We start from the raw sequence: 144,179 nt of genomic DNA on the forward strand, positions 1-144,179 counted from the left end.
TCAACAGTCTTTCATCCATGTGTACAAACTTATCAGGTAAATTGCAGCCCATGAATTAGGAGTTAATTCAGTATTCCTCTATCTGTCTCCTTTAAACACATTAATCTACAGTGTGAGGAGAACACAACCAACCATCAGTTCAGCATGACAAACCATTAGAGGCACTAAGAAGAGGATGTAATATTTGACTTGCTCTGCTATTAATTTCAATTTTTTATTTTGGTATTTATGCACCTACTAACAAATCATAGCCAATTCTATTATAGTTCATTATATCATCTTATTTTATATAGTGAAGAACAGGCAGCTGAATGAAACCCTGTCAGTGAAGGCCTGTATTATGCAGACTATTTCTATGTCAAAAGCTTCTTTTCCTTGACCGCTGTTTAATGTTGCACTGTAGTAGCAGTAATAACTACTTGCTGTGGCAGTTTTCCATGAATTTATATGAAGTCATTGACATGAAAATTGAGCAGTATTAATCCCCTTTTATTCCACATGTAATTGTTGCAGGCAGGCATCCTTCCCATCTGTCTCCTAAATTTTGATATGTGTTATACCATGTGTAATTAAATACATGTAGAAGGCAACTCTCTTTGAGACTTTTGAGCCTTATTTACTTAATTTTAAAATGTTTTATGGTGGAATAAAAATTTAAAATACTCCAGCCTACAAAAATGTAATCTGTTGTAAAATATCTCTCTAATTGAATTTGCAGCTCCCAATGACTTTTGAGGTATTACATGCTACTATCAGAATGGCACTGGTGTTAATATGCATCCAGGGTGAACGTGACAGCGATATCAACCTTTATGCTACTCCTTGTAGTGGCCACTCATCTAACGTATATTTGGGACATATTTTACTACTGGCATATCCCACTCCACTGTGTTTGTTCTGGATATGGCCAGTAAAGTACTGTAGATAGATACTTTTTTTTTTTTTTTCCTTCCTCTAACTTCTCCTGAGATACCCTTGGGAGTGTGAATTTGCATTCAGGCCTGACATGATGCAAAAATAAGATAAAAATAAAACTTCTCTTTTACTCATCATGATGTTAGTCATCTTTGATTTAAAGAGAGCTCAAAGCAGGTAGGAGCTTGCTCCATGCTTGGCAAACACGTGAGCACTCTGAGCATACAGAACGGAGACCCTGCTTAACTAAAATAATCATTTGCCTGGAAGTGTTGGGACAAACAGACAGGTGTGTCTGTATTGAAAGAGACAAGGCTATGGGGTGGGGGTAACTGTGAGAGTGTTTAATGCTTGATGGTTGTTTTTCCATTGACCTGAAGTGGACTGATTCCTGGTCCTCACTGTTTGGTGCTGAGCAAAGGAGAATAAGAAAATGGAGTGGGTTTTGTATTTGAAGCCTCAAAAATTTGTCATGGGACTGACTTGTGCTACTTTGACATTGTCCTGCTTTCAGGACTATATACAATTGCACCATCCCAGAGGTACCACTGGGAAGAAGTGCCTCTGCAACGGGGAGTGCCAGCTTTACAGAGAAACCAGACAGTGTTCTTCAATGGTGCAGCAGCAAACCAAACCTTGCTCAGTCGGCCAGCCCTGTAGGGCCCTGCACCACATCCTTCTAAAATCAGCTGCAGTCTTCTAATTAGCGTAGCAGCTTAGGTCAGGACCTCCTCACACCCATCAAAGGCACAGAAGAGCCAGGACTTTTCCTCATCTTGGTCCCTCTTCTACCTCTTTGAGGAGTGGAGTGCTGATTACAGAATAGAATCGTTAAGGTTGGAAAAGACCCTTAAGATCATCAGTTCCAACTGTTAACCTAACACTGCCAAGTCCACCACGAAACCATGTCCTTAAGCGCCATGTCCACCTGTCTTTTAAATACCTCCAGGGATGGGGACTCCACTGCTTCCCTGGGCAGCCTGTTCCAGTGCCTGACTGCCCTTTCAGTGAAGAAATTTTTCCTAATACCCAAGCCTCCCCGGCACAATTTGAGGCCATTTCCTATTGTCCTGTCACTTGTTACTAGGGAGAAGAGACCGACCCCCACCTCGCTACAGCCTCCTTTCAGGTAGTTGTAGAGAGCAATAAGGTCTCTCCTCAGCCTCCTCCAGGCTAAACAGCCCCAGTTCCCTCAGCCGCTCCTCACAGGCCTTGTGCTCTAGACCCTTCACCAGTTTCGTTGCCCTTCTCTGGACACACCCCAGCACCTCAATGTCCTTCTCGTAGTGAGGGGCCCAAAACTGAACACAGTATTCAAGGTGCGGCCTCACCAGTGGCCAGTACAGGGGGACAATCACTTCCCTTGTTCTGCTGGCCACGCTATTTCTGATACAAGCCAGGATGCTAATTGGCCTTCTTGGCTACCTGGGCACACTGCTGGCTCATATTCAGGCTGCTGTTGACCAACACCTCCAGGTCCTTTTCCACTGGCCAGGTTTCCAGGTTGAGGACCTGGGGAATCAGAAAGGGTGTGATACTTACTGTCCTAATTCCAGCCAGCAGATGATGGCAGGTCTTTATTTTTTTTCCTCTGTACTTGTAAGAAATTGGTATGAAAAGGGTGCATCTTGCCTGGCCCGATTCAGCAAGGCAAACTGAACCTTGTTACTGCTGTTCCTCCTCAGAAAAAAAACCCTGAACATGTTCTCAATGCTATACTGAAGTCCAGTGAAATAAATCACAAATCATGCATTCTCAGGTAACTCTGCAGCAAGAGACTAAAAGTTCAATACATCATTGTTTTAATAATTTTATTTTTTATTTTATCTCTGTTATGCTTTTTTTGGCTTTAAACACATCACTCAACTTATCTACATCTCCATTCTACCCATGAAATATCTCTTCAGCCCGTGGGTGAACTTGAGTGCTTTCTGCAGACAGCCACAGCTGCAAACTCTTGCAGAACTGGGAGGGTGAGTGACTGAGGGAGATATCACTGCATGGCTGCCATAGCCTTAACAGGCTGGTTGCACTGGCTGCTGGGCGCTGTTAAAACCAAGATGCTACTTTAGATGGACCCTTGGGCAGACCTGCAGTGTGGCCATTCTCAGGATTTTATACTACTAGCAAAGATTTCATAAAGGGTTTGGCACCTTTCTGTTTGGCTTCTTGGGGAATGAGAGGTCCGTGGGGATTCTTAAAAGTATTTCTGTAGGCTTTCTAGGCTAATGTGCTTCAGGATGCTTTTAGGGACATGGCTTCGAAAGGATGGCTGTTGGTGAGTGAGACAGCTGTTAAGGAATGCTTTGTTTTATACCACTAAAGAAAAGGGGTTTAGATTTAACTAATTTTTTCAATGTTAAAGTCCAAAACTAGAGTTCTAATTAGACCATCCAAAAAAAGTGGCTCGATATAAACAGCAAAAGCACTTTCAGACTGACTCCAATGAGAAGCATGGATGTTTGGGACTTCTTGCATTTCTGCAAAATCAGACCATTCATTTTGGTTTTCTATTGATAAAAAGTGCTATTAAAAAGGAGACAAAAAAGTGTTCTCTATAATTGTAGGAGGCAGAACAAAAGTAAATGGTGGCAAGGGAGATTCAGGTATTCAGAAAAAGGGAAAAAATGCTTTCCAATGGCAAGAATAGGGAAAAAGCAGATTAAGTTGTGTAGGGAGGTTGTGCAGTCTCCATCCTTATAGATACTTAAGAACAAAACAACATCAGGTCTCTCAAGGATGACCTAAATTTTGTTGATCTTGCCATGCAGAAGGGAAGGTCTGGGGAGATGTGCCCAACCCCTTGGAATGTTATACATCTGATTTAGGTGGTAAACATAGCTCTGTGCTTATGCATACTAAACCAAAATACAAGCTAAAAACTTTAACATAAATTACTAATTTTGTACAATTATCCCAATGTTGGTCTGACCAGGTTAGACTATTGAGTTTGCAACAGTGGTAAGATGGTGGTTTTCTTCATAAACTATTCCATGGTTTTTTGTTTGTTTGGGGGCTTTTTGGTTGTTTTGGGTTTTGGTTGGTTTTTTTTTTTTTGTGTGTGTGTGTGTGTGTGTGTGTTTTTTTTTTTAAGGGAAACAAGCTGCTTTAAACCTACTCCAAAAAGTAGATCACTGGAATGCTATTTCTATATGTGTATAATGCACCTTCAAGTACGAGTCCTGCAGAGAAAGTTTCAGAAATAATGAGTACAATAAAGCTCTCAATTTAAAAGTTATAACTTTTTGCATCATTTGATTGTTTGGGATAAATGTAAAAAAATTATGAAATCCTGTAATGAAGGGTTTTTTTCACATGTTAAATGGCCAATTCCTGGGTCAAATGACTGCCAATTTAATAGGAGAATTAAACCAGTGGCCTGATAGCTCTGTAAATTATTTGCAATTCAGGGAAGCATGAAATTTAGTCATGCACTGTGCTTGGCCACCAACATATTGCTGTGCTGACATTTGAACATGACTGCATTTCTTTGCTCTCTCCATTGCGTATTAGAAGTTTGGAAATAAAAATACAGAATTACTCTGAGGCAGGTCTGGAAATAGAGCAGTTTCACTGCTCTTACTGATGCTGCCTCTTGTTTGCAGTAACCTGTTGCAGTGCTGCCTGTCGGTGCCCCTGGGATCAAACCCGTTCTTCCGAATTATCTGTTGGAAAAATCAGATGAATCAGCCTTTGGAAAACCTTAGAACTGCTCAAAAGATGCCCCAGTTGTTACGGTAGGATCGAGACTTTGGGAGTACCCTGTCTTCAGGGCGTTCTTTAGACTCTCTCCAGAAACCATGGCTAGATTTTCCTTTTAGAAAGCAACCTTATTTTTGAGCAGGGATAGACAGTGATGGCAACGGGAGCCATGGCTTTCAGAGAAACACCTCCACAGAGCTCCTTGAGAGAGAGGCAGGACAATTCCTTACAACATCTCTTAGACATGGCATACACACTGCTAGCGGTCCTGGCCTATTAACTTTGCTTTTTCCTTTCCTACTCTTTCATGTGTCTAGTGGTAAGGTTGTTATGCAGTGAGCACTCTGAAAGCAGTCCTTTTCCTATTAAACTGAAAAAAAAAACCCCAGCTACCCTGAAAGCTTAGATGTTTTAACTGAATGCATAGAATGCAGTCATCTAAAAAAACCTCAGAGCCATGCAGTATTTCTGGCATGTGGTAATTAGCATACCAGAGTATAAAAAAGATGTAAAATAGTATACGAAGGATTAACTTTTTATAATGATATATTTAAATACATTTAAAATCTAAACTAATTTGAATTGCAGAAAGGTTATTAAAATGGTTTATTTTGCATACAATACTGATATCCTTTGTAGTAACAACATGGAAATGCACAATGAATGATATCTCTTGCTACTGGTGCTGTGCAATTTTACCATTACTATAATCTTTATTTATTTACAGTATGTGGCTAAAGCTTTGTCAAGATAAAAATTAGACTTTTTTTCCCTGCTCTTTGCCTAGTGTAAGGCAAATTTTAGATTAAAATGAAATGGCAGTGTTGAAACCTAAAGGAACCATCTCTTCTTTCTGTGAGTGTGTTTTCATCTTTGATATACTAGGCAAAAAGTGAACCTCTTTATTAAAAAATCCCAAACCAATATAAAAAATAAAATACCTTCTCCTATCTCTCTTTCTTCCCATAAGAACTTTTCATGGCTCGTAGGATACAATGATCTTGTTTGAGATGGATTTTGGAGAACTTGGCTATAGAGCTATTATTGGCAATACAAAAAAAGCTGAGTTATTTGCCAGAGTGGGTGGAAATGATTAGTTTTAAAAATTGATCATAGAATTACACATGTCCTTGGGGAACATCCTGAGGTGTCACATTTTGAATTTTAGGAATAAAATTTTAATACATCAAGTTCCTAATGCATCAACAAGTTTTCTCTTAGCAGGACTTGTTCAAGTATCTTGATGTGTCTTCCTAAGCCTTCACCACTTACTTTCTCTTGAATCGCATTCTTATTATTGATTTTTTTTTAAGATTTATTTGGATTTCACACTAAATGGAATGCTTTTAGAGATAAGTAGTCTAATGTATTCTGTAAAGTGCCAGAAGGGTTTCTTTCAAGAGGCTTTCTGTTGCAAATAAAATATTCTCCAGCATGATTTGAAGGGTGACTGTTAAAAACAGAGATGGCATTAGATGCTGCAGTCAATTCAAAGCTTCATCACAGGCTTCAGCGATAACCAGGTGAGTGTATTCAGGAGTAGTGTAACAGAAAACTTATGTTCCTCACAGTTCAAGCATTGCTTCGTGTGTAGGATCTGTTACAACGAGCATGTCTTATGTGCTACAAAAGATGCTGAGCAGTACTGAAAGTGATATTTCATATGTCTGATGTTTGGTCCTTCCCCCGGGTGCAAGCATCACCCTGAAAGAACAGAAATTCAAAGCGCAGCTCAAATGTTTAAAATCTGTCACAGCTTGCCTGTAATTATGCAGTGCAAAGCTTGCTGATACTGTAAATGCACATATTTAAGGTGGGCTTGCAGTTCGAGTGAGATATTACTGATATGGGCACTGAAGAAGAGTGGAACAGTCCTATATATCATTGTCAAGATTCTAATAGGAAAATAAAGTCATTCAGACTTTGAAAACCTGAGGTAGCCAGAGGTCTATGACAATTGCAGCAAAAATACTAGGAAAAAAAAAATCTCCCAAATACCATCAACCATAATTAAAGTAGCTACAATAACTTCAGCAGCCGGGTTTGACAAATAACTGTGAAGATCTGTGTGAGCTTGTACTTGTCAGCTACTCGAATGTTCTGCATTTTTGTCTTGTTTGCTAATGATGTAGTGTAGAGTCTAAGAGACTGCATTTGAAAGACATTTCAGGAATGACTAAGGTGGATGTCTTATGACAGTTTCCTCCAAAGCTTGAATAATTTAACTTGTATGCATACGCCAAGCCAGTGCTGTTACTTTTTGTTCTTAATGTGGAAATGAGTCATTTTACATTGCTTAGGTGATGTAGAAAGGATATCATCTTGAAAATGAGAAAGCAGAGACAGCATCCTCAGACTCTGAAGAATCAAAATAGTATGAACAAAGTTAAATAAAATTACCTAAATTAAATTATTTTTCGGTTTTCTGAGTACAAATGTCTTCACTGGCACTTGCAATTAACTCTGTCATATATTTCTATTAAGTGGTTCAATAGCAGCCATGAAGAAAGAGCTTCAAAAATAGGATGATGGACCCCAAAGTCCTCCTCAACTATGTCAATAATCTGATTTTTAGGAAAAAAGTCCTCTTTCTACTAGCACTGTTTCTCTTGCATCTCCCTAACCATCATACCCTGAAAACTTTGCAATTATTTTTAAGAGTTTTGCTCCCATAAGGGTTTTTTTTTGGCATAAAATCCTTGGAACAAAAATTTATGGAAAAAATAAAATTTGGCCCAAGTTAAATCAGCCTTTTGTAGGTAAGGAACATACAGATCATACATATATTAATTATTGAAGACTGTCTTCACAGTAATATCACTATTTTAAATATAAATTATGAAAATTCATATGTACTTACGTGATCTATATATGAATGATGTTTGTATGTATTTACATGCATTTACATGTATGTACATAAATAATATTTACATAGAGATTGCATATGCTTTCAGTGTTAATCCTGCAGATATTTTATGCACATACTTAAATATGCATCTAAATAAATGTTGAGCTCATGTATGCGTCATTAAGCACATCTAAGGACCTAACTTTATCAAACAACCTTTTTGGGTTAAAATATTCACCATGAGACAATATGAACATGATGTGATGACAATGACATTGGAAGTTATTTGTGTTTACATAAGTATTAATGGAATGGCTCAAGGACCTTGTAAAGCAAACTCCATAAATTGGATGCTGCCAATGTCATCCTTGCAACCTGGCCCATAATTTGCTACTAGTGAGAAAAACATGAGGGAAAGTGCCAAAGTAGCTTTAATACAAATGAGAACTAGATCTTTGAAGTATCACCTATGATACTTTCTGAAAGGGAGAAAACAGTAATTGGTGGGAGGGCACCCTAATAAAATCCCAAGTGTAAAAAAAAAGAAATGAAAAACTTGAGTCCAGAGGCAGCATGTAGCCTTGGGTTGTACAAATTGCTCTTTCTGGGGGGTTCCCAAGAAAAATACAGTAATTACAAGAAAATAGTAATGCTCAGTCAACCTAGCCGTGCCAGATCTAATTCTATATTCATTTCCCCTGATAAAAAGAAAAAAAACCCAAAGACCTAAAAAAACCTCTTTGCCACTCTGTTTTCAGTGCTTCAGCTATTGATTCCTACATCCTCTAATATCTCCCTTTTGCCCTTGTGGATCCTATACTTCTTATTGTGCGAGTCTACTAAAAATCAGTGAGGCAGAGAAATTTTTCTTATTCCTTTGCCATGAGAGGCCCTCACACACTATCCCACAAGATCAATATACCTTTTGTGTTGTCCCTTACATACGGCCCACAAGGAAAACTAGAGCCTGTTCTGTGGTTTCGTTTTGACTAAGCAATACAAAGCAGAGGAACAGAAGAACAGCCAACCGTGCTCCAAGCAGGCGAGAAGCCTGTGTTCACAGCAGTTCAAATTGTCAGCTCTCTGAAATATTTTAGTACCAATCAGGCAATCTTACAATCTCTTTGTAAGAAAGCTTTAAAAAGAAAGAAGGTGAAAGATTCCAAGAGGCAGCAGGAGGAAGGCAGGAAAAATGCCTATGCAACAAGTCGTGTAACAAAAATTGGCATATTCACTGTATGTAGTGCAATGGAAAAAAAAAGACTCGGTAGCATCTCCAGCTCTGCTTTCATATTATATGGGAGAGAAGAATTATGAAGTGGTTTTTTACTTAGGTTTATAGAGAGAAAAGGTTTTGCAAACTTGAAACCCAAGGGAGTTTACCAATTAAGAATGAAAAACATGGCCAGTGAAATGCACAGCAGCCCATGCTGGCAGCAGTACCGCACAGCAGTGACGCAGGCCAGAATTTTTTTAAAGCATTCCTAGTGAGCGCCAGAAGCAGTGACATTTCCACACGCATCTTCTTGAAGGCGATGCAGATCTTTCTCTGGCAGGGTGTTACGGCTTTGCTTGGTCTCAAAAACACTATGCAGGTCTGCAGCCCAAATCCCCACCTGGCATAGCTCCATCCAGCTATGTCTAAGTTATAATTTTACCCTGTTCTCCTTTCATCCAGTGGTTGGGTTGCTGTTTTTTAATTTATGACTGTATGTTTTTATTTGGTTGTTTCTCTAGTGTGGAGTCTCTACTGACTATGTAAGCTGGTTGCTACAAACCTGGAGTGCAGGTGGGAGGAGGACTGGGCATGTAATTCCCTCGTCTTTTTACTCTTTCCCATAGGAAAACATCTCAGATGAAACAGGAAAGAAACTGGAAACCTCAAATGCCACGGTGCGGTTCAGGTTATGTTATCTATTCAGTGTGAAAATCCTGCTTCTGCATGGGGTCATAATCAGAAAGGAGCTAATGATCATATATGTATTATTAATACAACCATGGCTTTAAGTACTATTTTTAGTGCGGGAGGCCATAGTAATAGAGGTGACTTTCACGTTAACAGTGTGAAAAGCACAGCTTCTTAGACATATAAACAAATCAGAAAATACCGCTGCACATCTTTCATAATTACAAACATTAATACTAGCCTCTGTCATTATGCAACATACTTTTAGTAGTAGACTCAATAGCATAAATAAGGTGAAACTAAAGTCTGTTATATACAAAATGCAGCTGCGAGTGCAGCTAGCCTAGGCTAGACTCCTACTCACCTTGCTTTGAAAGCAACAGTCTGGAATAAAAGCTCTTGAAAAAACCCTGGAATCAATGCTTTTCGACTCACTTGGAGATGCTTAAAATGCATGTTTTAGTTCCGGTCTAACAGATTTAGGGAGTTGCTTCTGATGGGGAAAAACAGCCTACAGAGAAAATGAAATGCCTTAATTCTTCAATTTAGACAATTGCCAAGGTTCAGGCATGAGAGTAAGTAAGTTTTATTATTTTGATCTTCACTTCAGTTAGGACAGAAATGCCATTCGGCTTGCATCTGAATTGCTAAATTTTGGGTTGATTTCCGAGTCATCCCTAAATCCAGTCCAAATTGCCCTCTGGGTTTTATAACTCTCACTGAACAAATAATTAGAAGACTCCATTGGCGGGCTTCCAGCACTCTCCTATTCAAGGCATCTGACTTGAATGTCCCAAGACAGGAATGGCATAGGACCGGACCTTGAGAGGTTTCAAAGGCATGCATTTCTTTCTTGTGAACGAGAGATTATTGTGGCCAGCATTTCTCAGGTTGCATTCAGAGGCAATCTAAGTTTATAGTCCAGCTATAAAACCAAAATATGCAGTTTCACTGTTGTCAAAACAGTCACTGTTGCCCTATAAACTCATTAGCTGTATTACATAATTTATACATAACAGGTAATACATATTTTTTAAGTCACCAACTTTTACTTTCTGTAAGGAGAAACTTTCGTGCATTCAAAGCTTCTGTTTTTAAAAGGGTCAGTAGCCTTGTGGATGTTTTAAACTTTCAGTAAATGAGACATTTGATAAACTAAGATTTCTGTGCTTTGATTCTGTACTTGTTGGCAGACTTGTATCACAAGCTTTGCAAGAGATCTGCCCCCACCATCAGATAATAAATGGATTTCTCAAGGATTTAGTATTTCACTAGGGAATGCTTGGAACTGGCCTTCTCTTCCTTTTAGAATTTTTATCACATGAGCTTTTCTTGTTCTGTGTTCAGTTTATCATTTCTGACTGCTTTTATTTGTGATACATATCAACAGACATAGTAGGAAAATGATTTTTAGCCAACAGATTGTCTTCCATTTTATGATTCCAGTTGTATAAAAAGTGTATGATTTTATGTGCAGAATTATATCTGTACACTGACTTACATGTCTGAGAACTTTCTAATTGTAGGTAAAATACTTCTGAAGACCATAGCAGTTCTGTATTTTTTTGTTATAGCATGTTCAAGAGTGAGGGTGAACATGTGAATTCTTTGATGACCTGAGGAAAAAAAACCCACATTCCCACAAGACTGACAAGAGCTGAAATGAAGAGGGATGTATCGCAAAACCATTGTACAAAACTATTTGTATATGTGGGAGTGTATATGCCTCTGTGTGTATGTATAAATTCCTACATTTTTAATCATACTATTCTTTTTGTCCTATCAATAATTTCCATTCTGAAATATTCTTGCAGAAGCTCCTCAGCATTAACAAATGCTGCCAAATGTCCCCTTCTAGGTGCAAGAAAAGAAGTCACTCTGTTGGTTCTTTATAACATCCATTAGTAGTATCTCTGCAGCAATATCTTATTATGTGGCGATATTTCCTACTGCTGGCGATACTAAGAACTCTGCATCCCTTATTCCACCTTAAGTGCTAAGTATATTCTGCTCGCTGAACAAGTTAACGTAGTTTTCTCATTCCCATTATTTTTCTTTTACCTGCTGTTCCGTCCTTTGCTGTTCTGGAGACTGTCGTCTTCCTCCTTTCTCAAATGATAGCTGCACCAGTGATTCCTGAAGTGCTGTGTACATGGCTTGCTGATTTGACTGCAGGGTTTGGTTAGCTTGAATACTACGTACATATAACCCAGGCAACCCTAGCACTGAGTATATTTGAAGGACAGATTTCATTATACATTCCTTTCCTTCCATCCCATCAGCTTATCGCTTTATCTGGTTTTTGAAGAACATAACAATTTTTAGAAAGAATTTAATGATAGGACGAACTATGTCAGACAGATGGCTTCAAATTACAGTTATTAGAAATCCAGCCTAACAATCTGCACTTTAATAATTAATCATTGGAGAGCCCTTATTTTAAGGTTCTCTTAGAAATGCCATTTCTCTGATGTGCATGTAACTTGGGAGAGGACTGACAAATTTAGTGGTTTTTTAGCCAATGTTTTCCCCTCTTACTGAGGCACAGGGTTATCTGCCTATCCAATGTCTTGCAGCTGCAGAACTCGTTATAACAGCACTATCGAGGTGCCTGAAATAGCTGAATTAGAGTAATTCAGACAGTTTCCTAAGAACTGCAGATACTACCCACAATACGCACACACGTGCACACACACACACACACGCACGCATCTTTTCTATGAGGCATTTTGTAAAACTACTTAATTTGTATGGCAGAGAAGCAGAAGTTTTTGTCTTCAGCTGGTGTAAAATTCACTGAGAACAGTGTAAAGTCAATAGATATAATTTACAGCTGCCAAGGACCTGACTTACATCTCGGGTATCTTCTTGGCTGAGTTTGAAAACTGCATGTTTTCTAGAAAGACTAAGGTCAATGGAAAGGCTTCAGCAGTGGGAAGCTACACCCAGCTTGTCTCTCTGCTACCACACAGCCATACCACACAGGTGGTAGAGCCCAGCCTGTGACTGCACCCTGCGAATGCTGGCGTGGGATTGCTATGACGGCAGTTGCTGCTCTTCTGCAGCTTCAGTGTCACACGTTTGTTTTGCTGTCTGCTGGTGGTCCGCCAGTTGTTTATATGTATATATACCCACACTCATATATAATAAGCATATACATACGTAAATACACATATATACGTATCATACACCCTAAACCAGTAATTCAGACCTAACCGTAGGGTCTCAAGTTTTCTGAGATGTTCAGATTTCATGGTAAATATGCATTTATTTGAATTCTGATCGTGTTTTAAATCCTTCTGTATCCACTCTAACTTTGAAATGTGACTTGAAGAAACCCACATGGTTTCAGCAATCATTACAGCATTTTTGTGTGAAAACCGTACACTTCTCCTTTGCCTCCCCCCCACCTTCACCACCTTGGAAGTGTACTTTCCATGGGCACTCTCCTGTAGGAACACTTAGACACTTGTCTTCTAGCTTGGCCTCTAAGTGGGCAGAAACAGTGGAAGTGAATGGAGTTCAGGTTAATTAACACTGAGTCACTAGTAATTGCATGGACTTTAGAGAGTGCTGGAAGGTGAACTCCTGTTCTTGAGGACCACTTATTGAATTCTTTTTAGTCATCTGCGTTTCTCTTTCTTAGTAAATCTGTGCTCTTCCTTTATTGTTTTTTTCCCCAAACATTATCACATAGTACTTCTGTTTTTGAAAAGAACAGATGCAATCCATCTTGGGGAAGTGTTCCAGATACCAAGAAAGCTGAAAAGTACTGGGGGTGCCTGGGAGCATGTGCTTGGCTGTGGCTCCTCTCCAGTTCTCAATACCTGGACAGTGAAGGAACAGCACAGGAGCTCTGGTGCAACTACAGTGAATTGACAGGAGGCGTCTCATCCTGTGCTTTGAAAGTCAAACCCCAAAGAGGGGCCTGCAACCCAGAATCTAATGCAGGGGAAGGCAGAAACGCAAAATGGTTCGGTCACCCTTTGTTTTTTCATAACTTACTTACAAATCTGCAAAACAAACATTAGTATTCTTAGGTACACACTTTCCATGGAGCTCTCTTTGCTCTTTTAAGCATGTTTACTTTTAAGATGCATTTTCCTGGTTTTCCAAAATGCATAATTAGTTTCTAAAAAAGGAAACAGAACCCCATTTGTTTATTGAAGGGGCTAGAACAAGCTCCCAGAATCATTCTTGAATAAATAAATAGAGAAGCTAAGTGCAATTAGGAAGGGAAAATGACTGAATATTTATCTTCTTACCTGAGAGACTGATCATTGGCAAACCTTTTATGCTTTCTGCAGCCATACATTTGTACAGAAGAATAATAGTATAGCTCCCTTACAGCTACTTTAATCTGTAATACCAGTAATATATGTCATGGTGTTTCCATGCCTTGCAAAGCCTACAAGTAGGGTAAATTTAACTATAAGACTCCACTACTTTAATTTTCTTGAATTAGCAAAATTTGTTTACATCACATAAATGCGGTTGATGACACAGAACGTGAAAGTGAGCTGGAGAGCTCAAGGAGTCAGTGCGACAAGTGTCCCCAGCATCCCCAATATTTAAACATGCTGGAGTCCTCTAGAGTAACCTGTGGGTCTCCCTTTTCTCCTTAGGATGCTTTATGTACTAGGCAAATATTTGCTTATACATTCAGTGCTGTTTACAGTCTTTTTTTACTGGGATTCACCTGACCAAATGTGTCAGGATATCTGTCCACAGAGCAGTGCACTTGTGAATGCATTATGCTAGTCTCCATTTGCAAGGAAATAGTCAGTGGTAGAGAGGTGATAGTCAACTGATCTGTCTGACACATCTACCTCAAGATGAGATGAATCATACTCCACGAACACCTGTTTGTTTCCACGGACTTTAAAAATCAAAAAACTCTAATTAAGATATTTAAACTGCAGGCATTTTTACATGTCTAGAGCTACAGCTGAGAGTCATCAAAGTAAACTTGGCATGTGTGCATCTGTTCAGGTGGATTTGACCCTTGCAGCCTACAGGCAACCGTGGAATGAGGATGCAGAAACAATGAGCAGCAGATGACGGCATGCAGAGGATCTAATGTCTCTCAGACCTTGCTTGTCTGCACCTTACCTCTTCATCAGTTTAATGACACTCTGAATAAGAGAAAGGCATCTATGACCATGGGTTAAGGTCTGATGTGCTTTCTACTGAACCAGAGCACTAAAAGTTTGGCTAATTCAATCCATATTGTGTTCACATGATGGAGTGCCCAAGAAATTCCCAGATGGGTACTGATCATGTCATGGGAGAAACCTAGAGTTTTGTCATATGGCAAACATACTTCTGGCCATGTGGTCAGCAAATATCTACATCAGTGTGTGAAAGAACAAATAATCCAGGGCAGTCTGATTCTTGCTGGTCCCTAAGAGGCTTATAGACTATGTAATAAGAGGCAGATCAGATTTATTTTGTGGGTTTAACTTAGTCTGTGGGCCATGGGTTCTCCATCCCTTTGACAGAAATCACCTTTAAGGAACTTCTCAGGAAAAAAAAAGTAAGTTCAATTCTAGAATGAAGCTTTTTCTTTTATTTCCAATTTGGAAAAAAAAAAAAAAAAGGCAATTGCTAATTGTTATGTTTCAGTTTAAAAAAAATCCTGTAATTAGAAAAAATATTCAAAAAACCTGTTGATTTCATCATTCGTTTTTCTTGCTTTATATTTTGTCCTCGTTGATGGTAAAAGGCAGAAAAGGGGATACAAAAATCAAATCTTTTGAGCTATCCTTAAAGAGATTACCCTGTTGCTGTTCTTTTTTTAAGGCTTCTAAATTACTATTTACCTTTTTTTTTTTTTTCCCAATTTATTTCACAGAATCACAGAAGAACTGAGGTATTATCTAGTCCAACCTCCTTGCTTAAACAGGATCACCTAGAGTAGGTTGCCCAGGACTGCGTCCAGTCAGATTTTGATAAAACCCAAGAATGGAAGTGCTGCAAACCCTCTGAACAACTTGTTCTGGTTTTTCTTATGTTTAAATGAAATTTCTTCTATTTCAGTGTGTTACCATTGCCTGTTGTCTGTTGACTGCATGCTGTGAAGAAGACCCTGGCTCCATCTTCTTTACTGGCACCATCAGGTGTTTATGCACACAGGTAAGATTCCCCTGAGCCTTTTCTACTCCAGGCTGGACAGTCCCAGCTCTCTCAGCCTCTCTTCGTATGACAGATGCGCCAGGCCCCTGATTGTGGCCCACCTTCTGCTGGGAGGTAAAGGACCAGTTTTGGCCATCGGCGGCTCTCCCCACACACGTGAAATCTAAATTCTTGTCAGTGCTGGAAATGTGGTGCCAGACAGCCTTGTACATGTCAGCACCCCTTTGGAGTCACCTAGAGAACAGCCAAAGCCATGCTCACTGATTTTAGTGTCGTTCAAGTACTAGCTGATTTCAGAAAGGTTACTTGCATAATAACATCTTTAAATGAAGTGACATCTGTAATGCTGCCACTTTAGTCACTTTTCTTTGTCTGAGAAGCTGCTGTGAAGCTGAAAGGAGGGCAAATACCCCTCCATTATACACTACTTTTCCTCCTTGATTGGAAGCTCTAAAGCACCATGATAAAAAATAACCTTTTTTCCTCACAAACTAGAGCTAGTCTCTGCACTGGTTCACAGTAGTCTATCTCAGAGCAGGAGATAAAAGAAGCTAAGCAAGAGTTCAGCACTGTGGTTCCTGTCTTTAATACAATCCCAAGCTTCCCTGTAAATTAGTGTCATAAGGTGGCTGAGCTTCTGGCCCACACCAGAATCTCTCCGTAGGCTTGATGTCAGGGCTGAGTCCGTGGTTCGGGTTAGCACAGCGAGCAAAGAAAGCATGATCAAATCAGTGCATTGGCTAGACCATAGCTGAAGAGCTGGGACCACAAACTCACTTGCCCACAAAGCCGAGGCTGTGTCTGGGCTGGCAGGATTTCGGGGTGAGCTCTTGTGATCTTGTTGCACGCACAAAGCTATCAAGACTGCAGCAGAACTCAGTTCTCTGTCAGTTTAGGAAAGATTTCCTATTTTCAGTTGCATAGATTAGAGTTAATGAGGTATTGTGGAGAAAATATTGTAACTGACAATAATATTAATTATTGCAGACCAAGTGCTTTTTCCTAAAGTCAAGACATAGCAAGTGTTTGCAATATCAAGCGTGTGATTTGCTGACAAAGAGCAATGCAGTTGCTCTTTCTAGTGCAGTGGTTTCTAGTGGCTTTCCTTTTCTCTGCATTCCAGCCCATAGTCCCCCAAAAGCTTAACTTGAGATACTTTCTAACCCTGCATTGATTTATTCAAGGAATTGACTGTGATCAAGGAAGCAACCCTGAAGTGATTAATTAGAATGTGTTTAGTTCATCGATTTGTTATTATATGATATGCCTGCTTCTGAAGCTAATGAAGGAAACTGGCCCAGTAACTCTTTTTGTCAAAAAAAAAAAATGGAAAGGAGACTTTGGCTTCAAAGGCGTTTCTTTCTAATCAAGCTGTGCAGAAAAAGTCCACATTTTTTGCAGTACTGCCAAACCCAAGCATTTACACATTAAGTTCTTAATCTTACAACTTCTTGACATTTTAAAATAGTAATTAGATTGGGTTATTTTTTTAATATCTAAGCCTTTAGGATACCCTTGGGTTTAAATTTGAATTTTAACAATGAAGATGAAAAGAAAAGTCAATTTTCAAATAAAAGCTGAGATCATCATATTAGCATGCCATTCTAGGTATTAGGAAGATTCCTATATCATTGAGGAAGATGTCTTCCTTTGGGGAAAGGACTATAGTTTCTGGGGAGCCTATACCTGTTTGACATTATGGTTTGACAAGAAGGCTTAAACACATAATTCAGCTAGCATAAAGTGACACCGAGACAAAAATAACTGAACACTGAGGCAAGGTCAGCAAGTGGGAGAAGTCAGGTCTCTGCCCAGACAGAATAGAGAAGCCAGAGATGTAACATAAAGCTGTAGAATTGCAAGGAAAGGAAAGATGCTGAAACAAAGCCTGTTGAATCCCAAAGAGACAGTAACGACTGTATCCTGTGTCGCACCCAACTTTCCATTGGCATAGGATGCTGTCTGAGAGAAGAACCCACTTAGCTTCTGGGCTTCAGACTTGCCATTCAGTGTAGAACACATATTATTCCACAGCAACGTAATCAGACAAATAGCCATCCAACACTGCTGCTGAACCGCTTTCCTGCAGTCTGAAATACTAGAATAGAAACAGGCAAAAAGATCCATGGTTGATGGTACACACAGATCTGAACAGAAGAAACCACCCAGATGGAAATGCAGCTCCCATGGTGGAGGCTGGCATCCTGTCAATCTACTGCAGGTACACTTGGTGGATCAACCGGTAAGAGTGAAATAGGGTTCACAGGATTTCCTATCACACGTCAGTCCCCCTAGTTTAGTCAGCAGTATCAGGCACGCCAGAGGAAGGCACAGAGATTTTGGCTGCAAGCAATTTAAGGAATAGGATCAACAGGAAGCCCACTCTTAATAGGGGTAAGAATGAGTTTACATGCTAAACATTTGTCTTGCCTTATTCTTTTCTTTTCACTATGGCAAGGTAAACACGGGTGCCTTTTAGTTGTATAAATGCCTATTTCTTCTGTAATTTTAGTTGTCTGCAGTGTTGATGCTAACTAAAACTGGGGAACGCATTGTGGTGTTAACTTTTAAAATCTTTTTGCCAGTTGTAATTGTACTTTTTAAATAAGACTGGTTGTTTTTCAGTCTTTTGGAATGAGCCTGTGTTCTCCTACTCTGAAAATTATTTACAAGAAAATGAGGGAAGTTGCCTAAAATGTGCTCACTAGTTCTTATATTCTGCTATGTTTCTTTAAGCGAAAACATTAATGGGAAAAATCTGTACAATTGGCTAAAGTCATAGTCCTATAACTTTTTTTAACCTACAACTGCAGGATACTTGTGCGCCTGCAAACCTGTTCACTGTCCTAGTTCTATCAGTGGCACTAAGTGGAGATATTACTACTCCCCCAAACTGCAAATTTTAGATGAAAACTTATAGGTAAAATCAGGCCACATCCTGAGGTATGTGACATCTCTCCAACAAAAAAAAATCCTCAATACGAAGGCTGTGTGTTGGCACAGAGAATTAAAGACAGTTTTGACAATATATCACTAAAGTGATTAGTGATCCTTGAATAATTTCAGCAATCTTTTCTGGCATTACTGAGACTAATACTTTGCTTGCTTTTCTCATCACTGTGCATATCAACAGATATTTTCACTGTGCTGTCCATAGTGACCCAGAGGTCTTTTTCCAGAGCAGCAGCAGCTCCAATACTGAAGCACAGGGGAGAAGACAGTATAAACTGCTATTGTAAGCCAATAACATCAACAGAAGGGAATGAGTGGTTTGAGTTTTACTCAACACAGAGTCAGTTTCCATGCAAAGAACACAACAGATTTATACACCACATCAAAGTATGCAATATAGCATGGGTAGTTTTAATTTGTAGATACCGTTAATTATTCCCATTCCATTAATAACTTTTTTGTAGGAAATTAGAAATTGATTGGAAAAGTAATTACTTCATTAAATTTAGTAATTGTGTACTATAGCCATCTCAATCTTCTTTAAAATGAATGACAAGATGCTTTTCTCATTCATTGTTCTATGTGAATTTAAAAAGTGCAACTCTCCTATTTAATCTTAAAACAAGGAGGAAAAGCTATAGTAGACATTCCTGAGCCAAACGGGTAGAGGGTTTTGGGAGCTGGAAAGGTATGTCAGTACTGTAGCCACAGAAACCAGGACTGAGCTATGTAATTGCTGACTTCAGCGAAACATGGGGAGGAGGTCCTTTGCCTTGAGGATATCCTCCAGGTAAGAAGACATAGCTCCCTTCCTAGGGCTTCCACTTCCCACCTGTACACGTGAGAAAGGAAAAAAGGATAATTCCTTGCAGGTATTTTTCTACTTTAAATTTTGAGGAGGCAGAAGTTTTTTAATTCAGTGTCTGGCTTGTTAAACTGACTGCAAAGATAAAATTTTTCAGGATAAAAGAATAGGAAAATGGCAAGGAAAGAAGCTATGTCTGCTGAAACCCATTGCAAAACTTTAGCCAACTTTTGTTAGTGTAAAAACAATTGTGTTTGCAGATAATTGAACATGCATTTTTTAGTGTTGTTTTTAATAGGATTTAGATGTGCAGTCCCATATGATGCGTCAGACTTCTTAAGTGTCTTCTTGTGTGATCTTCATAACCATCTTGCAATGGTTCTGTGACAAAGAGTACCACCTCTGCCATCACACAATGTGATTGGGAGGCTTCAGCTGAGAGGGCTCTGAGGGACTTATTCGAGTATGATAACCTTTCTGCCACCTGTGGTCCCACACATGAGACTGGCCTAGCTGGAGCACTGTAGGTCAGGACGTACCCTATAGCATCAGCAGAATTTTCTGAGCTGGGCCACTGCAGTGCTGGGAAAGCATTACTCTTCCAAAGAGACCATGAGACCAGGAGGGGCTTCTGGGTCCTGTGCAGAAGGAGAAGGGCCAGGGAAGGGTGTGAAAGATTGTACGTCATTTTTTAGGAGTGGAGGTGATACGGGAAGGCAGATTCCACATTACTCCTGAGAGTGGTAGAAAACCCCTGGCCTGGGGTCTGAAAAGGCGCCAGTGTCAGGCTCGAGGAGAGATGTTGTAACAGTACTTTCCTTAGACTGGACAAAACCCAAACAGTTACACACTCAGAATGCTGGACTGAAAATATGCTTTAAAAATATGCAGGTGTTTTCACAAAAATAAGGTTAGTGAGCTAAGGGCCTCACTAAATGTCTCCCTTTCAGTTAACCAGGCACAGTCCTCTCAGATATTCTCTCATACAGGTCAGGGAGCTTCAGACTGTTTTCACTCTGGCTTGCATGTTAGCAGCAAGGAGTCAAACATGCTTCTTTGCATATTTTTCCTCCTCTTTCATTCTGCATTTCTGTGGACTCTTAATGCATGCTGACTGACTTTTTTCCCACGCTTTCTCTTGTCTGTCTTACACCTTGAGTGATGAAAGGGTGAGAGAGAAAGGAAAGTTGTCAGAACACCAGTAAATTGGGATCTGTAATAGCGAGGTGGTTAAATATTCAACATAAGCAGTTGCTGCGGCATCTGAAAAGCCTGAGAAACAGCAGCAAAAGTCAGCTGTTTCATCATTCCTTGAGGTTGCTATCAGAAGCGTGCAAAATATCAAAAACCTCTGATTTAGTTAGAGTGCAGGGCACTTCTAGTCGCCATGTATGTTTCTGCTTCCCTGGGGTGGTATAGCCTTGACTAGGCTCTCAGCAGAGTCCTGAGTACATTTTCTGTTTGTATTTATGGGCCAAACTTTTGCCTGTTGCTGCAGCAGAAGGGGACAGAGACATGGCTCAACAACATGGAGAGAGCACAGGGTGAGAAATGGGACTTGGAGAGGTGAGAGAACAGGGTGAGGATGGGCACGCTTTTAGCTACTGCCCCTCATCCCCCAGCAGATACTGAACCAAGCAGAGATTTGGCACAGCTGAGCTCTCCACCTCCGACAGCAGGGAGGAGTCCTGGGGAAGACTGACCCTCCAGGGCTGCTTCCTATCGCTGCACTCTCTTGGAAAAGCCATGGTCAAATCTTCGTCTTTCTTGCAGCAAGTTACACCCATGTTTCTTGTTGTATCCACCAGGGACATAAAATAGTCTCCTTAACAATGTTTCATACACTTGAGGACTAGTAATGTTGATTTTCTCCTATTTACCTTTCCCTGGCCTTTTCTCCTTTAATCTGTATTTAGCTTTCATTTAGCCTTGCTGTGTAGTTCTTGGTTTTCAAGACTTTAATCTTTCTCACTCATCTGTAGGCTCTCTCCAACCAGTCCACACCTCTCTTGAAGTATAATGTCAAAAAAAAATGGATGCAGTCTTCCATTTGGTATCTTGCCAGGGAACAGCAGAGGAGTTATTTTACATGTCTTATTTATAGTCCAACCAAGTATCACCAGCTGAAATAATTTAATCTAAGTTTATGCTGTAGCTGTCTACACCTAACCTGAGTGTCCTTAAAATCCTTTACAGTGAATGTCCTGATTTTAGGGTGTGACTCATCTGAGTATTTTACCTTTATCCTTTAGATGAGTTGAACTGCACTTCAGAAGTGCCTGTTTATATTGGTTCATCATAAAGAGATCATAGGCTAATCGGCTAAAATGTAGGCACTCACCTACAGTGTGTGTGACTGCTTTTGACCAGATAAATACCATCCTTCATCTACCAGCTATTTTGTACTTCTGGGTGCTGGAGAACATAGGATTGGAGACAATTACTTGGATCATTGAGTCCTGTCCCCTGCAGTCATGGACAACCAGGCTATATCTATCTAATTCAGAAGCAACTTCACACACTGTGGTACACTGCAAGTCACAGAACACTTCCAAATACTCATTCAATGCATAATAAAAGACCAAAGTCTCAACTGTCATGTGCCTCAGGAAGAAAAGGAAGGAAGGACGATGCACCCTCTGTTCCTGGGAGACCGCGTTAGTGAAACTACCCTGAATGTCCCCGAGCAGCAGACCAGGCCGTCCACTACATAGGAGGGTCAGTGTTTGCTACCAGACTGACAAGGAGTTGAAATTCCATGCCAACCTCAAATCTGGTAGTTGTTTTAATCTTGTATGGGTGAACACAGCAAAAACACATCAGGGTAAGGTAATCCCTGCACCCTGAGACTACAAATTGTATGTCAGCGGGTTAAAAAAAATCCTTCCTGGTCTGTCACTACATTCATGCCCTCCTGAAACCCTGCACCACACACACATGCATGCTCATAGCCCAAGTGCAGCCCCACTGTGTGGTTGTACTTGTTGTCTTATGTTGTTATAACAAAGACGTGAGCGTAAGGCCTGAAAACTGCAGCTTATTTGGAGTGGCTCAGTCAATAAGGAGGTTCAGTCCTGTGCTTATTCAGATATAGACACAGGTCTCGATTTTCTGGGCATGTTAGAGTGCCGTATACGTTTTTGCCTACAATAAATTGCAGGTTAATACTAAATACAAAATGCTAACAGAGAAGCAATGTATTAGCATTTTTTGATGAAAATATGACATATTATATACCCTTAAGGAAAAATATTGTTTACTCCCTGGAGCTACCCTGACCAATTTAATTTCCCACATCAGTACACATCATGAAGTCAAAACTTCCCACTCTGTCTTTCAGTCTACACATAACACTTGAAATATCAGATTTGTGTTCTTACTGTATGTGTTTTCAGTATATTGCTTGCTTTTAGACCTTCTTTTTAATGGATATTCACATAGTTGCGATTACTGGTCTCGTTTAATTTGGTTTCTGCATTTCATCAAAACGGAACCATGCACCCAGTTCTGCAGTGGTAGGAGATGGTGAAAGCCAAAATGGTAGAGGCTGCACAAAAGTGGTGAGGAGGTGCAACATTTAGGGAAATCAGCAGCTACAGGAGAAGTTGAATAGATTCCCATTCTTTAGGACCCTAGAGCCAACAAAGTCCTACAGCGGGTAAAGGTTGAGTTACAAATTAAAAATTGCAAACCAACACTAATCCGAGGATATCCAAGCCATGCTGCTTGCAGCCAAAGAGGGAACCAAACTTAGAGGTGTGAAAACCAAACACTGACTGCAGAAATGTAGCTTTCCCACCTCTTAGTGAAGATCAGATCACTTAGTTTAGGATGACAGGTCGCAAGGTTTGCAACTTTGTGCACGTCACCCATAGGAATAATGAAAGGCTCAGCTGAACCTGCAAGGATTTGGCTTTATATACCTGGGATGTCAGGATGCCTGGCCCGAGCCTGCCTCGACACTGTTTCTAAAACGGTGTGGAGCGTGGTTTTCATCCACATTCATGAACTCGCAGACAGCATCTCACCTTCCTCTAACACATTTGTAATTGTGACGGCCAAAAAATATAAATTTACATCTGATTTACCTGATCTTTCTGTTGAGCATAATTATTAGAAAACAGAAATTGTTATCTGGCCAAAAAATTGTCTTAAGTCGGAAATGCTGAATGGATCATCATCATTATCATAAAGCATTTCTCAAATTGCTACACAATTGAAGTTAATTTCACATTGTTGCTACAATGAATACCTGAGGAAAGCTGGAAATGATGTGCTCGGAGTCTTTATATCATGTGCCAGGCTTTCAACCTAATTTGGCCGAAGCACATTTTTCACTAACACTTACATGTTTGCTCTTTTGAAGAGAAAATCTGGTTGGCTTTCTATATTAACACATTCTTTTATTCCTAAGTCATGCCTTGCTAAATAATTCCTGTCATTACAAGGCATTAAAATCTCCATTGTAGAAAATATATAGGAGACATTTAAAACAGTGACACGTTTCCACTTCAAATATAGAAAAAAAAGCAGAAAAGAAAATTGGTGTGTGATGGTGGGGGAGAGCATCAGAGCAAAAAAATCTTTTGAGAGATGAGGCATGTGAAACTGGCTAGCTGCCTAGCTTCCTGATGTTCTTTGGTAGGTTCTTGATGAGACTTACTTGAATTTCAAATTGTCTTCTAAGCTGATGAATAGCAGGTGCTTGTTAACCAGCTCATCATGAGTACAGAGCTCCAACTCCATGGAGTCATTTCTTGCTGCTTTTGGCTGTCTTTTGTACTTGTGGAGACAAAGCAGTGGACCTGGAAACTGGAAATTTTAATTGAAAGCACACATACAGAAGGCAATTTTGTAGCCCTCTGAACACTGTGGGACATATTGTGATATATTTTAGGATATATATATATTAGGTCTGAAACCAGACTATATGTAAAAAATGTTAAAAACAAACCTTCCCTGCTATTCTTACTTACCTGTACAGGTTCTTGTTACATGCACTTCATGCACAGTAAATGGAAATGCTAAAGGTAGAAAGCTGAGAGACAATACTCACTCCAGGCTCTTTCTTCTGTCCAACCTCTGTCTAAGGTTTAATCACAGGACATGAAAAATTAAAGGGTCTTCACTAAATGATACTTTTTTTCTTGCCCTTCCCAAACCATATTTTAGATTCATGGTTTAAGGACTTCGTGAAATTATGTCTTTGCCTGTACTTGCAGGTCTGAAAAGCAAGAAACTCAGAAAATGTGCAATCTACTGCAAAATTGCTACATACTTCCCAAAAGTGAGAACATTAGCAATGCAACTGTATTGGGTTTGCATGGCAAGGTTTTGGTAGTAGGGGGGGCTACAGGGATGGCTTCTGTGAGAATCTGCTAGAAGCTTCCCCCATGTCTGACAGAGGTGTTTTAAGATTTAGTTTTTATTTTCTCATTACCTTACTCTGATTTGAGTGGTAATAAATTAAACTAATTTCCCCAAGTTGTGTCTGTTTTGCCTGCAACGGTAATTGGTGAGTGATCTCTCCCTGCCCTTATCTCAACCCACCAGCCTTTTGTTATGTTTTCTCTCCCCTGTCCAGCTGAGGAGGGGGAGTGATAGAGCGGCTTTGGTGGGCACCTGGCGTCCAGCCAGGGTCAGCCCACCACAGCAACAAAGTCGAGCGACACTAAGTACTATAGCTGGCAGAGGGGGAGAAAGGTCCGATACAGCATAAAGGCTCAGGCTCTAAATCCTGCAAGCGTTTTCAGCTCCAGAGCTGCAGTCACTGTCCTGACTCTCTAGAAGACCTGCCTCTTCTCCACCACCATGGTTTCCATGGGAAGGAAATCCATGTATGCTGGAAGTAACCCACAGCTGACTGGGTCCCCCATCTGGGAGATCAGAGGACCACCTGACCGGCTTAGCAGAGCCATGATTGTCTTATCCATTGGTAGCCAAATATGAGAGGGAAACTGAATAATACCAACCACTTAAGTAAAACCTTTGTTATTTTACGTTCTGCAAATAGAAAACAGATGTAATATTTTGCCATTTAAAAAAAAACCCCACATATATAAATAAACTTTTCTTTAGAAAGAAATGTATTTAAGTAAACTTATAATGGGTGTAATGATAGCAACAAAGCTCATCAGAAGGAAAGCTTAGCTATAAAAAGCTGCAGGCTGACTCTCATCTGGTGCAATTCAGTGTCATCTCATCCAACATTAACAAATTCTGCTTTAAATGAATTGTCATAGAGATTGCAGTATTTCAAATGTATTTTTGCAGGCGGTGAACTGATTGCATAGCTTATTGAGCAGGGGATTTACGTATTCTCATTACTGAGGAGTTATCTGGAATGCGTTATTGATGCATTTGTGTTGGATGATCCATAATTATCAGTGGCTAAAAACAACTGAAAAACTACCATGAAAAAGTCGATTAAAATGTTGATGGTGATGGAGAAGTAGTTCCATATTTTGCCCAACTCTAAATGTGATATAAAAGCCATTCCCTTCAGGCAGGTGAGGAGATAACCTATTTTGATAACTCTTATCATGAGTTTAAAGACATGGAAAAATTTGATACTGTATCAGAGGCACCAAAAGGACAGAGTGAGAATAGGTCTGTCTTTGTTCTGACAGGTGCAGAAACGTCATTAGCACAGGAAGGAATTACTTCTCATTGGTTATGTGGCAAAAAATGTTTTGTTACCTGTGGAGGAGCTTTCATTTGGAAATTCTGGCACTTTGCATCCTGTTTGTGCTCCCTTCTCAAAAGAGCGCACTGGTACTGAAGTGGGATAAATAGGCAGCCTCTGCTTGGGGAATAGGGTGGTGAAAACATAAGTGTTTTGGCAGTGATTTTCAGTTTTACAGTCTAGACTGTCTTCAGTTGTGTTCTTTGCAGTGAAAAGTGAAACAGCTCCCCGAATCTCAAAAAGTTTCTTCATCATTACATAGCAAGATCTATTTACTTGGGCTTTTGAGCAAAGAGAGCATGATGAAACTTATGTATTGGAAAAAAAGTGTGATTTTACTTTGCCTTACTTAGTAATATATCTGGCAGTCCCTCAAAGGATGGGTGTGTTATGTTGTGAAGACTAGTAGAGATCGAAATACACCCATTTCCCTTGCTACACATGAATCACCCACACAGTCCACTCAGTTTCCTTGTTGCTTGTTGGCCAGTTATTTGCACGTGCCATGGGCAAACATGTTTTGAAGAGGGAACTGGGTGAAGAGGGGAAGAGTGACCTTATGAATGATTTCTAGAAGATCATTCCCTGCCTACAGGCCATTGGGAAAAAATATGAAAGGACAGCTGTCTGTCAGCCAGAATAACTGTATCTTTTCTTAAGCTTCTGGATACATCAATTTTGTAAGTATGTCAGCTGTCTGTAACTGTGTAATCTAGCTGTCCATCACCAGCAGCTGACTTTTCTCCTTCTTCTAGTTTCATTATCTCTTAAACGATTCTTCATCAGTCAACCATTCTTTCATATTAAAACTCAGCAATGGAAACATTGCTCACATTCCCCTATCTCTTAAAATATACTTAATTTAAACTATTTCCTGTAGGGGAAATGATAGAGAAGATGTGTTGTGCATTTTGGTGGTGTTTTTTTTTTTTTTCCTTCTGGGCATGAGACAATGCAGATTCAGTAAATAGATCTAACCATGTGTAATGAGAATGATTCCAGTGCTTTAGGTTCATTAGTCTCACAGTGTGAACTTTAATAAAAATTAATTTGACTGGATTAGATACAATTACAGCAGCTGGAGTTAAAAATTGTGTACACATATATGTTTATAAAAAGGGGGATTATTTAAAAGTGTGTTTGGATAAATGACAGAGAATAATGTGCATGGCTGGAGTACATGTCAGTGACTGTAATTATTAGTTTACAGAAAAGGAACTTCTAATCACTGGGCCCAGTGGTCACTTCACCCTCTAATTAGACCAAATTATTGATAGTCCACCTTCATGAGCCATGATCCAAGCAAGTTTTATACTTTATGTGTAGGCACGAAGGTAGCACAGTCATCTCAGAGGTGAGCATTCAACCATTTTCAATGTGTGCACAATGCATGCACATGGTACACAAGTTGCTGAATCGGTGCCAAAAGCGTTGTATAACTGAGTAAATCTGTCTTCTTTACACATTATGGCTAATAGTGATGTAATGGTCCCCATGGCACTAGGCACCTTGGCTTGGGCTGTCCAGCTGTGCCACGCTGCATATTTAATTGAAAGGCAAAAAAGGATCTACACAGTGCACCACAGGGAAACCCCATTAAATTACCCTGTCAGGTTTGCATAACGGAGATCCCATTTACCCACAGGTCTTTTCAGTCACGCCTACTCCTTGCCTAAAATATTCCTTTAAACCTTTTTTTCTAGTTTTTCCCCCATGATTCCTTACTGTAATGGAAGGAATGCATCAGCCTTGAAACACCCTGCAGGGTGTAAGGTCCTGCAGCCGGGCCCAGAGTCCCACATTCTTTGCTAGCTTTTATTTGCACTGAAGTGCAGCACTGTGTAGTACCGACAAAACTCAACGTGTGACATCATTGTGGGATCAAATCTGATTATGAAGCCTTATTACCAATAAAACACTACAGATCTGCTGACTAGTGTTACGTAGGGAACTTCTCTAAACCACCATGCAGTCTGTTCTCAGCTTCATTGCCATCTTGTTTTCTCCATTCTCCCCTCTCCCACTTAGTTACGTTAGTATGAAATTATAAAAGGTATTTTACTGTTAAGATTTTTGTAAGTAGATTTTGGTTATCTACTTTCTGCATCTCCTTCTAGTCACTGATGTTGCAAGTACAATAGAAAAATTTCACAATACTGCGCAGCCAACTTTCCCATATACTCTACATGTGAAGGTCATTTTGGATGGCAAGATGGCCTTTTACTGTTTTGCAGTCTCTGTCTCTGTCTGTCTCTGCTGCTTAAAGCCACTATCTTAAAAAGATATTAAACTTCTGCTAGCAACTAACTTCGACACAGAAAAAAATGCCTGATTGGTACCTTCTGTGAGAAACTGATAGTGCTGTTGATTGAGGTACTGACTGCAAGCAAAAGTGGAATAGTTCTCTTCTGGTTGTTCCTAAAAGGAAGGGAAAAGTAAACAACACCCATAAATAGTGAAAAAATAAGCAACTCGGAGGAATCGATCACTTCAAAAAGTAAAATACTGGAAAAAGCTTTTGTTTGAAAAAATGTAATTTCTTTCACTTCAAAATGCCACCAAACACAGTTGATTGAGTAACCTTCACTGGAACAGAAAGGTATGTGGGGTACCAAGAAGACTTGCGCATGTTTGATACGAGTATTACACAGAGACAAACTGTGCTCAGTTCACATTTAACTTGATGAAGGTCATGTCTTGGAACTTGAAATTTTGAGAATTACAGAGTTTAGACAGTTTAAAAAAGTCTAATTGGAAACCTATACCATCATGACATCTCAGTTGGAGGATGGTATAAATGTCTAAGAACCAAAATATTGGTTCACTTTTTAAGAAGCTCCCGTTCCATGATAAAGCCACTTCTTTCACTAGGCAGAACAGACTAGGACAATAAAATTAAAGTACCACATGCTTTAAGTTACACATGTTTGAGACATAAAAGACAAAGCAGTATTAGATTTAGACTTTGCAAATGACCTGGAGTACAAGATAAAATTAATTTAGATGATAAACAGTGCAGTTACTCAACACTTGATATCACCAGTAATCATTTTAAAAATCACTCTGCTTCTCTGCATGGTTTTCCAAGTAGCAGTATTTGCTTCTTCCCGTAATTCAAATTCCTCTGGGAGATGCTGTCTTTACAGAAGGCAGTGATTAGCAACACTGTTAAAGCAGGCCTGAAGTTCTGGAGGAGGGAGCAGCTAAGAAAAATGAGACTGTGAAATGGGGATCATGCACACAGCCAACCAGAGGCTAAAACAAGTGTTCGTTACACGTGGACAGATATACAATATGTGTTTATTTTGTGTTCTGAGGCTTGTCAATGCGTAAGCTGAAAAAACAGAATATTAACGTGTAAACATCCATCACTCTTTGCAGAAAACATTTAGGATCCTCTGAATTTCAAAAGGTTAGCCTCTTAACCCTGTGTTTATAGACAGAAATGGGTGGAAATCACCAAAACGTGACTGTTTTAAAGACAATGGAATTTTCCCCAATTTAGTTTACACACTGAAGGTAAACTGTGATGATTTGCTTCAACTTGCTATTCCGAAGTGGGTCTCTCTCAGCTGTGGCAGATCATATAGCCTAGTGCTGCCCTGCACACAGTACAGGCTGCCCATTCCTGCTATACGGCAGATAAATTTGTCTGCTGGAAGCTCCCAGTTAGCCGGTTCGGGAGCCTTACTTGTTGACCTGCTGCTCCTCTGTGCTTACAGAAACTCAGGTCAGAGCGTTCAGCCAGCAGAGGAGTGGGGCCAGCGCCTTGCACGCAGCATGGGAGAGCAAAGGTAGGGGCAGAATTGACCCTTACATCAGGACAACAGCTTTCCAGGTTTCTGCTCTTCTTTATTAAAACTGCTCTCTGTTCTTTTTCCTTCTTCAACCTTTTGCCTAAAGCCTCTCTTCTCTCAAAGCAGTGTTTTCACTAGCTTCCAAAAACTGCTTGCCTCCTAATTCACTAGCATTAGCCAACAAGCAAGGAAGGCCCAGGCAGACATAACCGGGAGGGGGAAGAACTTGCTTAGCTGTAGGCACAGCAGGCAGCTTGTACAGCCATCCATGCGGAGCTATAAATGGCAGAGCTATAGGATAACTGAGTGTTATTGCAGATCATACCCATAAATCATCTAATTCCTTCGGTTGTCTTTTCATCAGGTGAAGGAAAACCACTTTCAGAAGCTTTGTTTGCATCACATTCATGCAAGGCTTTACGATGAGCCTATAATCTGTACTAGTATACAGGTGATGGAGCTCTGAACTGCCAACAGGTGGTTGGACGGGTTTGGCTTGGTACACAAAAGATTGCACAGGAATGTGCTGAGCCCATAGGCTGAGTAACACCACATCCATATGACAATCCAGAGCCTTGGTTCCTAATAGACTATTTGAAAGTGTTTACTTTATTTCTTCTTTTTAACACACAGGTCACTGCTATCTCAATTAAACTTCGCTTGGGATTTTTTTTGTTTGTTTCCCTCCCACCTCCTTTCAAGCTCCTGGCTGTTTTACTAGCTCAGTGATTTTCCAATTTATTTTCTAGTGAGAAAGCATGGATTCGTAAATACGAGCCAGAAATGAATTAAACAGAAATAATATGACAGCTATTGATATGCTTTTCACTGAGAGAAACCTTTCAGAGGAGAGAGAGAGACAGAAAGACAACAAGCAGAAGGCACCCGTGCCTCCCCTGGAAACCATGATGCCTGTATGGCATTAACCCCAGCTGGCAGCTAAGCCCCACCCAGCCGCTCGCTCACTCCCCCCACCCTCCCCCGGTGGGATGAGGGAGAGAATCAGAAGAGGAAAAGTGAGAAAACTCCTGGGTTGAGATAAAGACAATTTAATAGGGAAAGCAAAAGCCGCACAGGCTAGCAAAGCAAAACAAGGAATTCATTCACTACTTCCCATTGGCAGGCAGGTGTTCAGCCATCTCCAGGAAAGCAGGGCTCCATCGTGGGTAACGGTGACTTGGGAAGACAAACGCCATCACTCCAAACATCCCCCCATTCCTTCTTCTTCCCCCAGCTGTATATGCTGAGCATGACGTCATACGGTGTGGGATAGGCCTTTGGTCAGTTGGGGTCAGCTGTCCCAGCTGTGTCCCCTCCCAGCTTCTTGTGCACCCCCAGCCTCCTCACTGGTGGGGTGGGGTGAGAGGCAGAAAAGGCCTTGACTCTGGGTAAGCCCTGCTCAGCAGTAGCGAAAACATCCCTGTATTATCAACACAGCACAAATCCAAAACATAGCCTCATACTGTGAAGAAAATTAACTCTATCCCAGCCAAAACCAGCGAAATGGGAAAGCTGTTTTATAGAATAAGCCCATGAGACTCTGCAGCAAGACTAAAAAAAAACCAGCCCCAGTCAAACATGATCAAAGCAATAACTTCCCAGTGTCCTCTGGCAACTACATGCCCATTCAGAAATCACTTTAAAAAAAGTATTACCTGCTCTGTGTACAGAAAATGGTGGTGGTGATATGCTCTGCTGTGCTTGTTGCTGTTTACTGTAATGGTGACTCCACTTTGAGGCAGCTTTTAAAAAGCTTTCCAAGGTACCCATATCCTTTCCTCTCAGTTTGCTCACCTTCAGGTAATTCCTTTTTCCCAAATCTTCGCTCACCTTATTTCAGTCTTTCTCAGTTCAGGCATTTGGCAAGCTGGAGCTCTTCCGTACAGCTAACATGAAGTCACTCAGATCCTCAGATGGATTTGGGTCAGCTGTTGGCACCTGGGGAACATTACCCCTTTTCTGCCATGGGAGAACAGTTACAAATATGCTTAAATTTTATTTTGATAAGGGATTATTTAATAATAGATACTCTTTACTTAATGACCTGTGTTTGAGGAAGAAAGGGGTGCTCTGCATGTGTACGCGTGCAACATAACAAGGTACTAATTTGTCAAGGGCTAAAACACAGAGATGAGTACTGAGATCTGTTGGATTTGCTGGAGCAGCAAGCTATGGAGCATCTTGTCCTTGTGTCTGGTTCAGCTGCGGTAGTCACCTACTGTGTAGGACTAGATGCAATAAAATCCCTATGCCTACTATAGTCAGTGTATAATGAACAGAAGATAAACAAAAAGTGACTTCGTGTTAGCCTTTGGTAAAACCACTCTCGCTGTCAGTCCTCTGGGGCAACGACAGTTCCTTTTCTATTTGGTGACAAAATTTAATCTTGTAATTTAATGTTTAACACCTACTCATGATTCCTTAGTTGCAGAAACAGTATGATCTCATTATGGGACCCTTCTACCTTTTTTTTGGGAATATGAGTCACATTAATTCCAGGTGTGTCTCCATTCGTTGGTGGGCTTGCACTAAGGGCAAATTTCACCAAGAGCATTTTGAGAAAACTGGAAGCGCCTGTCTTATTGCATACAGAAGGCCCAGCTCCACACAGAAAGAAGAAAAACAATTGAAAACTATAGATTTTCCATCCTTTTCAAAGCCAAGTGGCAGAATGGAGTGCCATTTCCTACATTTATTTTGTTAGGATGTCTTGTCTGGTTTCTCCCAGGGACTGAATGAAGACTGAATGTAGATCTTTTCTTTTGAATGATTGACAGAATGTGAGGTTAGACAAGTCTATTTAGAGACAGTCATAACCCCAGCATAAGGGATCTTGGAAAATATACTGACTTTGTAGTGGTACGTACCTCTCTTTCCCCCGAGTACCATCCTATTCCAGTTGTTGCTGACAGAATAAAGAACTATCAAAATAACAAGGTTCAAAATAAAACTCTGGAAATTCTTATGAAGCATGAAAGTATTGTGCTTCAAAATTCTGGACTGAGGAGAGTACAATATGTGCACAGTGAAATGTCTGGAGGAAAAACAATAAAAGAAAGCAAACCCTAATATTAAAATGAAGCAAGCTGTAAGAAATGCTTCCTATGCATCAAGTTAACTGTAATCTAATAACCACAGTGAACTCATTTGCAATGGCATATATAAACCCAAATGTTAACCAGGAGAGAGATGGGAGGAGGGAAATGGCAGTGCATGAGGACCACTACGAATCACATCATCGCTCACAGTGGTAAAGGTGACAGACAGGGAACAGTCAAAAACTCAAAAGAGCAAGGAGAACAGCGAGGCATGCTTAATACTTGCTAGCCCAGTATCTCTGCTAGGGCAGGTTTTGGCAGTCTCAGAGACAAAAAAGCAGAGAGAAAGAAAGGGGTGGGTAGAAGGATCCTACCCAAATGGATGAATTCATTCCAGGTCAACCTTTTGCTTGGAAGCAAAGGGAAGAGGAGAAACACTTAGAATGGATCCAGCTCAGTCAGAGCCATGTAAAATGTAATGAAACTTTTCCAGAATGAATATTTAATTAGTTTTAAGGGAATACGAACCTTGTGCTTATAATTGTCACTGACCTATGCACCTCTTGCTACAAATAGAAACAAGCGTCTCAATGTGGAAGTTCTTCTTCCTCATCGATTTCACTCTGAGCCAAAAGCATTTTGTACCACACGGTTTGATTCAAGCAGATGGGCAAAAGTCATGTTATCAATGGATTGAAAAGCCCAGCTGACAGACATTTGACTCATTAGCTGCAGGGAATTTTTACTGAACATTGAGAATTCATGTTCTCGGGGCAGGGCTTAAATTGCAATACAGCCCTGTCAGTGAATAAATACAACGAAGCCTCCTCCCCCAGTTTGCCTTCCCTTCCCAGGAAGATAGAGGAATATGCTATTAAAGGATAAGTAAAGTTTCTGAAAATTATATAAAAGCATTTGAGATCCTAAAAAAACCACAGCTTTTAAATACCTGGAGGAATGAGAAGGCAGAGAAGTACTACTTATTTATTCACATGTCATCATTTCCCCTATTTAATTCTTCATTATTGTAAAAAACAAAGGAGATCCATTTCTATATAAAACTTAACTCACGTTGCCAGGAGGTAGAGAAGAAAAACAGGGAAGGGACTGATAATTCTCAAATTCCATTTTTGTATTAGGATTATTAATGAACTTTTATCCAGTGTAGCGTATCTTCCAAGGAGCTTGAAAGCTTTTATAGTTTTTGACCTATCTTGTGTCCTGTCAAGTAAAAATAAATAACACAAAGCAATTCCTATAGCACAAAGTGTATATAACCAAGTAGCACTAGGCAATTGTATTTCTGAAGTTCACGAATACCATTGTTAAAGAAAAGACAGAAGCATGGTGTTGCAGGTTTGTAAAAAATGTCTTTAGAAATAAGTACTGCTTCAGGCAGTGCTTGTTTTCTAGTATAAATCAGATTATTTTGGCAATCAGCAGATACAACCACTGAGCCTGCTCAAAATAGAGACGATATTCATTTAAATATATGTATAAAAATACTTGGCATCAAATGCAGCTCTTCTACTTCATGTGTTGACTACGGAAGTAAATTGATCTGAATGTCTGAAGTACCCCATTGTCTGGTCTCTTGTGAAGCCATTTATGACTTTTTAAAATGGGAACTAAGACTTAAGTATTGAGTTCCATTTTTGTAGCATTTCATTTTACACAGGTTCTCAGACTTTCACAAAGCAAAGAATACTGAAGGATTGAGTCCATAGATTCTCGGTCTGTGCACTTATTAAATGGAATGCACTCAGCAGTAAGTAATTAGCTATCAGTTAGCAAACAGATTTCTATCTCCGTTTTCAACTGTGCTGTGAAGATCTATCCTACTGTATTACTCCTGCAGGAAAAAATCTGAACTCGGTTACCTCCCTGATTGCAGTACAGCTTCAACGGATGCATATGCACATACACATACAGGCTGTCCTATATCCTGTCTCAGAATATCATAATCTGGTGCTGCGCAGTGAGTCTGTCTGCAGACATAGGTTAGTTTTCTGAAACAGTAAGCAGCAAGACTGGTTGTGGTGCTGGGAATCTAGGCATATGTTAGTTTTACAGAATTGTGTTAATGGAAATCACTGAGCGTACTCTATTTATTCATAGGCTTTTATGCAATCGTTATCTTAATTGTATCAAAACAGCGAGTAGCTTTTCTATAAACTTGTGACAGGGGAGATCTTATTTAGCAATCAGTACCTGTCACATCAGTCAAGATATCAGAACCCTACATGAGATAATATATTTAAAAGCATTCTGGTGGATCAATTTTTAAGTTAATTCCACTCAGCAGTTGCCCTTCCTAAACTACTTTCAAATGACTGCATTGTTTAAGTTCAATTTTAATAACTACTGCCTCGCTAAATAGCACTTTTTCAGTAACATGCATGAACTAAACTCCACATTACTATCTTCTGGAATGCGTTCCCATGGATTCACTCATTTCATGGTCTTAAAAGGTTTCCATGAAAAGAAACTGCTTGATTTCTGTATGGAAATCTGACATCTAGTGTATGAGGCGAATGAGCTGTAAAGAGAATGGGCCAAGTAACATCAATGCTATTTACATACCCTCCTGTTTATTAGAAGTATGATTATATATGCAGTGATGCTAATGCATAATTTCTACTTATCCGCTAGTCCATTAGCTTGGACACGACTTTGGTTTGGGAGTGGTAGTCTTCAAAGGCTTAGAAATATTCAGAGAAGTTGGCCAGTTAGTGCATTACCTTTCTGTTATACGATTATTAAAAGCATTGAAACCAATCCCTATCAACTTCACCTCATCGCTTCTGTAAAACAAGGTACATTAGGAGATGATGCAATGAAGAGACCAGTTTTAGGCACTCTAACTCTAAAATGGCTTGGTCGTCTTCACAGTTTTTATTCCAGTAGGTAACTTGTATAATTTGATTACAGTATGGGCTGCTTGACAGGCTGTGAATATGCCTGTGTTTGTAGAACTCCAATGGGTATCAGTCATTATTGACACCATCTGTTTACTTCAGTGCTAACGTTTCCAATCTGTTCTGGTTAAAGGTAAATGCTGAAGAGGCATTCAAGCAGCTCTGCTGGATGAAAGAAATTTTGCCCAGATATAACGTTTTTCTTTTTGCTTCCTTTCTTATACTTTGTGCAAACATGCAAGGTTCCCATGCGCTTGAAGGTAAAATAACTTCTCGGTGAAATGAAACAGAAGGGTCTATTAATTTTTGGGACAGAGACTGTATGTTTGACTTCCTACAATCAAAGGTGTCATGCTTGCTAGAATAAAAATAGATATTGCAGTGTCTGACTATGTGGACAGTTATATTTTCTTCATGAGAAATAAGAAATGAAATTTCATGGGAAATGAAACTTGAATACAAAATGTGATCTGTATTTCTGTAGTGTGTTAATTATTAGCTGATACAGTTTATGAGGAAATACACGTGTGAGTAGTTTATTTAAAGGAGGAAAGGGAAGAGTGCAAGGAATTAGCCAATTATGATACGTGATAATACTCAAACTAATGTTGTGTGTTACCGACTATTCTATGATACATCAGCAATAATCACCTGAACTGCTTTGAATCATTTACCAGCTCTCTATAATTTATACCTCAAGCTTTATGAAACTTCTGAAGTTCGAAAAAAAACAGACTGAAATTGTAAGCACAGCAGACTTTTCTAACGGTTCCTTTGTTACACTACGTAATAATGAAAAAATGTATATGAGCATGTAGTAATGCGTTTGCCAAAATGAGATGGAGTTCTTAATTTACTCTGCATTCCTGAATTTTATTTTGTTTTTCACATAACTCTAAATGGTAGAAATTTCATTTGTAAGCTGACGATTGGTTAATGAGTGCACATACCTTATTTCCTTTTTTCTTTATAGTAGTGTCACTGAAATGTCTCAGAAAAAGGACTGGAACTTGCAGAGTTCTGGATGATAAACATACCCTCTTTGGATAAGCCAGAAGGATGATCTGTCTTTTAAATTGCAGCGTAGAATAAAGATGTGCAAGATGGGGTAAGCATTGAAAGCATTTTGGACATGGTAGCACACAGCTTTATACAAGATAATTTTGTTCGTAACAAAGTATGTATGATTTAGGATGCCAGAGTTCAGCTCCCAGCTTGATCAATCAGCTTTGCACACTAAAATGACTCCCTGACACTCTGACCAGCAGGTTTCAGAGAGTCACTAAGTATTCAGTGCTCGCTAGGCATTCTAAAAAACAGTTTTCAGAGGTCATATTTCACAGAAGTAATATTTTTATTGCTACTTCCAGCATAATTAGTGTAGCATGCTATTTTTTTTTTCATGTAGCTTTAGATGATAGTTCCAAATTTTACTGTGACACACTTTCACTCATTTTTATTAACAGTATTTGCTATGCTATTCCTATTTTCTGGCTTTGTAGTCCTCTTTCTGCAAACAAAATTCTTTTTACTCAAAACTCATTTACTCAAAGCCAAAAGGCAGAGCTTCTTTTCTTCAGCACATTTAATAGCCCAATGTGTAGCAAAATCAACGTCTTAATTTTTTTTTCACTGTTGAAAAGTTATTTAGGAGAATTAGACTGAAATGCATGCAATTACGCTCTCTCTAGAACATGCTGAATGCACCAGAACCCAAGTATCTTTGCAAATATAATATGTGACGAGTCAAGACAATAGTGTTTTTAAGGGTAATGCTGTTATTTTCGTTCTCTGTTTTTGATAAGTCAGATATTTAATGGCATGATGTTGTTCAAAATCATGTTCTGAAAGCAAATAAATTAACCTACTTAGCACGGACCAGAAAAAGACCACCAAAAAACTGACACTCAAATTTGGGTCTCAGACACACAGTCCATTTCATCTTCGTTTCAGTTTGCTTTCTCAAAAAGTTATAAGGATAAATAGAAGAGGCACTTTTTGGAAAATGTTTCCCGTCATCAAAATCAGTGTCCATTATTAAATATTAAAATGTATTATACTCACTGAAAGAACAACAGAAATTAAGTATCTATAGTACTTTAAAAATATTTCCTCATACTTTCAAAAATGAAGTAATGATAAGGAGCTAGCAGAGCCCAAAGCTGTAATATTAAATCAAAACAAAAATGAATGGGTTTCCAGATTAATTTCATAAATTGTACTGGCATTTGGTAATTATGGAAAATATGGTCAGAAGTATAGAAAACAGAAGGTAATATAAATGGAGCAAAGCTGGAAATATTGCAAGTGGATGTAAGCCAACTGTTTCAACTACAAGAATAAAATAAAGTTAGTAGTTCAAAATAATCACTGTTCTTTGTTTCTTGAAAGTGTTCAGGAGAAATCATCATTTACAGGAGTCTAAGGAAATTTAGAGTCACCAAAAATAATGCTACAAACAAAGAGGTGAAATGCCTACTTTCCTACTGTAACTCTATCCCTGACACAGGGTACGGTTTTAGTCAAGTCATTTATGTTTCCTTGGGCTAGTCACTAGTTTTATTTGATGCAAATGGAAATAACGTTTGTTTACTCCACCAAAGTTCACTAGTGAAGGGATACGTACTCTCAGGAAAATTCAAAAATGCTGTGACAAAGAATGGTTACAATATTGAGCTGTGATTCTGGGCATTTCATTTTTACATCTATCTTTACCTGTATGTCTTATGCCGCTTTGGTTATTTCACCTCTTTTGGCTTTATTTTCTCCTACCATTCAGCTCCAAAATTGTCTTTTACCATCCTCAAAAGCTTTGCAGCCATTACTATCAGAACCAGTACAAAAGGGAAGAGTACAGGAAAAGCTAGTGATGACTGCTGCGTGCAGGCAGTACTTCAATCTTGTCATGTAGAATACACAAGAACGTTGCCATTTACAGTTGGGCTCTAGGAGTGCCTCTTGTCGGGGATCAGTGCAACCTACTGTGGAGGTACAGGTCTGGAAAAAGCGAGGATTTCCTTCCTTCCTTTCTTCCCCTTCTCCTCCAGGCTGATGAAGGAAAATTAGCCAACGTTAGCAAAACTTTCTCATTCAACCGTTTAAACTAATGCAGCTCATATTCATTGAAATGTGCTAGAGGGTTCTGACAGAGTCTGCTAGATCTGCTGTGGTGGTAACCGCAAGGAGAGAAACAGGGCTAAGCTCCTCACTGAAAGACGGCTGACGCTGCTTTGTCAGCAAACACATCTGTGGCTGGGGGAGGATGCTTGTCCGTGACCTCAGCTAAATGGAATTGGCCAGAGAGCCTGCACTGATTCTTAAAACCGTTCAGCAGCTCAATCCAGGGCACCTTTATTTTGCAGGACAGCCTGTTAGAAGCAGATTTAAGAGCCTAAAGTCGTAGTTCATTTTATCTCTCTCTACTGTCTCCTATTATAGACATCTGGCCTCTGCTTGACATACTGATGAAATTAAATATGTGAATCCAGAACAGGATATGCCACTTACCTAATTAAGGTTAGGAAAAGATTGCCTTAAAAAGAGCATCTTCCAGAAGCTAAGAGTTGTCAAACACAGCACCTGCAGTAAATAGAAAGAGATGTCATTTTTTTCTGTTGATAAAGGTCTCAGTTTATCTCTTCTCTTACAGTTTTATTACTGTTCTTTCTTCGTGGTAAGGTATTTTATGTCACTGAGACAAAATTTGGCATCTTTCTCCAAACAACGGCTCAAATTGCATGCCATTCTAACCTTCCAAGCATTGTAAAAGATAGTAGATGGTTTGTAATATCCAAATCTCTTTGGCACAAAGCCCAAAGATATGCAAGCAGGTCATCTCTTACATACTCATCCGTCTTGGAAAGCTGTTTAAGTTATTTGTGGAACAGCACATTTTTGCAGAATAGATACACACCTTATTTAATTGAGCAGAGCTGTAAGTACATTCAGCCGGGCTGGCTTTCCCTGCAGATGCCTGTACTGTGTACAATATTGCACTCTGTGGACATGCAAATTTTTTTCACAGCTGCTCAAACATTGCCTTGAAGCATCAAAATGATCTGGGCAATTAAGTTACAAGAAAAAATAACTTACATTCATTAAAGATCTGTATCCTTTAATATTTTGAATTCTCATGGCAGGTTAAATGTGATAGGAATGCAAGGCTGAAAATCCAAATTTTTAAATAAAGACTTCTTAAAAATTGAAAGCACATTACAATCATTATCCTGATTTACAAATAGGCAAATAAAATTAAGGTTTTCTAAGGGAAAGAGAAGGAAAATTTCTAATCTGAGGAAAGCTAATTTTCTTATTTTTCATGTTACTTACTGCATTATTTATCTAAGTCACTTCTTTAAACACAGGCATCAATAAACAAATTCTACAGCACAGTAAGAATCTATGACCTGCAATTCAGATGAGCTACACTCAGACAATGCTATTAGGTCTAAGTGACTAAGCCTGATAGTGATCACTGTAATACAATACTCTGAAGTTTCTTAATGGAAGCATTCTAGGTCTTTTTCAAGCAATGAGTCCTGGAAACTCAGCACCCTGCAGTAGCCATTAAACTCGCTTTACCAGCAGACCAAGCACAGGCTGACCAAGAGTTCCATAACAAATGTGTGGCAAACAAGACTAGAAACCAGCTCTCAGCCCAAACTAGAGATACACTCTGATTTCTCTAACTTTTCCTTTCTGTGGAAGTAGCAAAATGCAGCTGTTCTGTCAGCGCTCATGAAGAACAGAACTCTTGTATATGCAATGAAATAGGTAGTCTAGAATATTCAAGAAATCTCCGAATCTATAGGAGTAAACCCTGTATTTCTCAGGGAAAACAGCAGTATCTTTTTCCAGTAAATAAAGTCTACTCTTACTTGACAGTAAACCTGTAAATATTTACTATCCTGTGTTGCTTTAACTTTTTGTTGAAATGACCTATTGCCAGTTTCCTGAGGTATTCATAACATTAAAACTGCCCCACCCTCTACAGTTATCCCAACGGAGAAGCCAGCTACTGAGCAGACGTGGAGACTGTTGCCGCCAGCTGTCATCTTTCCTGATGCACAGCCCTATTGATTGAGCACTCTCAGAGTCAAAAAGGCTTGTGCTCCCATTGCCTGAGACTGTTCTGGGTTTTGCACGCAACTAAAAAGAAAAAGGTGGGGGGGGGGGGGGGGGAGGGAGGAGCAGGAAAAGGAGCTTCTCCTGATGGCAGTCTTCCAGCTGTAATCTAGAAGAGACAGCTTGTGACTGTCTTCATTGTCCAGGTAGAAAACAGCGCTGTCTTCACTGGCCCAAGCTGAAGCTCGCTGAAGAGGAGAGCTGGAACTGAACAGAAACTCAGGATTTCAGAAAGATTGCAGTACAATGACATATGATCGTTAAGTTCCCCTTAAATTCTCCACTGGAAATTAAAACAGGGACTGAACAGAGCAATTGCACATTAGATTACTGTACTACAATTGCCATACTAATAAACTTGCTCAACCACTATACATTAATTTATATATATTAGAAACACTATTATAGTAGTTTATTCTGTATTAAAATCACAGTTGTTTATACACTTGCCTCATTTTCCTCCCTGGAAACTGGTGGTCAGCAATCGGTGTCCTATTTATGATATCCACTATTGTAACTGTAATTTCTCTCCAAGGAGTGATAGCAGAACTTAGTGACACTGGATAGCATAACTGCAAGGTTTTACGTTCTGCAGTATAAACCTGCTGTGCAGGAGATATTTTGCTACCTTTTAAATTTTAGCAGTTTTCCCTTTTGTTTTGGTTTGGTTTTTTTTTTTTTTTCATGTGACAATTTTACATTGCTAGCAAATTCCTCCTCCATCTTACCCTGCATGCAGCATAGCCTACAGTGAGGTATAGACACACATCTATTGATTTTATTTTGCACAATAACAACCACATCATAACAGTTCAGCTGAAACTAATGGAACTAATTAAGCAACAGGGACCTCCAAGTCAGAGAACCATAGATTTGCAGTTGTAAAGATCTATCAGTCCATCCATTTTATCTTCCTGTCAGAGCAAGATTTTTCCATGCAATATATCTTCTTTTGTTCACTATGCTTCAAATCGTGCTAAAAGTTCGGGGCTTTCACATCTTGCCCCAGGAGACCGCTCCACAGCATGATAAATCTCACTGTCACAGATCTTTTCCTGCATTCAGCAATATTATATCTTTAAACGTGTGCCATTTTTCTATTTACAACTTCTTGTTCTGTCTGAAGAAAACCCTTCTCTTCACCACTGAGCTTTAAATATTAACAGACAGCCTTGTCTTGCTGCACATCTCCCACTGAATCAAGCAGCAGTTTTGTTTTGGTAGGCCTCCGCAGAAGGCTTTTTCAAACTGAAATTAGACAGTTTTGTATATAAGAGGTAATGAGCCCAGCTACTACAGACGCGTTTTAAGGGAAACTGAATGGACTGCCACAGAGTTTCATCAGGAGGTTGCATGGCTGCCTCTTTTCCTCGTACTTCCAATCTCTTAGGAAGCATTGCATGGAGCATTGCATTTGATGCTGTTCAGGACATATGAACCAGTATCTCATTGTTACAAAATCTAAAAATTAAAGAACCACAACCCTATGCCTTTCCTAACATTGGATCAAAAATTAAGGATGGGAAGAGAGATGAGCTTGAGGAAAGCAGAAGCATTTGAATAGGAATAACTAGCAATAGAGAAGTCCCTGAAATGAGAAAGGGATAGCTTGCTTCTTCAGAAGAGATCTGCAGCGAGGAAGGAGCAGGAGTCTTCAAGCCATAAAATTTCTTTAGAGATGAAAGGAGGTGATGCAGTGCTCAGCTGCAGCTCTGCCGAGTTCTGCCCAGCAGATTGTAACTTTTCTTTAGTTTTGAATTTGTAACAGAACCTGAACAGAGGGGATTGACCCTGATTTCCAACTGGGGCATAAAAGTTGTGTGTATTTCCGATTATACTGCAGAATGAGCACAGCTATGATAAGTGATATGAAATAAGACAAGTGACAACACCTAACTAGAAAAGAAGTTACTGCATAATTAGGCTTTAGTCATAGCAAAAGAAAAGACTTTGCAGATTTAAGTCAGTTCCTTAGCGTGAATTTATTACCTTTATAAACTGCGATATACTTCTGAGAAGGAAAGACTGATTTTTGAAGAAAAACAGTTTTAAGAGAAATTTACACCATTCCTGTTCCTATGGCTCATTTCTGATCTCAGGATTTTTATAATTTGGTTAATGTAACTCTGACATTAATTTCTGAGAAGGACATCTTGAATGATTGAGTGCATCAGCAAATGTTGACTGCTTCCTTGTGAGATACGGCCAAAGTGTTTTATAGAGTTTCCAACATCTGCTTATGAAAACTGAATCGCTCTGGTTATCGGGGTTGAAAGAGGCCATTCTCTGGGGGGGATTTTATTATGCTGTTGGTGCGTTCTATTATAATTCATAACTTCAGCACTAACGAAGTTGAAGTATCTGTCCTGGTGATTTATAGGAGACTCCAAACCACATCTTTTGATTGTCAGCAACATACTACCTTCTTCTGTGTGTTTTACTAGTTGATTTACTAAGCTCTAGCTCTAAGAAACGTGGGTTCTGTCTGAGTATACTGCTCAACCTGCTTTAGCTCTGAAAATGAATTGTTCCATTTGGATTGCTTTAAACCAAAATTTGGGTGGTCTTAAAACTCACAGTTTCTTGAAAAAAAAAAAAAATGCTCCATTTCTGATATACTTTAGATTAGTACTAATAACATATAACAAGTAAGATCCTGATAAAAAGGTACGTAATATTCATTATAGGAGGAGTAAGGTTTTTGATAGATAACGAGATTGTTCTTTTCCCTGGTTCATCCTAAATGTTTTTCCTGGTTTGGAGGATTTTTTTTTTGCAAAGATATAATTCTTTACCCACTGCCTGTTTGGTACTGGGGCTGGGGAAACCTAATGGATGAGGGAGAAACAGGAATTTGTGCTAAACACCTTTAGTACTGCTACTTAACCTTGTCATAAATCCTTTAATAACCACCAGCTGCACTGTTGTTATCATGGTATTCTGAGCTTAGCTGGCTAAATCTTCCTTCTGCTTTAAAACTTCCTGGTAAAAGTAGCTTCTTTCTTGCAAAGTCTTTCCTAAGGCCGAACAGCAGCTAGCCAAGGGACCGTGCCCCGACATCCTGCTATCTCAAGGCATGGCTGCTCCTGCTTTGATTTCACCTCACAAACACACATATGCACCATAAATGGGGAAAAGGCAAACTTAATTCAGCATAACAATTATTTCATCTGATGTTTACAACTTAAAAGGAAAAACAAAAGCAAGGCAAATCCTTTGGTGTTCCAGGATATTAAGGGGGGTGCGTAGGAGTCACTCCAGGAATGATGTGGCAGAGTCTCATAGCTAGATTAATCTGTGACTCCTGAAATTTACTGCATCTCACATGCTTGTGAGGATCTCTGCTGGCATTATTTAATAAAAAAATGTTTCCAGATCAATGAACTGAGAACATTTTAGAACCACATTGCTGCGAAAGCAAATACAGGGATCCACACATTTAGCTAGGGGGAAAAAAAAAAAAATCACTACATTAAAAAAAAATAATTTGCAGTATGCAGAGAGCATAGGGGGATGGAGACAAGTCATGATCTTTGAATATTTAAGGTTGAGGGTATTGAATTATTCCATTTATTTTGAGCTTACTCATGGTCCTGTGTCCTGCAGATCTCGGGGACCATGAGGGTAAAATGCCGAAAGGGATGTCACTGGATAAAAGCTGGAGAATTTATGCAAGTGAGTTTTCTTAGCACATCTGTGACCTCTTTTGACTTCACCTTAGTTACAAAAGGAGCTGCAACATTCAGCTTGCAGAAGAGTTCAGAAAGGTCCTACACTGTTCTTGCAAACAGCAAAAGTTGTGTGGTCAGTGGTGGCAAAGAAAGTTGGTTCATTTTTTTCGTAAACTTTTCTTCTCCAACTGTCATTTTCACTTTAAATATTTTTCTCCTTCAAGGAGGCCCTCCAGGATTTTTTCTTCTTCCTTGTCTCACTGCAGTGAGTCAAGCGAGAAAAGAATGTAGCCTGCAGTTTAGCTAGTGTGTTTTTATCAAGAGGCTTCTCTAGAAAGAAAAGAATACATAAAGTGAAATTGCTTAGTTTAGCATAGATTAGGGCCTTCTGGTACTTCATATGTATATAGATGAATTATTAACCTTAGGGGAGAGGTAGCAGTGTGTTCATACTAACTACTTTTCAGAATGTTTGAGGTTTTTTCCTAGTGCACATTGCCCATCGGGGAGCCATTACAATGATAATAATGAAGAGCTCGCTAATTCCTATGACTTCTTGCTTTATTGTCATAACCTCTCCAGCGTACATACAGCGTGTACCCTTCTGAGTAACCATAGCAATCAGTCACTACAAAGGCTGTGGTACTGTTGCACTGCAAAATGCTACTACTTCATCATACAATGCTAATCCCTTATTACTATTTTTATTATTGCTGTGCTAATGTTCATGTGAATTTAGAATAAAAGCTTCAGCACCTCTCAGATGGTGTTTGTATACCTTGATCTCCATGTAGACTAAATTTAAACAGAGTAATAGGCTTCTAGTTGTTTGGGTTTTTGGTTGTTTTTTGGTTTTTGGTTTTTTTTTTTAAATAAACGAACTTCTCAAGGGTAAGATGTTATTCCAAATTCTTCAAAAGTGGATGCCTCTGAGCTGAAAATAATGAAGTTTCTGGGAGGTAAAATATTGATATGCAATTTGCAATGTGTGATTACTTCTGAAGAAAGCTTTGTTAAGGAAACATTTAGTTATAATGTAAAAATATTTACTTAATATTTCAATTGATTTTCATTTAAACAAAGTGATTTCTTTTACCTCAGATAACTGTATCAGCATAATTTAAAAAATAATAAATCCTCTGCTACCTTACCTATTACTCATTATATGTTCTAAAATTTAAATAAAATAATTCAGGTAGTGTCTGTTGACCTTTAAAGATGTTTCAACCAGTAGAGTACTAGAAACAGTGGTTTCTAGTATGAGTAGGTAGTTTAAACAGTCAGAAGAGTTAAACCAGCTTTTTACAGCCATAGCCTCTTTGCAGACAGACTTGTTTTAGAGGTAGATTTTTTTTTTCGTGTCAGTTCATTAAAGTATTCGAGTTCAGAGAGTAATTTAAAATAGAGAATTGTATGACGAACTGAAAAATTGGGAAAACTGTTTTCCTCACATAGTATGGCTGTAAATGAGGGGTGAGAACCAGTAGTCCCATAATCCAGGATAATTTGGAGCCTAGAAAGATAACTCACTAATTAAAAACGGCACTTCCCTTTTTTAGAGTAAGCATTTAATTTTTTTTTTTTTTCCCCAGCAATATGATGCCTACAAAAAGGTCAGACTCTTGTTAAACTGTAAGCTTGAATTGCAAATTTCAAATTCTGTTTTTAGGCTTTCCTGATTAAAGTCAAAGTTTCAGATAAAGTTTGATACAAACCACAAGTAGAAAGGAATAATCTAAATAAATGTAAGTTAGCATTTACTAATATATAACTACTCTGAGTAAATACACAGATACTTTATCACGTATAGCTATAGGACAGTCACTTTTTAAGAAAAAACAAACTACTTTTTTCTGTTTGTTTGCTGATCCTCTTTTGTACTGTTTCACCTTGTTTCAAGTCAGTTTAAGGTTAAGATTTGCATCCAAAGTATTTCCATTTTTGACAGCAATGTAAGCGAAACCAAATTGTAGCTTGCTAGTCGTTCAGCAGAAGAGAAAATATATAATAGGCTTATGTACACTAGACAGTATTTTCAAGGGAGAAAAATAAAGGTAGCACAGATCCTCCAAGGTGACTCTACCTCTGAAGAGATGGCAAGCTCTTATTTCCTCCGTGTCACGGCTGGGCTGCCTGCTGAGGGACGGCACGCCTTGTGATGAAGAGGGGCTTTCTGACAGGAGCCTGATGCACCATTCAGTTGAAAAAGGTGCTGGGAAAAAGATTATCAAAGCATAATGCCTTTATGAAGTGTGGCATTTTAAGCACAGCTCTGAAAACCCTTCCCTCATGTCCTTTTAAGAGAAAAATATATCTCAAGGGAAAAAGAGGGAATGTCACAGTATCTTGCCTGGCAGGTGATGGTGTACAGAGGAAGAATCTTTCACAAGGTGTATTCCGGAGGATAAAGTGAGAGATTTTGCTGGATTCTAAACACAGAGCTGTCAATCCCTCCATTAGCCAGAATATCAGGATGCATTTATACCCGCACCGGGGAAAACTTCAGGCCGTGATTGAATCTGAAAATCTTTGAACTATTTAAGCTACCGAGTGTGGCTTGATTATACTCCCATCTTGACCCAGGTGTTCTCCAAGCACAGAAAGTCATCTGTGTGCAGATGGTCATCCATTCACGGACACGTCACATGCCTTGGCAGCACTGGATCGTTTTCAGGGTCTTTTTCTACCCTGGACCATGGCATGTGTCACTGCAAGTGTTTAGTTCATACCACACAGAGCACACAGACTCTCTTGTTCCACGTCAGTAGCCTTATTTGCCCCTTCAGCTAGCAAGTGGCAGTGAGTGGCTGTTTTTTGAAACAGAACTGGCCTATAATGATTTACAGAGATCTAAACTTAGCAGTATATCAGGAAGGAAAAACGCCCAGTTAGTAGATTTCATTTAAAAGACTGAGAGAAAATTGCATTTTTTCTTTTCCTCTTTTGGCATTGTGTCTAAAATAAACTTTCATTAAAGCTTACTCTGTCTGCAGTCCAGCTACAGTGGTTTAGAAAAATGCCTCAAGAATAGTGCAGCAACACTATGCAAGGAAGTGGTATCAGATCACAGTGGCAGAATAAAAAAAAAATTAAAATGATTAAGCCCTTTCAAAGCCCTCAGGTTATCCACTGTGAAAAAAAAATCTGACGCCAGATGTAATGCTGACGTTTTTCAGGCAGAACCAGGGTACTTGACATTAGCACGATCCCATTCCTGGCAGTGCCATGCATCATCAGAGTTACAGTTTAAGTGCCTCACGTACCAGCTCCCCCCAGGGAGCTGGGCTCTCCAGCCAGATTTCATCTCCCATGAGCTACCAGAGTGTGCGAAGGCATTATGCCTGTTTGGGCAGATTCATGAGGATACAACCTGTAACTCACTTTCCATTGTGAAAAAGATTTGGAAAATAGTAATTAATTCCTTAAAACTACATTCAGGGTTAGACCCATTTTTTTCTTTTCTATAAAAATATTGATTTAAGTTTCCTGACCCACACTAAAGAAGGTGCTGTTAATCATTTAGAGTATATTTACACTAAAACTCTAATGTAACATAAAAAGACCCAACTTGTAAGAGAATTTAGTGCAATAACTACACAGCCATAGGGAACTTGGTTAATTTGCCTTGCAAGTTTTAACCTTACTAGAAGAACTTTCTTCTATGCTGCTATATGTGAAAAACACACTTTATAGAACAGCAAAGTGGTCTGAGGCTTTCCCTTACCAGGGCAATCAAAAGCAAAGGAGCCCCAAAACCTTCATAAACATTAATGAAGAATTCATGATTTAGTCATTACCTGGGCTGTAGCTTTAATCTTTCCAGTCTTCCATACTTCCAGTTTGAATCCTAATTTTAATCCTTGAAAGTTTGGGATGCCATTTAAAAGATCAGTGTTTAATGAGAACAATCCATCATCTGCTTGTCAACTTCAGCTGTAATGCTGTTGAGATCTACCTAGTAATAATGGATTTGTGAGACGATCAATAGCTTGGATACATACATTTCAGGTTACAAAAGTAAGGTATCTGAGAAAGGGGAAAGGATAGCTAAACAAAATGGTCTGGCACGTGAATGATTCAGCTGACAAGAGGAAGAATTTGAAAACATTATGAAGTAATAGTCCAATTACAGTTTTAACAGCACACAAGTTAACATTGCCCAAATATAAGTAAATATCACTCAGTCTCAGGGTAAAATAAATTATTTTTTCTTTTTAACAGATTAAAGGACAGATGTTGCAGTATGCAATTACAATTCAATACTGCATCCTAGAGAATAAAGACTTCCATTTTCAAGAGAAATAGCTGGCTTCTCCAAAACAGAACCATTTTAAATGCCTGCAATACACTGACCCTCAGGTGCTTTCCATCAGATTTCCTCCTCTAGCTCAAGGAAATCACCAGCTGATTCAAAGCATACACTGACGAAAGAAATGCATAGGAGGTCTCAGAAAGCCAGAAGACTGGCCCCAGAAGTCTCTAGCCTCTAGCTGGCCCATTCAAAGCAAGACCTGCCTTGGCAGCCTTTTCTGTACTTCTAGGGAAAATGTTGCCAAGCACAATCTCCAACACGGCAGCAGCCAATCGTCCATACTGCTGAACGGGCTCCTCGGCACAGATTTGGCTATGCCAGTCAGCACTCGCTCAGACAACACACCGGTCTGGTTTGAGGAGCAGCACACACGAGGGACAATTCCTGTTGTAGGGAAAAGACTGCACCAGGTTTAGCTCCCTTTACCATGTGCTGCTTTTCAACAGTATCCCAACGTGCTTTGTACCCTCAGCTCTGTAAGCTTCAGTCAGTGGTTCCGGGTCTGTGATCCAGGGGCTACTGCCATGCACGGGAGCTGCGTGATCTTGGCTCTCTTTTACTGAAAAAACTTATTATTAAGGTGTAAGAAAGTACATAAGTTAAAGACAAAACGTGTAAAAACACAAAGAAGTCATCTAATTTTTGAGACAAGAGCAATGAACAGCTCAAGAATTCAAGAGGAAAAACACATGAAAACATATAGAACTGTAAGAAAAAACAGCAGAGACTCAGAAGACGTTAATTCAGCAACACAAGAGGATCGTCCCATTCTAAGAAGCAAAGGAGACTGACCCATCACCATTTGATTGACAGCCGCTTGGCTGGTAAAGCCCCATCAGGTATTTCATCAGGTGGTGATGAGCATATTAATGTTTAGCCTAGTAGCTCATTATTCATAGTTAGCTACTATGTGCGTTAGTAAATTTAAAAAAGCTTTGCACTCATCATTTGTACATACACTGCCTACAGAAACTGTTTTATGGTGTAAGTTGCCCATATTCTTGCGGCACAGTGAAGGCGGTTAGCTCCCTACACGCACATGCACGCACACAGAGTGCTCAGGGGCATGCGATGCCTACCCCGTTTCATGCTATGAAAACATCACTCTGAACGGAAAAGAAACGAGCATGCGTGCGCACACACGCGTATATACAAATACTGTCTTAGGGACCTAACACACTGCATGGGGGCCAGAGGGGCCAGGTGATCTGCAGTTATTTTGACAGGATCAATCTAGCCACGAGAAAAAGAGTCCTTGGACCTGTTTTATTTAGCAGTGTAGTGCAGTTATACTGACCATCTGCTGCTTGCCTGGCAGTGTATATGAAACTAGCTAATAATTTCACTTCTGTTCTTAAAGTAAGGTTGAATGAGCACCAAGAATGAGTTTTCTCAGTTCTGCTGAAGGTTCAGTTTGGTTGAGTTTGTGACCTCAGGAAAGCGTAAAAGAAAATCTGCTGAGTTGGGCAGATAGCATATTTTCAAATGTATAATTTAGTGTTTAATAGATAAGGAGGGATTACAGGATGGTTCTTGGGGTAAACAACTTTATGGGCAATAAAAGAGAAGCTTAACTTCAAGCCCCTCTACAGTCCCTGTCTTGGGCAATTACACATCCTCCTTTACCCCAGCAACGCTCCATTTTTACCTTGGCTACCTAAGGATACAGGCTATGTAAGGACTTTTTTTTTTTCGGGAGCCATTACCATTGAAAGTAGGGACACCATCTGAAGTCAGTAACAAATTTACAATAAACTACTATACTGATGACTTACACAACTAAACCCTTATGCATTCTAATAAATACTACATGAAAAATGAGATCTCACCAGCTAAGTCAGTGACCCAAATTAATTTAACTCTATAATCCCAAATAAATGTACACATACCTTGGGTGGTTCTACTTGTGGTGTGTGCATGCATGCACAAATATGTGTATGCAAGGAGCTTCAGACACTATAGCTCTGAGTCTCACCACAAAACAGTATAGAGAACTTTTACATATGGGATTAATGTCAAATAATCCTTGACTAGAAGTGTGTGCTGGTAGCAAATATTATGATAATACTTCAAGACCTGTGGACATTTGCAGTAGAGGTTTAGGAATAAGAACATATAAAGATAAGAGGAATTCTCGTAAGTGTAACTAATTAATATTTGATTAATAATAATGTGTGCATGCTGCTGTATTACTGAATGCTAGCATCCTGACAACTCTTACCGTTTGCTAACAAGCTAGCTGCAAACGCCTGTCTTCTGAAAGTGTGGTTGTGGGTATGGTCAAACGTCTACACTGGTAATAGGCATCGTGCAATCTGCCAAAAGTAGAAAGTAGAGTTTATTACACAGAGCATTAAAAGGAATACAGAGATTTCAATATCAAGCACTCAAAAGTTTGGCATGCCAAAATGAAGATTACTTCTGTAGTCTTTATTCAGCAGTGCTGTCAGGAAGACAAGTTGCAGTAACCCGACTAAGTTTTCTGAAGTATGACACCCTTTTATACTGCTCACTCCTGGACACGCTGCTTTTATAACTCACACAGAGGTTTCCTAGGTTTTTCATATTTGCTAATTTGTAAAAATCTAGGTAAAGATAAAGTGAATATTAAGTTCAAGGTCCTAAGGAGAAGCTTGTTGCTGAGGAGAAACGCTGCCTACATAATAAAATAAGATTATATTTAAGGCATGTGATCTCTGCAGTTCTAATGGTATAGGATGCAACCATGCCCAAATACACCCAAGAGTACGCCAAGGCTACAGAACATGAGTGGAAAGGCTGTTGCCTGACATTAACAGCATCGTGCGGTGATAATTACAGATGAACTGCGAACTTAAATCCTGGCTGTCTTGGAGTCTGGTCAGTCCATTCTCTGTCAGTCATAAATTTCAGGCCAATGCTTATATATCAGCTAACTCATTTGAACGGCCCTTCACTGTATCATTTAGCAACTGTTGACTGTATGCATCAATCATTAAGGTAAGCGGCTTTTGCTAGAGCTGTAGTAAAAGATATTTTTCAGTTTCGAAAGAAATTCAGCGGCAAGGCTGCCTAATATTGTAACAATCTTCCTATTTAACCTTTTATGCCAAAAACCTTGATCTAAGAGATGGTCACCCTTTAGGACACAAAACCAGCCCTTAGACTGCTTGTCATTACAAGCAGTTTGAATATCGAGTGTTGAGTAGTTGTGAACTGCTGATCTCAGGCCAGATGGTATAAACCAAGACTCATTTGTACTCCAGCTACTTAGAAGAACTCAGGATCTGACCTCCTTGTTTTGCAAGTATTTATTTAAATGAATAACAATGAACATATTTATTCAAGCATATTGCAATTTGCTCCAGTCCGTTTGTGAACAGAGGTAAAAACAAACAACTTTAGCCTTGTTGTTTGTAATCCGGGAAGGTGTATGTATGAGAAAAGATAACCTTAGACTTTAAATTCCAAAACAGAATTTCAAGTACCATCATATAACTGAATACCCTCCTGGTTTCTATGCATCATTTTTTTACTTCTCCCATTTTTTGAAAGGCTCCTTTAAATAAATAGCCAACTCCACAATTGCACAGAAGGAAAAGTGCAGCTTCCTCAGTCTGCATGTGGATTAGCAGGTAGGAAAGAAAATGAATGCATTTTTCATATAGGATCTGAAAATCATAGGACCTGACGGAATGGGATTAATTAACAGAGAATTAAAGGTATATAATTTTTGGCATTCTTGCTTAACTGATAATTTTATGGCAAGCAAGTTAGGCAAGCAGTAGATGAGAGAGAGAGAGCTGAATCAAGATCAGAGAATAGGCTGACTTCCAGGAGACAACTGGGCTGCGGAGGGAAGGTTAGCACACATCTACACTGCGGGCCTGATGCTGCTTTCACTCTTCCACAATTCCTCTGACATTAGATCCAGGCTGTTTATAGACATGAACAAAATAGAACTTGGTTTACTTTTTTGATAGGTCGTCTTTTTTCTTAAATACCAAGACAGCATCTTCCCTTCTGATACACAGACAAAAAAAATAATGTTGCCCACATTGTATGGTTCAAGGAAGCAGCATCAAAAAAACAAACCCAACCAAAAAAACCCTCAAGTTGCTATTGACTGTTTCCTTAGTGAATCAAGGTGATTCTACCTGCACCTTTCTTCAGCTTGCTTTATCATACGATTCCAAATGGAGATGGAGCGAAGGAATCCAGAATGTTAGATTCAGATTCAAAAACAAATATAATGCCATGATGCATAATCATTTTTTTCCAAAAGGCAGTACGTGTTTTGATGAGGGCAGCCTATCAGTCTTTGAGATAGCCGTCTGTGAGCCTCCATGAAAGACATTTAGATCAACCGGCTTGGCTAGAGCTGTAACAGTGAGGCCCAATGGCGTCTAAGCATGTGTGTTTCTGGTCTGGAATAAGATTGTTTTGACTTTTCCAGCTTAAGCTGGAAAAAAAACATTGGTAAAATCTTAAATTTGCAGTATGTTTGAAAAGAAAAAGAAAAACGAAAAACCTTAATCCCAGATCAGCTGTTTGCAAAGCCAATGAAACTAGTTGAGGAACTTATATTTTGACACAATGCTTTTGACTTCAAATGCATAAAAAGGGTTTTGGTGTTCTATACTTATGAAAAAGACTATACTTCTTGTCTGCTACGTCTTGATGAGATCAAGAGCATCATTTGCAACCCTGTGAATGTGAGAAGAGCATCCAGCGTCCTCTGCTAGCTCCAGTGTTGCTTTTCCGGTTTCACACCGATGTGAATTTGTAAAGTTACGGAAACAAAAGCTGCCGTCGTGTTTAAATGAGCCCCTGTTTAACTGATTGTGCTCTTGAAGTTATCTCATCCTCCAAGAAAATTCATCAGCTTTGGACAGTATTATCATTTACCATCTTCTCTTCTGGAACATGCATACATCCAAAAATAACAGTTTTGCCACGCCCTTCCATTATATGCCCACTGACTGACAATTTGCTTACAATCTGCTCTTGCCATCTGAATCTTGTTAAGTTCGAACTTTTTTGGTCAGTGAAAGACGGTTTTACTTTCCCGAGTCCAACACAGAACAAATAATCTATCAAGCAGCTATTCTTAAAAACCACAAGAGTCGCTATGAAGGTTAAACAGAACACTCCATGTAATGGGTGGCTTTTCTTTTTGCATCACATTTGGTTCCCTAAATATAATGCAAGCTGGATCAAATCCTTTATTTCCATTAACATGCTCTGCTTCCTATTAGATGCTATTCTATCAAACCAAAATTGTCCTTGTCAATTTTTCTGTTTTATTAAACAGATCCTAGTATAAAATCTGACTCCTAGGTTCCATATCTCACGTGTAGAGCCTGCAGACCACACCACTGTGTGCAGCCTTGTCAAGTGCCTGACAGGTGAATCAGGTATCAAAGAGTTAAATAAAGACTGTCTGCGTTTCAGTTGAAAATCTCAGAGCAGACATGTTGGGCTTTATTCTCCACGTTTACAAAACTGATTCTGACAGTTACTAATCATTTATACAGTTCAAAGGAAAGAACCAAGTCCTACACTGCTCGCCCAGTGTGAGCAACAGTGTGTGACAAAAGAGTATTTTGCACCCCATCGGATGAAGTATATTGTTATATACCCATTACAAAACCCACCCACACTATGGGTCAAAGTCTTGGTTTTCCTCCTGAAGAACTCTGTTAGAAACATGGTGGATTTGCAGACTGATGAAGCAAGTTTCTTAATATACTTATAGTCAGTCTCTTTAATGATTCCATTTCCTCCAAGTTTTTAGAAAAGTTAACTGTGGAAAAAACTAATTCAATAACGACTTTGTCATGAATTACATCTCTGAATTGAGCTGGGGTTAAATGGGAAACTGCTTTTTAGCTAACTGCTTCTCGTGTGCCTAACACGAGAAGCTAACGCTTCTGAGTGCCTGGCTGCAAATCTGCTTCCTCGTACTGCTGTTTCCTAGGCTGGAGTGACTATTAAATTTTGTAATTAGTGGAATGTAATTATTTTCTGTAATGGGCTGTAAATTCACATTATGCCATAAATCATTCTTATGTACACTTAAGGATTCATTACTCTTCTTAGTGACTGACTAGCATATTTACTAAGCACAGAAATGTTGAACTGGAGTGCCCTGTAGGTTACTGGGAAAACATTAGTTGTTCCCAAATGAAATCTCTTTGGTAGGGGGAAGTGGTTAGCAGTAGGAAAAGTGTGGTTCTACCACGGTGGTTAGAAGTAAGACTTGAGAACCTGATTCAGCAAGGTACTAAAAAAAAAAAAAAAATTTCCATTGGGATCATTTATTGTCCTCATTAAGGCTGTTAACTGCTTTCTTAAATCATCTTCTGAAATAAGAGTCAAGGAGAGAGAACTGCTGTTATCACTAAAGATTTGTCAGTGAGGATAGCAGCTTTCTCCACCGTGACAGAACACTAAAATCCACAAATCAGCTAAACCCAAGCCAGAACAACTGCAAGCACAGGCAGACCTGCCCAGGCCTGCACACCGAGCACAAATACCCTTCGACACCCCCCTTCCCACTGCTTTTGCGGCGCAGCCTCGTGGCCTCCCTGCCGCTGCCTGATCGCCCCTGCTAGAGGCAGGCTTGCCTGGCTGCTGTACGGCCATGCAGCAGCGGAGGTGCCCAGGCTGGCGTTCAGGCTCCTGTGTTACACAGACAGCTCACCTCCTGCGAGCTCCAGGGACAGACCTTCCACGTGCCTCGCCTCCTACAATTCTGTACTTTGGGAGGGTAAAAAAACCTGAAAAGACTGGTGGTATTCTGAGTAGAGACAAGGAGTAAAGTTTGTTATACTATTACACTGAGCTGAAGACTCTACGCTAACGTGGTCTTTAAATTAGGTCTTCTTTGGAGATACCCTATTTGTCACCTCTTAGTGAGTTAAAGCTCAACATTATGTTATATATATATATATATATATAGTCATCAAGAGAGGGCGGGAAAAGGGAATTGGTCCAATAAAAAAAAAAAAACAAACCTTAAGGATCCAGCACAAAGCTTGTATTCTGCGTTGTCGGACAATTCAGATTCTTTTATATACTGACCTAACGTTCTTATAGCATGCACGTAAATGTACACGTGCCTGCACCGTCCTAATATATATTCACCAAGGGTAAACCAGACCTGAGGTACTTGACTCCTCAGCAGAATAGGTTCAAGTACTACGTATAGACACAAAGCAGGCAAACATCACCCTTCACAAGATGGAGGATTTCAATAAAAAGTCTTTCTTGCATTTTTCCCATGCTGCTTTTTTTGCAGCCTTACCTCTCTCCTAAATTAGATGTTATCCTACCTATCTCCTTATTCATAATCAATGATGAAAGTAAAAGCTTAGACAATGGTAAAACTGGATCAGCTCCTGATGTCTCTTCTCCAACAACCCTAAAATCTGCTCTGGGCTGACTGGCTGCCAGACCCAGGGAGAGACCAGCCAACGCTCGAGGAAGGGCCAGAATTTCTTCTCCTTGTTGCTGGTTGGCAGGTCAGATACTCCTCACTGCTGAACCCTCCTTTACTGTGGTCCTGATCCAGCAGTACTGGCACAGACAGGAAGCCTTCCTATAATATTTACAAGACGCGCATAAGATACGCAAACTTAATTAAAAAAGGATAAATTCAAAACAGGAAAAAGAAATCCCCATCTGCACACAGACCGTTTGCAGTTAGTATTGTCCAGATATCTAAAATGTGCAGGCTGCAAAAATATCCTAATGCCCTTCAAACCCAACACAGTGTTAATGATTGCTTTAATCGGGAAAAAAAAAAAAAAAATAGATAATCCAACAGATAGTAGCAATGAACTAAATGCCAATAAAGGGAGTCTGAGAATAATCTTAACAGATTTGCTGGAGAAACAACTGCAGCACAGACCTTGAAGGCATTAGTTTGTGGCCAACAAAGATCAGTTATCTGCTTGTCTAACTCTGATCCTTTCCATGTGATTAACAAAGGTGAAGGGAAGCATCTCCAGGGACCTGTCTCAGTGAAAGACAGATAGACAATTTAAGACAGAATCTTTGTTTACGCTGTGACTAAACTTCAAATTCTACTTCTGTCCATGAATTTACCCCGTCCCCACTGGGCACTGTCAGATCCCATCAGCCTTGTTCCCTTACCTTCCGGAAAATTCTGTCCAAACATTCACAAGCCTTCTTGCTCCCCCGAGGCTTCGCTGGTGCAACTGGGAAACCTAATACGGTTATTTCAGCTAAACACATGGTAAACAGGTCTGTGTTAGACCTAGGCAAAACCTAACCCAATTAAACTGTCCCTGTTCATAATGCTTTTCTAATGTGCAGTTCCTGGGACCAAAACCGCACGCTTTGCTGCGCTTCAGAGAAAGCTGTCGTGATGTGCTGAACTCTTCAGCAGAAGTCAGTCATTGAAAGACCAGTTGTTGTTCTTCAGCAGCGGTTGGACAACAGCGCATGGTTATTGAATACAGAAGCAGAGTGTTTCATGCTTTTCAAGTACAGAGTTTTGCATCAACATGATTACGAGGGGTGCACGTTAAAAGACATACACAGCATTGTTCTGGCAAGACTGTTCAAGAGTGGCCTCAGCGTGGTTTTAAAGACAAACCCCTGTGAGGAGTTTTCCAGCTCTGCTCTGGGGCTGGTTTTGCTCTCTGATACCTCTGCCAGCCATGGCCGTAACTGGAGCAAGAGGCTCCCCTTCAGCCCCGTTAGGGCACAACAGGAGTTCACCAAGAAGCCTGCGACCTTCACAGTAGGGTTTTTGACCAGTAGCAGGAAAGTCTGCTTATTGTCTGCAGGCAGTGAAGGAGGAATCTGGAACAGAGCTGGAAAGCTGTAAATAAATACCTTTTATTTTTTTTTTATATTTGCCAGCTTTCAAAAGGGGCAAAGAAGATCTTAAATAACAAAAATGAAAACTGCTTTTCAGAAACTGAATGTGTAGTATTTCCAGCTAAATATGAAAAGCAGTTTTATGTATCACTTCCTCTATCCACTTTATAACTCTGTAAAACACTGTTAAAATAAACAGTACTTCTGAGATTCTTATGTTCAATAAAAGGGTCAATAAGAAGCTGTTATGGTAACAAACTGGTTTCCCTTACTTGCGTATCTGCTTACCATGCAAAGCTTTCTCAAGGACTTCCATTTCTATAAAACGTTTCATAGCAGAGTATAAAGTTATAAAATACCGATAATTATATCTACTTTTTAGACGAATGAAACAATATTTCTTTTCTGTTCTTTGTTTGCCTTGCCTTGCTTTTCCAGATTATTATATAGCTTTAATAACTTTGAAAAACTTCTAGTCAATTCCACCAATTCTTTATCAGGTGTAAAATCTTTTGAAACATTGAAAGCTGGGACAGGGAAGGAGCACGACCAACCAGCTGCTTGCCTGTGTTCTGCATTCAGACCCCGTTGTGGTCTGCTACTTGCTACCGAAGAGGATTTTTACCTGAAGTGGAACTGTGGCAAGGCGTACAGAGTCAGTCCAGAAAGATTTGTTTCCAGGGTTATGGAATTGCTCATGAACACCCTAATAAGAAAGCCCTTTCCATTTCAATACCTTTCAGTTACATTGACTTTTTTTCTCCCACAAAATCTTTAAAAGATATAAAAGCTAATTTCTTTTAATCTTTGTCCTCTTGCATTCTGTCCCAGAAAGTTTCTCACTTTCTCCTTCCCTTCATGTCCTTTTCTCACTGTTTTTTACTTTTCATTGCTCATCTTTTTCTTGGCAATCCTTTACTACCTCCACCCCCCAGCAAATATCTGATGATTACTTAAAATCCACAAGCCAAACTGTAATACAACTTCTTAAGTCAACACGTGACAAAAGATCTTTCCTGCGACAAGGTAACGACATCTCAATGTGTTTTTTTTTTTTTTTTTTTTAATTTCATTAATGCTAAAACCTACATTACTCCAAAACCATTTCTCCAAAACCTTGCTGAATTAAGTGAGTTGAAGCTAATATGAACCTAGCTAGCTCTGGGCTGGTATATCTTACCACCCATCTCTCTTATATGGCTATGACTAAACTTAGTATCTTATTATTACCATAAGTAACAAGCCTCATAATAAGCCTGTTCAAATAAGTAATCAAAAAATAAATCATGCAATAAATTTGCTTAGGACGCTGAAGACAGAGGTTAACTCAATGGAACATACATGAAAGGATTTGAGTTTAGAAAGGTAACTCTGCCTCTGCAGCCAATCATAAGGATATAAACAGTATTTTAAATCACAGCCTAGAGATTCACGTTTCTTTTTAATGGAACTAATCACCTACCTCCTTTTGACTACGTTTACATTCCGATATCGTAAGTAGGGCTATGCAAAACAGGTAATTTTTGTATTCGTTATTTTTCAGTAATCGATTTTGCCCATTATATAGGAAAAGGCTTTAGGGTGACCAAATTTTTAACTCTTTTCAACAGTCTGAGTATATTTTGACATTACAGATATTAAAAGAAAAACAATCATTCACAGATTTCAGGGTGCATTTGTTCTCATGACCCTTCTGAGAAACGTTGGGTGTTTTTCCAGCCAAGCAAAATTGGCAAATGGTGCCCTTAGCAAGCACGTGGCTTATTAAAAGCATCTTTATATTTCTTCCCATTTAGGAATTCCCTGCAAGTTTTAATCCGGTATGTCCATTATGATGAAGAGTTTTATTTGCACACACAGACATTAGATCTATTCATTAGTGTCATTAGCTGTCATTGCTTGGCCGAGCGGACAGTCAGTCCGTAGGCTCTGCATTTCGCAGTGAACGAAAGGGAAGCGCGGAGGAGAAAACTTTATGTAGCAAAAGATGACAAATTAGTACAGCTCTGTCTCAAATTCACAGTTAGTACAAGATAAAATGAACAGGTTCAAAGGCAAGTCATAAATCAAACTTATGAAATTAAAGAATTCACACACAAATGGAATCTTCTGACAGCAAAGCCAGTGTTGATCACTTCACAACATTAAAATAAATGAATACATCGGAAACAAACAAAAATTACCGGTAGGAGCAAATACCTAAGAAAGCAGTGAGTGGGAACACAGCCTCTAACTTGATACCAAAGCAGCCTTGTCTGCACTGAATACAGGGGGAATCTTTAGCAGAACCGTGACTTAGCACGGTGGAATTATCTTTAGAAATCTCACAAAGCTCCTAATGCAGGCTAGTGACTTTAAACAGTTACATTTCGCTAGATTGTGACTAACACTCTGACAAGCTTTGGGGCATCCTTAATTAGCCAAATATAGATTAAGGTAATAATTCCTTTCTATAACATATCTTTTACATACTTTAAAACACTTTTATGAAAACAGATCGGAGCAGAAGGAATGTACTCCTGACTTTCTCTTGGAATCTGAAAAATAATCTGTTGCAGGTGTTGAGTATATTACTGTTTTAAGCCATTAGAAGTTCAAATAATTTTGATAAAGTATATGCTATATTTCATCTTATTCAAAAGCGCAGTGAATCACACAGTGCTCCAGTCAGCCCTCTTTGGCCTCCCGAATAGAGCAGAGAGTTGCTGGGAACGCGGACACTGTCCTCACTGGGGCATTCTGCAAGTCTGTCTGGAAATCAGGTGTGTGCCATGCCGGAAAGTCGAAGGAGAGACTTTCACTGATTCCCTTCACATAACATGTACCATCTTTAAATAAACCAAAAGGAAATGACACATACTTAACCTAAACTTTAATTCTGCAGCTATCCATTGAACTGTTAAAAGAAAGGTAAAGCTCCCTGTGTTTTAGAGAGAGTTGCGAAAGGTTTTATTAAGTATAAATACCTATTGGGAACAATATTTCTGGTCACTACAGTAAACGCATGTGCTTTCCGCCCCCCCCCCCCCATTTCTACTTGATTTAAATATTTCCAATTCCAATAAACTGAAAAACGTCCAAAGAAAAAGCGAAACATGAGCAGAAGGGACCATTTACAGGAAGGATTTCCACACTTACTTCAACAGAGGACTCTGGCTCCTTGGAGTCCTAGTAGCACACTGTGATTCTTTTTATGAAGAGTAAGGATTCTCAGTATTTAATTATTTAGACTAGAATAAAATTATAGGTTTCCTCCTTGGACATGTTTTCTTTAGGGCTGTAGGACAACCTTTTGGCTGCTATCAAAAAGTAGCAAGAATGAGCCAGTGAAACAAAGATTGCTAGAGAGAAACACAGTAACTCAGAGACAAAACAGTGCCTGACATTACCAAATTTAATAGCTAAAACATCTCAAAAACACATTGACGCTGATCTAGGTAGAGCGGCTGAGAGGCCTTTATTCAGATTCACATGAACTGACTATTTTAAAACAACTATTCTCACTGTGGGAAGTTCGGCGTGACATTAGAGAGAAAACGACTGGTCGGACGAACAAATCTTACAGCTGAGGTGTCATTCCAGAGAAACGAAATACTACAGCTGGCAAAGTGGATGTATTTAGACAAAAGACTATTATCACTAGAATTACAAATCTGGCACCACACTTCCTTCAATGAGTAAATTAAAAAAAACAGAATACAATATTAATGAATGTTTAAATGACTTTCAGTATTAGTTTATCAGTGCTATATAAATAAATTAGAATGGAAAGCATTTCTGATGGGACATTTTGATATTTGCATATCCTTAATCTTCAATATAAATTGGAGAAGTCTGCAAGAGCGGAAAGAAAAGTGTAAATACTATGTGCTGTTTTCTAATAACCAAACCCATTTTAATAGTAATTAAGCCTGTGCCTGGAGATCGAAACAGAATTTGATGGGTGCTGGGGTACGCTTCATTTGTTTCACTTTATGAAGTGCGGGCATCCTGAAGAAACAGAAAGATCTGGACTAAATTTGTAACACAAGTAATGTAAAATGCCTCTCTGATATGTTACACTGCGGAAGTTTTTCAAGAACAGGAAGAAAAATAGGCATAGATGTTAAAGGTTAAGAAAGAGCACTCTGAAGTAGTCACTGACTTTCAGATCCAGACCACCATCACCCTGATATTCCCACCTCTCAGTGTTAGTTTGGGTATGTATGGGTCCTTTATGGTTTTATTCATTGCTTCCCCCCATGCTCTTTGATTTGTACTTCAGAGTGTGATATATGCTCCAGTTAAAAAAGTCCTCCATACAAAACATGTCCTAGGACTGGCACACATTTATAGATGGATGTGAAGGATCACTTTGAGAGGAAAGAATTTTTTTCCAGTATGGCTTTTCCAAAGAAAAGAGGAAAAATGCTTAGGTAATAAAACCAGATAAATTATATAGCCTCTCTGAAGTGATTTTGAACAAGAAGAAATCAGACCTTTTTACTGAGATGGAGAAAAAGTAATGTATCACTGGAGAGCAACTGGAGACAAGTCATTGATTTCAATAGCATAACAATGATCAATTGAGAACGTGCCTGAAACTCTCCTGAAGTTTTGAAAATGAACCAAGAAAGTGAACCTTGCCAGAACTTGTCCATCCAAGGATCTTTTATTATTGAACTCAGCCAAGACATTCATTCTCATATCATCGGTCTGTTTATAATCAAGTGCAAGCGCAGCACGTCACAAACACGGCTGTTCCTGTTAAAGTTGTTCTTTGCATTGTGGAAGAGCCACATTTCTTCCAGACATGTCTATTTAATATTTTTTTTTATCATCTTCAAAGTTCTCTTGGAGTTATCCTTGTTTAATTTATCTGCTAGTATTGATCAGTTTCTTGTTTAAGAGAAGATAATTGTTCAGATAGATCTTCAACAATCAATAGTAATCAATCAAATGAGCTTTTATTTAGTACTTCTGACCGGTTTGTATTTGGTGCTCTTCTCAAGCTATGCAGGGTCAGATGTATCAGTTCAATTAAGTTTTCTGATGGGCTCAGCATTCCCAGAGAGGGACAGATTTTCAGGAGAGTGTCATTCCCGCTCAGACTATAAAATAAGTGACTTGACACTCAAATTGAGCTCATACTTGTGCTAAAAGATTTGCAAACCTGGCAACACTTGTGGATACTATAAATTTGCATTCATGCCTACAGGAATATATTTTTTTTTCAGGTTTTGCAGCATGTGGGAATAGGAGTCTGTTTAACTCTACATGGTCCAAATGAAGACATCTGCATTTGAATATGTCATCCTTATTTTTGTTATATGGAGCATATATATACCCCTTCTTTAGTGGGGAGAAATCAGCATTTATAATGCATGACTCGTCTCATCCTGAAGTAGAAAATAGACCAGAATAATCACATTCTAAAAGTGCTTGTTTCTGTCCATTCATTATAGAAGAAGCCTAGGGGGAAAAGGCCATATTTTTTATATATATACATATGTGTATATATATACACACACACGCACTGTAGCTGGACGCACCTTCAGTGGTTTAATAAAAACATGATTTCTTCCTTATATTTGACATACCTCATTTTAAAGTGATTGTGTTCATATATGCTATGTAAAGGTAATATTACTCTCTAAACACTATTGTTGTCTCTAAATTTCAGCAACAGCACTTAGAACGTGGGCTTAGGATTGGTTTATTTTTATCTTGTGAAGAAAACAAAAACCAACCCAGAATAGGAGTCACCCTGTACCTCCAATGACAAGAAACGGGAAGTTTTATTTCCAAAAGTTCATGACATTTTATGATGATACTTTTCTGAAAAATGTTTTCCTTTTTTTTTTTTGTTCCTAGAACGTGGAACATCGTTAGAACGATCCTAATCGTAGCCGTACAAGTTCACACACAGCAGTTACAAAACAGGAAGCCAAAGAGTTCAAGTTAAGAATGAGCACTATCAAACATAATAACGAGTAATGAGCTGTAGGGGGTAGCATAGGTGACTCAGTAAGTGGCGTTCTGTGGTTTGAATGTAAATTCAAGAAAATTCCCATCTTCGTAAGAGTGTGTTTTTGGAAGCGTCTTCCTTCATAGGCAATCAAGGTTAGCACGTACTTTTGGTTGTTAGAGCACCCAGTATACTTGGAAGTCATCCAGGGAACAACCTGATGACAAGTTTGTCTCGTTCTGCTTGTCTGAAGACTCCTTAAAGCTTCAGCTGAATACGTTCTTCTGAATAGAGGAAAGCAGTGCTGCTCTGTGCTGGTAAAATGAACAGCATGTGTATTTTCATGTCTGGTGGTACTACAGGCTTCTGACAATTTCAGAGTGACTAAAAGATATGGCCTGAATTGGGGGAATCCTGTGCATCCTAAGACATAGATATAAAAGTTATCCAGCAGGAGGAAATAAATAGGGACCAAGATTTTGGGAAAAAATAGCATTATCTAGTGGTGCTGCAGGATAAGCTGTAGCAAAGAGGTTCGCTGCATCAAGGAGGAGACAGTTGCAGCCTGTGATCAGCTGCAAAGGAAAGAAATGTACATAGACCTCCTAAGCTGAGAGACCAGCAGGGAGAGGAGGAGACTAAATCTGATTTTATTGAAAACCTACTCAGTACGGGCAGAAGTCTGAGGGGCTCGTGCTGGACTCACAGCCCCTTACTGCTTGGCTGTATTCTAATGTCTGGGATCAATAAAAAGCCCTTTGGGTAGAGGAATGTTTATGTCGGAGGTGTATTGATATTTTTTTGCTCAGTTTGTGTCTGCCAGTTGCCGAAATATTGGTTTTGCACAAACAAAAGTGGTATGTTTTCTCACAGCTCCTGAGCACAGTCTATGATTCTACCAGAGCACATATTTCGTGTATTTACAGGTGTATATGGTACAACAAAATGCTAGTGACTGAAACACAGCGACGCTTTTCAGAAGCATCCTTGGGCTGCACACTGGCATCCCTCTTAAATACACCTTCCGCTGTGTTGTGTTTACTGTTTGCTCTGTGCACTCTTGAGAACAAACCGAATGCCATAAGGTTTTTTAGGCAGGTAAGTGATTATCAGCTCTTACAATGCCTGATTTGTAAAACATAAAAATAGAACTGCCTTTTTACGGACAGCTAGCTCAGATGAATGAGCTACATCCCATCTTTGGTGCTTTTAAATGCCTATAATGTGCTGCTTGCTGGCAAAGCACGTGCCTCATCCGCCTTTCCCCACACAAGCTAGCTCTGGAAGGTGATGGGTACCTCGGGACAACACTCAGTAAAGCAATATACTCATGGGGAAAAACTGAGATTGATTTTTTTTCATCTGTACTAGGGTTTTAGCATTTACACTGTTTTGCTAGTATTGCAACCCTATATTTGCACAGGATGTTTATGGTTATTATATTGGACATGTCTCATCTATATTTGCAGAACATGCTGATGGCTTTTTTTTCTTGAGAGTCAGCTATTATTTCTCCCCTCCTATGGAATGACAATGATGCTATTTTAAGTAAGAGCTGATACTCATCGTCAAAAGACTCATTTCACTGAGACCCACAATACATTTCTGCTTACAGCACACTGACTTGCTAACTCGAGACTTTTGGAAAGACCTAACATTTCTTGCAAAGAATTCAGGGCAAGGTTGATGTGAAAATTCTGCCAGCAAGATAAAACCTTATCCCATCATCCTCTGTCCCTTTGAGCGATACCCCTCCCCAAAACTTAAAGCCTGTTAAGCCCAGAATTTTAGGGCAGCATTGCTCCCAACTCTTTCGGTCTAACTCCTCAGCAAACTCCAAACATTTTCCAAATATTTGTGTTTACTCTTCCAGATGATACCTTTAAAGACACAAGTGTGCTTTGTAGCTGCATAAATAAAATGCTGCTACTGAAGTCTGGGGCAGCTGTATATACTTTGTATGCTTTCTAGAATAGGAAGCCATGTTTTATTTTTTCAGCTGAACATACCAGAAGGTACCACAGGGGTGAAGACATCAATTTCACTCCTCCTTATTGAACGTTTAAGGAAAACTTGTACTCTATCCATCAACCAGGAGGCCAGTCTGCTAGTAAGCACTGAAGGTGCTGATCTCAGCTAGATACTCTTTTCAATCCATTGCTTGCTGTATATAGGATTCTGCTCAAAGGAAAACAAAACTAGGAAGCATAGAAGAACTACACTGCTCTACTTTTGTATGACTTCATTTTCAAAGAGAAAACCAATTGATCATACTACACAGTGGAGTGCAACTCTCAATCCCTCCCACCGAACTGGCTCTCAGATTCACAGGTACTACCAGAAAGCTTCCCTTTTTATTTGTGTGAATGGAGGCATACACGCATATTGTGGGTACACATGCACTTGACCACAAGTACAAATCCCAATGCACCAGAACCTCCTATCTGGGTAGGAGAAGAGGGGCTACGTCTTTAACAGATGACAGTGTCTGAAATCAGAAGCTACAGCTTCTCATTGCCGCTGGTAGTGACATAACCGCATAAGAGAGTAAATCCATAATATGTTAAACAAGTGGTATGTTTTCTCACAGCTCCTGAGCACAGTCTATGATTCTACCAGAGCGATCGCTTTGCTAAACATCCTTCTACCTCCCAAGTCATGTTTAAATCAATTGGTTTTTGTGGAAAAACAGCAGGATGATGTATGGCTGAAGAGAATAATATCTGGGGAAAAGATATAAAATAGTAACCTGTTTCATCTTCTGTCACCGGAGGAGTGGCTTTCACAGATAGATTTTTTTTTTTTTTTTCTTCCCAGTCTAACTTACAATAATTTGAACAACAGCTTCAGCTATGGCCTTCTAGAGTGTGGTTCGTTGACCCTGGCTGGACACCAGGTGCCCACCAGAGCTGCTCGATCATTTGCCATCCTCAGCTGGACGGGGGAGAGAAAATACAACGAAAGGCTCATGGGTAACGATAAGGATAGGGAGATCACTCAGCAATTACCGCAGTGGGCAAAACAGACTCGATTTGGGGAAATTAATTTAATTTAATGAAATCAGAGTAGGATAATGAGAAAATAAAACCAAATCTTAAAACACCTTCCTCCCACCCCTACCTTCTTCCCAGGCTCAACTTCACTCCTGATCTCTCTACCTCCTCTCCCTGAGTGGCACAGGGAGACGGGGAATGGGAGTTGCGGTCAGTTCATCACATGTTGTCTCTGCCACTCCTTCCTCCTCACACTCTTCCTCTGCTCCAGTGTGGGGTCTCTCCCACAGGAGACAGTCCTCCACAAATTACTCCAATGTGAGTCCTTCCCACAGGCTGCAGTTCTTCATGAACTGCTCCAGCGTGGGTCCCTTCCACAGGGTGCAGCCCTTCAGGCACAGACTGCCCCAGCGTGGGCCCCCCGCAGGGTCACAGGTCCTGCCAGCAAACCTGCTCCAGCCTGGGCTCCTCTCTCCACGGGCCCACAGGTCCTGCCAGGAGCCTGCTCCAGCGTGGGCTTCCCATGGGGTCACAGCCTCCTTTAGGCATCCACCTGCTCCAGTGTGGGGTCCTCCATGGGCTGCAGGTGGATCTCTGCTCCACCGTAGACCTCCATGGGCTGCAGGGGGACAGCCTGCCTCACCATGGGCTTCACCAGGGGCTGCAGGGGAATCTCTGCTCCGGCACCTGGAGCACCTCCTCCCACTCCTTCTCCACTGGCCTTGGTGTCTGCAGGGTTGTTCCTCTCACATGTTCTCACTCCTCTCTCTGTCTGCAATTGCTGTTGTGCAACAACTTTTCCCCCTTCTTAAATACGTTAACCCAGAGGTGCTACCACCATCGCTGATGGGCTCAGCCTTCGCCAGCACTGAGTTCGTCTTGGAGCTGGCTGGCATGGGCTCTGTCGGACATGGGGGAAGCTTCTAGCAGCTTCTCACAGAAGCCACCCCTGTAGCCCCCCCGCTACCAAAACCTTGCTGTGCAAACCCAATACATAGAGGGGCTGCTGTGGAACTGAATCCATCGCACCACCAAGAAGTCCTTCCTGATATCTGAAATGTTGCCCATTTCCCAGAGTTATTACTATATGTCTGACATGCCAAGGATCTCCCTGTCAGAGCTTACGCCCCTGGGGAGACACTAGGCTATTCCTTACACCTTTAGTAGTGTCTTAGCCAGTTTAGTTCTTGTTCTTTCCTCCTAAAGCAGCCTACAACAGCTCCTTCAGTTCTGCTCATTAGGTTGCCTACCTTTTTCTCCCATTAGCAGCTGAGCAATGCACACGCACATATGACTACGCAGGGAGCGCAAATGCAGAATTGTTTGTCTTTTCTAAGATTTGGTAGAAATGGTAGCTCTTGAGATACCGCTGAGTTTTGAATCCTCAGGATTTTAGAAAATTGTTTCCTTCTCCTATGAAATTCTAAACTTCCCCAATTTCACACTAGAATAAAATCCAGATTTCTTTGGTGATATTCTGTCAGCAATTTCAGACTGATTCATCTACATCTTCCCTGTAATGCTGTACCCATGGAGCTGCAAAGATAGTTTGTATTGTACTTTTCTATTCTACCCCCAGTGAACAATTAAATGCTCATTAATGCTAATGAGACAGCCTAGAAAGCTACGGGACTCAAGACATGTTGGGAAAATGCCTGGTTTGAACCAAAATAAAGCAGGAATTTGAACACAAAACTTCTACACCCCTTCACGTCTGAGGGTGTTAGAGGTGGACTGAGAAGCTTTCAGCTTCTAAGATGTCTTGAAGTTGTTCCACATTTTTGTAGAAATGACCTAATATCAACAATTGCTGCACCAAAAACACATGCACCTTCTTAAAAAATTTGTGATAGAGTTACACCATAAATATACGTGCTTTAGCATTTTTTTGGAATAGGCTGTCTTATTTTCACCTTCCCTTTGCAGTATGCATAGTAAAAAAAAAAAAAAGGGTAATAGCCACACGAGAGCACTGGTAGATTCTCTCATGTTTAACAATAGCATCAAATTCACAGCTCGCCATCATCTTCTCCCTTCTTCCTTGCCATCCTTGTTTGATAATATTTTTTTAAGAACATGATAGAGACTTTGAGATCTGTAATCCTTTGTCAAATTTGGCTTAAAATCCCTTGAAAGGTCAAAAGTTTATTGGAGCAGGAGATGAACAGACAATGTGATCACGTAAATCTTACCTTCAAAGGACAGCAGGAAAAAAAATATGCCATTTAAAATTAAAAAGCCCATTCTTATCTGTTCTTAAGTGGACTTTAATCCACCTTGTGGGAAAGAAACCTGCCTTGATCTATTCATCATGTATTGTTTTTTCTTACTGATGATGGTTCTGCTAATCTTTCATTTTCAAAGTATTTTTAAAATATTTGAATTATTCTAAGAAGAACAGAAATTAGAAAATGCGCTTAATTAGTATTTAGTCCATTCTGCTTTGAAACATTATTTTTGGTCATTGAGTAATGGGAAACGGCAGTTTTTTCATTATTTTCTAGATAATCATCAAATCACCATTTACTACTAGTTCACTATTATTTCTTTTAAATATCTGAAAATCTGTGTTACCCAGACTAAGCCTTTGCTTAACATCCTCAGTAGCGAGAGGTACGTGCGTAGATGAAGGATACTTTTGGGGAGGGAAGGAGGGAGGGAGGACGGGCCTTACTCCTTCCTGTCCTTGGCGGGGAGCTTTCCCAGCTAAAGGACGAGGCGTGCGTGATGTGATCTGACTGCAGTCAGTCACACACTCTTGCATTCAGAGTTTCTTACACACTACCATATGTCAATTTTTCCTTTTTTTCCCCTGTTTTTTTCTTTTTTTAATTGGAAGTATTTGCAGCTGTCCTTCACTTTCTAACTGGCTGGGTTGAATCCAGCAATATATAATCAGTGCCAGTATTCTAAATCAACTCTTCTTATTTAACACTATTTTTGGATTTCTTTATATAGATTATTTCCCTCTTATTTATTTATTTCTGGCTGACATATACCAGCATTCATCTGAACATGCTGATCAACGTAAGCCGCTCTCTGTAATTAGACTTTTTTAATTAAAACAGATTAAGATGAGTTATTTACATGAAATCAGCTTTGCTACTAAGAAACCTTTATTGGTATTTACATGATTGCCTTCTGCACATTTGCTTTGATAATTGTACACGTTAGCTCTTAATGGAATGAAAAGGGCACTAGGACCCAATGCTTTTAATCTGCTGTCATTTACACCCCAAAGCTGCCAAATAGGTGCTCGGCTAAAGACGAGATGAGTGGAATAACGAGCATGGGTTTTTTTTCATCTAATCTTGAAGGTACACTTGTACTCCTGTCTATTTTCAATCGTACTAAATGAAAACAAGACTAAAGCAACTTAATAGTAACTAAACCTCCTTTGCAAAGACAATACTTTGAAACAATGGCAAACAAAAAGAAAAAGAACACCTGCAGTTCAACACACATCCCTTTGAAGTTAGCCAAGTTCTCTGGCAAAACAAGAGACTTTGCGATAGAATAAAAGTGTTTTTAGAGGAGGCAAGTATACTCATAGGCCAGCTTGAACCTTCCCCCTCCCCAGCAAAAGCACTCTAAAAGGGGTCTGCACTGCAAAACTAGAATCTCTGAAAAATAACGAGTGCTGGGTTTACATGTTGAAGAAATATAGGTAAGTAATTTGGGAAAAAAATGTCAGCTTTGTTATACTTCAGCTGAGAGGAGAATGTGATGTCGACACCCAGCTGCTGTATCAGTTGTACCCACTCTGCCATCCTAAATACATCTCCCTAGTTACCCTGAGGTGAGCGAATTCAGCATTGCTTCCCCCTGCATTGAAACACATGAATACATGTATGAAGAGTCACTTCAACAGTAGGACAACACTCTCTATTTACACGAGAGACGCATAACCACAACGCCTGTAGGCACTCTCACTAAAGCCTAAAAAATAGACCGACCTCAGGGAAACAATCTGTATTCAAAATTAAATAGTTCTAACATAGGACTGTTTTTTTTAAAAACAAACAAACACAAAAAAACCCATTCCCTCCCCCCCCCCCCAAACATCAGAAAGGGCCGAGAGGTTTGCAACATGATTCCATCATGCTTTTTGCATTTCGCTGTATCTGGTGACACAGCCTCAGAAAGCCCACTTGGGAATTTAAAACATTTTCAAAGTAACCAGGGATCCTGGTGGACTTTAGATGGACTTGGTTCTCAGTTTTCAGCAAGAACAAATACATCTCTCTTTGGTCTCTTTGGAAATGTAAAAGAGAAGAGAGAGAGATGGAGCAGGGACCTGTCCGTGTCTTTTGCTCAGCTACAGATGAAAATACCCTATTTACTCCCTCCTCCATCTATACTTGCCAAAATTGATCCTAACGTAGAAACAGTTTGTAATTTTTTTACCTTGCTTTTTAAAAGAAAAGATAAATAGAATTTTCAAGTATTTGCAAGCAGCTCTCATTCTAAGCAGCCATAAAGTTATTTCTATGACCAGCCCCAACAATCAGATTTTCAGATACAGAGCCTGTGAATTATCTATAAAAATAAATGAACTTCCATCCTCTGATTTAAAAAAAAGGCACGTCACTGCAAAATTTAATCTGCATCTGGCCTTTTGTGGAATTTCAATATGTTTTGTGCTTTTTGGGACTGAACCTTTACCATCCTGTAGGGTATGGATAAAGGCTTTAGAGGTCTTCTGGACTTCCCTTCGACAGGTCATGTCTATAGCAGTCAGCCAAAATTTGGTAGCTAGATAGCCTTCTAAAGAAAACCAAAGAGAACGATAATCATATGATAAAATGTGGCAAAGGGGCCCAAAAACTTAAGCTGTTTGATACCTCTCTTAGGAGGCCCGTCTTTGAAAGCTGGGGTTGCTGCTATGTTCAGCAGCAACTTAGGGGTTGTTGAGGAGCAGCAACAGACCTGATTTATTTTTAGAAATCACTTTTGAGACATAAAGCATACTGCAAAGATACCAAATATCACAAAGAAGCCATCCGTTCTTGCCAAGTCTCAAACCTTCTAACCCTCCCTGATCAACTTTTCAAGGCCATCAATCAATAACATCATAAAACTCATGATTATATTTCATACATGCATAAAATATGGGTTGTTTACAACATCCCGCTTGTCAAGCAATTAAAAATCTGCAGACGTTCATAAAACTTAAGGCAGAAGAAACGGTGCAGATCTGAAACCTTCCATAAACATCCATCTGTCTATCGTATAATAGAGACGAGGAGAACGCCTGCAAACAAATCTTGGTAAGGAATGATGTGGAAGAAGAGATGGCCCAGGTTACCTGCAACGCAGAATCGCCCCCGCAACAGCACTGGGGGTCAGAGCAGACGTCATGCGTACACGGACAGAATCTCACTGGCACCGGTCTCTACGTCTTAAAAGATCTGCCTGCTTAATATCACGAAAACAATCGCTCCTGGGCCTCTTCCAGAATGTTCCCAGGAAATAGCAGTAAATGGTAGCTACGGTAGTAAAGCGGAAGAAATATTAAATCTATGAGAAGGCCCAGTAGAGAACAAGCGAACAGTTTTACCGTGGACCCACTGGGTCTCTGTAAGAGACAGGTGCTCTTTTACAGACTGCGTAAAGATCTCTCGGTTTTATGGTAGCTTGGGAATTAACTCACCACGTTCATGAAAAGGCTTGCTTGCTAATTAATCAACAGAATAAATAGATCTAATTGCCAGGGTTTTCTTTAAAAAATTTAAAAGAAAAACCAAAACCACAAACCTTGAATCAACAAACTCTTTTCAGGGATTTCAATTGCTGATTATAATCTAAAGTGCATTATTATTATTCTACGCAGTATAAGATTTTGTGACACTTCTGATTTGTACGAATGTGACATGGCAGAGAATGAATATAGGTACTAATGGAGAAAAACTCAGAATGGCAGCTTTTTGAATAAAGCTCAGTTTCCAAAGTATTACTCTGCCTTTCTTTTTTAATAACCCGCATAAAAAGAAGGTAGCCTGGAGACTGTATGCTAACCATAAGAGAGGTAAAAGCATTATATGTTATTAAACTCTGAAAACATGAGGGTTAATGATATTACAAAATATACTGGTTAGGTGCTGACTGCACAGAAGAACAGAGCAATCTGCTATGATAACATCCCATCATCTTTTGCATATTATACTTATAAAAGAGAAAGCAATGCAGGAAAGAACAAAAGAAAGGCCCAACTGAAAGAAGAGAGCTTGATTTGGTCAATGATATAAAACCCACTCACTATTTACAGCGGAGCATTCAGCGCACAGTTTGTAAGGCATAAATCATGATTCGTGATTCGCCATGTCTCAGAACAAGACACATTTGGTCATGCAATGCTGAGGCACAACATAGATTGTTACTAATACTCCAGAGGACTTTGAGGATGAGCTTACTCTGCTCACATTGAGGAAAAAAGCTCTTAAAAGTTTGCTAGCTCCTTCAACAGGAGGACTCTTCATGGCTGGGGAGAAGACATCTCTGAGAGACATTCTTTTTTTTGAATACTTCAAAATTAAACATGATGTGATCAAGCCAACTGAAGTGCCCTGTTTGCGCTTCAGTACTTGCTCCTTAATAATATACTGGCTTTACAGTTACTGTGTCAAGAAAGCCTGAAAATTCACAAATTTGGATGCTGTGAAATTTCAGACCTCCTCCTCCAGCCAGAAGTGTCACCTCATCAACTTTGGCTTAAATGTAATCACGCACCGCAGCACTACACTGCCAGAAGATTTGTCAGCCACTGAAAGAACCGCAGCTTTCAGGCAGGGACACCTGAGACTTTTGATGAAATATGAGGATAAACAATTTAATGAATAAATAATTAACACATAATGAAAGCATTATTAAAACAGACTTGCATTAGCTATATGCATACTACAGCTCTCAGCATTTTTCTGAGACCTAATAGGCCTGACTTGCTAACTTTTTTCATCTTGTGTGTAGATCTTTGCCATCAAAAAGTGAGCTGCTACCAGTTGAAGAGAGTAGTGTCTTTTGAACTACTGTAAATTAACACACATATAAATGTAATTAAAATCCAAACCCATTCTTTTTCCAGTTATCATAAAATATTACCATAGTTAGCTAAATTTCTTCCTATTTGCAAAAGCTCCTTCCCTACAGAAAAATCATTTGATTCAGAGCTCACCCATCTATAAATTAGGAATATCAATATTACAAAGAACTAACTAAAGCTAGTGCAACAGATTAGGTTCCACAAGACCTAAATTGCAATTTCTGCATATGTGCAAGTAATTAAAAATGGTTTATAGAGGCCATGAAACTATGAGAACGTCCCATAGATACTCTGGACATCAGAAATAGGAAGAGGCAGATTTGATGCTCTTCTTTCACCATGAAATTATGCACAGAAGGTCCTGACAAGTCACAGTATCTCTGCCTCCACAGAAAAGGGATAGTATGCTTTTGCTCCTCGCTGTGAATGGGGTGCGTGGATATACGTATTACATTTCTCACATCCTGTGGCACTGTGGAAACATAGAAGAAAGTGAAGAGGTGTCTAAAACCTCCTCCACTCAGAATCAGCATGCACAAGACTGCTCCTAATCCTGTCACCCAGGAACTGTAAGGACTGAGGCTGTATTTAGCCATACACAGAAACTGAAAAGGAGAAAGATGTTTTGTGGTCCCCTGCAGTGTCAAATCAGCCACCAGTACCCTGACGATTTCTATACCAATACTTTTTTCCCCGTTCGCTGTCATCAGCCTGATTTTCTAATAAAGCCAGTTGGTTGCTACATTTATTCCTGAGACTTCATTACTTGATAAGTAAAACCCAGAGTTTGACAGGTGCTGATAGTGGGTGAACTCATACATTTAAAGTGCAGAGAAAAGTTTTCCAAATTAGTCATAACTGTTGGGTCTACAAAATACAGCTTTGTGAATAAATGTCACTGTAAAAATATTACACTTTGAAGAGCTGAAACCTGTATAGCTAAACTCATAAATTAACTTGCCTACCAACTACAAGAGTTATAAAAAGGAATTGTCTGAGCATGCTGCCATCACATACGTTTTCTAGTTCAAGCCTATTACACATAAGTACTGAAGAAAAACTTGTGTGACTCTCTCTGCTTGCCAAAAGAGGAATACTGTATGCTAAATACTGTCGTGCTGCTTGTGGTATTGAGTTTGTCTTGTAATCAGATGAAATACCAATTTCAAAGGGGTAAGAATCCTTTTTGGACCCCCAGAAAAAGCTATAATTTATCCTCAACCTACAGCTTCTTTGTTTGGTTGGTTGGTTTTTTTTTTTTTTTTTTTTTCTTCCAGTAGCAGAATCAATACATTTGCCAACAGGGAGAGAATGGTCCTCAACAGAGGACCTGTAGAGAGTGAAATAGTAGGCACCTTGTGATGGGTGTTGCATACAGTCTTGGTAGGGGAGAAGTTGAGGCACAGTAAAATCTGCTTAGGTTAGTAAAAAAGTTTGGAATAGCTTGCGTAAGGCCTGAGACACAATTGTCTATTTTCTTCAGAAGCGAAAGACCCCAAACTGACACATTTTTCCAGTGAAAGGAGATGAAGCATCCTTGTGAATTACTATTTTAAGATATGCTCCCACGATTTTCCACATAGAAAGGGAGCTTGTGCAGTACTGACTTAGAAGCCACCTACAACCTTTTGCTTTCTTGACTGTGCATCTTTTGTGAACTGAAGATAAAAATCTATACCTTCTTTGCAGCTTCGATAAAGTTTCATGAAAGCTAGTTCTCTGAACACAACTTTTGTAACTTTTCTGAATGTGACTTTTGAACATAAAGGGAGGTAAAGTCAGTCATTCTGCAATGTGGAAGGAATCTGTAAAAAAACCACAGTAGCTGTAGAAAATAATTAAAATGGCTCGTAAGACCTCCTCCCTGTCTTATGTATTTCAGAAAATAGATATCACAAAAATCTTAGAAAAACATAACTATTTTACAAGATTGCTAGTAACATATTTGCTAGAGTTGGTTGCAAATCCCTGGCAAAGCAAAGATCTGACAGAAAATGCTGATCACTGAGTCTGAAATATTTCATTCAAATCAATAGCAGGAGGGATTCCTGAGGGATTTGCTCCAGAGCACCAAGTCCTGCAAACTGCCAAGTCCATAACTCAAGGACAGATGCAGCCCTGCATATAACGCTGCAGATACAAAACTCTGCATTTGGTCATTGCAGCTGACAGCCTTAGCTTCACAGCGGGTAGCAGCAATGATTTTGACACGCACAATAGTTTCATTGAGCAGCTGCAGCATCCAGGGCTCTTTTGGGTCACCAGAAAAATAAATAATAATAAAAAAACCCCAACCACCAAACTTTATTGTTTCATCCTGATTTGGACGCACACCATATTAAGAGAAAAGTGAGGAGTGGTAGTAGCGGTAGTCTTCTGGGCACCCGGAGGAACCTGGTTTCCAGCCAGCTCCAAAACCCATCTCTCAGCAGAAGAGTCCTGCATAACAAGTGCTGATCCTCAAATACAGCATTTTGGCAATGTTACTAAATGAGTCCTCAAGACACAAAATTCTGGATCTGCCGTATCTGCACGCATTTGTAGCTTGGAATCTACATCTAGGTATATCTGATTTATTTAACATGTCTTTGTCCGCTTCAGAAATATGCCAGTGTAATATCAAACGAAGTGCTGTAAGGAGAAATCAGCCCTCTACTTTCTTCCAGACTTTCCAAACAACTTCCATGCCCTTAGTCAATACCAACTCGCATCTATCTCCCCTTCTCTTGGCATCTCAAGATCCCCTACCCCCTTAAAAGAAAAGCAGAAATATGCTATGTCATACTTGTTTTCTATCAGATAGGGAAAAGAGTATATGGGGTCTAGTAGGCGCTGCTGCTAATTTCTGAAATTAAAAGTACAGCATAAAAGAAATAAGAAAGTGCAACTGAACCTTTTAACATCTGCATCCTTTTTAACACCTATTGGGGATCATGACTACTCTTGCTACAGGCCGTGCTGTAGGAAACATTAAAATGAGGAAAAAACTAGAATAACAGACATGACTCCTTGTTAAAGGAAGGTGAAAAAAATGAGGAAGGCAGACAGCAGAGGAAGAAACAAGTAAGCAAACAACAGTTACTTCAGCTTCTCAGAGGCACAGCTTTCCAAAACAAGTTTGTGAGAGTACAGAGCAACTCTTAAGACACGTTGAGTGCTCTGTTTTAATCCTGGTTAATACAAAGAATTCACAAATGGTCAAATATGAGTAATCTTAACAATAGAAGCTATTTTAGTTGCTTAAAAGATGCCATGAAAGGAATTGTCTTGTAAGGGAAATCAATGCATATTAAGCATCTTGCATTCAATTTTAATTTGCTGTACTTCTCCATTTGCAAAATTATAATTTGCTTTTGTCTTTAGGAATCTATCCCTGAAATTGTCTTGGATTTTAGCAGGAGACACACACATAAAATTTAAGTAGTAGCATCACCAGAAAGACGTAGGGCAAATTTTTGATAGCGCTTTGACAAACATCCTTTCACCACTAGGCAGCAGCGTCCTAGCGGTGACAGTAGCTGCAGAAGCTGGGCTATACCGGTGGAATAGGTTTTGGTGTTGTATGAGGGCTTTTAGGATTTTTATCTTTTGCCACTTTGGCTGTCTGAAGGAAGCCAGAGGAGATGAGATCACAACCCTGAGAGAGAAATGCCTCTAAAATTGAGGGACAGGAGCAGAAAATGTTGGTTCCTTCATTCACAAAGATTTATATCCTTCTCCTATCAGAGCTTCACTGGCAGTGCAAGATAGCTTTCTCCTTTCCCATAAGTCTGTGCTTACCTACAGGTTTCATTAGCAGATTGAGGAACAGAGTGGTATAAATGCTAATTTTACTGTAATATCCTATACCATTTATCTGATGTGACATTAAAAATATTTGAATAGTCATGATTTCTTTATGATATTTTTGACTCCTAATTGTGTGCAAAGCTTCAAGAGTTTGCAGTCTTAAGAACTATTGGTTGACAGCAGACACCCCCTGGCAGCACTTTTTCAGAGAGCAATTAACTCCCTGTCTCCTGCAAAGAAACACATCTTTAACATGTACTTCTAAAATTTTGAAAGATAAAGGAGTTGTAGGGCACCTGGTTTGTCAAACACCTCCTTTAAGGTCACCCTTCCTCCTGCTTTCTTCCCTGCTTCTCTCCCCACAAAGAAAACCTGAATTTTAAATTCATATATAGAATTAGAGGAATGTTTGTATTGCAACTGCTTCTTTTTTATAAAACTACTGAAATCGAAACACAATAGGTAAAAGTGTATTTGGATTTCAGCAAGCTTTTTGACAAAGTCCCTCATCAGAGGCTCTTGCAGAAACCAATCTGCCTTGGGATAATAAGGAAAGCCTGCTTATACATTAATAACTGCTCAAGAAATAGGAAATGAAGGCTATGTGTGGTACAATCCCTCAAGTGTAGCTTTGTCATTATTTTATTACTACAGCATATGCTGGAAGAGGAGGAGGTAAATGAAATCAGCTCCTTATTGGAGAGAGCTAAAGAAGATCTGAGATGCCTTTGACCATAACTGACTACAGGGTTTCCTTTTCAGTGTGTGAAAAAGAGCATAAAGAAGTGTTTCTTGGAGGTAAGAGTATGTGTGTGGGTTTGGGGTTTTTGAGGGTGTGTTTTTACATCATTTTGTGTACTGTTTGATTTGTTATTTTTTTCTATGGAATTTCTGAGGTAACAAATAAAACCTCCTCAGGTTGATATTAAAACCCCATATTACCAAAATTTTTTCTTGTATGTCTTTGAAACAGGATCCCTTTTACCTTGGAACCTATGAAAGTGTTTTTGTCGAAAAGTGAAACTCAATTCCTGTATTTATTTGTCCAGGGTCACAAAGCTCACTGCTTTGACTGAGTTTCCAAGACACCATGCTCATAAATGCAGTCTTAACCCATTTCTTATAACTAATCACTGACAGTTGATTTTCTTTGATTATATTTGGTTCCCTTGCCCAATACACCTCAAAGAAAGCACCAGAATTATTTTGTTCAATTTGCACAATTGCACAAGATAGTCTCCATCTAAATAACATGTAACTGATAACATCTAAATGACCTCTGTTCCTTCACGCCCTGAACTTTATGACATTTTAGAATAATGACTCTCTAAATCAAATCTTTCCTCATAAGAAAATTTCAGTAGTATGAGTACAGATCAAGAAATGCAAGAAGCTGTGATATATAGATGTGCTACTGTGGTTCAGCGGCCGCAGCAGGTCACATTGAGCCACTGCCTTACTCTAACATGACACGTCTGTCAAATGTTGATTTGCAAGAGTACTCCAGTCCTCAGACACAGGAGCAATTGATGTTCTCCATCTCCTTAGTTTGGGTTGAACTAACCTGTAAATTCAATTAACACCAAGAATAATTCAATGATTTCTTCTCTGACTGGCCACTGGACAGTAGCTGTGATCAGCTGCCATCCTGGGGAATATCAGAGCCAAAATACGTACTCCAGATATTGGTTAAAAAAAATAAACACAGAATTCTCTGGTGTATAATTTTTTAAGGTGTAAGGATCTCGGAACTTTTTCCCAAAAATAATTTCTAATATAGATCACTGCTGGCCTGTCATAGATACACCTAGTTTCATCCTTTCAACTATATTTCTGCCTCTGCCCCATGCATTACATTGAATAAATCTACATCTTGCTAGGAAATGTGGTGCAGAGTGGCTTGCCATATTTCAAAAAAGCTTTGGGAAAACATATCTAATTTCATCTTAATCTATTGTAGTTGGTCAGCATGAAGATTTTTAATAGTTGTTTTGTAAGATCTGAAGGTGAGTTACCTAGTTATTAAAAGCATTTTTATATCCTAAAATCCTTCAGAGCCCTTAAACCCACACAGCCCTGAGGCAAACTCTATCAAGTTCACAGACTTCTGATGTCCAGCAACAACTCTATAAATCTGCAAGGCTCCAGCGCCTCACAGTATCTCTTTAAAGTTCATATAGCCCTAAGGCAGTCCTTTCCATCACAGCATGGCCAGAAGGCAAAAAAGCAAGTAGGAGCAGGCAGTATGATGGATGGAGGAAGACTTCACTGCACCAGAGTGGGAAGGCTCGGCACTGGAGATGGGAGCAGACGGCGAAGAGTGGGTGCACCTGGCCCTACGGAGTCTGCAGATGCTCTAGGTGTCCCTGTCCTGGTGAGCAGAGATACAGTCTGTGATACATACACAAAACAGTCTATCTGATTCTTATTTGGACAGAAGTTTGCGTGCTCCTCACTACCTATCTGCAAGACAGGAAGAGTCACTATAACCAGGATAATGACGGTAACATGAAAGAATGCAATTCAAGTCAAAATGTCACAACAATTAGGAAAATGGAGATGAACTTAAAATTTGAAGCTACTGCAGTTAGTCTGACACACAGAACTCATGAGGCAAAACACACAGAAGAGAAGAAAAACCCAAAATGCCACGTATGATTATTAACACCATCACCGCACAGAGAGTGAAGGATTTCTCCTGCCTCTCTCCAGTGGCAGTAAGCTCGCTCACATAACACCAGAGCTTTCAAGAGTTTATGCTTTAAGGATGTTGCAACAGATTATAGCTGAGTACAAGGAAGCAAAAGATGCTAAAATGAAGTGATAGTTGTTAGCTGATAAATTCAGCCTCCTTTCAGCTACTTGAGCATTGCTAGGAGTACAGGGCACGGAGACAGAGGGGACCACAAGCAAGCATCAAAGTCAGCCAAAAATCAGTATTCCTGATTACAGTTGAATTAGTGCAAACCACTCCCCAAACTTTTTGTTATTCCCTGTCAAATTAAAACCAAAGCTGGAAAATTGATCACATGAGAACAGAAAATTAGTTTTTCTGCCTGTGGCTTCATCTTCAGGGTTGGATTAATGCTCCTGTTGAAAACAATAGTAGATAAAAATAGAACATTTAGAGACGAGAAAGGAGAAAGACATGGAGTTTATAGAAAGAAATACTGGCTGGATTTTCTTCACAAAGTAGAACAACCTTGATCACTAAAATCATGGCATCACTGCCTTGATGCCAAAGCAACATGAAGATTTAAAGTATAGTCACATTAAGAAATGGATAAAATAATTGGATTTATTTTACAACATTAAGACCTTCCAGTTACTACTGTTGTCGTAACTTTTTGAGTAACATATACAAATATGCCACAAGATTTAGATTGCTTTCAATAAGAGAAAGCAGGAAAGGAAATTATCATGTTAGAGAAATAATCTGCTCTCATTTTTGCATAGGTAGTTTATTTGCATTCAGCCTTAGTGCTAGACTTGGACTAGCCATCATTAAGTTTCATAAATAACTAACTTTCTGTCTATCTTTATTGATATTTGTGACAGAAGGTGTACCTATGCACAGTGTAAAATTCTCTGTCACAAGAGATTTTTTTCTCATCACTAGCAGGAGCAATGCCAGCTTGAAAAGGAAGTACCACCAATTCCACCAGACTTCCAGACAGCACCAGTAAACAGGTAAACGTAGCGAACACAAAAATATTCTACCAACAATTCAAACACGAGAATATAAACGCCCTGGCACAGATGACAAGCATGTTTCTATAGGTATACAAATTTCATTGTGCTATGTACTTGACCTTAAAGCAAACTTGGGAAAACAAATAGAGTTATTAGTTTTTCTACAAGAGTAGGTTTAAAAGAAGGTAGAGGAGGAAACAGGTGGTTCAGGAGGGAAAGCCAGAACTCTGCAAGGAGAAAAAGGGAGGTCATATATTACCTTTGGTATCTTTTCCGGATACAAAATAAAGCAGCAGTTCATGTCACTTCAGAGGAAGCAAATATCATAATATAACATCACAGACACATTGATGGGTTGACATAAAAAAAAAAAAAAAAAAAATCCATCCATCGATAAGGTTTGTCTGACATTGAGTCTGGGGAGCTGTGTCTGATGGCTCTGGCCTAACCAGCTGATGGAAATTTTATGAACTTGGACAGCAGAGTTTTCGACTTTGTGGGTGAAACTGTACAACAGAAACAGTTTCATTTGATTCAATTCATTGAAGTATTGATTTTCAGGGTTGATGATTTATTAACGTAACATTCGGTACAGTTGGATCTCCCAGTAATGATGATGCTGTTACTGACACTGAAAATAAATCACTGTAAATCTTTAAGAGAACAGGAGTGCTTAGCTAACAAATTGGATGTCCTGGATTTACAGAAGCTTGGGAAATCCTGCTAAGTGATATAGTGACCTTTTTTTTCTGTGGAAGCAGTCTTCCTTTTGACAACATTGGACAGAGGACAAGTTTATTTAAACATAGCAGGGAGTTTATAGCCTCACTTTTACCTAAATAGTCAACTGAACATGCAAAGTGTGCATTACACATCTAATTTAACTTCTTCACTACAAAAGCAATCCTACATGAAGATCAGGCAGTGATCTAGGAAAATCAACAATTAAGCATTAGTGCAAATGCTTACCTGTCCTGTGTGGAATACTCACAATTTTAACCATAGAATCATAGAATCGTTTAGGTTGGAAAAGACCTTTAAGATCATCAAGTCCAACGTTAACCTACCACTGCCAAGTCCACCACTAAACCTTGTCCCTAAGGACCACACCCACACGTCTTTTAAATACCTCCAGGGATGGGGACTCAACCACTTCCCTGGGCAGCCTGTTCCTGTGCCTGACTGCCCTTTCAGTGAAGAATTTTTCCCCAATATCCAACCTAAACCTCCCCTGGCGCAACTTGAAGCCATTTCCTCTTGTCCTATCACTTGTCACTTGGGAGAAGAGACCGACCCCCACCTCGCTACAGCCTCCTTTCAGGTAGTTGTAGAGAGCAATAAGGTCTCCCCTCAGCCTCCTCTTCTCCAGGCAAAACAGCCCCAGTTCCCTCAGCTGCCTCCTCACAAGACTTGTGCTCCCGACCCTTCACCAGCTTCATTGCCCTTCTTTAGGTACACTCCCACAGCTCAATGTCCTTCTTGTAGTGAGGGGCCCAAAACCGAACACAGGATTTGAGGTGCGGCCTCACCAGTGCCAAGTACAGGGGGACAATCCCTTCCCTAGTCCTGCTGGCCACGCTATTTCTGATACAAGCCAGGATGCTATTGGCCCTCTTGGCCACCTAAGCACACTGCCAGCTCATATTCAGGCTGTTGTCGACCAACACCCCCAGGTCCTTTTCCACCAGGCAGCTCTCCAGCCACTCTTCCCCAAGCCTGTAGCATTACATACCGTAAAAAACATAAGCAAGCCAGCAGGGATAGGCAAGTGAATCTAAACTGATCACATTTTAAAAATACTATATTATGATCTGTGTGCTTCTCAGTGGCGTTGTTTGGCTAAAAATACACATATCTTCTACTGAATACCTCAGTATGCTAGATGGACTCAGAAGATTCTGGCATTTCCTCTGTGGAGGTAAAAAATCATTTGGAGTACACAAAAACAGAAGGAAATGTCAGCAAAACAGATATTGTCTTTGCACAGTTTACCTCCAGTCCCAACAAGAATGACAGAAAGAAACTTTCAAGAATCAAACCAGTCCTACATTAACTATGACTGTAAGTTCAGTGGCCAATAAACAACCATCTTTTCCCATGCAAATGGAGCCCTTCAGATTTAATGCAGTTCCCACCAAACAAAATACATTTAGCACAGTGCTTTATGGACTAGCATAAAGTATAAAAAGGACTAAATTTAAGGACTTGACTAGACATGGAAATGAATTTGTCTCTTGGTCCAGTCACTTGCTGTGCTATACCTTCAAATCAGTTCAAATAAAAACAGAGCACTGCTGCGGCAGCTGTATAAGATACCTCATCTCAGTGTGGTGTCGACTTGGATTCTGCTGCATCACTTATATAACCTTATTCTCCCTGTTGGACTTTCATTATTCCTACAGGCCAGTTTAGAAAAGCTCTGGGGATGCAGAAGACAGATATGGGTTCCTCTCCTCCCTGGTCTTCTCTTTCGTGTCTACCTGGCAGATGCCTCACAGAAGTGCAAGCAACTTCACAGACCTGGAGGATTTTGCTTCGCTAGCACTTTTTCACTGTTTTATCTGCTGACAATAATTTTCAACACGTAGCATTTTAATTAAGGCTGCACTTGGAGGTAGGCAGGTCTTTGTTTTCTCGCATGGGGAAATGAGTGCAACCAAGATCATCAAGACTCTACATACCATGGAAGTAATAGTACTGCTCATCAGCCTGCTGCCATATTATTACTCCATAATCACTTTTAGACTGCCTGAGATGTGATCTCAAACAAAATGTACACCGTCCCCTGCAGTAAACAAAGACACACTAAATGCTCAGTAGCACTACACATTATGAAAATGCATTTCTACAAGCTAAATTACAGGAAGGTAATAACTTCACAAGGGGATCGTGGCTTCTTTTTTGCTAGGGTCAACCAGTTTATTTTCCTTCCTAACAAACTTTATTTTCAATCTTTTTTTTTTAGCGTGAGAACATAACCTTGGTAAGCATAATATACTACAAGAAATTCTGCCTATTTAAATTGTAGCCCAGGCACTAGTGAATAAAAATTCCTCAAAAATTCTGTCTGCAATTAGGCAAAACTGTAAATGAGCTGCAAAACTGAGAACTAATTTGTCACATTTAGTCACAGTTTTGACAAGAGGCGTAAAGAAGAATCTTCCCTGAAGGACCCAAAATTCCCCGCTACGTTGCTCTGTAGTTGTACTCAAGAGGTGATCAATTAGCTAAAGCTCATTAAAAGATTCACCACACTTTCCCTACACCAGGGTCAGACCAGCTATTGCAATACAGAGGAGGAGACCAGCAGCTGTGTGGTGCTCTTCCATACTCTCTCTCCGATGAGTCAGGGACTGATGTTGCAAGATGTTAGGCAAACCTCTTAAGAATATGGGTAAAGTCTGACTTCTTGAAAAATATAGGCAGCTTAGAATGAAACAGATGCCAAAAAGAGTGAGTGGCAACAAATCTCCACATTTCTTTCTGCCTTTGTTCAGGTTGGGTCCTCTCTCTGACTGGCACTCACACAATCCAATCCCCTTTGCTTCCTTGGTAAATAGGAAGCAAAATGAAGACGACATATATATACATCTGCAGAAAACCCATTCAGTCAGAAGTTATTTGCTGTTTGGGAATTTGAAGGTTTCATTGATTATGCAGGGCTAGATCTCTAAACATGCTTCTTTTTAACTTTTGTCTAATGTAGAGGTCTTGGGGCTAAAAATCTGTGCTTGGCTGAATCTAACATATTAGGCTCTCAATAAACTCACAACAAAAATACCAAATTGGCTTTAAAAAAAAGAGAGGAGGAACTACCAGAGATACCAGACGTGTAAATGAAGCTTGTTTAAACGTAAAAAACTAGCCGTGAATCATGTTTATCTTAAAACCTGCTGCTCTGTCATGAGCTTTGTAGCAGAGTAGCATGGATCTTCACTGTTCAAGGTTGGGAGCAACAGTAGCCTCCTCCTCCTGCTACAGAAGGAAACATGGAGCAAGAACAGGAGAGGTGGATTTTGTAAGTGCTGCCTCAGCAGCAGAGGGGGTGAGGGAAGGGGAGCAAATTCAAATGATTAATAAGTCCAAGGCTGCTCTAGGACTGTAGTCCAGCTCCGAGAATCTTATTTCCTTGCCACTGTAAATGAGTGCACAGAACAGGCATTATGCTGAAACCCGTGTACTGGTGATGCCTAAAGACTGCTAATTAACTGGCATTGGTGGGACCAGCAGAGTTCTTGAGCAGAGAAGCAGATAGGAAGTAATCTCAGTTATGCTCACCATTTTTCATTATCTACTAAGGGACTTTTCTGCCACTGATTTCTGGTTATACTCATATTAGAAATCTTCAGCTGCTTGTAACTACTTTTGCAAGCCAAAATATCAGTATGTGAGCATTCACGCAGATGAAAAAAAATTGCCCTAATTGAAAACCTGACTTGATTTACTTTGACTGTTCAAGTTGAGTAGCACTTACTCAGATGTGTAGCCACAGTAAATTCAGGGGAGTGCAATTTACTTCTGTTTTATTCCAGATATGGCAACTCTGTCATATATAATTAATCTCCTTCACACATCCATCTACTCTGATGGACTTGACTCTCTGAGCTCCTTTGTCACCGGTACATTAATGTCAGGGAGACACTTTCTGCTGACAGTGACAAAGTTGTAAATCTGAGGTAAGTCTGTTCATCAGATATGAGTTCAAAGACATGTAGGATTTGTCCCAGTCAATCTGCTTCAAGCCCCATGCATACAGGAGGCTGTAGAAACACTCTTTGCAGAGGGTTCGGATCAGGCTCCATGTGAACGACTGCTCTCAGAAGCAGTAATGCAAGGCCCCAAAACCAGAGCTGGGTTAGTATTTGCGTCACGTACCTAGAAAGCTAAGTTAGCAGAGCTGCCACTGCTTTCCCTAGGCTCGCTTCACAAGCAGAGTGCCTAACTTCGGTGGTCTCAGCCATTCTCTGGGTATCTCTCTTTACGTCTGTGAAACAGGGAACCTAGGGAGATGCATTAAACTGCCCAGCTTATTTAGGTCCTTCAACCTGCATGGTGTAAATAGCCTGTCCACTTATCCCTGCAGATTCATTGCCTCCATATGCAATGCACCTCTTAATAGCAAGGTGTAGTCTCTACTGATGTTTCAGGTGGGGTCATTCACTTGAAGTTAGGAAAGTTTTCTTGTATCTGACTGTACGTAAGCCTTTATGACCCCAAATCTGATGCCTCTCTTACATAAGATGAATTTGCCTTGGCAGGTGCTCGACTGAAACTCCTGTTAGACTAAAGGGTGACATATAATTATGATGGAGTCCTCCTAAGAACTTGGAGACATCAATTCTTCCCTTAACACAGGCATCATTGCAATCAGCAGGAATTTCAATGAAAGAACAAGAGCCAGTCAGAAAAGCATAAACAGATTAAAAGCAGAAGTGATTATTTTAGTAATTAAACATTTCTTAACTGAAAATTACATGAAATGCAAAAGCAGCATGAAAGGTCAGGAGAGATTTTTGAAAGAGTGCTCCAGAGGAAGGGAAGGGGAAAAAAAAGCAATTAAATACAAAGATAGAAGGTTATGATGCATAGAAGATTATTCCAAACAAGTGGCTGCCAGCAACAAACTGCATTGTTTTGAATTTTTAATTAATAAAATAATCTTTTTCATTAACTGTTGCCACTGGGGAAGATGGCTTGGAAAAAAAAAACATGCAGAAAACAAAACAGACACATTTCTTACTTGCTTGTATTTGCATAAATGTAGAAATCTGAAAAGCAAAACTAATTGTTTATCTCCAGTATTAAGGGATCAGAATGAATATGTGGTTATTACTAATGCTGCATGAACAGGTTAAGTTTCCTAAATAATACCAGAATATGGGAGTAGAGGGACCTTCTGAAACAGGCCAGAACGTTGCCTGACTGAATTTCTGCTTGATCTTTGAGAGTACACTATATAAGGGCAGCCAGGAGCTTTGACTCCACTACTTTGATTGCAAAGCCACTCTGTAATGCTGTTTGTTTCAGAGCACGACCTTCAGCCATTTTGGAGGTGTTTTCAAGAGATCAGAGTTCTTTAGCTCAAATTTTAAAGCTCACCCACATGACACCACAACCAAACAAGACATATGCAGTAACTGCCTGCTGAGCGAAGTCTGTAAGATGTACTGGTTATCTGGTACGATTCCAATTTTTTTTTCTCCCTGCCCTTCTCATCCTTCAAAATGACTCAAGACATCTCCAACTCTTGCAGTAAAATCTTGACGCTTGTGATCAAATCAACTACCTCCCTGGCATTGCCTAAGTCAAAGCATGGGAAGGAAGAACCAGGGTAGCAACAGGAAAGTGCTGTTGATCTTCGGTCAAGTGCTAGTAGATAGACCTGATATAACCAGCAGCAGCCTCCATCAGCAGTTAAAATCCTATATTTTCCAGTAGCTTGATCTGAAATGTGGATAAGGCCATGTTCGGTGAAGATACACCTCAACAAGAATCAGCCATTACATACAAAAGGCTCCCCTAGTTACACGCAAGCAGTAGTTTTCCCAAAACTTATGCAACTTATCCATAGTCAGTCAGACTTTTACAGGGATGTACCTGATCCAAAGACATCTTTATTCTGAGATCTCGTGTCTCGTCTGCAAATCACAAACACGCAGAACTCTAAAAAAGCCAGCAAAATTTGCCAACAGATTTGTTTGGATGGGCTACAGGATGCACTTTTTTCTTTACTTTGTTGCAATACTCAAAGGTAGAAAAGGTACCTGAGGCAAATAGCACCCTGAAAAGGAAAAAAAAAAAAGGAAAAAAAAATTACCCCAGCACTTAAAACTGCCAAAAGTCCTAAGCAACCACAAACAGGCCATAATGACCTCATGTGAACGATACCCTTTTTTGTATATATCTTTAACAGATTGAGATAGTTACCTCCCATGAATCAGAAAGGATAAATAAACCCTTGACAGGATTAGAGACTGAAGGTGTTTGTTATTCTCTTTTAGGAGGAAAAAGGCGAGCAGGTGGCCTCTGAAGGCAAAAGGAATTGAATAAAGGGCCAGTGTGTAAACGTTCAACCTCTTTCTTTGTGTTCTCTGCTTAGCGTGGGTTTTGCTATGCCAACGCGCTCCCCTTCTGCCTTCCGCATTAGTCCACAAGGAAAGCTGAGCTGTTGCTCAGAAGTCTGACACGATCTGTGATTAAAGCAAGGCCTTGATCAAATGCAGTTTTTAAACTCTCAGCTTGCTATTCTATGCAAGAGAGTGACTTTGTCACATCACATGAATCAAAAGCCCAACTGGATGCTGTTGTAAATAAAACCACTTTAAACAACAACAACAACAACAATAAGGAAGAATGAATCTTTGATCAAGCTACAGTTAATTGATTAAAATGTCCATTTCGTTGTCCTTTCATGTTTAAGCTTCAGTAAACAACATGACAGAGCAGAACCCAGCATGCAGTAGTAGGAAGGAGGCCACAAAGGAAAGTCTAGCAAGTAAACAAAGATTAAAAAGAGAGTAAAAGAATAGATTATACAGAATAAATACAGAAACCTACTGTGCTCATGCCCAGAAAGCTTAACCCAATTCTCCAGCTATGCCACTAAAAGGCAGAGGAATTCATAACCATCGGCAAAATGCAGACTCTTTTTTGCATTTATTTTTCTCACTGTAACCATATGAATTCTTTTCTACCAAAACCACAATATGATTTGCGCAAAATGAACCTAGTGTAATTCTTCCAATATGAAATGGATTAAACACTGGGAAAGGATATTGACTTTCATTCTTATGAAGTCTGAAAAGAAACCTTGTCTTTGGTTAACAAATAAACCAGGTTTTCCACTCTGTTAAAAGCAGAATTGCTATAGTTGCAATTTCTCTCTCTTCTGAGAGGTATCAGGGTGGTCCACAAGGTTCAATCATTCTCAAAGACATTCAGGCATATTAACAGTAGCAAGGGCTACTGAAATACTTCAGGATGCTTACAAGTAGTCTAAAAGCTTACAGGCTCCTTTTCTTACGCAGTCAAAAGAGACCCCCAATCTGCCCTCCTCCCCTCAGGCAATTCAGTACCCTGATACTTCAACTTCTGCTCTGAATCTCCTCTCAGGAGAGTCAAGGCTCCCTCCACATTTCAGCTAAAAAGCCTAGGGACACTTGCCTCACTTACCAAAGTCCATCCTTTCTAATTATCCCTCTCAGCCTTGAAAGTCTCCTTGGCACTAAATCCACTCATGCTTTGGCTTAATTTAATAATTTGAGTCACAAGAGTAATCTGAGACCAAGAGCTGCTCTTGGAGAAATTCCAGGTCATGTTTTTACATACAGAATAGTGTTCTTATTTAATTTTTTGTTGCTAATAAAATGTCCTGCTTGGTTGCACCTCAGTGTCATTTGAGCTCTGCAACGGATTCAACATGTGAGTACAGGACGGAGAGAGAAATCCAGGTGTAACCCACTCGGTTTCAAAGGCTCTCAGAGAGGCTCTGAGAGACCAGTGGTCTGAAGTAAATCAGCAACAGCCAAAGATAAAATGGCTTATTCTTCCATGGACTATAGGTACTAAAATTCTCGTGATAGATAAGAGACAGGTAATAGAGCTGGCACGATTTGAGGGCAGTAGCTACTACAGAGCAACAAAATTAAATAATTCAGACATGTAAATTACAGAGATAGGTGTATAGCCAAAGAAGCCATTTATAAAACCTCACCTATCATCCTGAGAAGGCCTGGCACTCAGCCCTCCCCTCTCATGGTAAATCATTGCACTCACTCATTTACTAAATGTATTTGTTATTAATTCACTTCCATACCTGGTTATTGTTACGACTATCTTTTCCACCTGCATAAAGTAAAAAGTTTTTTTTCAGCCATAAATCACTAGCATCCTTGTAGCAGAATATGACTAAGGTTCCATTTCCCCTAATGTAGTGGAAGAACCAACAAGTTAAATTATTTATAGAAAATTGGCCTAGGATTAAGTTTTATTAACGTACTACTTTCCTTTCTAACTTTTCTGTGGACACAGTGAAATCCTGCATGTGTGATTCAGTACTGTCTCTTAAAAGAAAAAAAAGAGCATCAAAGAGAGGGATGCAAACAATTACACCTACAGAGAGTGTAACATTCTTAAATGATACTTGCTTCTCACCTCCAGTCAATTCCTCTATATTCAGTCAAGAAAAAAAATTTGATCTAAGCAGGGACTGCGTCAATATAATTCTGGTCACTCAATTTAAAGTGTACTGTGAGCCAGAGTGGAAATGGTGATATGATATACCAGGCTGTTCTTCAAATTGGAAATTTAGACTCATGAGCTTCAAATTTTAACACTTTCATTGCAAAACGTGGCTTTACTTTATACCACCTGGCTATTCCCAGCCGAGTTTTTTGTCCACCTTAAGAAACACCATTTTCCTCTGCTGTAGGATAAATACCTTGCTGTTCCTTCCCCCAGCAGCTACTGTTTTCCTCAGAAAGCCTAAAAGGCTGTAAATGTAACCCTTCTTTCCCCTGCTCCTGCTCCCCCTTTTCTTTTCTTTCTCTATTACCTGTTCTGCACCTCCTATTCACCCATCTGCAATTTGCAGCTCAGCAGCCAGGTGACTGGGAGCAGAGCTGCCCCTTGTATCTCCGCTCCCTTTGGAGAGCTCTGCTGAGCCCCACAAAAGTGGGAAACTGATTTCAGAGCCAAGGTGAAGTCCGTGGCTTCCTGCAGCGTAAATCTGACTTGCCTGATTTCCCAGCACCTTCTTTACTAGGATTTCTTCTTGGCTCAGTCTTCTGGTTTCGCCTGTACTCTAACTCACACTTTATGGCCTAAACCCTTGGCCTATTATGTTTCTTCCTTTTTGACACACATTCTTATCACACACCAGGCTTCTAAATTGATCAAATTTAAGCCTACTCTGAGAGAAAAAAAGAAAAAAAAAGTGTATTTTAAACTTTTTATTGCTGCATCAATACATATGGAATAAGAAAGGTTTAGTCACAGCAGCTGACACATTTGCAAGCCACAGTGATTGCTGCCATGTCTAGACCTCCCCTGCTCCCCAAAATGGAGAAAATCTGCAAAAAGCATGAATGACAGACAAAGAGTTACAGTCATTGATTAAGAGAGAAATGCTTTTGTGGGTCACGGCATCAACAAGGCTTTGCATTGTCACAAACGGGTGGCTCTCTTTGTCCTCAGTCCTCACTTGCATAAGAAGAGAGCAGAGGCAAACATTTGAGAAATTGTGAGGGCAAGTAATCAGCAGTGCAATTTATGTGCTGCTTAATTTTTGCCCAGGTGACTATTTGGGTCATAACTTACATCCCAAGTGAAAATGTACAGGGGCAACAGCCAACTGACCTGCATGAGAAGGTGTTTTAATTATTTTCCAAACCCAAGTGTCACTACTCGTACATAAGCACACTGAAATCCCTCTCCCTGGGGATGTTCAAATCAATGCTTCCCTTAGCAAAACCACCAGCTAACCAGCACCAGTCCTCACTGGGATTCCACTGAAGACCACTGCTTTATGGCCACCAACCACATGGAAAAGGAGAGAGATGCAGATGCCTTAGAGATAGCATATGGGCAAAGATATAAGATACTTCTCCAGTCTTTCTCAGCCTCCAATAATCTGCAGTTCAGAAATTCCTAAAGTCTGTAGAGGTCAGGCTGAGTTTAATTGCCCTCATAACTCCCTTTCTCTTCTGTGAAGGTGTTTTATCATTTGAACCTCTGTACACTTTGGGCTTCCACATTCTGGGACAAATAGCTGCTGTTGCAGTATCGCACACTGTGTGCTTTGAGCCTTTCTGCTGACTAATTTATGGAATGTCTTTACTCCTGGCACTATAAGAAACAATGAATAATTATTTCTTACTCCAGTTTTTAGTGCTTATCATGATTTGATACGCTTCTACCCATAGCCGCAGACACCGCTGTCTCTTTTCCAGGTCAAAAAATCTTCCCTAGTCTGCTTAACCTCTACTCATGTGGAAGTCGTTTCACACTTTTTAGCCATCCTGCCACTCTCCTCTGTACAGCACATACTCCTACTAGACCCTGTCAAAGGTGAGGAATGCACCCTACATGCGCTCTTCCAGAATTATTTTTCAGCAACCGTTGCATTTTAACTTTTGAGCATTAAGCTAAAATTTTCAGAAATCTATCCATGATAACACTACAGTCTCTTTCCCAAGCTAGCAAGAGTTAGTTCAGAGCACAGTGCATAATTGCCTTCTGTAGTAGAGCACTTAGAAAAAACACATGCTCCTTACAGGTGAACAGCATGCCCCTATGATAGGACAAAAATAGGAATTACCAAGCAGGCCCCAAACCAGGGACACCCCACCAAAGTTTATTCTTCCGGCTTCTTCATTCCTTTTAATTATTCTCTTACTGTCTTCTTGATAGTGCCTGGTTCCAGCTGGGAACAGAAGTGGATGTCGAAAACACTGTTGAGCATAACCAGTGTAACTAATTTTTGCTTCAGAACCAACTTCTACCGGCAGAACTGAAGTGTTTATCTGATATTTACTTTTTCTTGAAGGCACACATTAGCTTACCTAATTCAGGCTTTCCCACACCCCTCTGGCTCTTTGACTGCTTGCCTTATAGATATTGCTTAAATGTTCTACTTGTTCAGTTATCTGATAAAAAATCTACTACTGAAAACAAAAAGTCAAGAAAATTTCCTGTTAAAACCCAAGTAACACTATGTAGAAAGGAACAACCTAGATATCTAAGCACTAAAACAAAAATAAAAATTAATCAAAGACGGTAGGGCATATCATATCAGATGATGAAGGGAAAAAGATAAAGAAAGAACTAAATTTCACAGTCACAGTGGTTAGCATCTGAAATCACATTGCATTTTGTTCCACTTATGCTTAAATCCTGGATCATGTAGCATCACTGCAAGGCAGTTAATATTGCAATAGGGAGAGGTTATTAAAAAGAGTTCACAACTCCAGTAAACAAGTACCTCCAATACTGGACATCACATTTTTGGATGGATAATATAAAGTGAAACAATATCTTGACTTCTAAAGTACTATTATTATTCCTGTTTCCATTTTTACTTTTGCTTAAAGAACATCAGTGAGATAGCTTAAAAGCATAAAACAGCCAGATAAAAAGTCTTAAAACTTGAATTTTGTAAATCTCAAGGCATCTAAATCAATACACACTGAAGGACAATGCAGTTGGATGTGGGGGAAGTGAATTATGCCTACCATGTAAAACCTTGGTTGAGTTTTATTAAAGAAGGGAAAAAATTACTCCAAAGCTTCTCGTTATTTTAGCTTGCTGAGTTAAAAATTTGTGAATAGAGTGGTTTTAAATGGAATTAGTGACATTTTTACTAAAGCAGCACGAATGTCACGGCTGTAATAATAGCCCACTTGTGTCATTGTCCAGACTTAAGCATATATGCACACATGGAGAGACAGAGAACTGCTGTCAGTTATATCTTTATTACTTCTACAGTGACTGATGCTTTGCAGCCCAAACATACACCCCCAGCGCCAAGCTTGATGGTTTTTTTTCTCATTTAACAGCCCAAATGTACATCCCTAGCCACTAGTTGGATTTTCTGTTATTGCCTCATGCTTGCAGTGCTTGATATATGAGCTCTAGGCAACTGAGCTCTCCTCTCTGAGAAACATCAAACGAACAGCACTCTGGAAACACTAAGAGTTGCCCGGTATCCCATCTGACTCCGATTAAGCTAAAATATAAAGAGCTAATCTTGCCAGTACTTATTGCTGCGTGTGTAACTACTGACGACTGTGAATAATAGTCCCACAGAAATCTACCCAGAGTAGATGCACTGCCATCACTTGTAGCACTAAATCACTAAATTATTAAGTAGTATTGGGGTAAAGATTACACAAGCAGATATTTAACAGGTACAATAGATAGGAATATTAGCTTCAGACATAACAAGACAATTTGCCTGCAAGTACTGTGTGAGCAATTTTCTTTTCTTCTTTGCAACAGTGTAAACAACATCTGCACCTTGGAAAGGCAAACAAACAGCTGCGTACAATATATTTAATAATAGACCACTAAAAATATTTCTGTTCAAATAGTCAGAATTGCGGCAGCAAGCCTCAAGCTTTTATGGATCCATTAGCTTGAATAGGTGCTGAATTTTTGAACTGGAATAACAGATTTGCATATACACCTTGCAAGGTGTGTTCACTAAATTTGCATATACACCTTGCAAGGTGTGTTCACTAATTTTGACAGATGAAGCTAGTAAATGTAATATCTGAGTGTGCCTGAACGGTGCGTTATATGAACTGCAATGCTTTTTAATCTCTCCTCTAATTTATTAATGTGCCATATTTCAAAAAGCAGGGGCTTTTTCAATCATCTCATTTAAGTGTCAAAGATGCTTAGTACAAACATTTCTAAGATATTAATTATTAGACTATTGCTCCATTTGTATTTCAGCAAGTAGTCAAATCACGCATTTAAATTTAATTTTAAACTTAATGTCCAATTCATGTAAAACATATTCACATGGTTTTCAAAGCTACTAATATTAGTCAGACATAGTCTTCTGGTGGGTAATAGCAAGTCTTACAAAACTACATTTCCACAAGTAATGAAAGTAATTTCACCTAACTGAACTCACTGTTGCAGCATTTTTTTTAAATGCAAAAAATGAACAGTGCCTCCCATTACTGAGTTTACCTCTAAAAAAGCTTGTTGCTGGGAATTTCTTGCAAATCAAATGTATTTTAGTCCATGACCAATGCTGCTGAAATCTATGGATACGATCTTAGTGTAGCCCCAAATAGTCCGTCAACACCACTTTCTTCCATACTTGTTAACGACAGCAGCAGCAACATAATCACTTGGTCTGAAACCTCTCCCTTACAGAAAAAAAAAAACTGTAAAGGAGGGTGGGACCTCACCTAAGTACAGTCCAGCACGGACAAGAATTCAGTTTTTTTGGATGAAAGGGAAGTCAAACAAGGAAGTTTTTCTTGGATGTTGAATAGAACCTCCTCTTAACTACTTGCTTTGGGGGGCTTTCTTGAGTGCAACAATTTACCATAGTTTTATCAATACAAAGGGATATTTCCTCTGCTTCAGAAGAGAAGCTTTTTAAGCTACTGAACTATGAGTATAAATAACTAGGGAGAAAAACAAGACAAAAAACTGAGATAAACACAAGTAAATTGCCAGATAATCTTTCCTGTAGATTGCACTTTAGCTAAATTACCTGTACTGATCTCAATTATCCAAATGGCTCCATTAAACAAATGAGATGTCTGAGAACCACATAGGAATATGCATTCCGATTTTGCTCCCCAACCTGTTTGATTAATATGCTACAAAGATAATTAATCTTAAGGGGAAACATAAGACTTGTGCTTCACATTGCACAGGTTACCAGTTGTTAACTAGTAATATACTCAAAAGAACTTTTAATCTAAAGGGTGCATTCGCTATTCATATGTTCTCTATTTAATAGTACATTTTAGGACTGCTTAATTATTGCTGACCTTCCCCTTAAAATCAACTGTTTATAGCATAAATTTGAACACTCAAAAAATGTGCCAGAGAAGTTGTGTAGACAGACTGGCAAAGTTCTACTCATAGGAAAACTTTTAACGTTGTCATTAAGTACTGAACGGCAAACTACAGTACTCTGGTTGTGGGACTGGAATTTTCCAAACAGCGAAATTTCACCATGGGTATTTTAACCCCTACAGCAAAGACACGACTAATTTTGGACATGATATAAACCCTGAAGATGACACATAATATTTGTTTGCAAGCCTGTCTGCCATACAGAAGACTACTGAATCCTATGATAATATATAAATAGATGACAGATATACTCCATAAAACAGGAAAATACTTCCCTCATTCTCCTGCATATAAATTGAGCAGGCAGCCTGCATGTGAAACAATAGGAAACAGTACAATTGAAAAAACTTTAGAAAAGAGTAGAAAATCACTTAATAAGACTTAAGGAGTATCTTGAGTATGTCTGCAAAGCCCTGCCTTGCACTGACTTACAGTTCCATAGAAAGAAGTTCAAGAAGCAAAATGCACTTTATCAAAGTTAAGGTCAACGTGCAACTTCATCACAAACCACGAGTACCTAAACATTGAAGAGGTTTTTAACAAGAAAGTTCTTTAGGTGAACTAAAAGGGAGATGAGATCTGATAGCTGGAAATTGGATGTGCTAGATCGCCAAAATCTTTACATCAAGATTTTCTAAGATGATGTAGTTGAAAAATATGCAGTCTGTAATATACTGTTAGAATAAGTAGTACAACTTGGCTGTATTATTCTCTACTAAAATAAAAATTTCGCTTTGTGAGATTGACAGAAAACCAACCTTTTAAATGGCGTATGATGAGTAAACAGTAAGTACACACAAACAGCCTAATAACTGCTGTCTGCCTAAATACACAAGGATGTATATGAAGGAAAGTGTATACGCTTTAAGATAAGAAAGATGCTCTGATAGAAACACGGTGTTTGTGGTCTAAGAGCATTTTTCTTCTTTGGTCAAAAGACAACTGACACTACAGACACAATACAACAAACACTGAAGCAAAGGTTTTGTGGGTCAAGTTCTAGAAGAGATAAGAATAAAGTAGCCGAATGGTTACGTCACTGGAGAATCTGGGCTTGCCTTTGCATTTCAGGACATGGATGTCCTGCCCTGCCTCAGGATGTTTTGAGAGAAAGCATTTCATAGGGTACATTCACACCAATGCTGTTGTGCTTCCAATAAAACACCTTCCTGTACCCTTTACATGATTTGCCTGGTCTGCTTCCAGAGATGGAGCAGGTCACGTTACATCGTTTTAAATCTTTCCAAGCTAAGCTTTTACAGTTCTATCATGTAAAAGGAACTTCCCATTATGCAGGTTAGCGTAAGATTTCCCATTGCTGGAGTGCTACAATTTTTGTAGAACATCTCTCCCTGGCAATTGGACAACAAAGGATACCCCTAGAGCAATGAACCAGTGGCTTACTATACGATTGCAGTTGCCATCTAACCATGAACGTTAAGTTTACTATGAAATCAACCAGCATGGCAACAACAAAACAATAAATGATAAAAAATACATTTACTTATTACAGTCATCACCAACATTATTACACATATTACATGTAATATTATTTGTATAAAATTGTATCGTTATTCTACTATGAAAAATTTTACTTGATAGCTCTTTAATGTAAGGAAATGTAAGGATTATTTAGCCCTGTGAAAATATACATTCTGCTAACTTTCTTTTTAAAAGTCTAGGAAGTTCCTCATAGACATTTAATTCTATGAAAGTGAGAGACATGTGCTAAGCTTAAAGGCTAAAAATTTAGAAACTCTCTGTTCCCAAAAGGAGGATTTTTCCAAAAAGAAAAGTCAAGATTTTTCTTCAAAGATGAACTGAGTTGAACTGTATTTGAAATACTTAAAGAAATAAAGCAGAACAAGAAAAGGTATCATCAAGGTGTTTCAACTACTGATGAGATTTATAAGCATACCTTTGGCTAGCAGCCCAATACAGACTACCACAGTCAAAAGTTTACATATAATTTGGCATATTTCTCTTGGAGGGATGTTTTAACTGTCTGGAACATAGACAATAGAGATAAAAACAACAGATGGGATCAGAACATTGGTTTACTAACCCAACTTAAAGTACTTATATGAGAGGAAAGTCAGAAACAACCCTAGTAAAAATTATATTCTGTAATCGCAAAGTAAGTCCTTACAATACACAATGTGTCCTTGTCTTTTAGTATCTAGAGAGGATTTCTTACTCCATTCTCTATTTCTTTCTTTAATCTACCTTAGCCTGCTGCAGGAAATAAAAAAGCAACTTAATGTCTTAGAGTAAATTTTTTTTAGAAATGGTTAGAACGCCTTTTGCTCTTTTCCAGAGCTTTGTACAGCTACAGGAATATACTATCAAGCTTATAGGTAGAGATTTTTCTTTTGCAAAACACACCTTTGCAATTACAGAAATTATTCCTGAAGTTTATCAACTAGATTTGTGCAGATGCATGTGTGCTTGCACATACAAGCTCGTTTTCAAGCAAAAAGTTTGCTTTTTTTCTGTCTCTCATAATAATTAATAGTTTCCTGTTGGTAAGAATAGAAAACAATGAAGAAACACAAGCAGAAAATATTAAAGCAGGAGATCTGCATGTTTCATAAGCCTTTGATAATTTTCTTTTTAGAACAATATCTACACTTCTACATCTTGCATGCTTTATCTTTTCAATTATGATTACTACCATGCTCCAGTGGGCAGATTATAAAGGAAAGAAGAAATGGTAAAAGAGGAATAAAAAGAGCAGAATGCTAGAAAAATGAATGAAAAAAAATCAAAAAGTTATGTGAACCAGCACTGCAAGAGGTTGAAAAGCAGCCATCTCCGATATTACTGGTATTCTCAAAATTGTGAGTTACTTTGCCAAAGATGAAAATAGAAGCAAAACTGCCTCTCGTAAAGAAGGCCACTATCTGCTAGCATGCCTAAAAGTAGACAGAGCCTCAGCCAACACAAGTCCTTTGAGGCACAATATTAAATGTGGCATGAAGGAGGGCGTGTTGGGAAGCAACTTAGACGAGGAAGAAACGTTCACATTAAGACCTGTTTGGGATAAGACTGGACAGAGAAGGAGACTGTAAGTAGGAAAGGAAGGTCATAGCACAGACTGGACATAGAGGGCAGAAAGATGTGGACAAATGAATATGGAGATAAGGAGAGATGGGAGAAGGTCAAAAAGGGGAAGGGAATTCACAGTGTAAGAGGTGGGTTTCTAAATGTCTCCAACACTTCTGAGGAACAGCTAGGGATCATGAGAGAAAAAGAATGGGAAAATAAAAGGAGAGCACATGTAGGAGATAGGAAGGAGATTAATCAGGCCTGAAGCTCTGAGACCAGAAACATACACCAAAATTTCACTGAAGAAATTAACCTTTAATGAACATTGCCATGTCAATAAAATCCCTGAGTCAGGCTTTGCCACCAAGAATATCTACTGAGTTAACTTGTATTGTTCTGAAAGAAAACATATGAACACTAGTAAAATCTTTCCGCTTTCACCATATGCTACCTCTACACTTCAGGCTGTTGCTAACAGCCATAGTGTCAGAGGTGCTGCGATGTAGACAAGGTCTGAGCAAGCAGGGTGATGTCTAGGGGGAACTGAGAACAACTGAGATGAATGGGGAAGACCTGAGTCTGGCAGACATAGCAAGTGGAAAAAGAGATGGTAAAGTCCAGTTAGGAGAAAGTAAGTGAAGCCTTGTGTTGAGCAGTTAAAATTGCATTCTTCTGTCCGCTGAAGGCCCAGTTTTCCATCAGCTGAGTATATGATCGTGATGAGATTGAGGCTTTAAGAAAAATCATGGGACAGGTCAAAACAAAGCTTTTGTTTTTAAGGTCTTACAACTCTATCAATCAGCTTCATACTTGTTTTGGAGATGGTCGCTGGCTCTAGATCTTTTAAGACAAGCAATAAGTAATGAAAGAACAGATGAATGGAGGTCCTCTTTCATTCTGTCCCATCTGATAGAAAGGGAGAAATGACCAAGGAGTGAAAAAATATCTCAAGCTAAATTCATAGAGGACCAGACTAGGGACATGAGCAAAAGAAAATGAAATTAGAAGTAAAAGCTGAACTGGAGTTAGCACTTGACAAATCTTTGGCTTTGTCAGACTCAGTAGTTTCCATTCCACAGAGGCCAACCGGAGAAAAATGGCAGCTAACTGAGGTGAAATGCTCAGTTTTCAGAATGTCTTTTGAAAATAATACAGACTTCAGCTAGCTTCATGCTGCAGCACAAAGATTTTTGGGCTTTTTCATGGAAGGCTTCACCTTGATAGCTCAGGCTGCTGCTGGCCAGAACGGTGTGCAAGAATTCTCACTGCCTGGGGAAAAGAATGGGGAAGAAATCCGCCTGTTGCAGCCATGTGACAGTACTGACCCCGTTTTGAAACCTTCTCAGAAAACAAGTAGCTGCCAGTAAAGGAGATGTTATATGCCCAGAAATATTATTTTGTTTGTTAAAAAGTGAGAAAAGGTATGTAACAAAAAAAAAAAAAACAACCCACAGATAATTTTGTGCTAGGTGGGCAACAACACTGGCCCCTTTGGTATTGAGCTAGGCTGTTCATCAACAGATACATCTGTGACACACTGACAGAATAAGTACATTTGTGTGCTAATGACACGTGTTAATCTGTCAGACTGAATACAGCATAACCTCTTTATGTGTTTAATGCATAAGCATCTGACAGAAAAGCAATGCAGGAGTTGCTCTGCCTAAATAAAAAAGTTTTGCACTCAGCATAAAGACTACCTTATGCAGCTCATGCACTGATTAAATTAATTTGACTTGGATTTATGAGTTCACCAGCAAAGAGAAATGTCTTGGAGAAAGTGGCAACTACTGTGGGTCTATTTAAAAACTGTCCTACCAGAACGGATTCATTTTAATGGAGCACTGAAGAGGTAAGCCAAGAGTAAAATTGGCCCTCGTCAGGGTACAACGTTACCTGTTAATATTGCTCTGTAGTGTGTAGGAAGGCCAATCTACAATAGATGATAAGCACAGCCATGTGCATTTACAGCTCTCTAAAACACAAACATGGAGTGGCTTGAACAGTCATCTGCTATCCCGCAGCTATTAATTCCCTAGATATCAGTAATTCAACTACTCTCTCTCTGATCTTGGCATATGAGAAACACTTTGAAGAAGAAGGTGTAAAACACCATGTTACAGCACACCCAACTAGTGCAATACTTCATCATCTTTGTTACTTCAGGCACTGTAAAGCAAGCTACTCAACCTAGAGAGACTGTGTCAGCACCAGGATATAATGCTGCAGAAGAAGGAAGAGATTGAGATTGAGAAAGGTGTTGGGATGGAGCACAAAAGCTATCTTCCAATTTTGATCCGCGCTGGATTACCACAAAAAAAAAATCATGTGACAGATTGGTTCCATAAAAGCAGTTTTCCCAGTGCTCTCACCTAGTGTTAGTAGTTTCTCAATTTATAAAAAGACATTTCCAATGGACAATGTCAGCTAATTACCAAACTATTTCTTGACATACTAATACACTTAAATATAGATAAACTGAAGGTGATAACTTAATTTGTGAGATGTTCTGGCAGACAGATGATACACCATGAGTGCATTGAGATGTGTGGAATCCTCCACCTAACCAGCTCCACAATTAAATATAACAGGTATCATAGAAGGTAGCTAGAAACAAGAAAACTATTGTAACCTAAAACCACCAGTACTCTGGGGCTGTGAGATATCCTTGGAGGGCCAAATTCTGTTCAGCGTAAATCTGCAGGCTGGAGACTGTTTGGTGGACTGCGAGGCAGCTGAAATAGCATTACTGCTCTGTATTTCTCAAATGATCAAGATGATTGTAGATCAAAACTTGTTTCACTGACTTCGGGGCAGCGTCTGTGAATTGACACTGGGGTTTGTTTCAGGGGCCTAGAGGCAAGCTGAATAATTTACTTGAGATCCCAGCATCTCTCTTTTTATTTTTACCTTTCTCTCTCAGTTTCTCCTGGTAATAATATTCTTGCTTTTGGCTAACTGTACTGTGTATCACCGAACTCTCATCTCACTATTTCACTATGATAGTTAGAAAATGTAGCTCTTCTCTTTTCCCAAACTGACCATAAGGCTAACACATTTTTTTCCTACCTGTCATTAAAAGCAACTGTAGAAAACCAAACCAAAACAAACAACCCCTCTAACTTTGCAACTACATGTAAGATGTACTAAATCAGATAGCTAGAAATGAGAGAAAAATTTGTAAACCAAAATCACCCCAAATACAGAGCTATTATTTACCCTTGGAGGACCAAATTCTGTTCAATATAAAACTGAAAAAACTGCAGAAAAATGGAACTTCATTTCCTACTTTTTTGAGAATTAGTGGAATGCATTTTTCGAGTGTTTAAGGGGAAATATGTGCTTTGCTTCACTAGAGCTACAAATGCTGGGTCAGTTTTAAAACTGAGCTAGAAACAAAAACTGATTAAGATATATCCAAAAGGGTTTATGAGAAAGTAATGTAAGAAAAATTACATCAGAGACAAAAATGGGACACACGCAGGAACTGGAGCTATTGTTTTAGAAGAAAAATGAAGATAAAGCTTTTAACTTTCCAGAGGGTTGAAAATGAGCAAGATAGTTATTGTGTATGGGAATAAAAAAGAAAACCTATGAAGATGGGAAGGTGAATCATAGCTGCAGATAGTAGAGAGAATTCAGTTCAATTCATATAATTCAGACAGAAGTGAAAGTTTCTTTCCTCACTTAGAGCTGTGATTTTTTTTTTAGTCTTTTTGTAGTGAAGTGTGCAACTTCTAGCTGTATTGTGGGATGATTGTACAACTGTCTTGGTTTCAGCTGGGATAGAGTTAGTTTTTTTCCTAGCAGCTGGTCTAGTGGTATGTTTCGGATTTAGCATGAGAATAATGTTGAGAACACCCTGATGTTTCAGTTGTTGCTAAGCAGTGTTTATACTAAGTCAAGGACTTTTCAGCTTCCCATACTCTGCCAGTGAGGAGGTGCACAAGAACCTGGGAGGGGGCACAGCCAGGACAGCTGACCCAGACTGGCCAAAGGGCTATTCCATACCGTATGGCGTCATGATCAGTATATAAACTGGGGGGAGCTGGCCGGGGGGCAGTGATTGCTGCTCGGGGATGGGCAGGGCATCGGTTGGCAGGTGGTGAGCAGTTGCATCACTTGTTTTTCCTCGGTTTTGTTCCTCTCTCTCTCTTTTGTTGTTTTCCTTTTCATTACAATTTATTATTATTATTATTTTATTTCAATTATTAAACTGTTCTTAGAACAACCCACGAGTTTTCTTACTTTTGGCCTTCCGATTCTCTCCCCCAGCCTACCGGGGGGAGAGGGTGAGTGAGTGGCTGGGTGGTGCTCAGTTGCTGGCTGCGGTTAAACCACGACAACACTCTAGAAAACAAATGTTGCAGAAAACAGCAGTTCATGCAAACCTGAGACACATGCACCCCATTCGATCTGTGGAGAGTACTGGCAGTGGGAAAGGTAGCAGATAGCACTAGTAATGCTTGCTGACAGAACTGAATGAAACAAATTCAAGGCAGGTTTTGAGTACCTTAAAAAAAAACCCCAAAACCCAAACCAAAACAACAACAAAAAACAACAAAAAAAAGAGTTCTCCATTCCTTATGTTTGTCTTAACAGTCTTCTCTTCCCTCTGTCATTCGTAAGAGCCTAATTCCCTCAAAAATACTCCTTTTCAATTCTTCTCTCCCTCATTAAGTCCACTGGAAAGTGATTTACTATTACATTTAGGCAGAGCTCTTTTGATCCCACAATGAAAAAGACTAGAAAGTTGCCCTCATGACAGACCTTCTTCATATTATCAAAGTGCCTCTTAACTAAATCTGGAATTCTGCTCCAGCTTGTTATAGATTCTCCCATAAGCCAATCAATTCACCTGCAGACAACCCTTTTTCAAAATTAATGGGAATATAGGAGAAGCTAGTCTGTCTGCCTTGTATATTCACTGGACATTGACCTTTAACCTGCAACAAGCTAAACCTATCAGACCTCCTGCGATTTGTTTGCAGCAATTGCTGAGAGAATGAAGGGTCGGTGCATTACAACATCAAGTCTTGGCTGTTCCAAGCCCTGCTATAAGATGGACGGTACTGAACCTACACCTCAGAAAGGGAACCACGCAGTTTCCCAGTAGCTTCCTCGTAAAGAATTATTACTTCAGACAACTGCATGTTTGCTCCAAGGAAATCAATACATATCTTGCCAAACACTCTTTCAGTGTAGAGACATCAAAGCTGGACAATGCTTTTGACAGAGCTGTACTTCAGTCTTTTGTTAATTAGGTACTAAATACTGATCTCAAGGAAAGTCGCTGTTAGATGCACTAAGAGTAAAATACATACATATGAACAGCACACAAAATAAGAAAAGTTATGTATGTATACAGTAACTACAGTTCTCTTATGTGTCACCCATATATTCCCTGATCTCATATTCCTTCTCTATGTTATGGTATCCTGCTCTATCTGATAAGGTTATATTCTCACCTTTAGTTGAGAAGATGGATTGTTACATGTTTTGTATCATTTACAAAGATGAAACAGACACACCAGGTACAAATGCAATCCCAATACAAATAAAATCAAACCTAAAAGACTCTGACCTCAACTGTATAGGGCAGACACGCTAAAAGTGGAAGGAATTTTTTTTTTTTTTTTTTTTGAGAATGCATCTCGAAGAAGTTCCAGTCTTGGATCAATACACGACTAAGAGTTTCCAAATTTTACACAGCTCCATCACATCTATTTGGCAAAATCCTGCTTTGTAAATAAGAAAAGAGATTACAAATGCTCCCTTTATATCTATTTTGATAATTTAAACCATAAGTATTTGAATCAATTACTCTCTTTCTCTCACTTAACAGCATCAAGCTAACAGATGATCAAACTGTAACATAAAACATTGAGTAATAAACCAAACTTCATCTAACTAGTTTCTTATTTTTATCAAAGCTTGACTGTGTTCTTGTTCCTTTTATTTGGTGAAAGGCTCCTGTACACATGCTGAAGAAACCCCCATTTCTACCCCCCTGTCTGAGTAGGTGATATCCCTACCAAATATATACAAAATCAATGTTGGCTTTGTGAAGTTTTTGCTGCAGAGTAAGGTAATGAGTTTATGAGCACAAAGGTTTATCAACCAGTGATATGAAGTGCACTATAATTTCATCTAATTCCTCCATCCTGGATGCCTTTTTCCTGCTCTTTGCAGTTCCCACAGAGTCTTTTGATTAATTTCTGTCATGGAAATTACAGCTGTTACAGTACTGCGTACAGAATACTGAATGCTGCGCTTGCATACTTCTTTGGTATTATTTTCTTCATAAGGATCCTATCAAGTAAAAAAAGAATGAGCCACGAATTCTGGAGCTTCTAATGTTTCATTTGTTCCTTATTCTCTGGTATCCCAGAAGCTAAGCTCCTAAATGCTTCTGTACTCTTGGTATTTTCTTTTAAAATTCTTTTTAAAGATACTTACTGTGTCTCACATTTTATGTATCTGCAATTTTGTTTCAAGGAAGCAACTGATCTTAAAAGGCACGTATACACTGAGCTTCTCATTGTATAACTCTCTTATAAAACACAAAGGCATTGATCAACCTCATTTTATGCAGTTCTTTGAAACGACAAGAATCTGGTGAGAACTCTTAAGCACTGAAAATCTCCATGTCCTGTGCTCTTAAAAGGTCAGCTCTGCACAAACTGGGAGTCAGAAATTTCCAGGGCTCATTTACTCAAAATCTCCTAGCTTCCTTTGTAAGGCGCTATTTTTCACCTGTGAAGAAGATACAGGTTGTTACCTGTATTATCCTTGTGCGAGTACCTTTTGGGTAGTGAACTCCCATTCTGAGTTGTGTTTTGGGATGATTCTGCAAGCTTCACTTTTGGCAGAAGTATATTAGAGATGGAGAGGCGCTCAGTGTTCCAGTTTCTGCTAGGGAGGCAAAAACGTCCAGTTCTGCACACAGAAAAGCAAATCCTTCCTCTGACTGAGGCTGGGAGCAAACCTACCAGTTCAGGGGACCTGAGATGTTTACAACACAATGCTGATGGAAAGCCCCTCTTCAGCATAATGGTGTGCAAAGAGAATCGGTGAAGGGACACTGTACCATAAATGGTTGCTCCTCCTTTCTCCTACTTCCCCACATCCAGTTGTCTCCCAGTTCCTCCCCATCAATATTTTTCTGCAAAAGACTCATCCAGGATGGCTGAGGAGGGGTCTATCTGCTGAGAACTGTTCATTTAGGATCCCTCCACTGCTGAAAAAGAATGAGAAGTACCTTCACTGTCATCTCCCATTGCTATAGAAAAAGCCCAGATGATTAGCTTAGGTCAGATGCAGAATGTTTTCAGGATACTGAAGTCAGTGAAATGAATCTGAACAGTAATGCAATACTCCCATCTTTCTCAGATTCCTGCTCCTATACCTGAACTACATTAAGCAAGTTCAGAAGTCAGAATTCATCCTTTGCAAAAAGTGTTGCGTAGAGAGGTAACTGCCTCCCCATGAGACTTAAAAGACTTTCAGCAAATTATGGATGTACATGTGAGGCACACAAGGCTGCGCTGCCATAAAGGAGGGATTTATGGTTGTGAGCTTGCCTGCATTGTGTAACTAGATCATGCAGACACGTATTAAACCAGGGGTGTAAAAGAAGGATGTAAACCATACTTACAGGCAAGAGTCAATCAACTCCAAAGAAATGCTGGAGCATGAATTACAGTTAACCAGAAACTGTGAGGTAAGCCTCTTTCAACCACAGCCATTAACAATGTGTAAAAGGCCTGCTGAAGAAATCAATCTATAATTGAAGCATTTATCAAGTTCATATAGATTTGTGTTGTTCCTATCTAATTTGGATGGTATTACCAAGGAGATGCCCTCAAGTGGGATATCAAAATAGCACCTGGGAGGCTATTTCCTCATTTTGTTTTATCCTTTTGGTATTCTATTGAGGAATGAGATCTGATATTAACTTCAAAGGACAGCCAGATTCTTTGAAAAGAGATTGTTATTGATCACAGGTCCACAGCTGTGCGCGTTAGAATGCTGTGTAAGCCTTTCTGTATATGAATCCTCTATGTGGCTTTTCCTCATATATTTCATTCTCTGCGCCTATGCTTTATCACTTTTTCCAATCACACAAAAAAAAGCTAATCTAAAAGATAAGCAGGAAATAACATTTGGAATATCCAGTGGAGTTTGTTTACATTCTGCTTTTATCTTGAGGGGGCTATTTTTGCTGATGAGGAAGGAAAAAGCCGACAAAACAGCTAAGAAATGAAATAAAAATCTGAACTTCAGTTTCCAAGGGGCAGTCTCAGATCAAATTTGTTCCAATAGCAATATACCTTTAAAAAACAAAACAAAATCCCTGAAAGATGTTTTTTAATGCCAACAATGCTTGCAAAGTCAAATTTTACAGCAGTCATCCTGCATGAGGGATACTGGCAGTAAGAATTCTCTTGCTGCAGAAATCCACAAAATAAAAAGCAATCTGTGACTCAAATGTTGCTTTACTGTGCAACACTGACATTATTCACACAGGATAAAAGATTAAATGGAAAAGTAAATTAATTTTCTGAAGGCTCCTCCTTCACCTCACCAACTCCCGGCTCCTTCTCTCTCCTTTCTATTTTGAATATTTTGAGAGCCAGAAAACAGAGCCCCAGAAGAAAGGAGAAAAAAACGTTGCAATAGTGCAAGGAAGCAAAATTAAGATGTGTAGTTGCAAAAAATTTAAAGAATAATGTGACTAAAAGATGTAGCGTTTTGCCTTTTTAAGATATATAAATTAATATAAATATAAACATATATATGAATACACGTATTTATATGTATACTGCCATAAATCACATAGGGGGGACTTTTACCAAAAATCAGGCTGATGAGGTTCAATTACAGGGCTCTGAGCTCTGCTACATACATAGCAATACACCAGTAATGACAGGAGATACACAGTTTTAGGAGAGAATACATGATTTTGTCATTATATTCTAATACGCCTTCAAAGAACTTTGAAAGATCCTTTTGTAGAATTTGGGAATTTAAAGATTGTTTAACCCTGGGTTGGTTTTGAGTGTGAACTAGCTGGGCACCCAATCAAGGGAATGGGTAGCGGACTTGAAAACAACCCAAAAGAGGTAGTATTGTACACAACGGAGAGCTCAGCTCTGGAACACAAGGTGGTTCAGGTACTGAAAACTGTCATTGATTCAATTAGCAGTGAGACAAATATATTGGAAAAAAATCATCAAGGGTTCTCACGTGCACATTGCCAAAGCCTGGGTGAGTGTACAAGGGAAACATCACTGACTGATCACCAATTCTTACATTCTTCCCTCGGCATCTATTTTGCCCCTGTCAGAAACAGGATGCTGGATCAGAAGGACTGTTTTCTGAGCCAGTCTGTCCCCTTTTAATATCCAGGAATATTAACTGAACGCTGAATTAACAATCATTAACTGGGGGGTTGGGGTGTGTTTGTTGTTGTTTTTTTAAATTTATTTAGTTTGATGGTTTTTTTCCCTAAAATACTGCAAAGCTGGAAGTATGTGTTTCTTTTCCATTTTCAACCTGAAAGAGTAAATACAGCAAAGAGCTCATGGAGGTATAATTAATTTCTTTTTAAACTATATTTTAAGTGGATGCATATATTTTAACTATCAATGTCTGAAGTTACACACATGCAATCAGATATTCTAGCTACTTATATTTAAGAAAGTTTAAACAACCTTTCTCTAGAACTCCTCCTATTCTCTCCTTTTAGCAGTATTAGAAAGTAAAACATCTAGTTGCTACAAGATGTCATGTCTCTATATCTCTTTAACCTCTACAGTAATTTGGAAATACATAGGTAGTTACATTTTCTTAGATTTTGTTTTTTGAGCTGACGACTATAAATCAAAATCCAAAGAAGAATTCAAATTACATTGCAAAAAATCTTTCAAACCAATGCTCCTTTCACCACTGTCCTACCAGCATGATTAAAATATTTGGAAAAGGGAAAATACTTAGACAGCTCTGTATCCCTTCCTCTAAACCTCCTGACCCATTCTGCCATCTTAAATACACACCCTCTAGCAAACAAGAGATGCTTTTATAAAACGGAAAACAAAGACCAGACACGCCAATTTAAGGTTTCTGAGGAGGATACTGTGCAAACCTGTGAATCAAGCAACAGACACCGTGTATCCCTCTACTTTACTGAAATGGAAGTTGATAGAAGGAACTAGCACAAGCCCACAAAGAAATGTGCATAAATATATGGCGTAGGACAGTGTTCCTTGTACATCTCCACAAGAGCCACTTATTTTATCATTTTAAAAAAGTAACACCTACTAGGAGGAAAGCATACCCGTGCACAAATTCAGCAGCAGCACGAGAACTGTGTAATATTTTTAAAATAAATAAAAATTTAAAAAAAACCAACACCAAAACAAAACCAAAAACACCAACCAAAAAACCCCACAAAACAACAACCCAGAAGGATCTTTTCAGGACAGGGCTTGCACAAAACCTCAGTGATGCTGAAGCCGTGCGGCACGTACATACACTGGTGTGGGAATTTCAGCTAATGGTCTGTCTCCCAGGGCTTGTTAAGACTATCGTCCTTGTTCTTGTTATACTCACTTGAGTAGTCATTTTATAATTTTTTTCCCTGTTTGGAGTTAAGAAGCTCTGCTTAGCCAAATAGCTCTTTATAGAGGCTGCTCTGCCATGTAATCAAAATATCTCACAAAAAGCTGCTCTTCTAGAAACATCAAATTAGCTCCATTTGAAATATTTCTTCTCTATACTCTCAACCAAAACCTAGAAGCAACTGGTAAAGGGAGAATCAACGAACCTCATGCTGGGTACACTGCTGGTGGTAATCATTATTTAATTACTCCAATGGTAATTCAATTGATAAACAGGCTTGACCTAAATGTTACGAATAAATTAATCATTTAACTGACTTGGCAAATACTACGTGTTATTAAAGTACAACTGCAGCAGATGTTTAAGAAACTTTTTTTTTTAAGATAACATTAAAATATTTTTAATAGACAGGGACAGATTAGGGGCATGCAGGTACACACTTGTCCATCTGTACGTACTCCTTTATATATTAAAAAGTATACAGGATGTGCATGAAAAGTTTGGGGTTTTTTTTGAATACACCCAAATAAATGCACCAGAAAAGAAATTTACAATTTTCTTACTATAGCAGACCACTTCCCTCTGGCTATTTTTGATATTTTGACAAGAACAAAATAAATAAATAAAAAGGTGCTGGCTTTTTTATGACATGTAGCAAGTTATTCAGAACAGGTTCCAGTGAGAGGTGGACTCCGAAAATCAATGCACCACCATGAATACAGAAGATGCAAGTTAGGTCTTCTGTAAGGTGTATTGCTGCTTGTGGCTCTCCCTGGGAAACTGAATTCACTGTACAGTGAGGTGCTTTCGAAGTCCCCCTTGTAAGCAATTTCTTCAATCTAAGCAATAAAACCTCTAGCGTCTGTGAAAACGAAGGGGAATAGAGTAGCTGAGGATTGCTTAAATTCTGTAGGAAACCCTAGTACCAATTTACGCAGGGCTGGTAAGGAGCAGACCAGAGCCCAGGTACGCACGCGGAAGCTGCAGGTGCTCAGAAGCATGGCACTAGCGTTGGCATGCTGCGACACGTGCTGTGAGAGAGTCTTTTGCCAGTCTGGCTTTATAATGAAGCACCTTTCTCCCTCACACCCACCCCGCCATAAAAATTGTTCTGGGGCAGTAACAGCGTGGTATCTCCTGAAAACCTGAGTGGTCTGTCAGGTTAGATAACACATCATTCTGTTAATCTGAATGAGAAAAAGATTTCAGATGATACCATCTAGCAGTGGAGACCCAGATTATGCTTTCTGTGAGCTGGCTTCCTCCTGTTCTCTTGCTGTGACACAGCAAATTCAGTGGCTTTTATTTCCGCTTTGTTTTAATGCGCTGCAATACAGTTTGATGCAAATGACTGATTTATAAATGAGCATAACTAGACCCAGCACATCTACCTCTATTTCTTTTTGTCAACCGTGCCTTAAAAGAACAAACACATTCCTAGCTACCTGCACAGCTTTCCCTTCCCCAACGAAATGCGCAACTACTTAAAGCATCATCTCTTGTATTCACAGTGGCTGTTCTGGATAGATGTTTCCTCTCCTACTTCTTTAAATTCTTCAGTTTTTTTCTTAATCTCTTAAATTCAGCACTCATGGGAATAAAGCTATCACAGCGGATAAGGTTAAAATGCTGTGTTTGTTTTAAAATAGGGGCTCTAGACCCTTCCCACCTTCTCAGAGTCCTGCTCCGAGGGGCACACCCTCTCCCTTTCCTCTCTGTTTTCTTATCCGATGATGCAAAAGTGAGGTAAAATACTGGTATCTTATGAATACAAGAAAGGCAAAGTAAAAGCTACAAGAACCAGGATTAAACAAAAAGGCTGTTAATGTTATTAAAACAGAATAAAAAATAATAGTGAACATTTTCAACCTTTTAACACTTCAATTACTTTTTAACATTCAGAGTGATGTGGTTATCTTCTCTGGTTATTAACACTGTTCCTAAATGTAAATCCAAGGTCAAGATAAGCATAACATTTACCCAGCTGTTATCTGTTCCTGATCATCTCCTCTTCACTTTTCCTCTTTCTACCGAAGTAGACAAGACCTGGAGTTGCCGCTGTGAGAAGGTTCCATGGAAATATGGCTTTTGCGTTCTGAATTATTTGGTTAACACAACTTCGGCATCAGTCACTTTTTACATGTTTATATTCTATTATGTCCAGGGAGCTGGTATGATTTTTATAAAATATAATTCCGCTTGGACTTCAGAAAAAAATCAGACACAAAAGCCTATCAACACTAAGTAGTTTGTATGTTATTCTATAATAATAAAAATAGATATATTATTCTGCTTAGTCTGGCTCATCTAGAGCACTATATTTCTCTGAGACTGTTGACCCGTGAGGCACAAGCTGAATTTCGAAGAGCCGGCTGGGTACTTCAAGCATCAGAACATTATAAAAGACACATTATGTTCGGTTTCTGAGAATAGACTAAGACACATTTATTTTGGGTTTTCACTGAGATCTTAGCAACAAGCTAACCGCACAGCCAAAAACATCTCTGCAAACTTCTGCTTATCAACTCTCCAGCTATTTCCAAGGGGCACAAAATGTCAGGGCCAGCAGGCCACCTCCGTGGGCCAGGAAGGGCCTGGGGCATGCGCCCTGGCAGGCTGGCTCTGGTGGGCTCCCACCCAGGGCCGGGGGCAGCGCAGCCCCCCAAGGCCAAAGGCTGAGCTGCTGCTCCCAGGCCCGGCGAGCCAAGAGGTGACCCCTTCCAGCTCGTGGCACAAGGCTGCCTGCCTGTTACAGGGAGAGAGTTTGTCTGCATTTAATCTTTAAGTGCTTTCCAGGTGTCTTTTTTGTTTTGCTTTTATATATATATATATATGTTTGTATATGAATATATACACATATACACACACTCTACTATAAACACATGCATTTCTTCTAATCTCAAATTCAGAAAGGCAACGATGACTGCTTCTCGAACTGAATGCTATCAATCTACTTAGCTCTTAACAGGCCTGAACTGAGCCAATGGGCATTTGTCCGATTGACTGACAGTTTGCCCAGGCTGCAGAGCCACCGTGTTTCCTCCTCTGTATCACAACATGAGAAGAAATGTGGAAACAGCCACTGCCATTTGGAGGAGAAAAAGGTGACTCACACAAGCTGAAACAAACAAACAAACAAACAAACAAAAATCAACAAACCACCTTGCAAACACACAAGAATTCAAATACTGCAAGAAAACACAGACAAAAGTTTGCAACAAAATAACCTTTTGAAAATGCAGTGAAGGCAATTGCTAGTGTTTATTTTATATATCATTAAGGCCCTTATAGACAGAAGGTAAAAAAAGTCATGCTAGCGAGGTTATTGAGGGTAGTGCAGACAGTGCAAACTTTACATGAGATGGAGCTGAACTTTTTCTATTTAACTCATCCTATCTAGCTCACACCAAAGTCAGCACTTTTTCAGCTTGTATTTTTACAATTCAAACAAGCCCTTAGGTTTATTGCTCCTAGAACTAAGCACTCAGTACTTCATATGTAGGGACAGACGCTATTGCATCCTCCATTGTGCGAGTCCTTCACTTTGAAAAAATTATTAATGGCCAGTTATACGTCACAGGATGAAATGTGCCTGGAATAACCACATCCCATTTCATTTCTAGAGAGAAGCATGCGAAAGCCATAATCACTTCTAGCTGCATTTACACAGGACACTTCCCTGTAAAATAATGCAGTCCCTGAAAGCACACCTGCTCTTGCTCTACAGGAAAACCAACCCCAGTCAAGATGACATTTGCAACAAATAGTATCTGTGAGATTACTGAATTAATCAACCCTTACGTTGCAGTTTTACATGAATTTCTCTGATGGTGCACCAGTTTCCAGACCTGTCAGGCTAGCACATCTCATCGCACCTTCAGCAGACACAAAATGACATTTTCTTTTCAAATGTCATCATGTGTCCAGAGCTCCATGAAGAAAGGGTATCAGGTTTTCATCTGGGAAGATGGAACCCATGTTCAGGCAGCAAAGCACAATATAAAAATCAATCAGGTTCCAGAGAATGCTTAAGTTGAAAAATAAACTGGTTTCACTGTACACCAGTGATCAGAAGATGACAGTTTCAACAGTGCTGCATTTATGGCAGGCTCAGAAATCTCCTCCTTAACAAAAAACTTGCATTTATTAAGTGTACATTGCACAATAGTCTCAGTGACAAACTAAGCCTTGATAACCATCATATCCACTTCTCCTCAGTGCCCTGTACCAATGATAGTCTGGCACAGACTGTGGATTAAGAGTAAATCCTTCACAGAGCAGAAGTGCCAACACATATGTCATCCCTCAGATTTCCCTCAACAATACAGTAAATTTCAGGACTTGTGGTTAAAAGCGGGGGAGGGAAAGCCCAAAATGCGGCTGGCTTCAAACAGAGCTTGTCACTCTCTAGAGAGATGCTCTGTTTGTCGGCACAGCTCATTCCTGATGCGAGCACCAGGCCTACAGGAAACAGGCTTTCTCTGCTTGAAACACTGAACGGTGGGGAAGCTCCGAGAGAGGAACAAAAGCCTTACATCGCGTCCATTTTGCTTGCATTTTATAGCAAACCTGCCAAGCAATGCTAAGCTAATTATTTACAATCCTACACTGTAAGTTAGCAAATAGATATGTTCCTCCCATTAATGTTCCCGTGAAGAGGAAAAATCAAGTGAAATACAAATTCTACATTTTATCAGAAATATTGGTTGCCTTCTGCTAAGGTGAAATCTAGCTGTTCTCAGATCCAAGTTCTATAGTGCCATTTGGGTTTTGTCCTGTCACATGCATTCAAGAAAAAAAGAAATAAGAAATATTTTGTGAGAAATTCTGTCTTCAGAGTTCTTATTTTGTCTCTGTTCTGACTCTTGTTATGAAAAAATTATGTCTTCTCCAGAGGAGAGACCTATATTTAAGACTAAACTTCCAAGCATTCACATTTTGTTAAAAATAGTCCCCTATAATTTAACAGCATCTGCAAGAACCACCTTTGCAAAGGAGCTATGCAGATGCCAGTAGGCCTACTGAATTCCTAGGATCTTCTCAGAAAAATTTTCCCAGGCAAACCACTCCCTGCAAGGGGAATCCTCTGCCAGCCACAAGTGACTCTCCCTGTTCCCCGTACCCAGCAGGCAGCTGCAGGTGCACACCCCTTCTCCAGAGGGCGGGATAAAGCCACTTGCTGCTCAGGAGGTAGAAAACCTGCTCTGTAGCAATGAGACTCCCTATGTGCAGCTGACATGAGCAGGTAAAGCTGGGCATTATGCTGAGCAAGGTCGCCATCCTCATCCCCCTGGAACTGGTCCGGGGCAAAGCAGGACCTGGCCATTACAAAGGATAAAAGACTGTAGGTGCAGAAGGAAAGAGAGGGCTGGAGAAGAAAGCACACAGACTGGCAGAAGAATGAGCTTTGTAGCAGATAAAGGCAAGAGGGAAGGGGAAGAAGTGAAAAAGAGAATGATGACATTTTGGGTCTTTAATAAAGAAACTATTGTTTAAAAAAAAAGTGCAGGTCATCAGTCAAACTTGAAAATGTCAGTCACTTAAATGTTACTGCACTTGTTACCATGAAAGATAAAACAAACTAAGAGGTTTAGATCTCTCACTCCTTTTATAACTTGTAGCTTAGATTTGGATAAGGTAATTTAAGATATCATCCTTAAGATTCTAATAAACTTGAAAGAAATAAAAAGCCATTTAGGTGGTGAGGATCTTATCACTTGTAAATGGTACCACAGTTGCATATGAAAAAATTTGTATTTTGTAGATAACTTCAATACTTTAAGATTGGGATCCTAAAAAAGTAAAATCCCTGTGAAAAACAAATGAAACATCTGTCCCCAGACCAGTACAATCCTCCTGTGGATAAGGGTACACTCTAAGGTGGATGCCTGTCTTTAACTAAGACATGGCTGAAGTCACTAGACCTTAGTTAAAATGGTAAATGTGTTTTTACAAACTTGGTTTCAAACTTCAATTTCTAAACTAAAAGAAAAAAAAAATCCGAATTATTTCAGTAAAATTCCAAGATGGTAGGGGGGCATCAGAAAACATCAGACAACCTGTCTTTGCTGTATGTGTTGCAATTAACCTCATCCACAGGTTTAAACAGAGTACTACCTTTAAGACAAAATATGCCTGTTTTATATGGGTTACCCTGGGTCAAAGCGTGCTCTCATCTATAGCTACCATAACCTCTGTGGTACAGCAATGTGAAACTGCAGGAAAGGAATCTGAACTTTAAGTATTCTGCTTCACAACATCTAATTTTTTTGTCTTCCTAGAAAAGCAAGCCTTTACTGTCTCTAAAACACTTGTTTAACCCTCCCACACACATACTACATTTCTGCTTTCTGAGCGTATACACTTCCTCACACTGAGTTCATATCACTTTATGGAGAGAAGTGACATATCTACATCTCAGGCCAGCTTCAGGTTCTTCATAAATATTAAAAACAAAGAGATCCTGGGAAGGATAGAGGAATATTGGAAAGGACATTTCAGGAAATCCTGTTAAGAATTACTGAAAATATCTCATAATAATGAGAAGCAAACTAGGTCACATCCTCCCTATTTTTTATCCCTCATTTCAAATAAAATATTTATTTGAAATAGTTTAATAAGGAAAACAGAGAGAAAGAACCAGGGAAAATCTTTAATTTCAGAGCAAATATAGGTTCCTTAGCACTTGAAAGGATTTTGTCTTAAGGCAAAGGAAGGAGATAGGATGAAGGAGAGAAAGAATATCTAAAGAAGAGAAAAGGAGTTCGGAAAACAGGTGATTTCATTTCCAGTCTGACACATAAGAGATTTTGTTAACTTCAGAGTGCAGGTAGAGACATTGAGGCATTGCTTTAATTAAAAAAAAAAAAACAAAAAACCAACACTAACCACAAAAACCACACAAAAAACCCAAAACACCCCCCCGCAATGACATAAGTAGAGACGTATTGTCTTGTACCTATTATAGGAGTTTTAGCAGTAATGTGGCCAGAGAAGCTTATTTGCTGAAATATTCTACCTCATTTGAAATACCTGCAGGGATATGAAGCCATTTAGTCCTGCTTTCATTATGCCATTTTCCTCCCATCCTTCCCACAGATTACTTGCCTTGTGTCAGCCTCCACAGTTTTACCAAACCCTTGAGGGAATCTTGGCTCCACAAAGTCATTGTGAGCCAGAGGGTGGATGACTTTGTGATTTGGGGGATTATCATTATTTTCTTTATCGTTTATATTAGAGCAATATGTAGAGGCATCAGCTGAAATCAGAATCTCTCTTTGTTAGATGGTATTATATTAAAGGTAGTAGGAGAAGTAATTTTCCTGGATATTAATTAAACAAGACAGAAGTAGTAAAGTGGAGAAAGAGGTCACATAAGATCTCTCAGTGGTAGGTCAGGAGAAGAAGCCAGGAGTAAAATTCAGGTCTCCTGTATTGCAGCTCAGTGTCACCTCCACTAAAATAAAACAAGAAAGAAACCTTGATTTTTGCAATGCTGCAACTTTAACTTTTGGTGATGAACAAGGTGAACTAAACCTACAGTCTTTTGCAGCAAGCTGGCCAAATACCCCCTTGTAACTCATCATGCAGTCTTTCACTGAAACGGAGAGAAGACCCTTTTTTTCAAATCTTTCAGGTTTTCAAAAATCACTTGATCTTCCGTAAAGGGAAAAATTTTGTTCCAGATCCTGGCCCTTAGAATTCCTTCCATTTCTTCCTATTCTTTTCCTGGTTATCTGTAGTTCTTATAAGAAACGGTACCCATAAGTACAGATTTGGCTAGAGAATGCAGGCGTGGTGTCACTGCAACTGCGGTGGCTAACAGACAGAGGAGCAATTCTCTTCAGGTACAAAATTTGCCTAGTTTCTGGGAGAATATATACTCCACATTCATCTGGCAACACCTCCAGAGTTGCTATGGTTTACAAGAGGCAGGTTATAAAACCTTTATTATGAAGAATCTAAGTAAATCTTAAATGGTACATAAACTTTCTGGGACAACATGAACTTTGTGCATCACATGGGTGACAAGTAATCTTAACTTTTTGATTGTATGAAATGGATTCCACTCCTTAGAGAATGCAAATTTTAAGCACTAGAGTGATTTCCCCTTCTTTGCTGGCAACCAGTATTCAGTTTATCAGTCTTACTCAAAATACCAGGAGTATAGCAGTCCTGTAAATAACCAGATAAATTTGTCTTTTTATTTATTTTGCATATTAAGGATTGGTTTACCCTTCATTTAATGTCTTTGATCTTTGCTAGACCAAGCAACGATGAGGAAAAAAAGCAAAACAAAACCCAGCCAAAGCCCAGACCTTTAAATTTAATAGAAAATAATTGCTACAAAAATTGCTCCATTTGAATAAAGTAAAATTTATACACAAATGAAACCATCAGACTTGCTTGTTTACTGTTGGCATATGAGAGTCTGGATACAAGAAATGGATGATTAGGAAAGATGTACAAGTCCCCAAACTTACATGGATTTTACACATAAATGCATTCAAAAATAGGAATTTAAAAAAAAAAAAATTAGACAATAACCATCATTGTATTAGCACCTAAAAACATTTCAGACCTATTTTGTGACATTCTGTGAAGATAGTTGCAAGAAAAACATATTCACAAATCACGTGAATACAGTCCACACCCACAATATAATAATTTTCTTAAAGACTTGGTTCTATTTTCTTTGCAATATTTTTTGTATTTCAACTATTTAGACTGTATACTCCTCTTACTGTAAATTTACATCTGCAAACATGAAAGCTGGGAACTTTTTATCTTTTCTTTAAGGAAAACTCATTTCCCTCATATCTGAGAGAGAGATCAAGATTCGCGGTTTGAGCGCAAGAGTAGCTTTCCTGCTGCCACCATAGAACCAATTCCAACAACCTTTTCCCATTTAAAATACCTGCCATTCCAAAAAGGAGAAAAGCCAATGCCAAAGTACTGAAACAAGCAACCCCACGTACTAGGAATGAGCACTACTGAACAAAACAAGAATTAGAGAAGAGTGTTTTCCATGAACAGCACTGACACCGCTTCCAGAGAGGGCTGCTGGAGCCCTGCAGCAGCAGCCCCACCTGGCTGGTCAAGGCCCCCACTGGGGACCACCAGAAGAGGCAACGGCATCTCGCTGTCTTACACGCTGGGCTCCCTCTGGCACCAGCCCTTCTCCCATGCAGTCACAGAAATTAGTGGTGGCTCAAAGACTTAGACACATGATTAAATACCAATGCAGTAGGTAACAAGCTGTACTGGTTTTGGCTGGGATACAGTTAATTTTCTTCATAGTAGCTTGTACGGGGCTACGTTCTGGATTTGTAATTAAAACAGTGTTGATAATACAGAGATGTTTCAGTTATTGCTTACACAGCACCAAGGCCTTTTATGTTTTTCACACCATCCCGCCAGCAAGCAGGCTGGAGGTGAACAAAGACACAAGGGGACACAGCCGGGACAGCTGACCTCAACTGACCACAGGGGTATCCCAGATCATATGGTGTCATGCTCAGAAATAAAAGCTGGAAGAAGAAGGAGAAAAGAGGGGATGTTCAGAGTGATGGCATTTGTCATCCCAAGTCACTGTTATGCCTGATGGAGCCCTGCTTTCCTGGGGATGGCTGAACACCTGTCTGCCGATGGGAAGGAGTGAATAAATTCCTTGTTTTGCTTGCGTGCCCAACTTTTGCTTTACCTATTAAACTGCCCTGATCTCAGCTCACGAGTTGTCTCACTTTTACCCTTCTGATTCTCTCCCCTAACCCGCTGGGCAGGAGCGAGCAGCTACGTGGTGCTGAGCTGCCTGCCAGGTGTAAACCACGACACATGCCATAGCCCAGTACCCAAATACACGCACAAGCCAGATGATCCACAGAAAGCCATGGTTACCCACCCCATGGGACTCAGCAGGCAAGCTGCCAGGCCACATTAACATCTCCAGCTCAGGTCAGGTCAGCTCAGGTCGGTTTACAAACGCTCTGGAAGCCAGAGCCAAAAAAAGCTTTGCTTACCTCAAAAGGAGGTGCTAAGATCACAATGAATAATATTCATGAAGCTGAGTTGGGCCAGATCAAAATAGCACCAGTGAACCACCAAAGGGTATGATGACAAATTGATTGTTTGTGGACTATTCTGACGGAAGATATTTGCCCGTAGGGAAAGGTCACACCTTCAGAAACCTCTCCTCTGTTTCAGCTGACCAGCCAGAGTTACCAGGTAAATAATCAGGAGTAGCCCCTCAGTGCTGCTCCTGAGGGAACAACATCCCCCATCATCTCTGAGGGAAAACAAATGGCTCAGGATACAAAACTGATAGGTGCACGTTGTAACCCAGAAACGGAGAGCCCTTGGAAAGCAGCATGCTGTCCTATTCAGTAAGCATAATAATAATTAGTGCTCTTGTAGGAAATGGGGAGCATAAATTCATAGCAAGTATTGTTTGGGATGAATAATTCACCCAGCTCTAATTATGAGTATAGCACTCTGAAACACTATTCATGAACAGCATCCCGTAAGCCTCCGATAACAGCTGAAAAAGAAGATAATACCTGGTATATTTAGTACTAAATCCTACATTAATAAAAACAATATAATATAGGTAGTTTCCCATTTATGTGTTTAGGAGTTCTACAATGCATTTTATACATGTGGAAATGGAAGACTGCCTAGCGATAATATGTACTGGGATATAGAAAATTCAGACAGTTTCTGGAGAGGTCACCTGTTTTCCCTGAGGCCTGTCTCCCTTACTTAGGAAGGAAAATATTTTATAAAGGAAAGAGAGGATCATGCAGAAAGAAAGGATCCAACAAGCAAAAATAAGCACCAAGAAATATTGTCTAACCCACAGTAAGTACAGAGTAACTAAACAATTAAAATTAAAAAAATCAGCATGGCTAAGGTAAGTCATTATAAATCACAGGGCTTCAATCCATTTTTCCTTTTTTTCAAAGTGTGTTGTCCTTTTATATTTCAAAACTGTGAAACTGCTGTTAAGAAAATGCTGTACCACTGTTGCTTTTCTCCCCCTTTCTACTACTGTGACTTTTGCGGATAGGTTAGTGGAGAGTGCTGATTTTGGATGCTGCTAAAAATCATTGCACCACCATAAGTTATAGTTTAAGTTCTAAAATGGCTACATGTCACAAAACCAATATAGAAAAATACTCTATATTTCATCCTGTTTTTTCCTAATATTAACAGTATTTTTCCACTAATACTATTACTATTTTTCCACTAATACTATTACTTTTTTAATAACTTCTTGTAATAATTTTTGGTAACATTGAAACAGAAAGAACTCCTGTGTACTGCTTATGGCCAAGAGTCCTTTATTAATCTAATATCTAATCATGGCTCTGAACTGCAGATAGCAGTGTGAAATGTTACAGATGAAATCTTAGTTTGGATGAAGCCCGACAATAAAATTTGTCATTGCAGTTATGTAATTAACTTCACATTTCTATTAACCTGTTTAAATCCTGCATATACTGGGGGGGGGGGGAAACCCAAACCCCCCAAAACCTACAACCCTCACTACACTGTGAAGCCAGAGTAACAACAGCTATTAGATAGATAGCATTTAATAAAACAGATATGCTAAAGTTGTAGGCATATAGAGCATTTTCGGAAAGATAAGGCCATTACAAAGGAGATATTTTTTTGTTGGATCTAGAAAATTTTCAGTGAATTAACTCTTTACTCCGGCAGGATCAAATATTATGACATTGCATTCGCAAGATGCACCTTTCATATTTTTTTTCAATTTTACCGAAAAAAAACCCCAGTAGGACAGGTACCTATAGGTACCATATTGCCACAAGTAGTATGTTATATGAAGAGACATATTAATGTGGGCCATGCAAAGAACATCTATACATAATATCTGATCCCATCTTCCCCTCTGTTCCACACCAAAAAACTCTATTGTCACTGCCTGTTTTAAATGCTTAAAAAGCAGTTCAATGATGTATCTGGATCAAAGCAAAACTACAACAGCAAAGTCCTCATGCAGGTTATCCACCTTCTGAAATGATAAATACTTCTTCCACTACTGCGTTACAGGTGCACTGTGACTGCTTTTTGGGGGGAGGAGGGGGTGCAGGGAAGGGGTTGCAGTTTTAGAAGTGCAGACCTCGGATATCTTATTTTCTCATTAAACTATGACTAATTGCAGTCATAACAGATGCAGCAATACAACTTTGGAGAACAGCTTCACAAATATCACATACGCTCTTTTATACTTTTAATTAGCACTTCCTTCCAAAGTATATGCGATGAGATTATTTGAAAGTGTGGAAGTCCCACAAGACCCTGCGCTATATCATTCCAGGCAATTCCCCATTAACACGAGTTCTCCATTCCAAGATGCATTAATGACCTCAGGAATCCTCCATTAATGTGTAAAACGCATTGCCAGTTGCACAAGGATAAGACAGACAGAAAAGCTCTTCAGGCAGTTTGCCTAGGGTTTCTTACAGTCTTTTCAACTAGTATTGCTCATGGAGCAGCACTGAACATATAACACATGCTGGGCTCACAGATGCTAGATTTGGTATGTGTGTACTAGCCAGCCTGCATCTAGACTGGTTCAGATAGATCTAATTTCTCAACCATGCCAGCATACTTCTTCAATTTGTAGTAAGTCTTTGTAATTATATTATAGACTGGTCTCAGTAAAACAAGGCCATGAAATGCCGTCATCAAAACTATCACCTTGACCCACTTGCCTGGTATTAAAAGAGGGCTGCTTCATGTGGGTTAAGTACTACAGCAGGATCCCTCCCAGATTTAAAAAAAAAAAAAAAAAAAAAAAAATCTTTCTAATACATCCAAAATACAGGAAAGCATTTGCTCTGCATTTAGGATCATCTGGATGACCTGACCCTACGAAGCCTTTGTTTAATTATGCTGAATCTTCAGACCTTGTCCAAATTTGCCTGGAGCCAAATCCACAGTGAAGCTTGGAACTGGGGAACTCCTGCTGAGAGCAATGCCATAAACCTCACCTCTGAGTTTGTGTAGGGAAGAAGAATGTTTTCAGGTGTATAAAACAAGTGTGAAATATGTTTCTGACACTTCTTTCCACCAGTCCTTGTTAGCACTTACAATTTACTAGTACCTACTATTAAGTCCCTTAAATTTAATTATTACATTAATAATTAAATAATTAATAAACATTTAGTTGGACAGGGTGTGTAGTATTTTACCTTTTCTATAACAGAAGGATTAGTAAGCACAATTAACCCCTCACAGTCATCGTTACAAAACAGTGACACACAGAGTTTAAGGATGTTCTGTAGATAAGAATATGCAGGTTATTATCACTAAAAATAATCAAGTCTAGAAAGTCTGCATCTCCTACCTTGGTCCTATGCTAGGAAGACGTACTCGAAAAATTGATCAAGCAGGCTGTCTTTAATCAAAAAAAACCACCCTTATTTAAGAAGTAAGTGTTGTGTGGCAGCATGTTTATTTCAATATAGGATGAAATATTAACCTTTCATATGTCGCAATGGCTATTACAGTGTACATGGTACAAAACATTGCGCAAGTATATTGCTTTGCTATAATTGCAAAACTTTTTTGTACCAAAATGGTTCAACTGTCTTCAATCCTGAATTTTCATTTACAGGATATTTTGGGAGACGAAGTAGGCAAAGAAGAATTCTAGATCAGAACAACTTCTTTTTGAAATTCAACAATCTCCCTGTACTGAAGATTCGGTTTCCTGACTAGTTGTACCTCTAAGCTTGAAGGGTTTGTAGTTATTACAGAAACAGCCAAAGTATAAAAAGCAACGAAACAAAAACCCACTTTATGGACAGATAAGTGTATAACTGTCCTCACTGGTGTTCCCCATGCTTTCCCTGAGGCTTGCTGGGATGCTATAGGGAGAGATTGGAACGTGCTCCTGTTGGCGCGCACCATTACAGTAGTACCCATTTTCCCGCAATTGCATCCTCTTCACTCAACCGTTATCTAGTAAAGTGTGCAGTACTGTCTGCTTATATGACTTCTATCAGAATTTTTCTGAATTTGCTTTATTCTCTTATGAACAATTAATACAGAATTGAATTCCAACACTAGCTTTTTTTAGGAAAACACTCACCTAAAAGAAAATAAAAAGCTCTAAGCATGTTCCCCTATAACAATGAAAATAAGGAAAAACACTAAATAAAAAAAATGATTCTGTAGTGCTTAGTATTGTCGATGATGAAAGAAAAAACCCAACATTTTTCCCCAACACTTTCTTATTATTAATGTTAAAAGACAACTAGAAATGTTTAGTAAAAGATACAGGCAATTAAGTGGAATTTGTCGTCTTCAAGCTCTATTCATCACAATTATGCATTAGATGCAAAAATTTAGTATATAGCCCCTGATTCTGCTGAAGGTTTTTAAGCTTTGCAGAAGTACAGGTAGTCAAAATCTAGGCTTAGGAAGTTTGCTTGGCATAAATGAACTATAGCATATTCATATACAGGAGATATCCTGTTATTCAAAAGAATTAAATCAACCCTCTTTCTGGCTAAAAGTAAAAATTAAAGGTGTGGTACTTTTCTTCAGTTTGACAAAAATGATTTGCGTAGTCAGTAAAAGCTGTATTCTAATATAGGAAACAAATGTGTTTAAGAGATGCTTACCTATTGATTTTCAAAAGTGAGTAAATTGCAGCAGCAAGCTTAAGGGAAGGAGTTACTTTCTCTGGTGATGGGTTGCACATGATGTTGTGACAAGGTAAGTACCAGGAGCAACTGATTTGACTCCGTGATAAGGAATTGCAATAGTACTTCTTCATGTCTGCTTAAACAAACTTGTAATAATTTCAGGATGGCTAGTCAGAGACATAGCTGTTGGGATGAACGTATAATCAACACGGGGAACTGCTGAGATAGTGGGAGACTGGTGAGATGAGGGACAGATCGATTTGTCAGACATTTGCAAACACAACTGGGGTAACAAATATTCCATTTCAGATGTGACAACTTCCCTGCTCATAATGAAGCCCAGCACAATAGGACTAAGATTTAATGAGTGAGCATTGTTACGTGGAACAGGACTGAAAAAAAGGAAAATTCTCCTGGGCTAGAATAATGTTACTATTAACTTGCTTGGTGGCTTGGAAGCAATCTCTAACTCCTAAGCCTTGCAGAGGTAGTTCAGAAGGGTAAAGCATATTTGTAAATTAATTTGTGCAAAGCCTTACATTATAGTTTTACTAGTGATGTGCCAAATCTCATTTGTGCAGTGTCAAATAGGCTGTAAACTGGATTAGCAATAGCCTGCTCTTGTGGTTTTTTTCACAGAGGAAGACTTTGGGGATTTCCACTTCTTTCTGAAACTTCCTGTACCTTAGATGTACCATTTGAAGTCTTACACTCCTGCCTTCAGACTGATACTTGGAATACCCACATGGCCTCCCACTCAGTTTCAACGATATAGTAGAAATTCAAACTCAATATATAAGCAATTCCAAAACATTTTCCCTATTTTCCCCTGACTATCTTGGACATTGTCACTTATCGTGCTCCCAGCTCAGTAGCAGCATTAACATTTACACTTTTGTCTGAGGATGGCTTCACATATGTTCTTCCCAAAACTATTTCTGAGCCTGACAGAGTCTGATGAGCAACCAAATGCCATTTGGGATGGGGAGTCAGTGAGCCAAAAGACAATTCTGTTGTATATATGAATTTTTTTTCAGACCAAAAGGACCTAGAGTTCTTTTCTGTAGTAGCCTAAGAAGAGGACAATAATCTTGACACCTAGACAAACCGTTTAAATAAATCCTTCTTCACATCTCAGCTATGTAGCAGTCAATCCATAGTAACTAGTAACAGTCATCCAAGACTCCTCTGCTTACTGAACACAGTCCTTAAACCCAAGTGATGATTTCAGTTATATACATGTTATTATACAAAACTACCACTCACAGATGCTACCACATAAAATTACAGACAAACAGAAACAGATGAACATATAGATAAATGCGTAACACGCATTTAGATATGAGGAAGAAGGAGGAAAAATAAAACACAACACAAGCTGTGTTCGTTATTCTAGAACTTACCTGAAAATAGTTGCATAAATAACTCCCAAGGGGAACATCTTTTCTGAGATCTGCTATGCAAACTACAGTATGGCTGTGCCATCAGGAAGCTCGGGTTCTGATCTTTTCCAAAAGCAGAGATGTAATAGGCACTGCCACCCCCTACCATTCACTTGACAGGTTTAGGATGTATGCTGATGGAGAAAATGCAAATATTGAGAAGTTTAATCATTTGTTTTCCCTGAGAAGGAAAGAAATATGTAAAATAACTGCTTGCTATTTTTTTCTCTCACTTCTGTTAAGCAGCGGTACAAGTGCAAACCTGAATTTTACAGCTTTGTTCTGAGGGCCTGTTTTCTCTCTGACAAACACTTCCATGGATTAACTCTTGAGATGGTGAAGTAACGTGACCTTATGAACAGCAAACATACACCAAAGGCAACTTATTAAGCCAGCTTAATAAAGATAATACAAGCAAGGTTAGTTCAGTTTAATATAGTATTTGTCGTTTATGGTCTATATGCCAGTTGACAACAAAGCACCAAAGCAAGTCAAAATAGAATTTCACCTAATGAAGCCATACAGGGCTTGATCCTACAGGGTCCTGAATCTGATGGAATGTTTTGTGTTGGGTGAGGGAGGATATAAAATGGCCACATTAGAGAAGGCACAAAGAATCACACGAGTTATAAGGCAATATAATGCCAGCAGGGGGGTTGTTTCTGGACAAAGAACTCTCAAGTTTTCCCCTTACAGCTAAATCCTACTCTCATGTCCTCAAGCGTAGATCTAGAGAAACAGCAGGATGGATGGATGGATTCAGACCTAGGTACCCAGGCATGTTGGTGAATGAGATCTAAACTATAATTGCCACTTGTGCTAATCGCCTCCTTCATACATCAAAGCTACATGAATGAATTCTTTCAACCGCACAGAGAATAGGGCCATTAAAATATTTGTTTTAGCAAATGTCTTGCTTTGCAGACCTTCCCATGTTGACAGGAAGCACACGCGAACTAAGAGACAGCGTCTGTTCAGCAAAAAGTTTTTCTCAAAATAGGCAATGAACATAAGGTGCAAGAAAGTAAGAATTATCCTACTTTTACAAAGGGGTAGCTGAGGCATTGGCTTCCTGAGTTTCAGGCAACTTCCTTCACCTCCAGCTTTAAAAAAATTACTCTAAATGCTGATCAAATAGCTGACTAGCTTCTGCTTTTGTTTATAAAATAATTAAACAAAGATCTCAAAGCGAAGTCACTCTACAAATCCATGAGTACCTGAATCTATACCACCGTATGCGCAGCAGTAGGCAGAGCGCCTGTTACTTGCTGTAACCCTCGGGCTCATAATGAATGAATGCTCAAATGCTGTGTGACCTCTGAATGGTCTATAAATGCCCAAATTAGGAATTTCCATAAATCAATAACCTGTGTTTTAAAATGTATTTTTGTCCTTGCTTGTGCTTGTGCCAGAGGAGAACTGAGGCTATCACCAAGTTATTAGTAAAACCATCAACGTGGCAAACAAGGATCTTGGTGTCATGTTGCAGGGCTCTAGGTGATCGCGGTCATAAACAAAACAGCTTCAGAATAATCCAGCATACTCACCAGAATAAAATTCAAATATAACATCAGGTATTTCAATTTACCAGCCCTACAGCATTTGTCAGGGCAGTGTTCAAAACACTCCCTTCCCACCTCCACCACTTTCTCTTTACAACCTGTTAAAATAACACTGTCTACAATTACAGGGTCATTTGTTATGCAAGATATAATAGACTGAAAATATAAAAAGGCATTATCATTACTTTTGTCCTTTGTTCTTCCAGGCCAGAATATTGCATAGTTCTTTACTTTGACATTTATTGCTTTTAGATTGGTAATAGAATGGTTTGTGTTGCTCATTATCTTGAATGATGATAATATTAGAGTTTGGGGAGCCTGTGCTCCCTGTTAAGTAAAGTAAAGGCTTCATATAATTTACCAAAGGTTATTACTGGACAATTACCCACAATACAGTTCAAGTCTAATAAACGTTAGCCACATTCACTCTTAAATACCACATCTGTAGTATGGTTTCTAGGAAACTGCAGAGAACGATTTATGTCATCTGTGTCCAGAGGAGGAGGAGGAGGGGTGTTTATATGTGCATATGTATATACATATTTTTAGATATATCTTTAGTGTTTACTAACAGGTGTCCTTAGGGAAAGGATTTCATTCAAAGAAGCACCTACTGATACAGCTGGGACTCTGAGCAAAGAATGGGAGGGGAGGAGGGATAAGGTAAAACCTCAGTTTTCCCCTTTACTATCAGAAATAATGGAGTCATTCCAGACTTAAAGTAATAAAAACTATATCAGATTTTGGCCTAGGACTTTACATAAGAACTTATATGACAGCCCAATATATTAAATTAATCAATTATCAGGGCATGAAATTCAGAGCCTGATTTCATCCTTCCATCCCTTTTATCTCTGACCATAGTTGGCGTCCCATCCTGACCAGCGGTAGGACCCCGTTCTGGAGGGGCTTCACTGCCTGGAGCCTGGGAGTGGCTCCATCCCCGGCGAGGGTGGCTGAGGGTTTTACACCTGGAAAACTTGCTGGGTTGGGAATCCTTGGCAATCCAATCCATTTCTGAGACTTGCAGATCTTTATATGTACATTACACTCCGTATGCACAGACACACACATGTATACAAACACAATTTTTTTTTCTGTTCCTTTTCTGTTTGGTACTCCAGTTTGCCTGCAGCCATTTATGTTCAATTTATGTTCATCAGTTCATTTCTCTAGCAGCAGCACTTTCAATGAAATGTTTCTATTTGATGCCAAGTAATAGTAGCTAGAGTTATTTGCCCTATGAATCTTGGTAGATTAGTTTTTGTAATTTACATACGTATCCAATTTCTACCAATTTTCATTGACAGTTTTCTCTTTGGACTTTCTTTCATTTCTGTTTTTGAGCTGTAACATTGTTTCAGACTTACTGCTCTCTGTAAACTTTATGATATATTCTGCATTATTATAGTTATCTAGTAATGCAAAAGTGAGAGAAAAACCTTTAACTCTAAATATTAAAATAGTCTGCAGAAAATGGAGTTAATGTTTCATGAAATAAATGTCATAATATGAAAAACATATTTTAATGGAAATTTGTTCAAAGCCTCAGATGTTTCTTTTCTGACTAACATCAGTTACTATTCTTCATATGAATCATAAAACCCACACTGATTAGGTCATCTGGTTCATCCGTATGGCAATAAATAATTTTAAAACTACACAGATTTGCAGTTATGATGAGCTGACATAAGATGAGTATGAGCCTGTGAATATAATTGTAGCCAGCTGACACACCTGCGATTGGTTTGCTCTCAAGAGGGAGGATATTGATGGCTGGTATTTCTGATGTTGTTAGAACAAGATAAGCTGTAAACCAAGATAATACTCTTCCATGCTGTGCTAGAAATGCTCAGCAGATGTTTGGGTGAAGCAGAGAACCACACAATTGCTGTTATTAGATCACTTGATATTATAATGGGTGGACAGGTATAGGTAGGAGGTGGACACCTGAGGAGCTGGGCAGGTTTGCTCAGCATGGGCCCAATCCAGTCATTGCTCAGGATAAGGGAAGGCTTTGCAGGAACTGCTGTGGGATTTCAATAGGACTCAACATACGCAGGCAGAAGCTGCACAGACCCATTCAGAAGCGCTTCACTCCCTGCGCACAGTAAGCCTGGCCCCGCATCTCCCCTCTCGTGCATAGCAATTGGGTGTGTAACATCTAAACGTGCTTGGTGCAGGGCAGAGCTTATGAGTACAGCTGTAGTAGCACTGATGCCTGATAGGTGCGGACCTGCAAACTGCAGTTTTTGTTAAAAACTAGAAAGCAGCAGGTGCTGTTTCAGCAAGAAGTGCTGGGTGCCCGGAAAAGGCAATGAGCATTGCCCTCAGAGTCTCCCTCCCAGACCTGCAATAATACAGAATGCATTCGTGAGTATTTTCAAAATAGCCTGGGCAACTTAGATACACAAATCCCATTAAAATTAAATCAATGTGCTTGTTACTCCCATCTGCTTTCAGGACTTCAACCTATTTTTTAAAAGCACAATGGCAACATACATAATGAACAAGCCTAGTCTTTCAACTTTCCTTATCCTCTGGGCTAGAAATTGGGGGTGAATTCCACTGTGCAGCAGAGATACAAGGTAGCAGACAGCTTTCCTGTATGACAGAAGAAATTAATTCCTCCAGGTCTGTATATCTTGACCAAAAAAAGTATGAACTTTTCCCTGTACATCCATCTTTCAATAAACAAAAGAAAAAGACAGTAAGAAAATGTGTGTTCAAATCTAAGCAATAAAAAAGCGGCTACTTTTATGAACACTGTCGCATTCAGAAGAACAACAGAAATGTTCAACCGTGCAGTTTTGATAATATAGCACGTCCCAAAGAGACTTTTTTTCCCAAATTGAGGCAGAATCCTCATAAAGTTGGAGGGACTGCACAGAATCTCATAACTGAGCTGCACATAGGCTAAAATTCAGGCAGGAGAGAGAGTAGTCACCATGGAGCTCAGCATCCAAGCTCAAGTCATCGAAGACTGGAAATCAAGCAAGGGCAAGTACTATTGATGCAGTCTTTCCCCAAATGGATACTGGTGATGAATGCGTTTCAAATGCCAATAATCTCAACCTTTAGTTCAGTATGATACAAGCTCTGCATTACATTATTGGCAAACACCTTGCTGCTATTTGTCCCTACATTGCCATTTGGTGCCTGCCCATCTGGGCTTGCTTGCTTCTTTGTTTTTCCTTTCCACTGGCTGTAATTATTTCCCCAAGGACCTAGAAAATTTAGCAAACTTCTTGAATGAAAGTGACCTTGATGCCTAAGTACATTTTCTTTGTCTTGTTCAGTCTATTCTAAATGCAAGTTCTACTGATAGGCTTGTATATTGATTTTAGTTGATTCACATTTTTATTAGTAGTTTATTTTAGTGTAGCAGCTCCTAAAACAAAGGATGATCCTCTTTGGTGTGTTTGTGCAATTTGTACTTACACATAAGCTCTGGAAGGGGATTCTCCCTCAGTCAAATCTTTAGGATTTACCTCTCTCCAGGGCTCAGCCAGCACCTTGCACCTTGGCTGCAGGGAGTTTGGTGCTCTTGGTGCCAAAGTAGAGTTTTGATTTCACTCCTTTCTCCTCCCAAACACAATTTCTAGTGCCATTCTTGTCCTTAGCCCATTCATGTTGTGGTTTAGAATAGCAGAGATATTGGTTCAAATCCTCTCTTTTTCCTAGGAGAACCTGAACCTACACCTCTACCACTCCACAGAATGTAACTAGCCTGTTATAACTGTCCTGAGGTGCAGATTTTAGTGCTGCTTTTTCAAACTATTCCGCTTTGCACGGAATAACTGAAAATGGCAATTTTCACTGGTTGAATTAACTTAATTACATAGTATTAAAAAAGCAGCATGTTAAATTCAATCGTCAAGAGTTCAGGCCACACAGTATCAGCCACATTACATGAAACTTAACACTTAGCACCAAAGCAAAAGTACACACTTTTGCCACTATAAACCCGTTGCAACATAAAAACCCCTGCAGGACCAGAGCTGCAAAGGCTACAGGACTTCAGTTTTAGTCCCAAAGAGCTTCAAAGGACTGAAATCTGGTGGCAAGGGCTTGCAGAGCTTATTAAGCGCTGCAGTAGCATGCTTTGAGTCCATGCAATTCACTATCCCTGAAGACACTCTGCAGTGGGTACTAGGCCAGCGCTGCTATTACACAATTTTTCATTAGTGAGGAAAGTCAGAGTATCCCTTGTTTTATATATTCTAATCTACACAGGTACTTAAATTCCTGCCTAATAAATGCATTTAGGAACAAAAGCCTCAGCCAAAATATGTCTGCAGCTGCTGTATACATGCAATAGTACTGCTGCAACGTGGAGCTCTGTGGACTGGTAAATGATTTTGTCTTGTAGGGTAGGAGCCTAAGGCCTGAGCTAGACAGATATGCTTGGAATTTAAGCAGTGCCTTTTTTTGGCATTTGCTGTTGGTTTAAACATTACATTAAAACAATGAGGGGTTATTAATCACTATCAAAATAAAATATCTAGTTACACATGGAAGGAATTGAGTAAGCAAGGGTGTGAGCAGCAAATTATAGTGATCACATATGGAAAAGCGATATGCTAACACATCCTGACATAATGGGTCTTGAACAGGAGTCTTACAACTGGAAAGAGATTTGTCTTCTCGAGGGAAACATTTTGAAGTCTGGTTGGAAAGAAAAATATTTTTATTCTTTGAGGAAAAAAGTCTTTCCTGGAAGACTTTTGTGACCCTCAGAAAACAAAAAACCATATTTACCCCCTGGGGAATTTTACTGTAATATGCCTGAAAGAAACATTTTAAAGTTTATTATCTTTTAGGGGGGTTTGGTTTTTTAAACAAATAAAACATAATTAGCAAATGTTTCCTAGTCTTATTCTTGTTACAGAAACAATAACATGTCAAGCAAACAAACTTTTAAGCTTTTTAGCCTTTTGATAGTATGTATTTGTCTTTACCCCCTCAGACAAAAATATCAAATAGAGAAGCTAAACAATCATTATCAGTAAAGCAAATGATCTGTCAAGCAGGCATACATATTCGGGTCCCTCTCCTGTGCAGTTGGTGACTTTCAGGGCTGCCATGAGGCCAGCGGGGCTGTGCACACCACCTCGCACAGGAGAAGTTGCGTCTGGAAGAGCGTTCTTCTGAATGACTGCCTGTGCTTGAGGGTGTCAGCTTGGGCTGCCACAAATCCTGTGTTCGGTTTTGGGCCCCTCACTACAGGAAGGTCATTGAGGTGCTGGAGCGTGTCCAAAGAAGGGTAACAAAGCTGGTGAAAGGTCTAGAGCACAAGTCTTATGAGGAGTGGCTGAGGGAGCTGGGGTTGTTTAGTCTGGAGAAGAGGAGGCTGAAGGGGGACCTTATTGCTCTCTTAAAACTACCTGAAAGGAGGCTGTAACAAGGTGGGTATCAGTCTCTTCTCCCAAGTGACAAGTGATAGGACAAGAGGAAACGGCTTCAAGCTGCGCCAGGGGAGGATTAGGTTGGATATTAGGAAAAACTTCTTCACTGAAAGGGCAGTCAGGCACTGGCACAGGCTGCCCAGGGAAGTGGTTGAGTCCCCATCCCTGGAGGTATTTAAAAGACGGGTAGATGTGGTGCTTAGGGACATGGTTTAGTGGTGGACTTGGCAGTGCCAGGTTAATGGTTGGACTTGAAGATCTTAAAGGTCTTTTCAAACCCATATGATTCTATGAGTGCCACTGGGAAGAAACAGGCATTTGTGTGCCCATTGCCTCACCCTAAAGCACAGACTAATTGGTTACCCGAAGAAGTTCAGATGAGTCATTCCCTAATGCCCATTTCTTGTCACTAACCATGTAGAAAGAGGTGAGAAAACCAGGTGTAGAGCTACATCTACTGTAGATGTCTGAAGTTATGTGAAATTAATTCTGCCAGATATTTATTTTTATGAATGGTATTGACTCAAAAGATCAATGACACTAAGAAAGGCAAAAAGCTGTTATTTCTATTTGCTGTAAGTTCTGGATTAGGTTTTGATTCTAACCCCATTCTTCTTAATATTCAAGAAAGTATAATCTGCGTGAAAATTAATGGAAAATGGATTACTGCCTTATAACCAATGAAGTAGGAACACAGATCCGGTTGTCTAGAAATTTTATTTGTGCTGCATACTGAATGCAGTCCTGGGAGCTGCAGTACATCACGGTGAGGGACAGAAGTGGATGTTTTATAGACTTTTTATACTTAAATAAGTAGTACCTCCACTTGAGCATAACGTGCATGAAAGCTGCCAGGTTTGATCCTGCAGGGTCTCCTTGTGCTAAATTACTTCGGTTTTAATTGGTGATGAGGGGATGGACTCACAAATCTATTCTCACAGGTTGATATTACAATAAAAGGTCTGTCTGGAAGAAAGCCTCAAAAAGGCACCTAAAACTTGCTAAGTGAAAGTAAGCTGTCTCCTGTTGAACCTGTACGGTACCAAACACCTCTAAACAGCATCTCAAATTTGAGACCATATCTGAACCAATATGTCTGCTGGGTGCAGGGAGAAGGTAGGGGGCTGTGAAGCACCCTGTCCCTCCCTTCTCCTCCGCAGGCGAGGAGGCGGCCAGGGAGCTGTTGTCAAGGCATGGGAGGAGGTTTGTGGAAGACCCACGTGGATCAAGGAATTATAGCAGCAGAACTGTTTCAGACCTGACGTGCCAGCCTGACACAGGTATGTTTGTCCCCTCCCTGGGCAGGGTTTGGGGGAGCACAAGTGCATGGGGCAAGACTTTGGTCCTTCAGAAGTGAGCCAGGGATATGGTCCCTTCTCCAGCACACAGGGCTGTGCAGGAGAGAGGGGGGAAACTGGGGATTCACAGTACAAAGCCTGGAGAGTTCATTTCTTTGAAAGACAAGGAAAGGAAGAAAGGAAGGAAAGCCTGCCCTAGGAAACCACCTGGTGAGAGAGCATTAGGCTGAATGCTTCTAAAATCATTATTGCTTTATTTACTATTCTCAAACACCTTGCAGTTCTGCAGGGGTCAATTTTCACTCCAGACAACAACAGACTAAAGCTCAGCTGTTCCTTACAGGAGGGCTGAGCCATGCTATGAAAGCTACCTGCCTAACTAGTGATTTGACTCTGTAAAGCAGAGAAAGACCTTATGGATTTGGGGTCCTTAGCTCTGTACAGTGCATCCCTGAAAAGCTCAGGCTTGTGCCTTTCTGAATCTTCAATTTAGCTGCCAAGAAATGAACTTATTTTAGGTTGATGTTATCATCATTTATAGAGCCACAACTATGGAAAGGACTCCTTCTGGGAAATAGTCATTAAACCCCAAAAAAATCTACCTGAACAGCTGGCACTGTAAGACAAATAAGAGAAATACTGAAGGAATAAAGATTTTTTTTTATAGACTGCATCCTTTTCTGTTCTAAGGCTGACCCATAATTTCTTTTAAGTAGCTGACATTAATAAAGAAAAGAAACAGGCAGAAACTAAAAACATAGTTCTCATCAATTTTTTCAACCCAGCGTAAAAACAGTCTGAAACCTGGCTTTTAATTCAATATAAAACAAACAAACAAAACACCTAAACATGAATCTTGTTTCTTCAGAACTTTTCCATTCAGTTTCCATTCAAAATCCCATTCTTTTACAATTCTGACCTGCTATTCTAGACAGGTAAGTCTAGAAACATTGGCACTGCTTCAGAAAGACAGAGGTGCATGTGTCCATCTACGATTCTTAGTTGTGAGAAAAGGGAAATATACCTGGAGGGACATCTGCTTAATAGCAAGAAATTAGTAAGTAGAGAATAGAAGACAAATTATTCTTCTTCCTTGTGTTTTAGTTGTTCTTGCTACACATATCAACATTACCTCAGCTTCTCCCTCAGCCTACCAGTTCTCTGCAAGGCACAAAGACCCTTCCCATGCTCCTTCCCTGTGTGTGAGACACAAAGAAAAAAGGCATGGCAGCAACAACATGAACTCCAGTAAACCTTCATAAATTTGATCTCTGTAGCTGAAACATAAAGGAGGGGAAAAGAGCATACGTATGCTACCTCAGTGAGATTACTCCTGTAGGGCAAATATAACCGAGCTATATCCCAGAAATATATCCCAAAACGACACTATATCTAACAAACATAACAGAGCTGATGAGCTTCTAAATTCAGAAAGGCGTGATATGCTGCCCTGAGCTGGTGGATTTTATTCTTGTTAGAAGGACAGATAACTGCTATCACCAGAATAAATAAAAAATAACAATAATAATAAAAAAAACCAAATGTCCTCTTAATTCATTTTACAGTAAAAGTAGCATTTTATACCTAAACATCATTGCAAGTAAGTTCTTCTCTTCACACACCCTCTCGCTCATGCATCTTTCTATGTATAACATATATGGAGTTCACGCACTGGGGGGGGGGGGGGGGGGGGGGGAACAAACCAAACCAAAAAAAAACAAAACCAGAGAGAACACATATGCTATCCTGAAAAGCAAACAGCAACACTAGAAAAGAAATTAAAGCTTCATTTGCTGCTCTCTGGCATACAGACATTGCAGCAATTTCTTGGATGCTCTCCTCACCAAAAAAATACTACATGCAGGACTAGATTTTCTGAAAACAAGCCTGTTCTTCGTGTATAATGAAGATTTCTGAAAACCTTTTTCTTTACAGTGACACACTGGATCTCTCTTCCTCCTTTTCTTTCAATTGATCACTTTCAAAATTGCAAATATGGATCTTTTATAGTAATTTCATCTGTTACCAACTTTTTTATGCAAAAACAGGTACTATTGTGCTTGAGCTGTAGAAACAAATCAGGCTCACTTGCTTCTTTTGGCCAAGCGTAATTTTATTTCTTGAGTCACTACATCCAAATTTAGCAGCCTACATTTTTAGGTCATCTGTCAACCCAGAAATGATAATCCTGCTCTATTTTCCTGTGTCATTCCTATGATCCCTCACTGAATACACTATTTGTCATTTTTTGTACTAAAGTCTTGAATAGTTTAGAAATGCATCTACTGCAAAATAGATAAAAGATACACTGCAGCCAAAGGTGTGGCTAAACCCTCCCCCTGGGAAGCACCTGGGCAAGGTTATACTGTTCACCTGTACACCTCCACTCTTCAGGACCAAATTCACTTTTTTTATTTATCAGCTAAGGACCATTACTGGTGACACAAAACATGCAGGATGTGAATTAAACTTCCCAATTTGCAACGACCTTTACATGAAGAGAAAGCCAGAGTAGTTCTCCCAGGAGCTGTAGTGTACTTGCACTTCCCATTTCAAAGGCAGTTTGTCTTCTTTGAAGAGAAAGCCCATTAAGTCCAAGAGTAATGCACATGTTCATATTGCTTTGAGATTTGCAGAGCTTGGTGGCATACAGGATAGTGCTTATAGTTCAAATTTGGATTCACTTGAACAAGGCAAATCTAATATGCAATCCCAAATTGTAATATGCTCACATTTCCTTTTCTTTTTGCACACCTGAGATTTAAATTACCTATATAACTGTTCCCAGACAGGCTTTAATTATTCACTATTTTTAATTATTCATATTTAGTATAGCCTCTGCATAACACCCACTGATTTTCTGAGAAAGTAATTTTGCAAATACTATGGGACTGTAAAGTTGGAAGATCCCTCCTACATTGCCGAATCCAGTCTTCCACTGTTATTAGCAAACATGCATCTATGTTACAGTCCTCATTTTCACATTTCCTTTACAAAATTTTCTTTCAAGGATTAAAATGTTTTTTGTCTTGTAGAAAGGCAAAGGCTGAAAGCGAGCCATGCCCGTGAGCATCTCAGATGTAGTTAGCTAGCCAGAACCTCATTGCCTCAATCATCTGGTGTTCTAGGAGACTTTCTGATGTTGACAGAGCTGAGCCATCTGCTTGCTACCCATCGAGGCTTCTCCAGGGGCAGCGGTAAGGGACTGTTCTCCAGGCCCATTCCTGTGCTGACCTCTCTCTCAAGATGGTGTTTCACTGTTCTAAAATTGCCTGGTTACTTCCATGTTTTTGCTCAGGCCATGTAAAGCAGTGTTCAAAGCATTATCTAGGCAAAAAGAAAATTAGTCTCTCTCTCTCTCAATTCTGTGCTGAAATGCAAGTTACTGCAAGCCATGTGGCTACTCTTCTACCACTCCAGGGATCACTAAAACAGGGTGCCAGCAGAAGTGGATCAACAAGCATTGACTGCCTGGAAGGAAAATAAGAGGCAGACATCTCTGTGAAGGGTTAACTCTAGCACTGCTTTCTACCATGATAAAATCTACCGTTTGTTCTGAGGACAGAGATGTATCCTTACAGTACTTCCACACAGGCCGTATCACCTTCATTCTCCAGGCAAGGGAGGGAAGAACAGGTTTTTTTAATTTATTTAGGCTGCATTTACTTTTTTTTGTTGTTGTTTGTTTACTCTCAACACTTTCTGTCTTTGAATCAAAACGGTTTGCATGCCTTCTATTTAGCAGCCCAGCCTCAACAGATGGGCGGCAAGTTGCAAGCCCATTCCCATCTTCACCCCTCCTCATCATTCCAGTCTTATTGTAGCCCAGCGGCTGGGATGCTCTCTCCTGAAGCCAAAAATACAGCTGTCCTCTCTCAAGTTTCCACTAAAATTCCAGGTGAGCACGATAGTCACTACTTTTTCCACTTAACTCCAGCCAGTGACTGCATCCTTACAGCACTGCCTGCCTTCCCACTCCTGCTGCTGCAAATCCAAATCTCCCCAGCAGTATAAAACCCAACTGCATACTGAACGTACAAAGTCATTAAAACAAGATAAATGAAACAAGAAGGTTTTAACGCCCTTTGCCCCGGACAGTCTGGAATGAGGTGTCCCATTTTTTTTCAGGTGTGTGACAGAGCTGGCATGCATATTTAAAAGGCCAGGCATATTTTTTTTACCTTGAGGGAAGCAGGAATCAGTTATTCCTCATACGTTATATGGTTAACACTAAGCAACATCAAAGTCCAGGGGTGGGGTGTGTAATTGCTTCCAGTAACAACTACATTTTTTATCTTTTTTTGTGGTAGATTTTGTTAAAAAGGTGATGATTTGATTCCAATTTTTTGCAGTTTACACAGCCACTGAGATGGGGAAAGCAAAGAAGACTCTACTTATTAAAATTAAATCTTTACAGTGATGTTTCAGCAGTCATTTATTGTGGCAGGAATAAAGAACGATAAAAACAATAGAAAATAGTTTTATGCTAAGTATCATATTAACACCATATTTGCAGAATTTTGACCCAGGTGATCAGCTCTACTGTCTGCTCTCAGACAAACAGGGTCTCAAATCCTGCATGGGGTCTACTTTATAAAAGACAAGGCTCTAGGGACAGACAACCCCCAAGCAAATTCTGTGTAACTCTCTTAAAGCTAAGACTCTTCTGGCTGAACTGTCGCATGACACTGGGTCTCTTAACAGACACAAGAAGGCATTACAGAGTATAGTCAATACACAGATATCAGCCATCAAGAATAGCATCCAACTCCTAGAGCAAGTTATCAGGGCAATACAGCAACATAGATTCTAAAATTTCATCCACGTCTAGATCACCTTCTCAAATAGAGGTACAACTCTATGGAATTGCCTTGCTCACCCTTTCTTCCCTTGCTCACCCTCTGGTCCAAGAAAGCAACCCATTTCCAGCCAAGCAGGACCTCCTACATTCTTCCCTTAGTTTGGCAACTACATTTCTTCAGGAAATTTCCCAGGTTTTGGGGTTTTTTTTTAGGAGGGTGGGAGAAGCAATTATTATAAATACTAAGCCATGATTTATAAAGGCATCTATATTCCTTTCAATATTTGTCATACAATATTTGTCTCATAACACACAGGAGCTATAATGATGGACATGTAAGAGATGCTCTTGGCCCTTTGCAAACATCCCTTCACAGGAATCCTTGTTTGCTGCCAATGGCAGAGACTGAAGTCTGAAATCTGGACTCAGTCAGGACTTGGCAGCCTCCAGATGGAAACACATCCACTGTCTCCCAAACCAACACCCTAATAGATTATGCTGTTACCCTTTCTCTCTGCTGGTGTCCACCAGCAGCCCAAATGAACAAATTGCCTTTATGACAAAGGCCTAGTGCAGAAGCAATTATGCAAAGGCTTTATATTGGTTTTGCTATCAAGGCTTTTGTAGCATTCGTACAGCTCTTTTGGCTTTACCCCTGTATTTAAATCCAGACAGACATTACTAGCAGGTTAGACTGGTAGGTTCTTTGGCAAAGTGCTTTGGTGAAATTGGTTTATATTTGCTAAACAAAGTCAATGAGACCTGTCGGCAGGATGAGTTATGGGAGCTGCTTGACTTGCTGGGAGATGCCCTAAAGAATAATCAATTGCCTAGCTGTTTGGGTTTGTTTTTTAATGTGGCTGATACATTAATGAGTTTCTAATTCAGCACATGCAGTATTGCTTTTAGGAAGATGAGATAGTTTGAGGGATAAGGAGGAAGGGTTGACTTTAACTAAGCCATGAGACTTAAAGCAATATTCCTGCTCTCCTCTTCTCCTGCCCTCCAAGAGGGCAAACTCAAATTGATGTAAATACTCCTACATCAATGCAAGTTGGTACAGAAAATTAAATGAGCCATTACAGTATAATGCATGTTTTATATTGTTTTAACAGCAGCCACATATAGGGTTTTTGCTGACACAGTTGTCAGTTACAAAAATAATTTAAAATCTTCCAACCGACATAGTTACACCACTAAAACTTCCCAGTCACAAGGCTGGAAAACCCCGAATGAAGCCCTGAAAAAACTGAGCACTGCTGATGTTCCAACAAGTCAAATATTCTTTAGCTTTCTGGTTGGCTCTAGCAACTACAAAGCTCTGGTTTTGGTGATACTGTTGTGACCTCAGCCTTCAAAGACGCTGCCGTCTATCCATGTCAACCTGAGGCTGCAACTGAGAGTTGATGCTGGCTTGTACTGAGGAGACAGGTCTGCATCAATATGAATCTCCTCTAGTCCCAGAGGACTAAATATCAACCCGGTTGGCGCTGTTTCATCCGTGACCAGACATCCTCACTTCAGAGCAATGCTAGCTATGTCCTGTGCTGCAGAAGCTAAGCAAACAGCTTCCCGATAAATCCAAGCCCTCAATAGACGAGGATGGAGTGGATCTTTTGCGGTACTTAGCAATCAGAGTCATGCCTTTAACAGAGCTACATGCTCTGCACTACTGAATGGAGGTTAGTGGAGAGACTAAAAAGCTCTCATATTTTTTTTACACAGTAGAGCTTCTGCACTTTGCTTTTTCTCTTTTTCTCCCCCCCATCTCCCCCTTTTTTTTAAAAATAAGGCAGTAGCTATGTTGTCAAATGCATGCTGAAGGGAACTCAGATAAAACTTTTCTCTTTTTCAGCGGCCACAAGGACAGCCCACTCCTCACCAAGCTGAGGGAGATGTCCTATACAGAAGTATGACTACAAACTCAGAACCAAAGGATAAATCAGGTTGGAAGGAACCTCAGAAGGTCCCTGGGAACTTGATAAACAGTAAATCAGTACTGCATTACAGCCAGTAGATCACCTGCTGCTTCGTACTCGTATTGCTAATTCAATGAAATTGCATTAAATTATTTTCCAAGAACTTCATTGTGTGGGACTTCATGAGTTATGACTCTTATAACTGAATTACAGTGCTTGGAAAACCTCACAACAGGTATTCAAATGCTCCAGTCTGATACAGCAACAAACTGCATACAGGAAAGTGCAAGCTATGACCACTGGCAAGAAGTTTCCAAGAAGGACTTCAATGAACATAAGAGAAACAGGCACAAGGAACAGCAGCCAGCAGATGAATGTGATGAATGCATGGTTTCAAAAAATGTTCAATTTGTCCAAGGCTTGTGAAACCTTGTTCAGTACCAGCCAAAGACAAACTATTTCCCCTCTTAATGGCAAACTGGGCACTGGGCAGCCTTATGTAAAAAAGATGGCATTGCTCCCTTTGCAACACAGCTGGTAGGTGTGGATAGCATTCAACCCTCCAAGTTTTCCAGCAAATGTCGTGCTAATGCCTTCACAGAAAGGACTTATGTTCCACATCAGTCAGGGTATGTTTTTCAGTGACAATCAAAAGAAAATCTGTATCACAGCCAAATAGCTACCTTCTTTCATTGTCCTGGCAGCTCTCCCTTTTATCTATGGGCCTGTGTCTTTGTTAGGTTCATTTTCTCTGTATGCAATAGAAATCTTGTCTGCTGCACCAACAGAACAGCTAGCTATGTTTCGCCCTTGGCAGCCAAGATACCAAACCTCCCCAGTGCCTGCTTTTTTCTTCTCCCATTCCCAGGCAGCTATAGCATTCTGCTTGCCATCTAGAACGGATCAGTGGCTCTCTTGGTTTAGATTTTACTTTTTTATTATTTTCTCTCCTTTGGGAGTATGAGCTTAAGAGTGTTTGCTGAAGACAGAACTATTAGCAAGTCCAAGCTGGCTCCCTTTGTTTCTGATCTCAGCTGTTTTTTCAGCTCATTTTGTTCTCCTCAAGTCAAACAGTTATTCTCATTTATAATTCCTGTAACCAGGCTTTCTTTTTCCCAGCTGACTGCTCATACACAGTGCCATTGCTATGGACCTGTCATTCACTAAATTATTTCCCAGCACATCCAAGCATATAGCTTTCAATATGTCCACAGACTCTCAAGTATCCATTGGTATGCACATACTCCAAATTGCTGACTTTCAAATACTTGGATTAGTCTCAGCAGTGAAATCCAACATCTCCTTTAAGTAGCTACTCCTTCAGCAAGGACAACTGCATCACACACATGACAAATAGCAGGGGAATAGGAACCACTTGCACAGAGCACAGTTTAGTTCACTTTCATTCACAAGTCAACACGCTAGGCAGGAGATCAAATCAGAGTCACTTAAAATATTCAGTGTTATAGCACTGGCACAAGAGCATTAATTTTTGCTGCATCCCATCTTAGTTTTATCAGTGAGTCAGCTAGCCAATTTTGGATCATTTTCTGCTTGTTCTAGTGCTTTCTACCTTAAGTAGCATCATTGGTTCCAAGGGGACCACTCACAGCTGGTAAACTCTACATACTGCACTTGGAGCACAAGCAAGTTTTCAGACTATATAGCAAAGGGAAAGGATTCTTTTCCATAGCTGCTTCCTACATCACCTCATATGATCTTTACACTCTGCTAATAGTAAATACCATTGTCTTCATTTGCTACTGACCGGGTATGGAGATCTCACAACCTGATCTTGAGAGAAATGAAATAACTTGCAAACCTACCAATAAGGGAAAGACATCATTTTCCTCCAGAGGATACACTCAGAAGGTATGTCAACATATGTAGGCATGGAACAAGCACCACAGTTAGTGCTGTGATCTTAACAAATGTAGCTTGCACGTATTAAATTACCCATAAGTGTTGATGAAAGCAAAATGATAATTCTGGAGTACAGTAAATAAAATGCAGTTAAAAGCACCAGTGCAGCAGCACACCTGGGAGCTACATTTCTGTAAGAAAGCGATTCAGTAACAGATTGGGGAAACGCATCTCTCAAACATTAATGTAATAGCTGCAAAAAAAATGGCAGATTTCTTTAATTGTGGCATAAGCTTAATCAAATTACAAAAATCTCAGAAATGCCTGATTCGGTAGCTTCTTCTTAATGGCAGCATAATACAACTGTGGCCACCAAACAAAATTAATTCCCTCCTGGTAAATCTGCATGCGGAGGAAAACCTTTTCTTTATACTTCATGAAACCATGATTGTAAGTGCAAACTTCCTCATGCACTGGTCACTGCACAGTAGTTAGAGGTCTCCTATTAAAACAAAGCAAAGCACTGTTGCCATATTACACCATCTCATGTTTCCAGCAATAGCAGTTTTCACATATGTACTGTACAGTAAAAGAATATTAAGTAGACCTGTTGTGAGTGATAACAAATGAGGTTGTAAGCTTAACATATGGCCTGGAAGATTTAGAAATTTCTGTCTCTAAAAGTAGGATTAATAAAGCTTGCAAAGTCTCACTGAAAGAAAGGTACCTTACTGGCTCATTTAGTATCAAACAATCACCCAGCCCCAAATAAAAACACAGACAACCTTTACAAGGTCATTACCCTCACAGGTATGACAGAATTTAGCACTGGCACATCTTAGACAGCTATTCCTTTTCTTCCTCTTTTTCTTTTGCCTCACAGTGGACCACAGAGGCACGTATCAAGATCTGCACAGTTCAGAGATGTAGGGACTAACCTGTGGGTGGTTTTGAAGACCAGAGGGGTAGTTCATCTGAACAGCATAGGGAGGACCTGGTGAAGGGAATGACAAAACCAGCTGGAAAAGAAGCAAGGAGGATATAATTATCCTCCCCCTCACTAACGCATCACAGAACCTTTACTAAAAGGCTATTTCAAGCCAGCTTAAGTCCAAAACTGAAAACTGCCATAAGAACCCTAAGTGAAAAGTCACTGCAAAACAGTAAGAAATCAAGTTGCAAGAATGTATTCGCTGGCTCTCCCTGCAGAAACAGCTTTATAATGTCACCTGAAGGACATGTAAAGAGTGCAAAAATCACATTAATTACATTTGCAGGTGATACTGAAAACTAGGGCAGTATTTGTAGCTGAAAAAAATAATGTATTGTATGCATCCTGAAAAAATGTTGTTTGTCAAATACATCAATCTGCCTATTTAGAAGGTAAATTTGAAACAAAATGAAAGTATAGGGCATGCATAAGGTAGACTTGCTTAAAAAAAAAAAAATCTAGGGCAGTAGTAGAGGACAAATTTAAAATAAATTTGCAGTTAAGCAGTCATTAAAACAGAGAGAAAAAGCAGTAGGAGCTTCCTACCCCATACAACTCAGATGCTTAGGAAGACACTTGCACTCTCTGGACAGCCCTGAGCACCCCAGTTCTGTTTGTGAAGGTACAGCAATGCTGGGCTCTTTAAGGGACACTGGTGAACCCAGGTGTAAGACACTACATTGACTTCTGGGCCCTTCTGCACAGGAGACCTGAAGTGGGTGAAAAAAACAGAAGCCCAATGTGCAATTAACAAGAGCTTGAAAAGATGATTTAGGACAAAACTGAAAATAAAGTGAACTAGCTTGATAACCTGTTGGGTTATGTGACAGCTGTTTACCAG

This window comes from Platalea leucorodia, assembly GCF_965183815.1.
Source record: "Platalea leucorodia genome assembly, chromosome: 2".
Lineage (NCBI taxonomy): Eukaryota > Metazoa > Chordata > Aves > Pelecaniformes > Threskiornithidae > Platalea > Platalea leucorodia.